Below are 144,179 nucleotides of genomic sequence, written 5' to 3'. Positions count from 1 at the left end.
GGCGAGCCCGCGGTGGTGGCGAGGCCTCCCCGCTTCCTTCTCTCCCATCCCTACTCTCGCGCCTCCCAGTGGCTCCCCCCAAGTGAGATCTCGACAGAAGCAACGACGCTCCAAGCTCCTTCTTCATGGCCGACGGCCGGTCTGGTCGGGTCCTGGTGGCGCCGTTCCGCCCGTCGCGGTGGTCGCCCGGCGCTGTGGCCATGGGTGACTGCCCAGCCCGGGCACCTGAGGGCGTCGTTCTTCTTTGGATCTGGCAGGGGGTCAATCCATGGACTCAGCTGACCGCCATCGGGCTGCCTCATGCCCAGCCCTTCAAGGGCTCGCGCGGATCTGGGTTGTGTGTTGCTTTGACGGGATTTGCTTTGGTTGGTGCTAATGGGAGGTTGGGGCGCTAGGTGTGGTGGTGCGCCGGTGCGGCAGCGGGGCTGGCCGGCTGAGCATCGACGGCCCATCTCTGTGGGAGGTGGGCAAGGTTTGGCATTTCGGGCTCCGAAGCGGCGGCTTCGGGTGGTTGGCATGGTGCCGCCCCTGTGACGGGGCCGTCATGCAGGTGCTGGTGGGTCGTCTTGGCCGTGAGGGCGGCGAGATGGTTCACACGGAGGTATCCATGGTGTGGGTTTGGTCATCGGGTTCTGCTTGTGACCAACCCTCCGATCTGGGAGTCATCTTCGTCGTTTTTGACTTCCCCTACTCGTCGGCTTTTGGCTATGCTTGTGGTGTCTGGATAGTGGATCTTGGTCGTGGAGAGGCATTCTCCTGGGCGAAAGCTCTGCCCGACGGTGTCGGTGCCAGTGTCGGCGACGCTCTTGAGGCCGTTTTACTCCCTGGAGGCGTCACCGTGGGTTGTCCTTCCCTTCCATGTGCTCGGGGTGAAAACCCTTGGTTCGGCCTACCGGACCGGGCAGCGGCGACACGACAGCCACGTCGCTACCTTCTTGGAGGCTTCGTATTTGAGCAAGATCCCTGTCTATTGGTGGTCGATTGCGTCGGTGGACAACAACTCCTTCTCTTCGTGTTCTTGGCTCTCAGGCCTTGACGATGGTGCTCTCTAGGTGTGCTAGTTTCGCCAAGGGGTTGTGTTCGGATGCCTCCCTCGCTCGGCGGCAGTTTCCATTCGAGTTCTGGGTGTGGGCACCTTCATCATCCGACGGTGCGGCGTCCTTCGAGCCAAGGCGAGGGGGCAGGGGGCTCCTTTCGGCGATGGAGATGATTGGAGCTTGTTCGCTCGATCGGCGGCCAAGTGATGGCGATGGCATGGCCTCCTTCGGTGGCTAGTCTCCTTCTTGAGTGGATTCGTTCTTTGCTCCGGCTGCTCGATCATGTTTGAGGGCTCCTGTGATTCCAGGCGGTGCTTCAAGTCTTCCCACGCTGTTTGCTTGTGGTCTCAGGTGCTTTGTTGTTGATGTCCCAGCACCTCTGTATCTTCTCGCTATTTTCTTCTCTTTTCTTTTTGTTTTTGTGCTGACGGTGTGTTGTTTCGTCGGTTATAAGGGCTTCATTAATTTAACTTAAAGCCGGGTGACAGCCTCTTTTCTAAAAAAATTTAGTCTATAACATATAAATATATGCCTATATACTCTAACACTCCCATGTTTTTTAATAACTAAGTTAAATGAAAAAAAAGAACCATGGATTGAATTTCCAAAAAGCGAGGTTTTATTATAGAAGTGTGGATCAAGAATACTTATTCCTTTTATTATTTGATATAGACGATTGACCCACTACGACGACTTTACTAGACTTGCTCTTAGCCAGCAACATAACAAAGCCTCAAACCCGTCCTCAGGCACTTGCGCCGCAGCTATGGAGACGCCTCCAACGCGTCATCAGGCACTTGATTGATAGCTATGGTGACGCACGCTACAAGAAGACCAATAATAAGAAACAGCACGCCTACGTTGTTAGAGGCGGTACCAATTGCGAAAGACAACGCTACAGATACGGCGAGGACTGTCATCATCCCCGTTAAGGCCTTGACAGCAGGTGCCGGCGGTGATTTCTTCATCAGAAGCAACATCACCAGTACACCCAGACCCATCCCGAAGGTAATCATGTTGGCGAGCATGTAAAACCTTCCCAGCACGGCTGCCCGACCACTAGGACCAGCCTTTGTAATAATCACCCGATCGCCGAATTTAGCTTTTTTTTTTTCCACATTGAATCGAAACAGGTCGGTCGGCATCCACGCCGGCGGCTGCATCGCCGCCTGGAACGACATGCTGACAAAGAGCGTCGCAACCGTCATAAGCCACCCGCGCATCTGATGCATGTACGCCCCATCCTCCTCCGCTTGCTGAGCTTGACGTCGAGCGATGTTGTCTGTCTGCAGACCGAGATTGCCTTTGAGCGGGATCTCAATGGTCCTACCGCCAATGTCAACCAGGAGCCTGATATTCTGCGACGCAACCAATCGACTAATTAGCATGGCATATCTTTCCTATGGATAGTAATAATATGCATTTCATCCGTTATAAAATGGACCGTATTTAAGATTTTGCATGCATGGTCTCATGCCAAAATTCAACCATTAATCATTGTGTCAAGATGTAAGTAGAACTTCGTATGAATATGATGGCATACTAATTTTTATGACAAATGCAGTGGCATATATTGTCAACTACAAAATTTAGTCATCTTGTGGTCAAGGATACATGACAAAGTTTGCCTCATGCTTTACATGAGGTCATGCATTTCCGAACGGAAACCATAACACTCTCTCAAACACCAGTCTAGTGTTTTTATCACCATCCGGTGCTGTGTCGGTGAAGTAAGAGCAAGTATGATAGGTACCTGCGCATCTTGTGAACCCACACTATTGCGGACGTCGATCTGCTCGTGGTCTGCCATGTACGTGTTTTGTGCGCTGAGATGTTTTACAGCTCCTAGCTAAAGACCTCTACTGCACACCCTGGATGGATCGATGCCGGATGTATATTTATATGTAGTCAGGCAATGACATCGCAGCGTCACTGCGCTTGCATGGACGGAAATTACCCGGTGAACTCCGCTCTTCGGTGCTACCGGAGCCGGACGCAGCGAACACACGAACCGGTCAAATAAAAGAGACGGCAAAGCGCGTGTGTCGTCGGAGATACCGAGGTCCCCTTGTCGTGCCGATCACTGACGACCTGGGGCGAAGCTAGGAAAAAATGTTGCCGGGATCAACACGAATAAGTAGCACTACTGTCACTAGTAGAAAAAGGATTGAATGTGAAGTACAATAGTGCCGGTTTGAATTTAAGCCGGCACTAATGTGTACATTAGTGCCGGTTCGTGGCGGCGATCAATAGTACCGGTTATGAACCGGTACTAAAGAGGCTGTGTCAGCCTGCGGTCAGGCTATGGCCCCACCATCATCATTTAGTACCGGTTCGTATCACGAACCGGTATTAATGAGATTATGGCAAGCTGTTTTTAGTCCCACTTTGCTCCCCTAACAAGCCTTTTACCACCTTAAATATATTATTTCTCAAACTATCACAAGCACTTGGTCTTCATTGAACTCTATGTGTAGAATTTGTGGCCGCAATATGAGTCTTCATCGGTTTATAAATCGTTGAGGACTTATATTGACAATTCAGATTGTACACACAAAGATCATTGATGATTAAAATATTTTTAATGTATAAGATCATATTGACAATTCAGACTGTAAAGAAAATAAATATAACAGAAAAGAAAAAACTATACAAAAAACTACGCAGAAATAAATAGAAGAAAATAAAGCAGAAAAGAAAAAAACTATAAAAAATTGGGGCGCTGCCATGTGGGCCTGCTAGGCCACGGGCGTGCAATTACAGGCCCTAAAGGCCCAGCAAACTCACAGGACAGCGCGCAGAAATTAGGCCCACAAGCCTGCTATATAGAGGAGTTCAAAGAGGCAGCCGCGGCTGGGTTTATAAATCAGTGCGGCTGCCCTTCGCCCGGCGAGGTGGGACTAAACTTTGTGCACCGCGGGAAGGCAGCGCAAGGCCTTTAGTACCGGTTGGTGGCTCCAATCGGTACTAAAGACCACCCTTTAGTACCGGTTGGAGCCACCAACCGGTACTAAAGGCCTATCCTATATATATAGCACTTACGAAAATTTCAGTTACATCTCCTCACTTCTCCAACCTCTCTCGCGAGACATCGCCGCGCGCCGCTTGATCCCGTCGTCGCCCCCCGTCGCCCGTCGTCTGTCGTCGTCGTTGTCCCCGCCACCGCCCGTCGTCGTCGTCGTCTCGCGCCGCCGCCCCGAACGCCGCCGCCGTCCGTCGTCGTCGCCGCGGTCCCGTACGTCTCTCTGTCGCACCCGTGCCGCGCGCACCCGTACGTACGCCACCGCCCCCGCCTTGTACGTCGGCGCCCCCGCTCATACGTACGGGGCGGCGGCGTACGGGGCGGCACACAGACACATACACACATACACACACATATATACCCACACATACACACACACACACATACACACACATCTTTTTACTTATTTTCTGTTTTCTGTTTTTTAGAAAAGTTAATTAGATGATCGAATGTTAGATTAATGTCGAATGTTAGATGAATTAGCTAGATAGAAAAGTTAAATATATATTAATGTCAATTGTTAGAGATGAATATAGCTAGATATTAATTAGCTAGGTATATGAGATTTGAACTAGTTGAATAATTAATATAACTAGTTTATTTTTAGTAAGAAAATTGTCGAACTAGTTTATTTAGGTATATGAGATTTGAACTAGTTGAATAATTAATATAACTAGTTTATTTTTAGTAAGAAAATTGTCGAACTAGTTTATTTAGGTATATTAGATTTGAACTAGTTGAATAATTAATATAACTAGTTTATTTTTAGTAAGAAAATTTAGGTATCTGAGATTTGATGATCTAATTAAAATATTATTTGTTAATGAGTTTTTCTGTTTATTTAATTTTTTATATATTTTAGTTTATATAAATGTTAGATTAATGTCTGTTAGATGAATTAGATAGAAAAGTTAAATATATAGTAATGTCAATTGTTAGAGATGAATATAGTTAGATATATTAATGTCAAATGTTAGATGAATATATATATTTGAATTGGCTAGATATTAATTAATGTTAGATAGTAATAAGTGTTTAATGTTTCACCTATATGAACATAGGAAATGTCATCTGACGACGAAAAAGATTTCATTATGTGCGAACACTGTGAAGACCAGCGCGGCCTATGCGACAGAAATTTCCTTGTTAATGGTAGGCGCTTCAGCATCAAGCTGGATGAGACATTTGAAGTGGATACAGTAAGTCACAACGACAATTATTATTTGAATGCAAAACTTATGCTTCATTTGCTTCAACTTATAATTTTAAAGCATTACTTATGCTTCATTTGCTTCAACTTATAATTTTAAATTTTCACTATTCTACTAGCGCATCCCCTGCCATGCAAGAATTTTTGTCTTGGATAAGATAGGTTTTAGTGCTATAAATGATATGGAGGTAAAGAGAGTTTACTTGAAGACCGAGCATGGGTATACTTTCAACGTCAAATTATATAATGAAGACACATACACCCATTTTGAATACAAAACTTGGCAAGCACTATGCAAGGCTTATGCATTTGAGCCTGATATGGTTATCACCTTTGATATTCGTCCGGAAGATGATATTGAAGGTAATATAGACATCTGGGTCGATGTGCAAACGCCTCCAGTTCTATCATTATGTAAGTTTTTCTCAACCATGCATGCATATGTTTATGTCTTTGATACAATTTATTCAAAAATAGTTGACAACTAATTTGTATTGTCAGCTTATTTCGGCTCAAGCAAACATGTCCGGCGCTTGGTAGACATGACCTACTATTGCCCCGGGGCTCAACTCAACTGCGAGGAGATAAGTCATTATGTTTCATGGCTTGAGGATCTTCATACTGTCAAGACAAATTTTCTTCCTGAACTTAGAAATGTTAGTACTCAAAACATGCGACCAATAGTGATCGTATTGAACTACGGTCACATCTATAATCGAAAGATGGTAAGACTTTTACTATTTGTCCTTAGTGCATCTTTTGCATACATTATTTTTGAAGCTAAACTTTCATTACTAAGTATATTAATTACTATACAATGTTCTTCAACAGGGACTTCCGATGACAGTTGTGCCTCAGTGGATCGAGACAAAAGGTCGCATGTCAATGGTTAGCTTACGACCAAGATTTCCTACATTGCACATGAGTGCATTCAGGATTTCTGAAAGCGAAAAATGCTTAATAGTGAAAGATTGGAGCAAAATTGTTAACGATCGCAGAGAAGTACTAGGGGACAGCAAGGAGAAGCGCAACCCAAGATTAGGAGACAGATTCATCTGCATGCTCCAGTATGATGAATCAGGAGAGCTATACATGTTCTATGCTATTCTACCTGAGAGGGAGCAGCAGGAATGATTTAGCTAGTTCATGCTCTTAGTACTTGTCCTCTCTCATGTCCGTATTGTCCTGAACTTAATTAATCTCAAATAGTGATTTGCTTGTGAACGCTTATAATATCATGACCATGTTGAACTCGATGATATTTTTGTTTCTGTTACAAGTGAATGTTTCTTCTTTAAGCTAGCTAGTGTTGGTGATGATTAGATAGCGGTAATGACTATGATGAATAAATAGTGGTAATTAATGACGACTACGATGATTTTTAGCTAGCTAGTATATATATACTGTTGTTGGTGATGATATGATGCAAGAGTTTATTTATTTATTAATATGTGATGATGATGATGATGAGTTATTAATATTATATATATCATTTAGAAAAGAAACCGCAAATTAGTTTGAACTAGATGGATCCTAGCTAAGTGATCAAGTATATATATATATATATCAAGTATAACAACTCATTATAACGTAAAACAATCCTAAATTAAATTGATAACACAAATTTAAATGAAAAATAAAAAATAAAACAAAAACCCATAAACATTTAGTACGGGTTGGTGTTACCAACCGGTACTAAAGGGCTCCCGGCCCCCGGAGCTGGCTCGTGCCACGTGGTTGCCCTTTAGCACCGGTTCGTGCTGAACCGATACTAAAGGGGGGGGGGCTTTAGTGCCCACACTTCAGTGCCGGTTACCGAACCGGCACTAAAGGGCCTTACGAGCCGGTGCTATTGCCCGGTTCTGCACTAGTGTGTGTCCGCTCATAAACAAAAGTAGCAATAATATATGGCTACAAAATGTGTAGTTTGTATTACGAGTCATTAATTTTTGTCTCGTTTAGTGTTGATGATCTTGTATAGATGTAATATGTATTTTTGATAGTGACCTTGTATAAAAAAATTGAGGGAGTAACCAAGGGCATCATTCCCGCAAAAAAAGGTAACTAAGGGCATCTCCAACGCTTACCATCAAATTTGCTCTGACATCCGTCTGCGGACAGGGGGGGCATTCAACGGACATTGATGCTGAAGCCGGCTATTCAACGTTGTTCGCATACATTCCAACCACTGTTTGAATTAAACGGACAAAATTAATGCAAACACGACAAATTTCATAAAAATCAGACGAAATTCATTACCTCCATCAAAAGAACTTGTTGGAGGTGTCATACCTCTCAACTTGGGCATGAGCTTGAAATACCAATTTCAGCTCCTGAAACATCTCATATGCTCTGTGGTGCTCAAAACGTCTTTAGAGCCCCGACTCTAAGAACAACTCTAGCAGACCCCGCAAAACGCGTTTGCAGTTCGCGCAAAACCGCTTTTGCGGGCCGGCGAGGGCTAGCACAGATGCAGACCCCCCAAACGGACCCGTAAAAAAGTATATTCATGAAATATGCTTTTTTACGGGTCGGCTATGCGGGTTTTGCTCGGGCAACAGCGCAACGACCCGCAAACAGAAAAAACTGCAAATCTGAAATTTGTCATAGGGTTTCACAAACAAATTCAAATTCAAATACATAAACAGTTTGCGTGCGAATAAAAGCGAAGTTCATTCCGCAAAAGAGGGCATGCAAAGGTATGCGCCCATGTCCGGCATCATCTTGGGGGTCGATCTTCACTCGGAGCCATGGAGTCCATCTTGAAGTTCATCGGCGCCACCGTAGCCACCTCCGTCGCTTGTTCCAACTCCCGCACTGAAATCATCCACATTGCCACCGTATGGAGCAGAGAAAACATCACCGGAACTGTCAGATGGACCGGCCGAGGCGACCATTCTCCTCTTCAAGATCTCTCTCCTTGCCATATCATGCCATGTTTTGGTGACGTCGTCCATGTCATTGTGGTTCATTAACATGATCTTGTTCTCTTCGGCGAGCAACAATGACAGCGATTTATTTTCAGAGGCGCGTACTTTTCTCTCCTCAATGGCAGCTCTGCGCAGCCCCTCTTCCTTGAGCATTTGCCATTTTCTTGCTTCTCTTTTGCCTTCTTTTCGACCAATTCTTTCTTGATCTCCAACGACTTCAACAACATTAACTCGTTTGATTGCACCATGGCATCAATCTTCTCCCTCAAGCTCGATGCTTCTTGCTCTCTCTTTATCTTCTCTCTAGTCTTCTTGTCGCCATCGGGCTTGTTCAAATTTCTTGGGCCATCATCATCCTCATCTTCATCCATGTTTGTAAGTGAGCCTCTCTTTTGTGGGGACTCTTTGTCGATCAACTTCCACTTGTCGCACTTTTGGAGCAACTCCCAACAATGCTCTAATTTGAAGAATCTGCCTTCCGAAGCTTCCATGTCCTTGTATCTATGTTGAGCAATCTTGTCCTACACAATGCGAACAAGGTGATGCAATCATTTTTCATGATACATTATGATGATGCACAACTTGAACAAAGGCAAAGCAAACTCACATAGTCGGACTCCACGGTGCCACTTGGAGGTGCATTGCGTACTTGCTCCAAGCAAGCTGCCCAACGGCTGCACATAGGCTTGATGTTCTCCCAACGACCTTGATGCGACCGAAATGTGCGTGGAGTCTTGTTGGGGTAGTTTTTCATAATGTGTAAGTATTGATCTTCGATCCTTTGCCAATATCTCTTGGCGGTTTGATTAGTACCCGTGCATGCATCAAGAGACACCGCACTCCATGCTTTGATCAAAGCTTGATCTTCCAAGATGGTGTAGTTCTTCGATCTTTGGCTTTTCCCAGCTTTTGCTTGTGAATTCTCAAACGCTTCCGCTTCGATCTCTGCCAAGTCGTCCGCACAACCATGATTGTCCACGCCGCCCTCCGTTTCATTGTAGTCGAAAGGTTCGAAAGGGGCTTGATCAATGTCAACCGCGTTCGTGTCCAACAAGTTCACGAACTCGGTTGTTGCATTGTTCGAACCACCGCTATATCGAACGATAACAAGTCACGAGCTATCGAAAAACAATGGCGAAAATGAAAGAGAATCACCAAAGTCCGAAGAGATATACCTTCCGACCATTTCGTCGAACACCTCGCTCATGGGGGGAGCGGCATTGTTGAACGGCATCGCTGGAGCACCTCCTTGCGGGGGGATGGAGTGAGAGGTTGAAGAAGATTTGTTCCTTGAAGTCGGAACCTTCCTTCGCTTTGCGCCCGCGGCCTTGCCGGCCTTCTCCGCCGCCGGCCGGGATCGCACAGCGGCATTGGCGCCCGGAGCGCGGGCCATCACGACGAGAGCAGCTGGATTCCCGCCCTGCACAAGCACGTTGCCCTGCCGCTTGCGGGTAGGCGTGGCGTGTGCTTGGGTGACGCCGGCAGGGCCTACATGGCCGGCGACGAGATCCGCCCGAGGGGAAGGGGCGTGCGCGACCTCGACGGTGATGGGGGACAGCATGGGGTCGTCCATGGCGGTGAGGGACGACCGAGGAGGAGCGACCGGAGCTTTCAGAGGGGGGGGCAATGGTGACGGAGGGTGCGGGGAGCGGGAAAGGGGGCGCGGAAATGTCCCTCCCGCCAAATCTCGTGCCGGATGGGGGTTGAGCTCGGGTCGGCCTCCCAACCCGTGAAGATAGAGGTTGGGGGAGAAGATTTGTTGCGCCCCGCAAAATTTTCTGCAGGCCGGGGCATTTTGCGGGGTCTGCTCGTGCAGATTTTTTAGCCCCGACCCGCAATTTGGCGGTTATTTTGTGGGACGGGGCGTTTTGCGGGGTCTGCTAGAGTTGCTCTAAGCCGTAAAGTATGGTGCACTGAACTATCGTGTAGTCATCACTTCTAGTCTACCGGACGCTTATAGCGTCCAGCTTTTCGGAAGTGGGTGGCACACCTAGCGGTGCATCAAGGACATAAGCCTTCTGTGCAGCAGTGAGGAAAATCCTCAAATTACGGACCCAGTCCACGTAGTTGCTTCCATCATCTTTCAACTTAGCTTTCTATAGGAACACATTAAAATTCAGGGGAGCTATAACACGAGCCATTGATCTACAACATAATTTGCGAAGACATTTAGACTATATTCATGATAATTGGTTCAGTTAATCAAATTATTACTGAACTCCCACTTAAATCAACATCCCTCAAGTTGTCTAAGTGTTACATAATCCAAATCAACTACTCATGTCCTATCATCACGTGAGATGGGGTCGTCATGAATGATGAACATCTCCATGTTGATCATATCTGCTATATGACTCATGTTCGACCTTTCGGTCCTCCGTGTTCCGAGGCCATGTATGTACATGCTAGGCTCGTCAAGTTTAACCCAAGTATTTTGCATGTGTAAAACTGGCTTATATCAGTTGTATGCGAATGTAGAGTCTATCACACCCGATCATCATGTGGTGCTTCGAAACAATGAACTTTCGCAACGGTGCATACTGAGGGAGAACACTTTTATCTTGAAATTAAGTAAAGGGATCATCTTATAGTGCCACCATCGTCCTAAGCAAAATAAGATGCATAAAAGATAAACAACACATGCAATCAAAATATATGACATTATATGGCCATTATCATCTTGTGCTTTTGATTTCCATCTCCAAAGCACCGACATGATCTCCGCTGTCACCGGCGTGACACCATGATCTCCATCATCATGATCTCCTTCATCATGTCGTCTTGTGGTTGTCTCGCCAACTATTGCTTCTACGGCTATTGCTAACTGATAGCGATAAAGCAAAGCAATTACATGGCGTTTAATAATAGACACGCATGTCATATAATAAATTAAAGACAAGCCTATGGCTCCTGCCGGTTGCCGTACTCATCGACATGCAAATCGTGAACCTATTACAAAATATAATCATCTCGTACATCAACATATATCACATCATGTTTTGGCAAAACCACATCACAATATGCCCTGCAAAAACAAGTTAGACGTCATCTACTTTGTTGTTGCCATTTTTACATGGCTGCTAGGGAAAACTATAAGAACCGTTCTTATCTACCAAAACCACAACAGTGATATACAAGTTGCCTTTTAACCTTCTACAAGGACCGTTGTTGTCAAATCAGATTCAACTAAGGTGGGAGAGACAAACACCTGCAAAACCACTTTTATGCAATACAAGTAGCATGTTTGTCAATGAAACCGGTCTCTAGTGCGTGGACAAGTAAGGTTGGTCCGAGCCGCTTCATCCCACAATACCGTCGAATCCAAATAAGACAAAGGAAATAAGCAATTTGACCATCAACGCCCACAGCTTCTTTGTGTTCTACTCGTACATATACATCTACGCATAGACCTAGATCATGATGCCACTGATGGGGAATGTGTTGGGTTTCGTAGTAATTTCAAAAAATTTCCTACGCACACGCAAGATCATGTGATGCATTGCAACGAGAGGGGAGAGTGTTATCTACGTACCCAACGCAGACCGACTGCGGAAGCGCTGACACGACGTAGAGGAAGTAGTCGTACGTCTTCACGATCCAACCGATCAAGCACCGAAACTCCGGCACCTCCGAGTTCGAGCACACGTTCAGCTCGATGACGATCCCCGGACTCCGATCCAGCAAAGTGTCGGGGAAGAGTTCCGTCAGCACGACGGCGTGGTGACGATCTTGATGAACTACAGCAGCAGGGCTTCGCCTAAACTCCGCTACAGTATTATCGAGGAATATGGTGGCAGGGGGCACCGCACACGGCTAAGGAATAGATCACGTGGATCAACTTGTGTGTTTCTGGGGTGCCTTTGCCTCAGTATATAAAGGAGCCAAGGGGGAGGGGGGCGCCGGCCAAGGAGGAGGGCGCAGGAGGAGTCCTACTCCTTCCGGGAGTAGGACTCCCCCCCCAATCCTATTCCAACTAGGATTCCCAAGGGGGGAAAGAGAGAGAGGGGGGCCGGCCACCTTCTCCTAGTCCTAATAGGACTAGGGGAGGGGGAAGGTGCGCAGCCACCTTGGGCTGCCCCTTTCTCCTTTCCACTAAGGCCCATGAAGGCCCATATGGCTCCCGGGGGGTTCCGGTAACCTCCCGGTAACCCGGTAAAATCCCGATTTCACCCGGAACACTTCCGATGTCCAAACATAGGCTTCCAATATATCAATCTTTACGTCTCGACCATTTCGAGACTCCTCGTCATGTCCGTGATCACATCCGGGACTCCGAACAACCTTCGGTACATCAAAATGCATAAACTCATAATATAACTGTCATCGTAACCTTAAGCGTGCGGACCCTACGGGTTCGAGAACGATGTAGACATGACCGAGACACGTCTCCGGTCAATAACCAATAGCGGGACCTGGATGCCCATATTGGCTCCTACATATTCTACGAAGACCTTTATCGGTCAGACCGCATAACAACATACGTTGTTCCCTTTGTCATCGGTATGTTACTTGCCCGAGATTCGATCGTCGGTATCCAATACCTAGTTCAATCTCGTTACCGGCAAGTCTCTTTGCTCGTTCCGTAATACATCATCTCACAACTAACATATTAGTTGTAATGCTTGCAAGGCTTATGTGATGTGTATTACCGAGAGGGCCCAGAGATACCTCTCCGACAATCGGAGTGACAAATCCTAATCTCGAAATACGCCAACCCAACATCTACCTTTGGAGACACCTGTAATGCTCCTTTATAATCACCCAGTTACGTTGTGACGTTTGGTAGCACCCAAAGTGTTCCTCCGGCAAACGGGAGTTGCATAATCTCATAGTCATAGGAACATGTATATGTCATGAAGAAAGCAATAGCAACATACTAAACGATCGGGTGCTAAGCTAATGGAATGGGTCATGTCAATCAGATCATTCAACTAATGATGTGACCTCGTTAATCAAACAACTCATTGTTCATGGTCAGGAAACATAACCATCTTTGTTTAACGAGCTAGTCAAGTAGAGGCATACTAGTGACACTTTGTTTGTCTATGTATTCACACATGTATTATGTTTCCGGTTAATACAATTCTAGCATGAATAATAAACATTTATCATGATTATAAGGAAATAAATAATAACTTTATTATTGCCTCTAGGGCATATTTCCTTCAGTCTCCCACTTGCACTAGAGTCAATAATCTAGATTACACTGTAATGATTCTAACACCCATGGAGCCTTGGTGCTGATCATGTTTTGCTCGTGGAAGAGGCTTAGTCAACGGGTCTGCAACATTCAGATCCGTATGTATCTTGCAAATCTCTATGTCTCCCACCTGGACTAGATCCCGGATGGACTTGAAGCGTCTCTTGATGTGTTTGGTCCTTTTGTGAAATCTGGATTCCTTTGCCAAGGCAATTGCACCAGTATTGTCACAAAAGATTTTCATTGGACCCGATGCATTAGGTATGACACCAAGATCGGATATGAACTCCTTCATCCAGACTCCTTCGTTTGCTGCTTCTGAAGCAGCTATGTACTCCGCTTGACATGTAGATCCCGCTACGACGCTTTGTTTAGAACTGCACCAACTGACAGCTCCACCGTTTAATGTAAACACGTATCCGGTTTGCGATTTAGAATCGTCCGGATCAGTGTCAAAGCTTGCATCAACGTAACCTTTTATGGTGAGCTCTTTGTCACCTCCATATACGAGAAACATATCCTTAGTCCTTTTCAGGTATTTCAGGATGTTCTTGACCGCTGTCCAGTGATCCACTCCTGGATTACTTTGGTACCTCCCTGCTAAACTTATAGCAAGGCACACATCAGGTCTGGTACACAGCATTGCATACATGATAGATACTACGGCTGATGCATAGGGAACATCTTTCATATTCTCTCTATCTTCTGCAGTGGTCGGGCATTGAGTCTTACTCAACTTCACACCTTGTAACACAGGCAAGAACCCTTTCTTTGCTTGATCCATTTTGAACTTCTTCAAAATTTTGTCAAGGTATGTGCTTTGTGAAAGTCCAATTAAGCGTCTTGATCTATCTCTATAGATCTTAATGCCTAATATGTAAGCAGCTTCACCGAGGTCTTTCATTGAAAAACTTTTATTCAAGTATCCCTTTATGCTATCTAGAAATTCTATATCATTTCCAATCGGCAATATGTCATCCACATATAATATCAGAAATGCTACAGAGCTCCCACTCACTTTCTTGTAAATACAGGCTTCTCCGAAAGTCTGTATAAAACCAAATGCTTTGATCACACTATCAAAACGTTTATTCCAACTCCGAGAGGCTTGCACCAGTCCATAAATGGATCGCTGGAGCTTGCACACTTTGTTAGCTCCCTTTGGATCGACAAAACCTTCCGGTTGCATCATATACAACTCTTCTTCCAGAAATCCATTCAGGAATGCAGTTTTGACATCCATCTGCCAAATTTCATAATCATAAAATGCGGCAATCGCTAACATGATTCGGACGGACTTAAGCATCGCTACGGGTGAGAAGGTCTCATCGTAGTCAATCCCTTGAACTTGCCGAAAACCTTTTGTGACAAGTCGAGCTTTGTAGACAGTAACATTACCATCAGCGTCAGTCTTCTTCTTAAAGATCCATTTATTCTCAATTGCTTGCCGATCATCGGGCAAGTCAACCAAAGTCCATACTTTGTTCTCATACATGGATCCCATCTCAGATTTCATGGCTTCAAGCCACTTTGCGGAATCTGGGCTCACCATCGCTTCTTCATAGTTCGTAGGTTCATCATGATCTAGTAGCATGACTTCCAGAACAGGATTACCGTACCACTCTGGTGCGGATCTTACTCTGGTTGATCTACGAGGTTCAGTAGTATCTTGATCTGAAGTTTCATGATTATTATCATTGGCTTCCTCACTAACTGGTGTAGGTGTCACTGAAACAGTTTTCTGTGATGAACTACTTTCCAGTAAGGGAGCAGGTACAGTTACCTCGTCAAGTTCTACTTTCCTCCCACTCACTTCTTTCGAGAGAAACTCCTTCTCTAGAAAGGATCCATTCTTAGCAACGAATGTCTTGCCTTCGGATCTGTGATAGAAGGTGTACCCAACAGTTTCCTTTGGGTATCCTATGAAGACACATTTCTCCGATTTGGGTTCGAGCTTATCAGGTTGAAGCTTTTTCACATAAGCATCGCAGCCCCAAACTTTAAGAAATGACAACTTTGGTTTCTTGCCAAACCACAGTTCATAAGGCATCGTCTCAACGGATTTTGATGGTACCCTATTTAACGTGAATGCAGCCGTCTCTAGAGCATAACCCCAAAACGATAGCGGTAAATCAGTAAGAGACATCATAGATCGCACCATATCTAGTAAAGTACGATTACGACGTTCGGACACACCATTACGCTGTGGTGTTCCGGGTGGCGTGAGTTGCGAAACTATTCCACAGTTTTTCAAATGTACACCAAACTCGTAACTCAAATATTCTCCTCCACGATCAGATCGTAGAAACTTTATTTTCTTGTTACGATGATTTTCAACTTCACTCTGAAATTCTTTGAACTTTTCAAATGTTTCAGACTTATGTTTCATTAAGTAGATATATCCATATCTGCTTAAATCATCTGTGAAGGTGAGAAAATAACGATATCCGCCACGAGCCTCAATATTCATCGGACCACATACATCGGTATGTATGATTTCCAACAAATCTGTTGCTCTCTCCATAGTACCGGAGAACGGTGTTTTAGTCATCTTGCCCATGAGGCACGGTTCGCAAGTACCAAGTGATTCATAATCAAGTGGTTCCAAAAGTCCATTAGTATGGAGTTTCTTCATGCGCTTTACACCGATATGACCTAAACGACAGTGCCACAAATAAGTTGCACTTTCATTATCAACTCTGCATCTTTTGGCTTCAACATTATGAATATGTGTATTACTACTATCGAGATTCAATAAAAATAGACCACTCTTCAAGGGTGCATGACCATAAAAGATATTACTCATATAAATAGAACAACCATTATTCTCTGATTTAAATGAATAACCATCTCGCATTAAACAAGATCCAGATATAATGTTCATGCTCAACGCTGGCACCAAATAACAATTATTTAGGTCTAATATTAATCCCGAAGGTAGATGTAGAGGTAGCGTGCCGACCGCGATCACATCGACTTTGGAACCGTTTCCCACGCGCATCGTCACCTCGTCCTTTGCCAGTGCCCGCTTATTCCGTAGTCCCTGTTTCGAGTTGCAAATATTAGCAACAGAACCAGTATCAAATACCCAGGTGCTACTGCGAGCTCTAGTAAGGTACACATCAATAACATGTATATCACATATACCTTTGTTCACCTTGCCATCCTTCTTATCCGCCAAATACTTGGGGCAGTTCCGCTTCCAGTGACCAGTCTGCTTGCAGTAGAAGCACTCAGTTTCAGGCTTAGGTCCAGACTTGGGTTCCTTCTCCTGAGCAGCAACTTGCTTGCCGTTCTTCTTGAAGTTCCCCTTCTTCTTCCCTTTGCCCTTTTTCTTGAAACTAGTGGTTTTGTTAACCATCAACACCTGATGCTCCTTCTTGATTTCTACCTCCGCAGCTTCCAGCATTGCGAAGAGCTCGGGAATAGTCTTGTTCATCCCTTGCATATTATAGTTCATCACGAAGCTCTTGTAGCTTGGTGGCAGTGATTGGAGAATTCTGTCAATGACGCAATCATCCAGAAGATTAACTCCCAATTGAATCAAGTGATTATTATACCCAGACATTTTGAGTATATGCTCACTGACAGAACTGTTCTCCTCCATCTTGCAGCTATAGAACTTATTGGAGACTTCATATCTCTCAATTCGGGCATTTGCTTGAAATATTAACTTCAACTCCTGGAACATCTCATATGCTCCATGACGTTCAAATCGTCGTTGAAGTCCCGATTCTAAGCCGTAAAGCATGGCACACTGAACTATCGAGTAGTCATCAGCTTTGCTCTGCCAGACGTTCATAACATCTGGTGTTGCTCCAGCAACAGGCCTGGCACCCAGCGGTGCTTCCAGGACGTAATTCTTCTAAGCAGCAATGAGGATAATCCTCAAGTTACGGACCCAGTCCGTGTAATTGCTACCATCATCTTTCAACTTTGCTTTCTCAAGGAACGCATTAAAATTCAACGGAACAACAGCACGAGCCATCTATCTACAATCAACATAAACAAGCAAGATACTATCAGGGACTAAGTTCATGATAATTTAAGTTCAATTAATCATATTACTAAAGAACTCCCACTTAGATAGATATCCCTCTAATCTTCTAAGTGATTACGTGATCCAAATCAACTAAACCATAACCGATCATCACGTGAGATGGAGTAGTTTTCAATGGTGAACATTGTTTATGTTGATCATATCTACTATATGATTCACGCTCGACCTTTCGGTCTCCGTGTTCCGAGGCCATATCTGCATATGCTAGGCTCGTCAAGTTTAACCTGAGTATTCTGCTTGTGCAAAAACTGGCTTGCACCCGTTGTAGATGGACGTAGAGCTTATCACACCCGATCATCACGTGGTGTCTGGGCACGACGAACTTTGGCAACGGTGCATACTCAGGGAGAACACTTCTTGATAATTTAGTGAGAGATCATCTTATAATGCTACCGTCAATCAAAGCAAGATAAGATGCATAAAAAGATAAACATCACATGCAATCAATATAAGTGATATGATATGGCCATCATCATCTTGTGCTTGTGATCTCCATCTCCGAAGCACCTTCATGATCACCATCGTCACCGGCGCGACACCTTGATCTCCATCGTAGCATCGTTGTCGTCTGGCCAATCTTATGCTTCCACGACTATCACTACCATTTAGTAATAAAGTAAAGCATTACATCGCGATTGCATTGCATACAATAAAGCGACAACCATATGGCTCCTGCCAGTTGCCGATAACTCGGTTACAAAACATGATCATCTCATACAATAAAATTCAGTATCATGCCTTGACCATATCACATCACAACATGCCCTGCAAAAAGAAGTTAGACGTCCTCTACTTTGTTGTTGCAAGTTTTACGTGGCTGCTACGGGCTTAAGTAAGAACCAATCTCACGTACGCATCAAAACCACAACGATAGTTTGTCAAATAGACTCCGTTTTAACCTTCGCAAGGACCGGGCGTAGCCACACTTGGTTCAACTAAAGTTGGAGAGACAGTCGCCCGCAAGCCATCTATGTGCAAAGCACGTCGAGGGAACCGGTCTCGCGTAAGCGTACGCGTAAGGTTGGTCCGGGTCGTCTCGTCCAACAATGCCGCCAAACCAAAGTATGACATGCTGGTAGGCAGTGTGACTTATATCGCCCACAACTCACTTGTGTTCTACTCGTGCATATAACATCAACATAAATAACCAGGCTCGGATGCCACTGTTGGGTTTCGTAGTAATTTCAAAAAATTTCCTACGCACACGCAAGATCATGTGATGCATTGCAACGAGAGGGGAGAGTGTTATCTACGTACCCAACGCAGACCGACTGCGGAAGCGCTGACACGACGTAGAGGAAGTAGTCGTACGTCTTCACGATCCAACCGATCAAGCACCGAAACTCCGGCACCTCCGAGTTCGAGCACACGTTCAGCTCGATGACGATCCCCGGACTCCGATCCAGCAAAGTGTCGGGGAAGAGTTCCGTCAGCACGACGGCGTGGTGAAAATCTTGATGAACTACAGCAGCAGGGCTTCGCCTAAACTCCGCTACAGTATTATCGAGGAATATGGTGGCAGGGGGCACCGCACACGGCTAAGGAATAGATCACGTGGATCAACTTGTGTGTTTCTGGGGTGCCTCTGCCTCAGTATATAAAGGAGCCAAGGGGAGGGGGGCGCCGGCCAAGGAGGAGGGCGCAGGAGGAGTCCTACTCCTTCCGGGAGTAGGACTCCCCCCCCCCCCCAATCCTATTCCAACTAGGATTCCCAAGGGGGGAAAGAGAGAGAGGGGGGCCGGCCACCTTCTCCTAGTCCTAATAGGACTAGGGGAGGGGGAAGGTGCGCAGCCACCTTGGGCTGCCCCTTTCTCCTTTCCACTAAGGCCCATGAAGGCCCATATGGCTCCCGGGGGGTTCCGGTAACCTCCCGGTAACCCGGTAAAATCCCGATTTCACCCGGAACACTTCCGATGTCCAAACATAGGCTTCCAATATATCAATCTTTACGTCTCGACCATTTCGAGACTCCTCGTCATGTCCGTGATCACATCCGGGACTCCGAACAACCTTCGGTACATCAAAATGCATAAACTCATAATATAACTGTCATCGTAACCTTAAGCGTGCGGACCCTACGGGTTCGAGAACAATGTAGACATGACCGAGACACGTCTCCGGTCAATAACCAATAGCGGGACCTGGATGCCCATATTGGCTCCTACATATTCTACGAAGATCTTTATCGGTCAGACCGCATAACAACATACGTTGTTCCCTTTGTCATCGGTATGTTACTTGCCCGAGATTCGATCGTCGGTATCCAATACCTAGTTCAATCTCGTTACCGGCAAGTCTCTTTACTCGTTCCGTAATACATCATCTCACAACTAACATATTAGTTGTAATGCTTGCAAGGCTTATGTGATGTGTATTACCGAGAGGGCCCAGAGATACCTCTCCGACAATCGGAGTGACAAATCCTAATCTCGAAATACGCCAACCCAACATCTACCTTTGGAGACACCTGTAATGCTCCTTTATAATCACCCAGTTACGTTGTGACGTTTGGTAGCACCCAAAGTGTTCCTCCGGCAAACGGGAGTTGCATAATCTCATAGTCATAGGAACATGTATATGTCATGAAGAAAGCAATAGCAACATACTAAACGATCGGGTGCTAAGCTAATGGAATGGGTCATGTCAATCAGATCATTCAACTAATGATGTGACCTCGTTAATCAAACAACTCATTGTTCATGGTCAGGAAACATAACCATCTTTGTTTAACGAGCTAGTCAAGTAGAGGCATACTAGTGACACTTTGTTTGTCTATGTATTCACACATGTATTATGTTTCCGGTTAATACAATTCTAGCATGAATAATAAACATTTATCATGATTATAAGGAAATAAATAATAACTTTATTATTGCCTCTAGGGCATATTTCCTTCAGAATGAAGCATGAAAATAAAATAAAATTCCTACGAACACCCAAGATCCAATCTAGGAGATGCATAGCTACAAGAGGGAGTGTGTCTACATACCCTTGTAGACCAAAAGCGTTAGCATCGTAACGTGGTTGATGTAGTTGTACTCTTCATGATCCAATCGCGATCCAATCCGATCTAGTGCCGAACGGACGGCACCTTTGAGATTAGCACACGTACGGATCGGCGGCATCCTCTCCTTCTTGATCAAGCAAGTAAGGGAGAGGAGGTAGATGAGATCTAAACCAACACGATGGTATATTGGTGATGGTGGCAGGGGAATTCCGGCAGGGCTTCGCCAAGCGCTTACGGAACATGGAGGAGGAGTAACGGGAGGGAGACGGGGCAAGCGCGGAAGCCTTCGCTGCCACCTGCCAAGGAAGGGGGCGTGGCATCCCTAGCCCCTCTCCCAAGGAAGGGGGTGGCGGCCAAGGGGGGAGGAGTGCCCTCCAAGTCAAGTGGAGTCCCTCCCCCTTAGGGTTTCCCCTCCCCATGCGCATGGGCCTTGTAGGGGTTGGTGCCCCTGGCCCATTAAGGACAGGGCGCCCCCTAGAGCCCATGCTACTGTATGTGATGTGGTGGAACCCTCGAAGGACTTCCGGACCCCTCGGGAACCCTCTGGAACCTTCCGGTGGCTTCCTGGTACAATACCGGAAAAACCGGACTTCTTTTTGGAAACCCTATAACAACTTTCCATATATATAAATCTTTACCTCCAGACCGTACTGGAGCTCCTCGTGATGTCCCGGATCCCATCCGGGACTCCGAACAACCTTCGGACTTTCCACCAATCCGGGACTACGAACAACATTCAAATTGTCCACTACTAATATCTCAATAGTACCCTAGTGCTACCGAACGTTAAGCGTGCGACACTACAAGTTCGAGAATCATGTAGACATGACCGAGATTCCTCTCCAATCAATAATCAATAGCGGGACCTAGATGCCCATATTGATTCCCACATATTAAACAAAGATCTTTATCGGTTGAACCACGATGTCAAGGATTCAGTTAATCCTGTATGCAATTCCCTTTGTCCGGCGATATGTTACTTGCCCGAGAATCGATCGTCGGTATCTCCATACCTAGTTCAATCACGGTACCAGAAAGTCTCTTTACTCGTTCCGTAATACAAGATCCCATGACTAAACTCATTAGTCACATGCTTGCAAGCTTCTTATGATGTTATATTACCGAGAGGGCCCAGAGATATCTCCGTCACATAGAGTGATAAATCCCAGTCTCGATCCATGCAACCCAACAAACACCTTCGGAATTACCTGTAGAGCACTTGTATGATCACCCAGTTACGAAGTAACATTTGATAGCACACAATGTATTCCTTCGGTATCCCGGAGTGGCATGATCGCCTGGTCTAAGGAAGTGATACTTTACATGAAGAAAGTTGTAGCAAATAGCTAAACGATCTGATGCTAAGCTTACAGTTGGGTCTTGTCCATCACATCATTCTCCTAATGATTTGATCTCGTTATCAAATGGCAACTCATGTCCATGGTTAGGAAACCTTAATCATCTTTGATCAACGAGCTAGTCTAGTAGAGGTTTACTAGGGACACGGTGTAGTTTATGTATTCACACATGTATTTAAGTTTCCGATCAATACAATTCTAGCATGAATAATAAACATTTATCATGAATGGGAAATATGATAATAACCATTTTATTATTGCGTATAGGGCATATTTCCAACACATGGCCTTAAGGAGCTCCCATTTATTGGTAGAGCATATACTTGGCAACAATCAGGAGGGTCCCACTTTTGAAAAACTAGATAGAATTCTAGTGTCTTCAGATTGGGATGCTTCCTTTCCACTTGCCACTGTAACTGGACTGGACTGGACAGAGAGTTATCTGATCATGTGCCTTTGCTATTGGCTAATGGCACCCCACCCACATGCAAATGTTTTTAGTTATGAAAATTGTTGGGTGAAGATGGAGGGCTTTAATGAGGTAGTAGCCAAAAGTTGGTCCTCTATAACACCTTTCGTAAGTTTGATGTTGACAAATGGCATGAAAAAGTCAAGAGATTAAGGAGAGCACTTCAAGGATGGCACATTAATGTGGAGGGTGTCTACATGAACAAGAAGAAAGATTTGCTATCCAAGTTGGATGAACTAGATAAGAAAAGTGAAGGTTATCCCTTAAACATTAGGAGAAAGACAATTGAAACTTGCTTTTGAGCTAGAAAAGCAAAAACATGTAAGAGTTGAGGAAATCAAATGGAGGCAGAGATCTATGGAGAGAGATTTTAAAGAAGGTGATGGTAATACAATATATTTTCATCTGAAAGCCAGTGGAAGAAAGAAAAATAACCTTTCGCAAAAAAAGAAGAAGAAGAAGAACTACATTTCCTCTCCTTTCGCTGATGGGGTTGAGTTAAAGGAAGAGACTGATCTTATTGAACACGTAACTTTACAAAAATTGTTTGGCCGTGCTGAGATTACCTCCATTAGACTTGATAGTATTGAGTGTTCTCAGTTCAATGAGAGTGACAGGAAGATGATGACCGGGATTTGTCTTTGGATGACATTCTTGTGGCTATCTTTGGAATTAAGCATAATAAAGTAGTTGCCCCTGATCTTCTTCTAATTTAATTTTTTCAAAAATTTTGGAAGATCATCAAGTTCGACCTGCTGGATCGTATCAATGCTTTCCATTCTGGCAACTTGGACCTTGAGAGATCGAATCATGGCATAATTGCCCTGATTCCTAAGGTTCCAGATGCAAATGTCATTCAGAAATTCAGATTATTTTTCTACTAAATGTGTGCTATAATATTATTACAAGTCTTAGGAAAAAATATTCAGTCTGGTGATTGGTTAAGTTGTCTGTGATTCCCAAACTGCTTTCATCAAGAACAGATACTTGGTCTGGTGATTGGTTAGGAAAATGCCAGATGACCCTGTAGCAATTATCTTCAGTTTCCGTCATTGTCTGACCAACTGAGCAATACCATAGAGAAGCGAATGATGCTGGATGAGGTAGCAGAAGCATGGATGAGGGAGTCGTGAAGATCGAAAGGATGATGCTGGAGATCATGAACAGAGCACATGGGCGGAATCCGCGGATACCTACTGTCCCTAGGAGACATGGCGTAATTCGTTGCTGGCTCTCTGCTCAACTATCTTCACGTTGTGTCTTGTTATTGTTAGTGGTTTGCAGTGTGTTGTGTCTTGCCGTTGTTGAGTTGGATTTAAGGATGTTGGTTTCAGTTTCCGTTTACTGGGAGTCCAGGGCCCTGCGTGGTTACCTTGGTGGCTTCCCTAGCCGTGGTCTCGCTGCTCTTTTCCTGGAAAAGAGTGGTGTTTTTTGTTTTAGCGAGTTACTTTTTTTTGGGGGGGGGGGGGGGGGGGGGGGGGGGGGGGGGGGGTTCTTTGTAAAACATTGGTGGCTTCTTTAATGAAAATCGAGGAGATGTGCTCGTTGCTTCAAGAAAAAGCTTTGTTCATTTTTCTTTTGGGGACGAGAAAAAATGGTGGAAGTCCAAGAAAAATACGCAACGTTTGCTGCCAGTACTTAACATCAGTTCAGTTCAATTATAGACTGAATTTTTTTGGTTCACGGTTTTGCATATATAGAACCAATCCGTCAACGTTTTTGTAGGAACCAAACTTCTAAGAACCTGAGGAATCAATCCGTTCGGTTAGAAAACGCCATGGGTAGCTGCTGCTTTTCTACAAGTTCACGGGATATATAGACGGTTAGGATTCTTGCATGCACCCGGTTTCCATAAAACTGGTCTCAAATCAAGGTGAAAGCATTCACAGTTTCGGACACACATGCATGCGAACGTAATATACAAAACAAAAGGATCGTAACATTGATCAAAACACTTGCATCTGAATCCAAATCCACTTATGAATATAGAATAAAAAAACATGTGGATTAACAACCCCGGTCCTGACATTTATGATCGCTCAAGAACACAACATGGCAATTTGCAGAATGCAGTCTAGCCTCCCGGATGATTACGGATGTAATCTGCAACCTCTCGATCTTTGCTCCTTCCCTTTCTTTGAATCCATCGATCGATTCTGCATAATCAATCATTCACGATCCAAGAATAGGACGACGACGTTTACCTTCCGAAAATCGAGCCGCACCGCACGACGACGGGGACGTCAGAAATGGAAGATGCCGGAGCACTTGCGCTTGAACCACCGGAGCCCCCGGCGGAGGGAGGCCTTCACCTTCCCCTTCACCGCGTACGCCTTGTACCCCGCCACCCGCCGCCGCCGCTTCATCTCTGGGTCGTTGAAGCAGCACGTGCTGACCCTTGGCACAGTGCCGCGTCGTTTCGTGGTGGCCGGCGGCGGACTGGGGAACGGGATCGGTAGTGCCATGGCAAATCCCAACAGATTAGATCGGCGGGAGGGATTCTTGGAGGCGGGGTCCGGCGGCAAGGACGGCCGGACCGGAAGGAGTCTTCCCTGGATTGGCGATGGAGGCCGGCTAGGGAGAAAACGGAAATGGCAGACTGGGGGGAAGGAGTATTGGGAGTAACGTGGGGCTGTGAGACCCTACACGGGCGTGATTTGGAGTATCTGGTCATCTTGGTCTATTTTCCACATGCACCGTGAGGATACTCGGGCGTTGCTAATTCAAGGGAATACATGTTCCAAACGATCAACAAAAATTCATAAAGCATGAAGGAAAACGAGAAATCAGATCTTTTGCCCCACTTTACTTCCGACAGTTTCATCGATGGTTAAGTTAAATTTGAAATAAAATAAAATTCTGAAAACATAATGGCATTGGCCATGTTTGAAAAAATTGTCAAGGTAAAAATGATTGGACAAACTTCCGATGCACCAGCCATGCCTGGTTGAGCTCAGATACCGCCATCCACCTGCCCGCGCCCATCTGATGCCTAGTCGTACCTTCGTGGACCACGCGTACCGCTGGTTCCACGACATAACACTGCCCCATCTGCCCACTTAAGCTTGTCGCCGCGCGGGATTGCCCCGGGCTAACGGCTGGGCCGAATAGAGAGAAGGAAGAAATGACCCAATGACAAGTGGCCCCTACATGTCAATAGATCTATTTGGAGTTAGTGTGTTAGAGCAACTCCAATGGTTCCCTTAAAAAGCATTCCCTAAAACAAGTTTTTCGACTTCCCATAAGTTTTAGGGGAAGTTTTCTTGGAGCAACTTTTGTTAGTTCAGGTAAACTTCTTGCCCTAATTGTTTTTTTTCATTAAACCAATTTTTTATTATTCCTCTAGGGCCCGTTGATAAGTGCTGGCCGCCGCCGGCGGCCGGCAGCGCGGGCGCGTGGTGGCGCCGGCAAGGGCCATGTTTGGCGGTGTAGCGGGCGGGGAGGGGGCATGAGCGGCGGCGGCGGCGGCACCTCCTCCCGGCGTGGTGGTGGCGGTGCGTCATGGCAGCGCAGCGGCATGGCGTCCTTCCAGTGTGGTGGCGCGGCGGTGGTGGTGCGATGTCGTGGCGCGATGGCGTTGTGGCATGGGTAGCAGCGGCACGGTGGCGCTCCGGCGAGTTTCCGGTGGGACGGCAGCGTTCGCTAGGCCGCGCGTGGAAGTTTCGTGACGGTTATCTTCCCTCAAAAAAGATATGGGATGGCCATTTCCTGTAAATCAGCGGGGAGAAAGGACTTCTTTTACGGGGTCAGAAACTATTGAAGAGGTTTTTCTGCCCCAACTTTTTGTAAATGGCGGTTATTTTATAGATATGGATCTGTTGGAGTTATTCTTAAGGATTTGCTACAACACGTCCTCTAAAAGCATCTCGAGAAGTTTCCCAATAAATTATCCCTAATAAGAGGTTATTGAAGTTGTCCTAATATTTTTTTTATGGTTGTTGTTCATCCCCAATATGCACCTGAGACACGGGGTTGTATGGCGCAGCCAGGATTAAATTAAGTCCGTAAACCTCAAACGGACCAACCTACTCGAGGCTTCAAAGAGTACTTTAGATTCTTGATGAATCGCTGCTTGAGCGGTCCAAATGCTAAAGCACTCTGTTTTGCCATGTACTCATCTTTCGGAGTATCATACAAATGATGTCGAAGGAACCGCAAAGCCTGGGCATTCTCTAGTGTGAACTCTGGGTCTGTGGGGGGGCGATTGGGTCTGCTAACCGATCGCCCTCAGAATGCATATGTCTTCACAAATAATCTTGTAACCAGAGAATTCACTACCTCTCTCCTGTATCTCGCATCAGTACGTGGTTCCCAACAATTTCCCTAGGAGCACCTTGAATCGATCTCCCCGAAATCATCCAAAAAACTGAGTGAGTTCTCGTTGTTCGCCTCCCCCGATCCCCCTTGCAGCACCTAGCCCAAGCCTGGTACCTCCCTCCCTCTCCACACCCTTCCTCATGCCCTGTGTGAATCGTCACTCCCGCGCTGTGAGTCGATGAACTCATCTTCAACTGTGATTAGAAGGGAGGGTACAGAACGAAACTAACCTTGGGATGGCGATGTATTGCGTGAATCGCAGGTCTCCCCCGGGAGCCGGCTGCCATCCAATTTCTTCATGCACGCTTGCGGGCTCGTCCCTCTGCTCCCTGCCGCGTCTGGTGGACGATGCGGCCATGTCGCACCGCTACGCGGGATAGTGCCAGGGACTAGGTGCCGGCAAGCCCTAGGATTTCAGCAGGGAAAAGAAAGGGGTAATCGTCGGCGAGTGCGTGAAGTAGAAGGATGAAATGCTCTCTGTGTATTGATTCCACCCACAACGGTACAAGATATACAAATGGAGCCATAGCAAGAGGCCCAATAGAAGTGGCACGCAGGCCCGGACGTGGCTCGGATCCTAAATACAAGGATACATGTACATAACAGATACATACATACATCACAAGTTAACACGTGACTGGGGAGAAAATAGTGAGCGGCGCATCTCTCAAAAAAATAGAAACGCAAACGACGAAAGATGCCACCACTTCGCTCACACCCCTCCCCTCATGGCGCAATCTCACGAAACGATGGACGGCGGTCGCTCGGCCGATCACGGGCGCTGCATCGCGCGCACTCACTTTCTAGCATTTGGGAGTTTAAAATGGAGGGACTCAATGCTTCTTCATGGGGCGATGCCAAATTACCCAAAGCATTAAAATAAGGAGAAAGGTGGCCACTTTTTTTTTCCATGCTCCATGCTTTAAACTTGAGAGCCACTAGCACTAGCGTTCCGAATAAAGAGAGAGGTCACCAGTTTTTTACCCCTTTCTATTCGGTGGTGGGACCCCTACACACAAATTTGGAATCACACACATTGTGGAGATGCTGTTAAATTGGATGCTGATGCCAAATTCCTTTGTAAACTGTAATGCGGAAATTCGACAGCAACACACGTACGTGTGCACCCTGACTACTCCGTTTGGCGGTTTGCATCTCTTTACTTAAACTAACCTTTCCGTAATGAAGATACTAATAGAAAGTTTGAATTCTTCTTTCCGTAAAGATACTAATAGAAAGTTTGAGTTCTTTTACTGCCGCAATGTTTGCGGCAGTAAACACACACGCACACAGATTGGACAGCGAACATAGTCCATGAGGTGACATTCATGTAGCTAAACTAGGTTTGTCACATCGGTATATTCATCAGAGATGCCCCTAATTAAGTGCCAATGACGCTGCGTTGGGACTTAGCAGGGTTGTCTGTACTTATACTATATACGGCATCCACCCGCTGGAATAGTGGAGCTAGCTAGGGCCTAGGGCCACACCCACATCACTTGTGTAAGCATCGACATACGTAACCATATACTATGCTGAATGCCTATTAATTAGCTAACCAGCCATGCAACTCGTGAGCTATTTCTCTAGCTAGCTACCTTGATTTTGTACCCATCTGCCTCCGCACACCAACGGATCGGCCACTCGGTATCCACACTCGTTTATATATACATCACCTTCGACTGCTCGTATATTCATCCCAATTCCTGGAGAAGATAGTCGAGTAGAAGTGTAGAACTACGTAGCAGGTAAGCTAGGAGAGATGGTGGCAATGGAAGGAGCTGTGGGTGCGTGGGCATGGTGGCTGGGCCTCCTGTTCGGCGCCATCCCGCTGCTCTGCCTCACCGTGTGGCATTCCACCGACGCATGGTACTGCGCCGCCTTCGCTCTCAAACACGGCGGCCGTGGTAGCAATGGCATCCGCCGGCGCCTCCCGCCCGGCCACATGGGCGTCCCCTTTCTGGGAGAGACGCTCTCGCTGCTCTGGTACTTCAAGCTGGCACGCCGCCCGGACGACTTCATCGGCGCCAAGAAGGCCGCGTACGGCAACGGGGCCGGGATGTACAGGACGCACCTGTTCGGCTCCCCCAGCATCATCGCCTGCTCGCCGGCGGCCAACAAGTTCGTGCTCCAGTCAGCCGAAAGCTTCGGCATCCGCTGGCCGGTGCCGGAGCTCGTCGGCATCACGTCGGTGGTGAACGTGGAAGGCAGCAGCCACGCCAGACTCCGCGGGTTCATCCTCGCCGCCATCAACCGGCCCAGCTCGCTCCAGACCATCGCCACCGTTGTGCAACCGCGTGTCGTAGCGGCGCTGCGAACGTGGGCGGATAAGGGTACCATCGTCGCCGCCACAGAGATTAAAAAGGTAATTTTTCGACAGAATTAAGCCAAGCATGTATACCTTTTTAGAATTGCCAAAACACTAGTCACTTTTTTGTTTGGTGGTGTTCATAGTAATAACGTCTAGGAATTTCGGTGAAGTTTCAGTCACATTTTTTTGTTCGTGTTATGTATTTGTTTCAGTTGGTCTGTTTTTATGCAGTTGCGCTTTTATTTTGTGCAATTGCACTTTGTTCTTTCTGCCGCAGTTGCACTTTCACCTTTAAGTTTTTTGTTTGTTGAAATTGCACTTTTTTGTGCAACTTTAATACATTTTTTTGGTGTAACTAGAACAATGCCCATGCGTTGCAACGGGATATAAATATTCTAGTACGTTAGCATGTGATTTATCTGTCAATAATAATGCGATTGTGTAAATAAGTGTTCATCAAATTCTGCCCGTGAATTATCTTATATTTTGATTAGAAGTTTGGTAAGTAAATTAAAGTGGAATTGGTTCAGAAGGTATGTAAATTAAGGTGATTGATTATCATATATATGGAAGGTTGGACGAAGGGGTGGTGGGAAGAAAGGTGAAATGGGAACCTTACGTTCTTTTTAAGTAGTACAGATTGCACTTTTGCCTGCGCAACAATATTTTTATTAGTGTAATAACTGTACTTTTGAGGGGTGCAAAAACTGACTAAAAAATTGAAAATTGTTATTCACCTGGGCTCTAGACACTTGCATAGTTAATTTAGGCACAATTTACCTTTTCTGAACTATGTTTGTTTTGTTTATTTTATAATTAGTTGTAAAAGGAAAAACCTATTAGCGTATTTTCAAAAACAAACAAACTAGTTGAGCATATAATACTATCATAATTAATCCAGTGCAACACTAAACCCAAGTTTGATAAATCAATGGGGGTGCAGGTGACGTTTGCCAACATCTGCAAGATGTTCATAAGCATGGAGCCATCGCCTTTGACAGCCAAGATCGATCTGTGGTTCGGCGACTTGCTTCATGGTCTGAGGGACAGCATCTCACCGTGCTCGAAAGGTATTTTGCTCGCTCCTTTTTGCATGTTTCTCGAAGTGTATATCTCTTATTCCACCAAAACAAATGCGTACTTAATTACTTATTTGTAAGTTAACGATTCTGGCTGTCATTCTTTCACCAGTACAGGCTGGGTAGGTCATGCATTCAAAAATATGTGTAACTTTGATATGAGAAATGTGCAACTACATCAACTCTTGGAGTTCCATACAATCTTTTGTGCAATTCTGGACCCCTTAATGCGGAATTTGGTCTCATTCCTCTGAGGAATTTAATGGTATGCAGAGTCGCCGGAAGCTAGACGCGATCTTCCGAGAGGAGCTGGAGGCAAGGAAGAAGGTGAACAAGCAATGCGATGATCTAATGGGCGGTCTGATGCAGATGAAGGACGAGCAGGGAAAGAAGTTGAGTAATGAGGAGGTGGTGGATAACATTGTTTCCCTTGTCATCGCTGGCTACGAGTCCACTACCATCGCCATCATGTGGGCTGTCTACCACCTCGCAAAATCCCCTGTCATCCTTGCCAAGCTTCGAGAGGAGAATATAGCGATGAGCAAAAGCAAAGGTGGGTCGACGTCGACGAGTTTGATGATCACCCACACCGACATCCCAAAGATGAAGTACACGGCCAAGGTGGTGGAGGAGACAATTCGGATGGCCAACATCGCCCCCATGGTCCACCGCGTGGCAAACAGGGACGTGGACTACCGCGGCTATACCATACCGAAGGGCTGGGCTGTGCTGGTATGGTTGAGATCCTTGCACACTGATCCCAATTACTACGAGGATCCCCTCTCCTTCAATCCTAACAGATGGGATGTAAGTAGACTATCTAAAATAGTGGCTTGCTTCAATTTTTTGTCTTATTTAGTTATCTGAGCTCAGTTAACCACCTAAGCAACTACATTTGGAGCAGTTTTTCCTTTGGGCAGTCTCTGGAAAGACAAAATCATGCCTCCGAGATTCTAAAAATATATCCCACAAAAAGATATTTAAGAAATATAAAATTTTCATAAAAGTAAGTTACAGTTTGCAGTATGTGCTTGTGAATTGTGCTTACAAAATACGACCATTGACTATTTAAGTAAAACTAAAGAAATTAACTACATTACCTTTTTTACACCATTTCCATAAATGGGCTTTTGTCCAAACAAAAGGGTTGTGTGTATACCTGGCCATGGGAAGCCCGACCTGGCCCGAAAAAGCCCGACCCGGCCCGGCCTGACGCTGCTCCCGGGCCGGGCTTGGGCCTAGATTTTGAGCCCGATGGCCGGGACGGGCCCGGGCCTGTCGTTTTTGCACTTTCCTGGAGGTTGGGCCGGGCCGGCCTGGAGCCCGACGGGCTTTTACGTGTTTGGGCCGAGCTCGGGCCCAGAAAACAGGCCCGATGGTCGGGCCGGGCCGGGCCCGGGTTTTTTGCGTCGGGCTTGGCTAGGCCCGGCCCAAGGTATGGCCAGGTATAGTTGTGTGCATAAAACTCACACCACATATCCTACATACATTTTTTTACTTTGTAGAAAAAAATTAGAAGCAGTTTTTTTTTTTGAATTACAGAAACTACCTAGGGATGAAGTAATGAACTATGTGATAGTCTAAGAGGAATATGTAAGCCCAACAAATATTTGAGTAAAAGAAAATCAAACTAATAGTTTATGAGGTAATGGCTAGGAAGAAATCAAAGGATGAACGTATGAATGCAGGAACCGGCTAAGGCAGGAACATACCAGGTGTTTGGAGGTGGCCCTAGGATCTGCGCAGGCAACATGCTTGCCAGGCTACAGGTCACCATCATCCTGCATCATCTCTGCGTCGGCTACGAGTGAGTAGAATACTAGCTCTGTTTAGCTTAAGTAATTACCTAGCTAAGTCAGGATGCAAAGAAGATATTGATTTGTACTAATTGTTTTAGATGGGAGTTACTCAATCCTGATGCGGAGATCAATTACCTTCCACACCCAAGGCCAGTGGATGGTGCAGCCATGGCCTTTCGTAAGCTTAGCACATGATCACACGATCAATTGAAATCTGGTCAAATAAACCAGTCTATTTTAGTGCATGTGTGTGTGTGTGTGTGTGTGTGTGTGTTTGTGTTTTAATATTGACAATAATGTATCATCATATCGGATCTGCAGTTAGCTCGTCTTTTGTTTGAACATGAGGTTGTTATTCGACTTCATGTTATGCATTATCTTTGTTTCTTTTCTAAGGAAATTTGTGCTTATACCAGAATACACCCCTGGAATGGGGGGGCATCCTCAACCATCTTTGATTGCAAAATAGCAATCTATATAGCAATGTTAAGCTACAATAGCAAGATCACGGACAGAAATGTCATAAGGGATCTAGAGTAATCTCATAATGGAAAAACGTTCTGTCCTTCAGAGTTGGAGGCACATCCTTTGTGCATAGAGCTCCCATTGCAAGGCATCTCTAAGCTCTCTCTTGAAACCACAACTTCCATTTGGTGTCACTTATTACAGAAGACAAGCATTGACAAGATATAGAGCGGCTAAAAACATAGCAAAGCAGAGCTACATGCCGTTCAGCAGCAGCAGGCTTCCCATCAGCTTCAGTATGATCCTCTTCATAAATGCCCCCATTAATACTGTACATGATAGACACGGCCTTCTGCATGACTTTGGACTTTGGACGCGCTGTCTATCAGCAGCTTCTTGTCCCCTTCCTTCAACATACCTTCCCCAGAGAAGTTAAAGTAAGATATAATGCAAATGATTTGCCAGGGGGTGTGTTTCAATCATGAAATTAAATCTCCCATAAAATTACTGCTAAAGCTACTAGGAAGCCTCCTTGCGATGCTATGGCCACAACCACAAAATGCTCTGGAAATACCACCTAACAGCCCAAAATTCAGCAATAACCTAAAAAAACCTCCCTCACGAGTCACGACTGCAGAAGTTCTCGCTATAGCGCCGCTATAGCTGCAAACTATAGAATTCTAGGTCAATCCAAATGCAAACTACTCCAATCCTCTCTCAGACCATATGCATATCCGGAAATGTTAACTGGATTTTTGATGGGGCCACTTTCATGTACTTTGATTGCCATGCCTTTCAGAACACGTGAAACCATAATTGTTTGCTTTAGGTACGAATAACCACAATTTTATAACTAATTTAACAAGTCAACAATTTTTATCGATGAACTACATTCTGAATGCAGAATCATGCAACCAATGTGCATGACATTATTTTTTAGGAAACCATGAGAAAAGGTGGAGGGCACACGAGAGAAAAGAACTGAAGCTATGCCTTTTTTTTCCTAGTAGAAACCAATTCTATCATTATGCACAATAGCTTGTGATTTTCAGTGCTACTTGGTGAACACCAGCCTGCACTGTGATATATTCCCAAAACTAAGTTCGATATTGAACTGCTGGCATGATCTTTTGCGCCAAGAGAATAATAAGGGAAAGTTTCTGCATTTAATTTACAATGTGAACCACATGAAAAGCATTAAGCAAATCCTAAATCCTTACCCACGCCTTCATCACTAAAATGGCAGGATTTTCCATTTGATCTCAAACGTTACCACATGAAAATATATTGGTTGGTATTAAATTGGCCGGACGTATAACCTTTATAGACCTAAAGCATTTAACTGGACCGAAAAAGCACATTCCTATTGGACATGAAGAACAACACGCGTAAGTACCCAGTGATACTCTAAAGATACGACCAAAATGCCAAATTCACTCCAAACAAACTCTTTTCTGGTTGTAAAATAGGTACATTTCTGATTTGTGGTTATGTCAACTAAATCAAAAAATAGGTAGAGGAACAAGTGTCCGGTTTTCAATAGTTTGAGGAGTTCCGTGGTTGAACACCCTTGATGGCACTTCTGCATCTTAACGGCACAAACTGAACAAATATTTGGGCTTCGGCATGAAATTAGAATGTTATAACAGCTCTGACACTACATAATTCAGAGCATTACAACAATGTTCTCGACTCATAATAAGCACCGCATCATGATAGCGTAAGTGGTACTGCGACCATGCGACCATCCAAAATAACTTGTAGTAGCAGTATCGATAAGAAGAGCCAAGACAAAAAAGCATGACACACATAGTTCTTACCTTCTTGCATCTTGCTTGACGGTATTGGTAAAATGCTTTGTTTGAAGCGATGCGGAGTAAACTCAATATAATATTGTTCCTCAATGTTTGCCATTCCCAACCACTCGCCATCAATGTTGCAACTCAAGAGGTGTTTATTAAACCTGGTCAGCAGGTCACACTCATTTACCATAACCAGCCCATTGAGAAATCTCATGGTTGGAGCAACATGGGTTCGCATCTTCTTTTCCATTTTTTTCCTTCTTTAGGGAAGCTAAATTAAATGGTCATGATGCCTGTATTGATGACACGTCAATCCGATAATTGAAGTCCCATATTTCCGAGCATAGTCCTCCATCACCCATACATCCATATATGTCAAGTGTATATAATAACTACTGAAAAGTGAGCTTCCCCTCTAAGTCAAACAACTTATTCATATTGGTGAATTTGTCGCATTGCGCATCAACCGGAATGACTCGGTAGTTGTGCCAAAAGCAACAATATCGGCATGACACATGGGCATCCAGGGCACCCAATGCAAGTTGTCATGGTGGTGGGCTGGTGGATTATATGCAGTATAGGGACCTCGTAGCAGCGCGTCATGTACCGCCTGTTGTAGTGAAGGTGACAACACTGTCGACAGACCAATGTTCTGGAATCGTTTTCTCCCACTGTGAGGATATATAAAGTGGTTTCATTCATGTGGCACCCTGAGGACCAGATCACCCTGTATTTCCCGGTTGCATCGTGCCGGTAGAGGTAAGTATAATGTTGTTTGGCCAGTATTCAGGCTGCGGCAGGGGAGCAATCTGGGGTGTGTTTGATTGCTCACATCGATTTACCTGCATTGCATGCTTGTCCCAATTGTGCCTCGTTGAAGAAAAACTGGCTAAAAAGAACATATGCACAATGTTTGGTTGCCCGCATTGCATCAGTGCCCATATTAGGGCTAGTTCTTTGGTTGCCTGCATCTGTTCTTCGGGGGTGAGCAGATGCAAACCACTGTTGTTTGGTTGTGTGCACGTATCTGTTCTTCTCACCCCTTTCAAACATGGTGGCCTTACCAACCAAGTGCAGCACTTCACAGCAGGTATCACATAAGAACAACACTACCTAATTAATATCACACGACAGATATAAGCAGCCACCACCCGCGCTCCTTTACTGGCAGTGTCCCACTCCTTCACCACCTTCTCAGGTATGAGGACGTGTGTTAGTACTGATAGGGCATGGTCAAATCATTCCACTAATCATTAGAAACCGCCACTGATTAGTGGAAGTTGCACTTGGGCAGTGCTATGATTGTAACATTGCACTGGTCTTTGGCAACTACCATTGATCAGTGCCATTTGCACTTGGGTGGTGCTATGTTTGAATCATAGCACTGGTCGTTTGAAAGTTCCACTGATCAATGGCATTTGCACATGGGCAGCGTTATGTTTAACTACCCTTGAACATAGCACTGCCCATCTGCAAATGCCACTGATCAGTAATGCCCAAAATTGCCTACTCCTATTTGGCAGCATGCACATTTGTCCTACTATTATTTTGAGCATGCACATGCATTATCTTCTTCTTATGATCATGCAACAAGCACATACATTGATCATGCACAAACCCTAACTACTAACAACATCAATCTAACACTGTCAATAAACCAAGAACAACACATAATAGCACCAATATAGCATCAAGAACACCCAATCTAGAACCAATATACCATTAAGAACCCCCAATCTAGCAAAAAGACCCCCATAATAGCATCAATCTACTGTCATTGTAACAAAAACAACACTAACCTCAATCGATTTAGTTCGAATTGATTGGAATGAAATTGAATCGAGTCGGATCCAATCCAATCCTACCTAGTATGCAGTAAGCAAAAAACCTTAACTACAACTATGAGGACGGAAAACAAAATGCACATACCAGAGCGGGTGTCGTTGGAGCATGCGTCGGCCGATGAACAAACCCTGGCGGGAACAGGGCGGCAGAAGAAGATGAGTCGGCCAATCCGAGGGCTGCCGCCCTATCCCAGTGCTCCTCATCACATGCGGGGTAGATGAAGACAGTGCCGCTATCCTTGCGTCTGCCGCGCTCCCGACGCCTTGCACCGGAGAAAACCTTCAAGTGGGGGTAAAAAAACCTTCCGGCCAAGGTTGTCGCCGTCACAACAGACGACGGGGATGTCATCACCCTCGTAGTCGAACCTACAATGACTAGGTCTGGATATGGAGGCGAAGTCGGACGAGTGATGGCGCATTAGACAGAGCACATAACCTGGAGCAGAAGGGGGGCGACGCTAGAATGGCCGCCAGAGGTCAATGCCACTGTGGTAGAGGCTGGCCACCCACTGGTCTTGGATTGGGTTGCTCCGACGATGATAGGGGTGGGGGCGACGCGACTGTGTGCGTGCCATGGAGGAGAGCAAGAAGGGGCAGGGGGAGAGAGAGAGAGAGAGAGGGGTATGAATGGCCGTGGGAGGTGACTCGAGAGAGGGAAGGAAGTTATGGGCAGTCCGCTCGACTCCCACGCTTCCCGATGTGTGCAGGCGATGGCACACCGCACACGTGGCCAAAGCGAGCCTGACTAGCCAAAAAATGGCCGATTCAGCCGTTCCCTCACATACAGGCCTAGGGGTGATTTAAGTTTTGTGCGGCTCAAAAAGCAGATGCACCCAAAGAGACAAAGACATCCCACATATATGCGGGCAACCAAACACATGGCGGATGGCCGCGTTGCATATGTAGTGCCCGAACCCTAGCCGACATCCTTGCACGGCAGCAACACGAGTATCTAGCTGACGAGGGTCTCCTCGGGCAGGTCGCCTAGCTCGGTCCTGCCCTCCCCATGCATCATCGTCGGTGCTCTGGCCGGCGGGTCAGCTGAAACAAACGATGACTTCAGTGCCCAAGAATGGAAAAAAGAAGTAACACAACAGAGGTACAAGAGACCGACCAGCTTGGAAGATGGACACGAGAGGACGGCGGTGCTCCGGTCCGGCAAGATTGAGATCCAGGCAAGATATGCAGCAGCCTGCTTTGGAAAGCTATCTGGGCTCCATTCAATTCAACGGTATACTGACGCGGCCGACGATGGATAGGGAGTGACCACAACATCTGCGTGGTGCGCGACCCTTCGTTCCCTTCGTCGTATCCTAGCCCCTCGCTTCAGATCGTGCAGCCATAGCGCACCGCACGGCTCATCTGCGTACGCCGGCGTCCTCCGCAGAGGAGGAGGGGAGTTGGGGCGGCCTCGTGGGGGCGGAGATTCGCGACTCGGCCGATGAGGTCGAGTGCCTCGGTCGACCAAGTGCCGGCGCGGGTTCCAGCGGGGCGGACAGCCATGGCTGATGCGGAGCGGCGGGGGAGCACACGGGCTTCCGGCGAGGGCGTTGGGAGTGCGGACGGCTGCGCTGCTTCCTGGTGCTCCTCCTCCACTTCCAGCGTCGGGAGGTTGAGGTCGCGGTGCGCTGGGAGAGCAGGCGTCGACGCAATCGCCTCGATCTCCTTTGTCTTCACCTTCGGCGGGAGGTTGATGACGAGCCTGGGCTTGAGTGCGCCCAGAGGGACTGCAGCAGGCAGCGAGGAGAACTCCGGCAGTGGATCGAAGCCCGGCGGGTTGAAGTGCTCTGGGTCCTCGTCAGATGGCGTCGGGGACGGGAGACCCGACCCGTACCCAAAACCTAGGCAAGAGTACATCAGCGGAGGCGGCGCCACGAGTGCCTCGTCGGAGAAGTAGCGATCTGGGTCATCGAAGAGCCATCCGGTGCTTGGTCCGGCAAGCATCCACTCCATGGGTGCGTACACCGGCGGAGGAGGCGGCAGTTCGGCGGCATCCGTGGTGATGTTGGAGGCAGAGGCCTCATCCTCGTACTCGATCCCGACCCCTGCAGCAACCTGTTCGTCGACAGCGTTTGGTTCTTGGGGCATGACCAGGACGTCTTCCATGGGTGCATCCGCCCTCGTACTCGGTCCTGGCGCTCCAGGGGAGTTGCTGCGGTGCACCCGACGGTGACCACATTGAAGGCGCTGGCGATGGGCGTGGCGGCGAAGGAGGCCATCACCAGGGCCGTAGTGACGAAGAGGAGCATGGTATGGTGCATTGCGGCGGCGGGGGACGCCATTCCTGTTCAGGCGACGCTGATGGCGGTGACCGAAGTTCTGGCGACGAGCAAGACCAGAAGTCTAGTGAGGAAAACAGAAGCCTCGGTGTTCCCTGGCCACAATCCAGCGAAAGCGGAAGCAAGGTCCGGTAGAGAATCCATCTCTTCTCACCTTTCTTTCTCTCCTGTAGCCTATTCTCTGGTTTGAGCAGTGCTGATAACATGAAGAAAAACAAAAAAGATTGAAGTGAATGGAGTGATCTTTATTGATTGATTCATCCAGGCTTTTATATGTCCTGAACGGATGTTTACAGTGTCGATTACAAAAGGTGTCGCATCATTTAGAAAAGATGCAGTCACGGTTTGGAAAGACACGACAACGGTTCGCTATATACTGCGTCTGGACAACGTCAAGATTCTAACCACCGGTTAGAATATTCTAAGGAATCTGTTAATCATCTAATTAGCCTAATACTAATACTATTAGATTCCTAAGGGCATGTATAATGGTGCTATCTTAACAGTGTCACATAGGATAAATAATGATGTGGAGGAGAGAGAACTTATAAGAAAAGATTTGTCTTCTTTTATTTAAGATAAGACAAGAGATGATCTCTTAGCACAATTTGTCTCACCATGTTTTAAGAAATTTCTAGTTATTGAAGATAAGGCCAAGATATAACTCATTATAGACATATTTTTGTCATTTTTAAATTACATGCAATACTTAAAATAAGACTGTCTTATCAACTATTGTGCATGCCCTAACAGCCCCGAACCGGAAGCAGCCGTGCGACAACTGGCCACGTGGAGGCCTCGGAGAGCGCCAGCAGAGCATATTCCCAAGCCCACGTGCCGCGTCTAGATGCTGCTACCGGTCGATATAGTGCCGTGTGCGCACACGCTTCTTCTCTCGTCCTCTGCCTTTTCTCTCCTCTCTGTTCTCTTGCTTCGATTCTTCTCTCTTTTCTAGCGTAGGCACAGCAGCGCAGGTACTCGAGCCACGGGCGGGGTGATGGAGGCCGACGGGAGGAAGGAGGGCGAGACGCCGGCGGCGGCAGCGCAGAGGGGCGCGGCGTGGTTGGGCGTGTCCGTGCAGGAGGGGCTGCAGTACGCCAAGGCCGGCGTGGTCGGCGCGGTGCAGCAGGCGATGGCGGGGAGCGAGGAGGAGGCGGCGCAGGCGGACCTGCGCGCGGCCAAGGCGCAGGTGGAGGCCACCGACGAGGCCGAGGCCAAGAAGAAGCACCTCGCCGGCTGATCCAGGTCACCACTCACCACGGCGTGACTGTGCGAGATTGATGGGTTGTATGGATTTCATTTGGGTTAGGTTCTTGACTTCTAGCCTTACGACGTGGTTTGTAATAAAATGCATCTGAACTTTGTAACAAAATACATCTGAACTTTGTTACACGATGTCAGGAAGTGTGGTTTGTGACTAGTTTTGCACGCGTATCTGAAGCTTCATGTACGTATTGATGATCCAGACCAATGTCAACAGGCAAATAATGGATGTTATGCACGTTCAGTCAAAATTAACTGAAATTGCTACCAGAAGCGTTAAAAACAGACGGCAGCCGGTCTGAAATTCTCGAGTCAGCAGCCTAGCCTGAGCAACCATGTTAGAGTATTACTAGTAGTACCCCTAAACCCTCAAAAATAATCGCTTTTTTGCAGGTTGCAACAAAAAAAAGCAAAGACTAGAACCCCTAAACCCTCAAAAAAAAGTAAAGATCCAATTCTTAAACCCAATTTCAAACCGTAGAAGTGAGGGTTGAAGGGGGGCGCTCGACACAAGCCCGCACTTCCTTCCTCCGTCGCGCGGGAGGGAAGTTTCCTGTCCCCAACCTCCCGCTTCCTCCCTCCCAAGCCGCCGGCCGTCACCCGCTGCCAATCCGGCCGGCCCCCCGCCTCCCCTCGACGCCGCCGCTGTCCCGCCCCTGCGCCACACTCCCCGCCACCGGATCCGCCGTTCCCGCCGCCTCCCGCCCCGCCCCGCGCCCCGCCCCCCGGCCTCCCGCCCCGCCGCCTCCCGCCCCGCCGCGCCCCGCCCCCCGCCCGCCCGCCTCAGCCGTCGGGCCCCGCCCCCCGCCCCCAGCCGCCTCCCGCCTCCCAGCTACCTCCCGGCCCCCAGCGGCCAGAGGCAGGCCGGCCTCAGGCCTCCTCGAGCCGCCGCGCCAGAGGCCAGGCGGGCCAGAGGCAGCCGCGCCGCCGCCCCGAGCTCCCCGCAGGTATGCTTCCTTTTCTTTCTTTTTGTTTTACTTTTTTCCTTTTTGATTCATTGTTGGCACTCACAATTTATTGTTTGTTGTATTGTGTAGATGGAGGTGAACAACAACGACATGGACTCGTTGTCCGATTCGTCGGGTTGGTCGTCATCCGACGATTCGGACATCGACGAGTTGTTGCAAGACGACGACGTCGAGATGATGAGCCTCCTCATCGACGTGAAATCCTTTGAAAACCGCGTGAAGCTGATGGATCAGAGGAGAGGGTCGAAGATGGGGCGAGTCACCATCTACCGGAACCGCGCTCTCGGACACGAGCATTTGATGGAAGACTACTTCGCGGAGGTACCTACATACCCTCCTCGTCTCTTCTGCAGAAGGTACCGAATGCGGCATAGTTTGTTTGTGAAGATTGTCACCGATTGTGAGGCCGCCTCCTATTACTTTAAACGTCGTAGATCCGCCGCCGGTATCATGGGGTTTAGTGCATATCAAAAGATATCGGCGGCAATGCGGGTACTCGCTTATGGCATACCCGTGGATTATATCGACGAGTATCTTCGCATTGGGCAAGATACAACCACGGAGTTAGTCCGTAGGTTTGCCAAGTTGGTCATTCGGTTGTACGGTGAGCAGTATCTTCGGGCACCAAACGAGGAAGATACAAAGAGATTAATGGAATTGAATGAAAAAAGGGGATGGCCGGGGATGCTAGGTAGTCTTGACTGCATGCATTGGAGGTGGAAAAATTGCCCAAAGGCATGGCACGGAATGTATTGCGGTAAAATTCGTTATGCTACCATTGTGCTTGAGGCCGTAGCATCTCAGGACACATGGATTTGGCATGCATTCTTTGGGTTGCCGGGAACACTCAATGATATCAATATCCTCAATAGATCTCCTTTGTTCAAAAGATTAATTTCTGGGGATGCTCCAGCTTGCAACTACAAAATCATGGACAATGAGTACTCAATGGGATACTATCTCACCGATGGCATCTATCCCGAATGGGCAACTCTTGTGAAGTCCATCAAGGAGAAAAATGGGGTGCCCTTAACAAGAAAAGAGGCTCATTTCACCTAGGCACAAGAGGCAGCCTGCAAGGATATTGAGAGAGCTTTCGGTGTTTTGCAAGCAAGGTTTGCCATAGTTCGTGGTCCAGCTCGATTTTGGGACAAAAAAACCTTGATGAACATCATGAAATGTTGTGTGATTCTACACAACATGATCCTAGAGGATGAAAGAGGGTTAAACCTCCCTTGTTTCTATGACAATGTTGGTACCCGTGTGCAACCGGAAAGAAACCCTTCTCGCATACACGCTTTTTTTCAAGCACATCGTGAGATTGAGGATGCAACCACTCATGGTCGGCTCCGGGATGATCTAATAGAGCACCACTGGCAGTTGGATGGGCGGCGCATTGGCCCATGATGTATCTTTGTATTACTTTTCTATGTCCTATTTGATTCGAACAATTAGTGTAATTTGCTCAAACATTGTTGTAATAATTTGAATGATTATTGTTTTATTCGGTGTTGTAATAATAACTAGAATGATTATTGTTTTATGTCAAATGTGATGGAATTTGTGATATGTCATATGATGAAATGTGTGATATGTGAAATGATAGATTTAAAGGTTAGGGTTGAGGCAAAGACTAGAACTCTCAAATCCAACCCTTAAAGCAGTTTAAAGGTTGGGTTTGAGGGTTTTAGTCTTTGCCCCTGTTTTTCAACCCTTAAAAGTGTCAAAAGGTGGCACTTCTCAACCCTTAAAACTGCTATAAGGGTTTGAGGGTTTAGGGGTTCTATTAATAATGCTCTTAGTTTACAGCTGTGATGTATGATACTCACAAGTTCACAATGCCGTGGCTACTTGTTTTGTATGTAATGCTGCCTAGAGGTTGGTGGGTGTACACATCATAACAATCAGGAATTCAACGTGGACCAGGTAGAACAGCTGAGCAATGCAGACACTGGAACTCTGGCCTAACAGAACTCTCATGATTTATTGTGTATTTGTGTTTCCCAGCAATAACTGAGATAAGTTACATTAGACGAACCCGTCGAGGGCAATCCACCGAAGATGGTCTCAAGTCAAAAATTCCGTGAATATTCAATGCACAAGTTTCAGAGATCACCTCTAAAATCATTTACAATACCAGGGAAGGCCATATTCTACATCAATGCAAGATTTCAGTACCAAATATCTCAAAAGTAACATTGTACTACCTCTGTCCCAAAATCTAAGACGTTTTTGCAGTTCAAATTGGACCGCAAAAACGTCTTATATTTAGGGACAGAGGGAGTATTTAATTCTAAAATTTGGCTACACTTCATTTTCATGGAATTTACAACTATAGGAGCATCTTCACCTCTATATTTCATATCTTTCATTTTCTCTCGTCATCAGGATGATTGTATACTCTATCTACCTATATAGATTACTGGTGATGAGTACATAAACTCTTTGTAGCAGCTATTGGTGAGTACATGCTGCAACTACTCGAAAGAATAACATCTGCAGAAGTAATCCTGACAACGATCATACATGGCTTGCTTTCGTTCCTTATGGAATGAACCAAACAGGATTCAGTTTTAGAGACTGGACTGAACATATCAGCAGGAACTCTGTTTTGCGAGTCCGTGCAGAAATAAATCTCTGAAATTTGTATTTACCTTTATATATATTATATATAGTGTTATGTTTCGAAAGTACTAAACCTTGGGGATGTAGCTCAGATGGTAGAGCGCTCGCTTAGCATGCGAGAGGTATGGGGATCGATACCCCACTTCTCCAATTAGTTTTATCAATCGGGGTAAAAGAGAGCTCACTTCATCATGCCATCGCAAAAATCAAAAACCTGGATCAGATGCTTCCTGTTGGTTTTAAACGACATGAGATGGAACAAGGCACTTACTATCTGTCTAGCTAGGTACTCCCACCGTTTCTAAATATTTGTTTTGTAGACATTTCAACAAAATGACTACATACGAAGCAAAATGAGTGGATCTACACTCTAAAATATGTTTATATACATCCGTATGTGATAGTCTATTTGAATGAGTGGATCTACACTCTAAAATATGTTTATATACATCCGTATGTGATAGTCTATTTGAAATATCTAAAAAGACAAATATTTAGAAACGGAGGGAGTACATTCTGAGTAAGCACAAGCTAGCTAGTAAGGCTTAACACTAGATTTATTTGAGGTACAGATATTGACATCCGGAATTCAAACTGGATCAGGTAGAAGAACAGCTGAGCAATGAGATGAGACTGGAAGTCTCGCCTAACCTGACGGTGTATCACAAGCGTTGCTTGCTAGAAAACCGTCAGCAAAAGAAATGAAGAGAATTCCAAACCAAATCAAATAGGCATTGGTGTAGTGGTGCTCGATGTGAAAGTAAGACAGTGATGCTGAAACTGAAAATAATTACTGTGATAGCCTGAATTTTATTTATGCTTTGCATTCGGTATTCCAGGCCAAATCATGATTTCAAATGCCACTATACAATTCTATGTCATTCAAACTACTCCAATCCTCAATCAGACCATATGCATGTCAGCGAATTTCCACTAGATTTTTCACAGGATCGCGTTCATCTACTTTGAGGGCCATGTCTGTCAGAACATGTGGAACCATATATAATTGTTTCCTCCAGCTACAAATAACCACATATTTGTGATTAATCGAACAAGTCAACCATTTTTGTCAATGAACTGCATTCGAATGCAGAATCGTGCAACCAGTATGTATGACATTATTTTTTGGAAAACCATGAGAAAAGGTGGAAGGGCACACAAGAGAAAGGGACTGAAACAATGCCCTCTTTCCTGGCAGATACCAATTCTATCAATATGCACAATAGCTTGTGAATACTCAGTGCTACTTGAATACCAGCCTGCACTGTGATATATTCCCAAAACTAAGTTCAATTTTGAACTGCAGGCATGATCTTTTGCGTCAAGCCAAACCACGATTAAATGCCCTGAGAATAATAAGGGAAAGTTTCTCCATTTACTGTGTGAACCACATGAAAAAGATTAGGCAAATCGTAAATCCTTATCCATGCTATCATCACTAAAATGGTAGGATTTTCCATGTTATCTCAGACGTTACCACTTAAAAATATATCGGTTGGTCTTAAATTGGCCACACTTCATAGAGCTAAAGCATCTAACTGGACCGAAGAAAGCAGATTCATGTTGGACACGAAGAACAACAAGCATAAAGACCCGGTGATACTCTAATGTTGTTGTAGCATGATTCGCATAGTTCTTATCTTCTTGCATCTCAAACTCGTCGGTATTGGTAAAATGCTCTGTTTGAAGCGATGCGGAGTAAGCTCCATATGATATTGCCCCTCGGTGTTTGCCATTCCTAACCACTTGCGATCAATGTTGCACCGCAAGAGATGTTTATCACTAAACCTGGCCATTAGCTCACGCTCGTTGACCATAACCAGCCCACTGAGAAATCTCATGGTTGGAGCAACATAGGTTCCCATCTTCTTTTTCCTTTTATTTTCCTTGCTGAGGGAAGCTAAATTAAGTGGCCGTGATGCCTTATTGATGACACATCAATCCGGTACTTCAGGTCCCATATTTCCGCCACATAATCCTCCACACCCAGACATCCATATATGTCAAGCGGTTATCATGACTACTGAGAGCAGGCTTCCCCTCCAAGTCAACCAGCTTGTCCAAATTGTGCGAATTTATCGCCTTGCGCATCAACCGGGATGACTTGGTAGCGGTGTTTAAAGCAACAACCTCGACACGACACGTGGGAAACCAGGGCTTCCAGTGGAGGTTGCCACGGTGGTGGACTGATGAATATATCGATTGAGCGCGTCGAGTACCGCCTTTTGTAGCGAAGGCGATCATGTTATCATTCCTGTTGTAGCCGGCTGAGGACCAGAGCACCCTGTATTCCCTGGTTGCATCGTGCCGGTAGAGGCCAAGTATGACGTTGTTGGGCCGGTATTCAGGTTGTGGCATGGGAGCAATCCGGCGGGTGGCCGAGTTGCATATGTAGTACCTCGACCCTGGCTGGCACTGGGAGACCACGAGGAAGCCATGGCCGCCAGCGTGGAGATTTCCAATAGGAGCTTTGGCCAAAGCCGTTGACATGTCATGCTATCCACGGGACCACGGAAGAATCCGAGGCGGCGTCCTCTCCCCCAATGATGGGCAACGATGGCTAGCAGCGGTGGTGATCGAGCATGAACTCGAGCATAGAGGTGGATCTGCGCCACGACTGCTGACGGCGCGGCAGCGGCCGATGTCCTTGGGAGGCATCAACCCGAGTATCTTCTTGACGAGGATCTCCTCGGGCAGGTTGTCCAGCTCGGTCGCGCTCTTCTTCTGCATCCTTGCCGGTGCTCCAGGCGGGTCACTGACGCCTTCGTTTGTTTTAGCCGACCCGCTGGCTGGAGCACGAGCGAAGACGCAGAAGAAGAGCTAGACCGAGCTGGACAACCTCCCCGAGGAGATCCTCGTGGACAAGATAAGATACGTGTGCTGCTGCCGCTCAAGGACACCGGCCGCTGCCGCGCCATCCGCTCATCGTGGCGCAGTGCCACCTCCACGTCCGAGTTCATGCTCGATCACCACCGCCTCCAACCATCACTGGCTATCATCGAGGGAGAAGGAGGGCACCTCGGCGTCCTCTCTGGCTCTGTCCACATCATGGCCTATCAACAGCTCTGGCGCATGCTCCCTTTGGTCGATGTCCACGTTGCCGGCCATGGCTTCCTCGTGGTCTCCCACTACCAGTTGGGCTCAAGGTACTACATATGCAACCTGGCCATCCACCAGATTGCTCGCCAACCGCAACTTGAATTCCGGCTATACAGCGCCATACTTGGCCTTTACCGACCGATGCAACCGGGGAATACATGGTGCTCTGGTCCTCAGGATACTTCAGGAATGAAATCACGCTACATGTCCTCACAGTGGGAGACAATGAGTCCGGGGACATTGAACTGTCCATGGTGACGACACCTTTACTACAACATGCGACACTCGCTGCGCTGCCATGAGATCCATATACCGCATATAATCAACTGGTCCACCACCGTGGCAACCTGCATTGGTTGCCCTGGATGCCCACGTGTCATGCCAAGATTGTTGCTTTCGACACCACTACTGAGTCGTTCTAGTTGATGCGCAATGCGACAAACTCACACGGTTTGGAGAAGTTTTTTGACTTGGAGGGGAAGCTTGCTTTAAGTAGTCATGATAGGCGCTTGACATATATGAATGTCTCGGTGATGGAAGACTATGCGGCAGAAATATGGGACCTGAAGCTCCGGATTGATGTGTCATCGATACAGGCATCAATGACACTTAATTTAGCTTCCCCCAAGATGGAAAATAAAAGGCAAAAGAAGATGGGAACCCATGTTGCTCCGAGATTTCTCAGTGAGCTGGTTATGGTCAACGAGCATGGGATCCTGGACTAGTTTAGTGATAAACATGTCTTGTGTTGCGAAATTGGTGACAAGTTGTTAGGAATGGCAAACATTAAGGGGCAATATTATATGGATCTTACTCTGTTTTGCTTCAAACATAGCATTTTACCAATACCGTTGAGCAAGATGCAAGAAGATAAGAACTATGTGAGTCATGTTTTTTTAATTTATTTTTCAGCTCTTGCTATCGGTACTGCTACTGCAACATGTTATTTTGGATGGTCGCAATAGCATTTATGCCATCATGATGTGGTGCTTATTATGACTCTTGTGTTGGAATTAATCTTTAGTTGTAACAAACTGAGAGATAAGGGGGAGCTAAATCTCCCACGTACATGCCCTGATCGGGGGGCATCAAACCAACGACTTGGTCTCGTTCCCGCCTCCTGGCACCTAATACAAAAGGAAAAGGACTCCTCCTATTGGAAACTAACGATCTCACATGAGTAGGCCACGTCCTCTCTCTAACAACCGATCCTAAAGATGTGCTAAAGGAGACGGAGACCGTCTACTACCGCCATCCACCACTAGGGTAGTGCTGGCGGCACGTCTACTCCGACCAGCTGTTGCATCTTCAACGGATGCGACGAGGGTCAAGCGAGTGGCGCTACTGGATTGTTGTTGTACTTATTCCCCGGCCATCTCATCGGTTCTGGAGGATCCAAGGTGCAGCCATGGGCTACATGCCATCGAGAAGGCATAGGATTTCACCCAGTTCCTGTAAGTTCTCACGCTTCTACTCATGTAGGTGTTCTAATCATGAGATTAATATCAAGTAACGTTAATCCTAAAGGGTTTTTTATAACATTGATATCTAGAGCAAGGTTAATCTCGGTTGGAACCCCAATTAGAACATGTTTTACTATTAATAACTCATTTCAGGGTCTAATTGCTCATGTTCTGGTCCTAATTATTTGTCTTTAAGATCTAAAGTGTTTATGTTAATGTGTTAATGATTATGTTCTTATGTGATAATGGTCATGGTCAAGTAATTAACTGAATATGGGTCCGAAGTTAAGATCTTATGTTGTTATGTGCACCCCATGATCTTGTCTTCTCACCTCCTAATGCCTTTCGGTAGTATGCCAACTAGGCCTCAAAGTTCAAGTGATAATCAAGTCATGTTTAGCATGTAGGAGGGGAATTACAAATTTCCTAAAATCCCCTGATCCTAGATCAAAAATCCCCAAATGTAAAATTCCATAAATCGAATCGCCAAAATTTTGTAGCCCAAAAGTTGACATGAAAGGAGAAAAGGTGAAGGGGCTCACCTAATGATGTCGCATCGTTTGTTTCCTTCGGGATCCTCACGCCAGTGACGCCGCCGTCTCTCGGGACGTCATGCGGGAAGAACTGACTCCCAGTTGATGTACTGGATGCTTGCCCTATCAGGGTCGAACCTTGCTCATCAACGCCGCCTTAACGCTTTGCGTCGGCAGCCGCTGGTGAAATGATCGGCAAAAGGAACCTCCCGTCCGATGCATGGGATGCCATGTGCGCGGTGTCAGAGCCATGCTTGCCGGAGGAGCGCGCGGGACTCGGTCCGCTACACGCTGCTTCGGTGAGGGCAGCTACCACGCCGCCATGGCCGGCGAGCTTGGGCCGCCGCCGAGGTCGGCTCTCCCCTGCAAGACCAGATGAATCGGGGAGAGGAAGGGGGAAATGACACTAGGGTTCTTCACGGGTGCTGGTTTTATTCAGCCTCGTCCTGATCCAGGCCGTTGATTCAATTGGACGGTCGAGATCGGTGCAGAGCTCATCTCGGGCTACAAGTGCTTAACGGGCTAAGTAGTAGGCTATGGCCTAAGTTGTCTTAGCCCGCAGAAAAACGTGTTTTCATTTGATGATTTTCTCTACTGGGCTGAGTTATTAACGGATTGTCGTGCGTAGTATTGTCCCAAGGTCATGTTCTAGTCTTTTTTTCCTTTTGGTCAGTGCATTTTCAGTATTATAATTATTCTAAAAAGGGTTTTGCACTGTTATAAAAGTGAAAATTGCTAGAATATAATGTTGTAAATTATGGTTTATTTTTTTGAGTAGAATGGAACAAACGATTAGTTTTACTTAGAAAACTAATAAGCAATGAATGGTAATGGCATTTTTATGATCCCTTTTTAGTACCATTCTAATGTTGAAATGTAACAATGAGAAATGAAATTAATGTTGAGCACATTTGTTAGTCCCTCATTTAATTTTGTTAATATCTTATTTGAGTGTAAAGTTTATGTAGTTGTCATTTGAAAGAACATGTGGTGCCCCCATGTTTGATTTTGGTAATTAATGACAACCTCTATGGACTAATGGTTGCCTTGAGTTATATTTGAAGGATTTGTCCATAGGCATTTCTTGAAGTCCATGTGTTGGTTTCAAGGAGTTTATGAGTTGACCTAGGTGCTATTAAGGAATTATTCTAAGTTTGGTCATGTGAGTGTTGAGCTTATTGCAAGCATGTCTTGAAGAAGAAGATTGTGTGATCATTCATGTTTACCTTCAAGACATCATCCAAATGAAGAGAGTTGGAAAGATTCAAGGTTGATCAAGACTAAGTCAAGAGTGAATCAAGTTGATCAACTCACAAAGCGTAGAAGATGTACCGAGAGGGATCAAGTGATCCCATGGTATGGTAAGCATTGTCCATTGTGCTTTGTGTACTAACCCATGGTCTATGTGAGAGTTCTTTGTGGGGTTAGGTACGTGTTCATGGGCTTGCGTCAAGAGGAAAATATCCGTCAACCCATGGAGAGGATGACATCAAGTGGTGATCGTCATCAAGATTGTCGTGTGCAAGTTCAAGTGGAGCATCACGAAGAGATCAAGTGCTTGAAGCTTGCCATCCATTGTGGTGTCAATGGACTTGTGAAGATGTGCTGAACAGTGGCTCACCCATAGTGGAGTATGAGGGAGCAATCATCTAGTCTTCATCGAGCCAACACAATCAAGAAAGGTGGTCCAACTTGAGGGAGTCAAGATCGTCATCATCTAGCTCAAGTGGACCATGTGCAAGGCAAAGGTTTGCCCTTGATAGGTTTTCTATTTTACCGGTCTCATGGTGGTAGTTAGGAGACCGGGTTATAGGATCGCTTGCCGTACTATCAAGGGGGGCTCTCAAGTTGGTAGCTTGATCGTATCGTTAGTAGAGAGCTCAAACCATTGCATCCTCGCATCATGTTTCTTGGTTCTTGTTTGATTCTCTTTGTGAGTCTTAGAGCTTATGGTCATCTTGATGACAAGTTTGAGTTCATCGAAAACGGAGTTCGCATGCGTCTTCTATGATGTTTTCGGTGTTGGAGGTTTTACCGGTCTTATCCGAGGAAGGGTTCTCACCATTTTCTTTTGTGCCTTTTCTAATTTGATTATTATTGGTATTTCTATCAAGATTGTGTTAGCCCTTGTCGCTAGCTTTCCAACAAACTTGGTTTCGTCGAATTCGGAGTCCGTTTGCAGAAGTTGTGGTAGTTTTGGTGTTCTGAAAAGGCTGCAGCGGTACTACCGCGGGTAGGAGCGGAAGTAATTGTTTACTACCGCCCTTGGGAGCGGTACTACCGCGGTACTACCGCTTGGAGCAGTACTACCACGGCTACTTCCATGGCTACTTCCGCTCGGGACCAAAAACTCGTCACAAGTCCAGCGGTGGTAGGCACGAATGTAAATTTTTAGTACCGCTCACAAGCAGTAGTACTGCTACCCCTAGCGGTAGTACCGTGATGTCAAGCGGTACTACCGCTCCGATGGTTCTTCTGGCTTTTTTGCCTCCTCGCTGTTGCGTTTCAAAGGGCTACTACCGCCCTAGCGTTAGTACCGCTCCTTGGAGCGGTAGTACCGCTCGATGCGGGCTGTGAGCATAACGGTTGGATTTTTCCCCACCTATAAAAGGGGGTCTTCTTCCCCATTGAACCTTATCTCTTTAGCTCGTGTTCTTCCCCCATTGTTGACCTTCTTCGAGCTTACTAACTCTCAATCCCTCCAATGATTCTTGCTAGTTCTTGAGGGAAAAGAGAGAGGAGATCTAGATCCACGTATCCACCAATCACTTTCTCCTCTAAGTGAGGGGAACCCCTTGGATCTAGATCTTGGAGTTCTTCGTGTTCTTCTTTTGTTCTTCCTCTCACTTTCCTCCCTAGCATTAGTTGATTCGGTGGGATTTGGGAGAGAAGGACTTGGGCACTCTGTGTGCCCTTGCCATTGCATTTGGTGCATCGGTTTGAGTTCTCCACGGTGATACGTGGAAGTGAAGTTTGAGAAGCTTATTACTCTTGGGTGTTTGGGCACCCTAGAGCTTGTTCCTCTTGGGTGCCTTGGCGCCTAGACGGTTGGTGGTGTTCGGAGCTCAATCATTGTGGTGCAAAGCTCCGGGCAAGCGTCGGGGTCTCCAATTAGGCTGTGGAGATTTCCTCGAGAAATTTGACGGGTTCCGGTGACCGCCCCCAAGGGTTGCCAACGTGTACGGGTTCGGTGACCGCCCCCAAGGGTTGCCATTTGTACGGGTTCGGTGACCGCCCTCAAGGGTCCCTTAGTGGAATCACGGCATCTTGCATTGTGCGAGGGCGTGAGAAGATTATGGTGGCCCTAGTGGCTTCTTGGGGAGCATTGTGCCTCCACACCGCTCCAAACGGAGATTAGCATCCGCAAGGGTGTGAACTTCGGGATACATCGTCGTCTCCGTGTGCCTCGGTTATCTCTTACCCGAGCTCTTTACTTATGCGCCTTACCTTGTGATAGCCATATTGTTTCTTGTCATATATCTTGCTATCACATAGTTGCTTATCTTGCTTAGTATAAGTTGTTTGTGCACATAGGTGAGCCTAGTTGTTGTAGGTTTTGTGTTTGACAAATTAATCGCTAGGTTTATTCCGCATTTGTTCAAGCCTAAACCGTAATTATTTTAAAGCGCCTATTCACCCCCCCCCTCTAGGCGACATCCACGATCTTTCATCATTCTTATGGCACTTTTCTTAATGATGTGATCGTTACAATGGGCTAAGGCCACCTCAAGTAAAATGTTGATGGTTGCATGGCTCGGTTTTCTGCACCGCACCATGGAGCACAATTTATTTTAGGGCTGATATGCCTATTGAGCAAAAGTAAAGTTATTAGTGGGTGCATTTTGTGTCATTTTATTATGATATGCACTGCTGAAATGTGCATAAAGACTCAAAGTAACGGAACTATTGTCAATTCCCTCAACAACAAATTTTGTTTAGGGATTTGTTTATTTTTTTTAAAGATCATGTTTTCATTTATTTGACAAATATGAATATCCAAATTTATAATTTGGAAAATTTTATGATGATTAATATAATGACATTTTTACTTTGAAAGTCAAGTTTAATATTAAGTTGATGATAATTTTATCAATTTTATTGATTTTAATTCTAATGGCATTTTCACTATATGTCATTGAGAATTTTGCAGACAAATTTGACACATATGTTTAATGTTATTTTTAGTGTTAATGTGTCAAATTGAAGGGTAAATACATACAACAGGTTATGAATCCTTGTGTCTCGTGACACATTGTATTGCACTATATTGTTGCTTTATGTTAATGATGGCTATTAATTTAGCTAATGTTCTTGCTGATAATTATGTGATTTTATGTTTCTCTAATAAAAATGGAACCAACAAAAAGTTTTGATTAGAGATTTAATTAGCAAATGTTATAGTGGCACACGGTGATATTCTGACCAACATTGATTATTTTTCATGTGTCATCTATGAATAAATAAGGTTCTATTTTATTTCTTGCCCAACGGCGATGTAGATTAGAATAATAATTAAGCATGTCTTTAATTAATCTTATTGTGTTTTCATTATGGTGTTTTCATTATGGTGTTTGATGTTTGATGTTTTCATTATGGTGTTTTCATTATGGTGTTTTAAAAATTTGTTAGTGTTTTTTTTCAGCTATGAACATTAATGATGATGTCAACTTTTTTTGACATAGTCCATAACTTAAAGTAAATGACTTTCCCACGTGGAGAGTAGATATTCAAGTCTCATATATGAAGCTCACAATTTCTACAATGATGTTGAAAATTTTAATCATGATGTTAAGGTAGAAATTGGGAGTGTTATGTGCCTTTCACCCAAAAAAAAGGAGACTAAAGGCAGAGCTATTGGATGTATATCACTAGCATTTGGAGATTGCTTCATTCTGCATCTTATATGATGTTGTTTGTTTACACTCCAAGTTATTGGAGAACCTTAATTTTTGTCTCACTAAAAGGTGACATTGATTATATATGTTTTAAATGTATTATGAAGTTAACTCCAATTATAATATTGAAAATGCACATAGAATATTAAGGGAAAGTTTCTGCATTTATTGTGTGAACCACATGAAAAAGATTAGGCAAATCCTAAATCCTTACCCACGCCATCATCACTAAAATTGTAGGATTTTCCATGTGATCTCAGGCGTTACCACATGAAAATATATCGGTTGGTCTTAAATTGGCCACACTTCATAGAGCTAAAGCATTTAACTGGACCGAAGAAAGCAGATTCATGTTGGACACGAAGAACAACAAGCATAAAGACCCGATGATACTCTAATGTTGTTGTAGCATGACTCACATAGTTCTTATCGTCTTGCATCTCAAACTCGTCGGTATTGGTAAAATGCTATGTTTGAAGCGGTGCGGAGTAAGCTCCATATGATATTGCCCCTCGGTGTTTGCGATTCCTAACCACTTGCGATCAATGTTGCACCGCAAGACATGTTTATCACTAAACCTGGCCATTAGCTCACGCTCGTTGACCATAACCAGCCCACTGAGGAATCTCATGGTTGGAGCAACATAGGTTCCCATCTTCTTTTTCCTTTTATTTTCCTTGTTGAGGGAAGCTAAATTAAGTGGTGGTGACGCCTGTATTGATGACACATCAATCCGGTACTTTAGGCCCCATATTTCCGCCACATAATCCTCCACACCCAGACATCCATATATGTCAAGCGGTTATCATGACTACTGAGAGCAGGCTTCCCCTCCAAGTCAACCAGCTTGTCCAAATTGTGCGAATTTATCGCCTTGCGCATCAACCGGGATGACTTGGTAGCGGTGTCGAAAGCAACAACCTCGACACGTGGGCAGCCAGGGCTTCCAGTGGAGGTTGCCACGGTGGTGGACTGGTGAATTATATCCATCGAGCTCGTCGAGCACCGCCTGTTGTAGCGAAGGCGATGATGCCGTCGACAGTCTGATGTTCCTGCAATCGTTGTCTCCCACTGTGAGGACATGTAGCGTGGTATCATTCCTACCGCAGCCGGCTGGGGACCAGAGCACCCTGTATTCCCTGGTTGCGTCGTGCCGGTAGAGGCCGAGTATGGCGTTGTTGGCCTTGTATTCTGGTTGTGGCATGGGAGCAATCTGGCGGGTGGCCCAGTTGCATATGTGGTACCTCGAACCTAGCTGGCACTGGGAGACCACGAGGAAGCCATGGTCGGCGGCGTGGAGATTGACCAACGGGAGCTTGGGCCAGAGCCGTTGGCAAGCCATGCTGTCCACGGGGCCAGGGAAGACGCCGAGGCGGCGTCCTTCTCCCTCGACGATGGGCAGCGACGGCTGGAGGCGGTGGTGATCGAGCATGAACTCGGGCATGGAGGCAGGGGCGGAGCCAGGGGGGACGAGCAGGGGGGACGAGAATGAAACAAAAAAATTTAATCATGATGTTAAGGTAGAAATTGGGAGTGTTATGTGCCTTTCACCAAAAAAAGGAGACTAAAGGCAGAGCTATTGGATGTATATCACTAGCATTTGGAGATTGCTTCATTCTGCATCTTATATGATGTTGTTTGTTTACACTCCAAGTTATTGGAGAACCTTAATTTTTGTCTCACTAAAAGGTGACATTGATTATATATGTTTTAAATGTATTATGAAGTTAACTCCAATTATAATATTGAAAATGCACATAGAATATTAAGGGAAAGTTTCTGCATTTATTGTGTGAACCACATGAAAAAGATTAGGCAAATCCTAAATCCTTACCGACGCCATCATCACTAAAATGGTAGGATTTTCCATGTGATCTCAGGCGTTACCACATGAAAATATATCGGTTGGTCTTAAATTGGCCACACTTCATAGAGCTAAAGCATTTAACTGGACCGAAGAAAGCAGATTCATGTTAGACACGAAGAACAACAAGCATAAAGACCCAGTGATACTCTAATGTTGTTGTAGCCTGACTCACATAGTTCTTATCTTCTTGCATCTCAACTCGTCGGTATTGGTAAAATGCTCTGTTTGAAACGATGCGGAGTAAGCTCCATATGATATTGCCCCTCAATGTTTGCCATTCCTAACCACTTGCGATCAATGTTGCAACGTAAGAGATGTTTATCACTAAACCTGGCCATTAGCTCAAGCTCGTTGACCATAACCAGCCCACTGAGAAATCTCATGGTAGGAGCAACATAGGTTCCCATCTTCTTTTTCCTTTTATTTTCCTTGTTGAGGGAAGCTAAATTAAGTGGTGGTGACGCCTGTATTGATGACACATCAATCCGGTACTTTAGGCCCCATATTTCCGCCGCATAGTCCTCCATCACCCAGACATCCATATATGTCAAGTGGCAATCATGACTACTGAGAGCAAGCTTCCCCTCCAAGTCAAACAACTTGTCCAAATTGTGTGAATTTGTCACATTGCGCATCAACCAGGATGACTCGGTAGCTGTGTCGAAAGCAACAACCTCGACACGTGGGCAGCCAGGGCTTCCAGTGGAGGTTGCCACGGTGGTGGACTGGTGAATTATATCCATCGAGCTCGTCGAGCACCGCCTGTTGTAGCGAAGGCGATGATGCCGTCAACAGTCTGATGTTCCTGCAATCGTTGTCTCCCACTGTGAGGACATGTAGCATGGTATCATTCCTACCGCAGCCGGCTGGGGAGCAGAGCACCCTGTATTCCCTGGTTGCGTCGTGCCGGTAGAGGCCGAGTATGGCGTTGTTGGCCTTGTATTCTGGTTGTGGCATGGGAGCAATCTGGCGGGTGGCCCAGTTGCATATGTGGTACCTCGAACCTAGCTGGCACTGGGAGACCACGAGGAAGCCATGGTCGGCGGCGTGGAGATTGACCAACGGGAGCTTGGGCCAGAGCCGTTGGCAAGCCATGCTGTCCACGGGGCCAGGGAAGACACCGAGGCGGCGTCCTTCTCCCTCGACGATGGGCAGCGACGGCTGGAGGCGGTGGTGATCGAGCATGAACTCGGGCGTGGAGGCAGGGGCGGAGCCAGGGGGACGAGCAGGGGGGACGAGAATGAAACAAAAAAATTTAATCATGATGTTAAGGTAGAAATTGGGAGTGTTATGTGCCTTTCACCAAAAAAAGGAGACTAAAGGCAGAGCTATTGGATGTATATCACTAGCATTTGGAGATTGCTTCATTCTGCATCTTATATGATGTTGTTTGTTTACACTCCAAGTTATTGGAGAACCTTAATTTTTGTCTCACTAAAAGGTGACATTGATTATATATGTTTTAAATGTATTATGAAGTTAACTCCAATTATAATATTGAAAATGCACATAGAATATTAAGGGAAAGTTTCTGCATTTATTGTGTGAACCACATGAAAAAGATTAGGCAAATCCTAAATCCTTACCCACGCCATCATCACTAAAATGGTAGGATTTTCCATGTGATCTCAGGCGTTACCACATGAAAATATATCGGTTGGTCTTAAATTGGCCACACTTCATAGAGCTAAATCATTTAACTGGACCGAAGAAAGCAGATTCATGTTGGACACGAAGAACAACAAGCATAAAGACCCGGTGATACTCTAATGTTGTTGTAGCCTGACTCACATAGTTCTTATATTCTTGCATCTCAACTCGTCGGTATTGATAAAATGCTCTGTTTGAAACGATGCGGAGTAAGCTCCATATGATATTGCCCCTCAATGTTTTCCATTCCTAACCACTTGCGATCAATGTTGCAACGTAAGAGATGTTTATCACTAAACCTGGCCATTAGCTCAAGCTCGTTGACCATAACCAGCCCACTGAGAAATCTCATGGTAGGAGCAACATAGGTTCCCATCTTCTTTTTCCTTTTATTTTCCTTGTTGAGGGAAGCTAAATTAAGTGGTGGTGACGCCTGTATTGATGACACATCAATCCGGTACTTTAGGCCCCATATTTCCGCCGCATAGTCCTCCATCACCCAGACATCCATATATGTCAAGTGGCAATCATGACTACTGAGAGCAAGCTTCCCCTCCAAGTCAAACAACTTGTCCAAATTGTGCGAATTTGTCACATTGTGCATCAACCAGGATGACTCGGTAGCTGTGTCAAAAGCAACAACCTCGACACGTGGGCAGCCAGGGCTTCCAATGGAGGTTGCCATGGTGGTGGACTGGTGAATTATATCCATCGAGCTCGTCGAGCACCGCCTGTTGTAGCGAAGGCGATGATGCCGTCGACAGTCCGATGTTCCTGCAATCGTTGTCTCCCACTGTGAGGACATGTAGCGTGGTATCATTCCTGCCGCAGCCGGCTGGGGACCAGAGCACCCTGTATTCCCTGGTTGCGTCGTGCCGGTAGAGGCCGAGTATGGCGTTGTTGGCCTTGTATTCTGTTTGTGGCATGGGAGCAATCTGGCGGGTGGCCCGGTTGCATATGTGGTACCTCGACCCTAGCTGGCACTGGGAGACCACGAGGAAGCCATGGCCGGCGGCTTGGGCCAGAGCCGTTGGCAAGCCATGCTGTCCACGGGGCCAGGGAAGACGCCGAGGCGGCGTCCTTCTCCCTCGACGATGGGCAGCGACAGCTGGAGGCGGTGGTGATCGAGCATGAACTCGGGCGTGGAGGCAGGGGCGACGAGCAGGGGCCTGCCCCCCCTCTCCCCCCCCCCCCCCCCCCCCTCTCCCCCCCCCCCAATGATCAATAATTTTAGTAGAAGCAACTAGTAATTATCAACAAGATTCGATCAATATATGTACTCGGCCCTCCTTATACTCGAATTCTGGCTCCGCCACTGCGTGGAGGTGGTGCTGCGCCACGACGAGCGGCCGACGTCCTTGGGCGGCAGCAGCACGAGTATCTTGTCGACGAGGATCTCCCCGGGCGGGTCGTCCAGCTCGATCCCGCTCTTCTCCTGCATCCTCGCCGGTGCTCCGGCCGGCGGGTCAGCTGAAACAAACGAACGCGTCAGTGCTGGACCAGATCGACCGGCTCGGAAGATCGACACGAGAGAGCAGGAACGTGTGCTCACCCGCGTAGCGCCGGGATGATACACGCGGTGCTCCGGCCGGCCAGGCGAGAAATTGACGCAGCCGGCGATCGATGATGGGCGCCGACACGCCTGCGCCTGCGTGGTGCACGCCGCCTCGTTCCCAACATCGAATCCTCGCCGCTGGTTCCAGATCGCGCGGCCGTGGCGCAGCGCAAGGGTGCTGCGTGCGCCGCCGCTGTCCTTCGCTTCGCCCCTAAGCACGCCTGGGTCGGCATGTCCACGTGGAGGCCTCAGAGAGCGCCAGCAGAGCATATTCCCGAGCCCACGTGGCGCGTCTAGATCCTGCAACCGGGACAGCACATCGGCGACTATGTAGTGTAGAGTACACGCACGCTTCTTCTCTTGTCCTCTGCCTCTCCTCTCTTCTTCCTCTCATTGTAACAGCGCAGGCACAAGAAGCTAGCTAGCGAACCTCGAGCGGTGCACGGGCGGTGAGATGGAGGGGGACGGGAGGAAGGAGGGCGAGACACCGCCGGCGGTGGCGAGAGGGGCGGCGTGGTTCGGCGCTTCCGTGCAGGAGTGGGTGCAGCACATGAAGGCCAGCGTGGTGGGCGTGTGGCGGAAGGCGACGGCGAGGAGCGAGCAGGAGGCGGCGGAGGCGGACCTGCGCGCGGCCAAGGAGCAGGTGGAGGCCACCGACGAGGCCGAGGCCAAGAAGAAGCACCTCGCCGGCTGATGGAGGTCGCCACGGCGCAGACTGCAGAGTAACCCATCGCTTTCGCCTGCTCCGCTCCGTCATATGGGCTTTTTCTTTTTTCCAATCTGCTGTTTGTAGTGCTGCTTCCACTTCGTAGTAAAGTGCAAGTGTTTGTAGAGCTGTTTACCTGTGATGTACTAGTTTTTTGTTTTTAAAACGGAGTGATGTACTAGTTTTAACATGTGTATCTGAAACTGCATCCTGTATGTATTGACTATTTCAGAAAATACCTAGGCTGATAGGCTGATAACACTGGATCTATTTCAGAAATAAACAACAGAACAGATCATGGTTTGCATCTTGGCCGGAAGCTTTCCATGGCCTTCACTGGGTTTTCTGATCTGATCTCCCATGATGTATTTGTGTTTTTCCAGCAATACCTGAGATAAGCTGCACTGGATGAACCTGTCGATCGAGCGAAAATGATCTGAAGTCAAATTCCATGAATGCTCGATGCAGAAGTTTCAGAGATCACCTCTAAAATCATTTAGGATACCCAGGAAGGCGGTATTCTACAACAATGCAAGATATCAGTACCAGATATCTCACAAGTAATCCAACAATTTATTCGATACTGAATTTTGGCATGGATACAGAACACAACACAACCATCCCGCGCGGGATAAATCAGTTGAGAATCGTCTAAACCTACACTTCACTTTCATGGAATGTTACAACACTCTACATGCCTTTATAGATTACTGGTGAGCAAAGTCTTCTTGGAATAGCTATTGGCGAGTGCATGCTGCAACTACTAAAAAAGAACAGATTCTGCACAACATATGCACAAGTAAACCTGAGCCCTGACATCTAAAACAACTAAATAAATTCCAAAGCAGAGTCAGTTTAGAACCTGTGCTGTGTAACATTTTACAGGGTCATGTTGCATGTAATGCACAAACAAAAGGTGGAACAAGCTTACTTACTACTCCCTCCAAAGGTGTACTAAAGTTGAGACACTTATTTTGGAACGAATGGAGTATCTGTCTAGCTAGGTACATTCTGAGCAAGCACAAGCTAGTAGGGCAGATACCAGTCTAGATTATTTCAGAAGATACCCAGGCTGTAACACTACAGATCTATTTTGGAGTACAGATTATGACAATCCAGAATTCAAACTGGACCAGGTAGAACAGCTGAGAAGTGACACTGGGACTCTCGCCTAACAGAATTAGACGGCAGAACCAGAGATCATGGACTGATTCATGGATGCAAAATTGCCATGGCGTTCACTGGGTTTCTGACCTACCATGATTTATAGGCAACACCTGAGCTATGCTCCTGTGGACAAATCTGTCGACAGCGTATCCAACAAAAATGATTTGAAGTCGCAAAATCCCATTAATAATCAAAAGGGGGCAGCCCCAGTGCATGTAGCTCCTGCTTGCGCAGGGTCTGGGGAAGGGTCCGACCATTTTGGGTCTATTGTACGCAGCCTTTCCCTACATTTCTGTAAGAGGCTGTTTCCAGGACTTGAACCCATGACCTGATGGTCACAAGGCAGCAGCTTTACCACTGCGCCAAGGCTCCCCTTCAAAATCCCATTAATAATCACTTCTAAAATAATTTATAGTAGTACCTCGGGAGGCCATATTCTACAATCTACTTCAATGCAAAATTTCACTACCAGTACCTCACAAGTAAACATTTTATTTGATAAGGCTTTTGGCATGAATATGGATCACAACCTTCCCGAACGCTAAATCAGCCAAGGATCATCGAAACCTACATCTCATTTTCATGAATTTTACACCTACCTCATTTTCATGAATTTTACAACTTTCAGGAGTGTCTTCACTGGTATTTCATATCTGCCATTCTCTCTGCATCATAATGCTTGAATACCCTACATGCATCTGGTGTCTCAGCTGTTCTAGTTCTACACTTCTACCTGGTCTATTTGGGGTACACATCCGGAATTCAAGCTGGACCAGGTAGAACAGCTGAGCAATGCTGAGACACTAGAACTCTTGCCTAACAGAAATAACAGCAGGACCATAGCATGGGTGGCCGTATCAAACCCAGGAAGTGGGCCTTGATTTACTGCGTTCCTCCAGCAACACCTACGCTAAGTTGCTGTCGACGAACCTGTCGAGAGAGCATATCCAGCAAAAATGGTCTAAAGTCGCAAATTCCATGATTACTCGGTGCAGATGTTTCAAATATCACCTCCAAAATAATTTATGGTGCTCGGGAAGGCCATATTCCACATCAATGCAAACTTTCAGTACCAAATATCACGCAAGTAAAATTTTATTTGATACTGAATTTTGGCATGGATATGGATCACAACCTTCACGGACTCAATAAATCAAGCTAAGAATCATCAAAACCCACACCTCATGTAAATGGATTTTACAACTTTAGGAACATGTTTGCCTGGTATTTCATATCTGCCATTTTCTCTCTTCATTAAGATGCTTGGATAGTCTATGTGCCTCTAATCTCTATATATTGCTGGTTGTACACTCTTTTCAAAACTGCTATTAGTGAGTGCATGCTACAACTACTCGAACGAACAAATTTTCACACAACCTATGCAAAAATAAACCTGCAGACACCTAAAAGACCTAAGTAAAATACAAACTAGAGTCAGGTTAGCACCCAGAGAAACCCTACTCGTCACCAGCTCAACCCATCTCACCTCAGCACATTACATATAAACAAACAGAGGGCGACAATAAAAACTGGATACAAGTACCACAGAGGCAGCTAAGGTATAGTTCAAAGTGGGGCATTCTACATAAAAAACATAATCTCCATGTCAAAGACGTGTCCAAAGAGTAACAATAACACATACTTCTAGGGAGCAGTGCTTCTCATGGAAAGTTGCTTAGACACTAGTAATCAAGTTAGATACCTTAGAAGCCATGTATTGCACTGGATTCATAGACTTGTAAGATTCCTACCTTGATTACCAGTATCTAAGAAACTTAACAAGAAAACATTGCCCATATGCATTATTGTTACCCTATAAACTACTCCCTCCGTAAAGAAATATAAGAGCGTTTAGATCACTAAAGTAGTAATCTAAATGCTCTTATATTTCTTTACAGAGGGAGTACATGTGGATGGTAAGAGAGAACCCCACATCTGATGATGAAACTGAGCTAAGCATACGTTCCACGATAAGATCATGTCCAACGAAAGGGTAGAAGCAAGAAGCTTGGGCAAAGAGCAGGTATACTGTTACTCCTCCTTTGGCACGACTTGTCACACATCATTTGTCATGTCTGTGCTTTCCTTCTTTGTTTCAACTGGAGTTTCCCCAGGGTTATTTTCATGTACTTCGGTAGCCATGGTTATACTTTCTACTTCACTGGCGATGCTTCTGATTTCTTTCCCAGCTGGAGTTTCTACAAGGCTACTTTCATCTACACCACTGGTCATATTTATGTCGCCTTCAATTACCGCTGGAATTTCTACTTCGGCGGCAATGCTTTTGATTTCTTTCCTGGCTGAATTTTCTACAGGGCTACTTTCATCTACTTCACTGGTCATATTTATGTCGCCTTCGATTACCGCTGGAATTTCAGTAGAGTCGTTTGTATTTACCCGACTTCCACAAGAAGGAAAACCTTCCTTAGTATCGGTATTTGTCCTCACAGCCTTTATCGATGTCCAAACCTTGTTTAATTTACTGTGCTTCTTGCTCCGCAGATGGCCAGCCATGATGACATTGCTATCACACCTGACTCTGCAGCGATCACACCACAGATAGTTGTTCTTCTGAACAACTTCATGCATTTCACCGTCTACTAGCATGTGTACTTTCTTAGGTGCATCACAAGGATCTGTGCTGTTCTTATTCCCAGTGGTCGTCTGCGAGCAGTTTTTGTCATCTTTGATTGCCTTGCTAGCGCCACACAGGGCCAACTTGGCCTTATGTTTTCTTCCTCCGAGATGCTCATTTAGACCAGCTTCACATGTTGCACTAACCTGGCATAGAGCACAGCTCCAGTCCTTGGCTAGTTTCAGTACTTTCTTTGGTACAGTAGCTGCAGCATTGGCATCTGTTTTCCTCTTCAGCCTTGGAACCTTCAATTTTGGCGAAAGATTCTGAGATGAACATTCAATGCAATAGTTAATCGGGTGTGCATATCTAACAACATCCTGCAGCTCTAGAATAATAGCATGTTATGAGTATTCAGATGTTTGCAAGTTGAAACTATGTCTCATGACTGAATGTATCTCTGATCTGAGCCTTGATGTGCCCAGTAAGCAATATCACCAGCAAAAATAACTTCATAACTTCCACCAAACAGTTCTGACAAGAATCAGTATGTTCACCTGTCACCCTTTTTTCTACAAAAGGAATACTATTTTTGCCACACAAGTTCACACCGTCTGCCTAAATCAAATATTTTAGTTGATCATTACGGTTATCTGGAAGGGGAATATTCTGTCTAGATCATAGAATTGTCCCGGTATAGTCCAACAAGATTTGATATTCCATTGAACTAAGCAAAGAAATATTTCCTCTAGATATCAAGAATTGCCGACTTACGCATGACTTGAAATATCTTCTACTTCCTCTGTATCTAAATATAAGACGTTTTTGCAGTTCAATTTAAACTGAAAAAACGACTTATACTTTAGATACAAAGGGAACAAGAATTTGCTGCTGAAGTTAAATCTAATAGGACAAGTGAAATAAACATAAAATGTACAGACAGTGTGCAGAACTCTGAAATGACATCACAGAAATACAGAAGTAATTTCTGAGGCAGGTGACAGTTTTTCTATGCCGAATCTGGAAAGCATCTTCAGAAGAGATAGTGTTCGTGAATCGTGACTCTACAGAAGGTGCTACGATGCCGAATCTGGAAAAGAACTTCAGGTGTAGTACTACGATGATAATGACTTTGCCTGAAGAATCTGAGAAAGATTTGTGCCCACATACCTCAGGTGTCCCGGAGGGCTCGATCTCAACCAGCTTGAGCTTATGCTTCGGCTTCTGCGGCGGCAGAGACCACCTCCCCTCCTCACAGGGGAACGGCATCCTTTCCCCAAATCCGGCGTGCCGGCGAGGCCTAAACCCCTGCCAGGCACCAAACTCGTCGAAAGGCACCGGCGGCGGCGGCGCGTACGGGGGCGGGCGCATCGGCATCGGCATCGGCGCGTGCGGCGGCGGCATGAAGCAGCCGGGGGCGAGGAACGGGTCGGGCCCCCAGCCCCCGTGGAGGCCGCGGGCGAAGGCGAGGTCGCCCTTGGCCTCGAACTCGCGGCGCACCTCATCCTCGACGAGCCGCCGCCTCACCTCCTCGCGAATGAGGTGCTCCCGCCGCGCCGCCTCCCAGTCGAGCGGCGGCCGCGGCGAAGGCGAAGGCGAAGGCCCTGCTGCGCGGAGGGGCGGAGAGCGTCAGGGATTCGGGCGCTCCGGGGAGTGAAGTCGGACGCTCTGTTCCGGCGGTGCTTACCTTGCGTGCCCGAAGCAACGGCACCGGCATAGCCGTCGCGGGGGTGGGAGAACCGCGCCGGCGGGGAGCTGGAGGGCGCGGGTGGGGAGGAGCCGGGTGGCCCGCGGTCCCCGGCGCGGAAGCGGAACTCCATGGACCTCCGCGGCGGGAGTGCCGAGGTGGGGTAGATCCAGCGGCGAGCGATCGGAGCGGCGGCGGCGGTGCAGTGCAGTGCAGAATGCAGAGCAACAGTCGGCTTCGTCCGGCGTGCTGCGGGGGTTTCCAGACTATCCCGTTGGGTTCCTCTGAAATCGGGCCCAACCGACCGGCCCAAGTATCCTTGAGGCGTCTTTGGAGGCGTCGTTGAGGTGTGTTTCCCCTCCCCTGACATTTAGAATTTGGTTGTTATTTTCGGGCGAAAGCCTAGATTCGGTTCTGAATTGACGATGGCGACGTCGTTTCTCAATTCGGAGCATTATGTACGCGGAGAGATTTGAAGGTCTTGGGTTACATTCCTTTGATGCTCATTGTTGTAGAGGTCGTGTGTTGCATTCCTTTAATGCTCGTTGTTGTCCTAGGTCGATCTTTTGAGATGTTGTTTATGTTGTCACTTATGTGTCCAATACGATGCCTTTGTCAAGTCCTCCACCTACTCATCAATCTCTTTTAGGCATTCATGGATGGATGAGTTTCAATTGTCTTCAGAGGGGACCGGTGTTGGTCGTGACATACTTTGTCTTTCTAACTTAGGCTACACCTTTTATGTTGTGGTTGTAAATTCTAATGTATGTAGTGGCTAGTTGAGTTTATACTACGTCAGTCTTCTTGGAATTTCCCGCCTTCTATAAAAAAATATGATACGCCTAGGCGTACTCTCAAAAAAACGTAGTCACACAATTCCATGAATACTATGCAGAAGTTACGAATACCACTTTAATTTGCAGTACTTGGGCATACCATATTCCACATTATCAACATATAAAATTTACAAGCAAAATATCTCACAAATAACATTGCATTTGAATCTCAAACTTGGCATGGATTTCATTGTATAGACTATATACGGAGCAAAATAAGTGAACCTATACTCTAAAAGGCATATCTATATACATCCGAATATAGTCTATAGTGAAATCTCTAAAAAGACTTATATTTAGGAACAGAGATAGTAGAACACAACCGTCCCGAGCAGTATAAATGAATTGAGAATCATCGAGACCTACACATTTTTCATGGAATGCTACAGCCATATGAGCATTTTCACCTGATATTTCATATCTGTCATTTCTCTCTTCATCAGGATGCTTGTATGCTCTATATGCCTCTATAGATTACTGGTGCGCGCACTACTTTTGGAACAGCTATTGCTGAGTACATGCTGCAACTACCACTAGGAAATTACAACTTCAGCACAACATATGCTGAAGCAAACTTTAGCACTGACACCTAAAACAAGTAAATAAATTCCAAACTTGAGTCAGTTTATCACCTATTTTGTGTAACATTAAAAGGTCACAATGTGGTCGGTGTTCATGTCACATGTAATGCAGACAAGAGGTGTAACGAGCTACTCCCTCTGTCCGGAAATACTTGTCGGAGAAATGGAGTCCGTCCGGAAATACTTGTCGAAGAAATAGAGTCCGTCCGGAAATACTTGTCGGAGAAATGGATGTATCTAGACGTATTTTAGTTCTAGATACATTCATTTCCATCCATTTCTACGACAAGTAATTCCGGACGGAGGGAGTACTTACTTACTATCTGTCTAGCTAGGTATGTTCTTAGTAAACACAAGCTAGTAGGGCAGACGTCAGTATAGATTATTTCAGAAGATATAACACCAGATCTATATGAGATACAAATTATAACAATCCAGAATTCAAACTCGAGAAGGTACAACAGCTGAGCAATGCGAGAGACATTGGAACTCTGGCCTAACAGAAATAAACAGCAGGACCACAGGACATGGATTGCTTCTTGGCTGCAAGCTTGCCATGATGTTCACTGAGTTTTCTGATCTCCCATGATTTGTTGGGTTTCTCCCAGCAACACCTGAGATAAGCTGCTGTGGACGAAACTTTCAAGGGTATATATATCCAGCAAAAAAACTGTCTAAACTCACAAATTCCATGAATACTCGGGGCAGAAGTTTCAAAGATCATCTCTAAAATAATTTAAAATACCAAGGAAGGCCATATTCTACATTAATGCCAAATTTCAGTACCAAACATTAATTCAAAATTTCAGTACCAAAATTTGACGTTGAAATTTGGCATGCATACATATCACAACCTTCCCGAGCACTATAAATCAGTCAAGAATTGTCGGAACCTACACCTCATTATCATGGAATTTGCAGCTTTAGAAGCATTTTTGCCTGATATTTCATATATGCCAGTTTCTGTCTTCATCAGGATGCTTGGATAATATATATGCATCTTACAACTATATATTAATGCTGACCAGTCTTTCTGAAACAGCTATTGATGAGTATGTGCTGCAACTAATCAACGAACAACTTTACACACAACATATGCAAAAGCAAACCTGAGCCACACCTAAAAGACCTAAATAAATTACAAACGAGTCAGGTTAGCACTCAGGGAAACCCTACTCATCACCAGCTCAACCCATCCCACCTACTCACTTTAACATAAACAGAGGGCGACAATCAAAACTGGCTAGAAGTACCACAGAAGCAGCTTAGGCAAAGTTCAAACTGGGCATTCTACATATACAAGTCATCTCCATGTGAAAGAAATGTCCAGGGAGTAACAAAACACATACTTCTAGGGAGCAATGTTTCTCTTGCAAAGTTGCTTAGACATTAGCAATCAAGTTATATACCTTATAAGCTATCTGTTCAACTGGATTCGTAGGATTGCAAGATTCCTACCTTGATTACCAGTAGAAACTTAGCAAGAAAACATTGCCCATATGGTGGCCATTCTTTGTATTTCTTTCTGGACTGGATTTTCTACAGGCCCACTTTCATCTACTGCGGTGGTCATATTTATGTCGCCTTCAATTGCCGCTGGAATTTCAGTAGAGCCGTTTGTATTTACCTGATTTCCACAAGAAGAAGGCAAATTTGCCTTAGTACCAGTATTTGTCCTCACAGCCTTTATGGTGGCCATTCTTGTGATTTCTTTCCGGACTGGATTTTCTACAGGGCCGCTTTCATGTACTGCGGTGGTCATATTTATGTCGCCTTCAATTACCACTGGAATTTCAATAGAGCCGTTTGTATTTACCCGACTTCCACAAGAAGGCAAACTTTCCTTAGTATCAGCATTTGTCCTCACAGCCTTTATGGTGGCCGTTTTTGTCATTTCTTTCCGGACTGGATTTTCTACAGGGCCGCTTTCATCTACCGTGGTGGTCATATTTATGCCGCCTTCAATTACCGCTGGAATTTCAGTAGAGCCATTTGTATTTACCTGACTTCCACAAGAAGAAGGCAAACCTTCCGTAGTATTGGTATTTGTCCTCACAGCCTTTATCGATGAACAAACCTTGGTTAATTTACTCTGCTTCTTGCACCGCAGATGGCAAGCCATGGTGGCATAGTTATCACAACTGACTCTGCAGTGATCACACCACAGGTATTTGTCCTTCCGAACAACTTCATGCATTGCACCGTCTACTGGCATGCATATTTTCATTTTCTTAGGTGCATCACAAGGATCTGTGTTGTTCTCATTCCCAGTGGTCGTCTGCAAGCAGTTTTTGCCATCTTTGATTGTTTTGCTGACGCCACACTGTGCCAACTTTGCCTTATGCTTTGTTCCTCCAAGCATGCATATTTTCTTAGGTGCATCACAAGGATCTGTGCTGTTCTCATTCCCAGTGGTCGTCTGCGAGCAGTTTTTGCCATCTTTGATCGTCTTGCTGACGCCACGCTGTGCCAACTTTGCCTTATGCTTTCTTCCTCCAAGATGCTCATTTAGAGCAGCTTCACATGGTGCACTAACCTGGCATAGTGCACAGCTCCAGTCCTTGGTTAATTTCTGTACTTTCTTTGGCACAGTAGTTGCAGCATTTGCATCTGCTTTCCTCTTCACTGTTGGAACCTTTGGATTTGATGAAAGAGCCTGAGATGAACATTCAATGCAATAGTTAATCAGGTGTGCATATGTAACATCCCGTAGCTCTAGAATAATAGCATGTTATATGGTTATTAGGATGATTGCAAGTTGAAACTATGTCTCGTGATCGAATGTATCTCTCTACAGCTACCGATACCAATCAAATAAATGCATGGAGACAAGTAGAATCAATGGGAAATCATCAGCATCCTTTCAAACTCTAACTCTGATCTGAGCCTTGATGTACCCAGTAAGCAATATTACCAACAAAAATAACCTCATAACTTTCACCAAACAGTGGTGACAAGAATCAGTCCGTTCACCTGTCACCCTTTTGCTACAAAAGGAATACACTCTTTAGATTACTGGTGCGCGCACTGTTTTTAAACAGCTATTGGTGAGTACATGCTGCAACTACTAAGAAAGAACAACTTTTCAGCACAACATATGCAGAAGCAAACCTGAGCGCGGACACTTAAAACAACTAAATAAATTCCAAACTTGAGTCAGTTTATCACCTGTTTTGTGTAACATTCACAAGGTCACAGTGTGGCCGTTGTTCATGTCGCATGTAATGCACAGACAAGAGGTGTAACGGGCTACTTACTATCTGTCTAGCTAGGTACATTCTGAACAAACGCAAGCTAGAAGGGCAGCCATCAGTATAAATTATTTCAGAAGATACGGGAACCCAGGCTATATATAACACCCGATTTATCTGGGGTACAAATTATAACAATCCGGAATTGAAACTAGACAAGGTAGAACAGCTGAGCAATGCAGAGACATTGCAACTCTGGCCTAACAGAAATAAACAGTGGGGCCACAGAACATGGATTGCTTCTTGGCTGCAAGCTTGCCATGGTGTTCACTGCGTTTTCTGATCTCCCATGATTTGTTGTGTTTCTCCCAGCGACACCTGAGATAAGCTGCTGTGGACGATACTATCGAGGGCATATCCAGCAAAAAACTTTCTAAAGTCACAAACTCCATGAATATACTCGGGGCAGAAGTTTCAAGACCATCATTTATGTTACCCAGGAAGGCCATATTCTACACTAATCCAAAATGTCAGTACCAAATATCTTGCCAGTAACATTGTATTTGACGCTGAGATTTGGCATGCATACAGATCACAACCTTCCCGAGCACTATAAGTCAGTCAAGAAACGTCAGAACCTACACCTCATTTTTCATGGGATTTACAGCTCTAGAAGCATTTTTGCCTGATATTCTCATCAGGATGCTTGGATAATATATATCCTCTAATCACTATATCACCAGTGACTGCACTCTTTCTGAAACAGCTACTGATGAGTACATGCTGCAACTACTCAAACGAGCAGCTTTCCACACAACATATGCAAATGTAAATCCTGAGCCACACCTAAAAGACCTAAATAAATTACGAACTGGAGTCGGGTTAGCACTCAGGGAAACCCTACTCATCACCAGCTCAACTCATCCCACCTACTTCACATTAATGTAAACAGAGGGTGACAATCAAAACTCGCTAGAAGGACCACACAAGCAGCTTAGGCAAAGTTGAAACTGGGTATTCTACATAATTAACTCATCTCCACGTGAAAGACATGTCCAGGGAGTAACAAGAATACATACTTCTAGGGAGCAATGTTTCTCTTGCAAAGTTGCTTAGACACTAGTAATCAAGAGATATAAGAGCGTTTAGATCACTACTTTAGTTATCTAAACGCTCTTATATTTCTTTACAGAGGGAGTACCTTATAAGAGATCTATTGAACTGGATTCGAAGACTTATAAGATTCCTACCTTGATTACCAATATCAAAGAAACTTAACAAGAAAACATTTCGTCTACTTCGATGGTCATATTTATGTCGCCTTCAATTACCGCTGGAATTTCAGTAGGGACGTTTGTATTTACCTGACTTCCACAAGAAGGCAAACCTTCCTTAGTATCGGTATTTGTCCTCTCAGCCTTTATCGATGTCCAAACATTGTTTAATTTACCTTGCTTCTTGCTCGTCGGATGGATTTGTTTCTTAGTATCGGTATTTGCCCTCACAGCCTTTATTGATGTCCAACCATCGTTTAATTTACTGTGCTTCTTGCTCCGCGGATGGATTTCTTTCTGGACTGGATTTTCTACAGGGCCGCTTTCATCTACTCCGGTGGTCATATTTAGGTCGCCTTCAATTACCGCTGGAATTTCAGTAGGGCTGTTTGTATTTACCTGACTTCCACAAGAAGGCAAACCTTCCTTAGTATTGGTATTTGTCCTCACAGCCTTTATCGATGTCCTAACCTTGTTTAACTTACTGTGCTTCTTGCTCCGCAGATGGCCAGCCATGATGACTTTACTATGACACCTGACTCTGCAGCGATCACACCACAGATTGTCGTTCTTCCGGACAACTTCATGCATTTCACCATCTACTAGCATGCATATTTTCTTAGGTGCATCACAAGGATCTGTGTTGTTCTCATTCCCAGTGGTCGTCTGCAAGCAGTTTTTGTCATCTTTGATCGCCTTGCTGACGCCACATTGTGCCAACTTCGCCTTATGTTTTCTTCCTCCAAGATCCTCATTTACACCAGCTTCACATGTTGCACTGTCTACTAGCATGCATATTTTCTTAGGTGCATCACAAGGATCTGTGTTGCTCTCATTCCCAGTGGTCGTCTGCAAGCAGTTTTTGTCATCTTTGATCGCCTTGCTGACGCCACATTGTGCCAACTTCGCCTTATGTTTTGTTCCTCCAAGATGCTCATTTAGACCAGCTTCAGATGGTGCACTAACCTGGCATAGTGCACAGCTCCAGTCCTCGGCTTGTTTCTGTACTTTGTTTGGGACAGTAGTTGCAGCACTCTCATCTGCTTTCCTCTTCATCATTGGAACCTTCGGTGAAAGAGCCTGAGATTAAGATTCAACGCAATAGTTAATGAGGTGTGCATATGTAACATCTTGTAGCTCTAAAATAATAGCATGTTATGATTATTCAGATGGTTGCAAGTCGAAACTATGTCTCATGATTGAAAGTATCCCTCTACAGCTAAAGATACCAAGCAAATAAATGCATGGAGACAAGTAGAATCAATGGGAAATCAACAGCATCCTTTCAAACTCTGACTCTGATCTGAGCCTTGATGTACCCAGTAAGCAATATTAGCACCAGAAATAACCTCATAACTTTCACCAAACAGTGGTGACAAGAATCAGTCTGTTCACCTGTCACCCTTTTTCTACAAAAAGGAATACTCTCTTTTCCACTCAAGTTCAGACCATATGACTGAATCATACTCCCGCCGTTCCAAAATAGATGACCCAACTTTGTACTAAAGTTAGTATAAAGCTGAGTCATCTATTTTGGAACGGAGGGAGTATATCTTAGCTGATTATTTCGGTTATCTGGAAGGGCAATATTCAGTATGATAGCAATTGTCCCGATCTATTCCTACCAAATTTGGTGTTCCATTGAACTAAGCAAAGAAATATTTCCTCTTGATATCAAGGATTGCCCACTTATGCTTATGCATGACTTGATGAGAGATCCAGATCTTCTAGAAAACTAAAAGTTGCTGCTAAAGTTAAATCTAATAGGACAAGCGAAATAAGCATAAAATGTACAGCAACATTGAGCTAAAGAGGAACATGCAGTGTGCAGAACTCTGAAATGACAGGACAGGAATACAGAAGAGCCAAGTAACAGTTTTTAAGGCCGAATCTGGAGATCATCTTCAGAACAGATAGTGCGCGTGACTCTGAAATGACACAACAGAGGTACAGAAGGTGCTTCTGAGGAAAGTAAAGGGTTTTCATGCCGAATCTGGAAAAGAACTTCAGGCGTAGTAGCACGGCGATGATAATGGCTTGGCCTGAACAATGCCAAGAAGATTCGTTTGTGCCCAGATACCTCGGGTCTCCCGGAGGGCTCGGTCACAAGCAGCTTGAGCATGCGCTTCGGATCTGGCCGCGGCGTAGACCCCCACTTCGCCCCGAAGAGAAACCGCGTCCTTTCCCCAAACCCCGCGTGCACGTGCAGGCGAGGAGGCCCGAACCCCTCGAAAGGCGCCGGCGGCGGCGCGTGCGGGAGCGGGTGCATCGGCATCGGCGCGTGCGGTGGAGGCGGCATGAAGCAATCGGGGGCCAAGAACCCCTCGTTGAGGCCGCGGGCGAAGGCGGGATCGTCCTTGGCCCACTCCTCGGTGAGCCGCCGCGTCACCTGCTCGCGAATGACGAGCTCTCGCGGTGCCGCCTGCCACTCCAACGGCGGCGGCAAAGGCCCTGGGACGGACGAAGTATAGCCGGGCGGCCCGCGGTCGCCGGCGCCGAAGCGGAAATCCATGGACCGCTGCCGCGGCGCGAACGGCGGGCTGGGGCTGATGCAGAGGCGAGCGATCGGGGCGGCGGCGCCGCCGGAGGGAACTCACGGATCGACGGCTAGGGTTTGAGGGGGAATTGGGGAGGAGAAGAGAGAAGCAGAGGAGGAGGGAGAGGGACACGGGGAGGATGAGAGTTTCAGATTAGGATTCAGACCCTTCATCACTCATACAAAGTACTATACTAGTCAACAACACACGCCCACGGCGAGGCGGACCCACAGTCAGTCACACGTTCACCTCTAGGCTCTGCATGGACGTGACAATTCACCTTGAGACGCTGGATCATCTAAGAAAAAAATGCTAAGAGCAACTCTAGCAGTCCCCACATTTTGCCGAACTGTAAATTATGTTTGCAATTCGCACGGGAACGCTTGTGCAGGCTGAAAAACACGGCGGCGGAATAGAAACCGTAAACAAACCCATAAAATTTTTAAAAATCATTTCACGCGAGAAATTTAAGCAACAGCTCGCCAGAGCTCGCTCACATAGATGGTTATTCTTCACATAAGTTCGTACACAGCACATACATACATATTAAAGGTCGCCGTAGCTAGACAGGGCCTACGCTACCTTACCACTACAACAAAATTGAGCTCATCGGAGCTCCTGCGGTAGCTGCCCACCGGCGGCGCTCAGTCGGACTCGGAGGAGTCGGACGAGTCGAGGTCGATGTAGAGCTTCGCCTGCTCCGCGTTCATCACGCGCAGGTCAGCCTCCTTCGATGCGTGCGCCTGCGATGCCGTGACACCCGTCTCGAGGAAGAGCCGCTCATACTCGAGCTCGCGCCGGATGCGCTCTTCGATCTCCTCATGCACCCTCGCCGACTGCTCGAGGACGACGCGCTCGAGGAGCTCCTCCTGCCCCGGAGGCTATCCCGATGACGCCTCGGTGCGGCGGCGCATCGGGCACGGCGCGAGGCAGGAGCTCCTCTTCTGCCTCCTTCGGCTCTCTCTTCACTGGAACGAGCCGCGAGCTCGATGTGCCCGCGGATGAGCTTCCCGTGGACCAGTTGCTGGAGGAGGCGTGGCGGCAACGGGCGAGCTCGCGATCGAAGTCCTCGAGCTCGTGGCGGTCGAAGGTCGGCGGCGGCCGGCTACCGCGGTTGAGTCACCGATGCGCCCCCCGCTTGCTCGCAACGTCAAATTTGGCGCGGCGGCGGCGCTCCTCCTCATCCCCAGAGCCGTCCATGGCTTTCGCAGGCTCGCCGGCGGCGAGAAATCGAGCGGCATGGTGGGAAAGTGGGGGCAAACGCGGCTGCGGGGGGATAGGGTTTCACCCCGCATCTGCCCCGCAAAACTGCAGTTATACTGATTCGGGGGAAGCGTTTGCGGGGTGCGGCAAAAACTTTTACGGGCAGGATAACGATGCGGGCTCTGGTCTGGCCAGAATATTGGGCCGAGCCCGTATAATCGTCGGAATTATGCGGGTTCGCGCCGGATGCGGGGTCTGCTACAGTTGCTCTAAACACGGACCCATTACGTGCTGATTACGGGCCTTCCCTGTAATACTTCTCATCCCCTAATTTTCAGGTGAGTGGGGCCCGCGCGTCTCCCTTAAACCAAAAATTTGCCATGTCAGCACCAGCCCGTTAAAACGCCCGTGAAACTCCGTGTGTGTAAGGATAATGTTTAGCTTCTCACAGTCACAGATCAGTCGGCACGTAGAAAGGAATGCGTAGCTCCAAGAAAGCTTGCCAAACCTCTGTACTGTTGCTATCCAAAACTGCAGATCACCACATGTGAGGCCGCAAGAGTCGTTTCATACACAAAAAGAAGATGAAGATATTGGACCGTGTTGGCAAATCATCATCACAGCATTCAGTTCAGCGATTCTGGCAAGACGGACTGCAGATTAGAAACATTTTCCACCAAATAACTATTTACATTCCCATTGGCTTGTAATCTAAAGTCACATTTCTACTTCTTATCGGATGTCCCCGAGGGGACGTCACATTTCTACTTCTGAATGCTAGGCCTCTTGTACCCCAAAGGCCTTGCGAATTTCAGCGATGACGCGGCCGGACACGTCGGGGCCAAACATCCTCGGCAAATTCGCGGTCAGGTCGACCTCGATCGACTTTGATCTTACAGTTCGATCCCTCCTGACCATGATCTCCCTCTCACCCTCTTCCATTTCCGAGGTGCCACCGGCGCAAGTATCAAGCCAGACCTGAAGAACACCCTTAACAACAGACGCCAGCTGACCATGCACTATCTCCTCCAAGACACTCTCCCCTCCTCGCCCACAGTCAATGGTGAAGAACACCGCCGTCGGAGAGAACGCGCTGCGCACGAAGAGAGACGGCGAAAGGTACGTGCGGGCTTGCGGCAATTCTTCGATGATCTTGCGCTGCTTGTCCGCCTCGGTATTTTCATAGTACTTCTCGATGTAGTCTGGGTGGAGCGCGAGGTCTTTCCGTGGCAGTAGATCCAGAAGCACGACCATTGAAGTTGGGCTGCCCTGTATGAACTCCATGACGAAATGTGGTGCGTCCGTCGAGGCGTTTAGGTTGATGAAGAGAGACGTGATGTCGATCGCACCGTTCGGGACTTTGCAGTGAAGCGACGACTGCAGCATGAAATCGATCTGTAGACAAGAAAGAACACTTGAACTGTAATTGGTGTTCCTTGCTGCTGTTATATGATCACAAGGAGCAAGCAAAGTAAAGCAAGTTTTTATAAGTGAGTCAGTTTTCATGATTCCACTGCTACAATCACCGACTTGCAATAACTACACTACTTAGAGCATCTCCAACAGCCGCGCTACGCGCCGCACGCGAAAAAACTACTTTGCCGCGCGCCCTTCGCCTGGTTTTGCACGGCCGGTAGCGCTGGCTCCAACACCCGCGCTAAAATGCAGCGCGCGCGCCGCTCTAGCAGCGCGCAAAAAATGCAGCGTGCGCGACTCGCCGAGGCATTACATATGTTGCATTTTGGACATAAAATGAATTTGAAACATTCAAAATGCAATGAATATGACATATAAATTTAACACAAACAAGTTGATGAATAAAAGTTCATGCCCACAAGTTCATCCAACCAATTTCAAAATGCAAACCAAGTTCATGACACAAACGAAAGACACATCAAGCCTCGTCCTCATCTTCGGGAGACGATTCTTCCTCCTCCGAAGATGATTTTAGCGCGCGAGGCCGATGCTCGGAGGAGCTCTGGCGGTGGCGAGGCCAACGCTCCCCGTGCTAGGGTTTCCGGCAGCAGCGGCGGCGGGGGAGGGGTCGCGGCTGTAGGATGGGGTGAGCGGGGTGACGGCGCGTGCGTCTATCGGGTCAAGTTCGCCGGCGTCGGCACGCGCGGGGTGAAGGTGGCGGGGAGGAGAGAGTGCGACGCGAGCGCTCGTGTGTGCCGCGCGCGAAAGCCGGTGCCCCAATACACAGCACGAGTTGGCGTTTTGGACCGCGCGCCCAACTACATATGCCGCGCGCACGGTTATTGCACGCCCCCTGAAGTTTGTCTACAGGTTGCGCGCGCTAAAATGGCAAAATTTGCAACGCGGCGCTTGTTTAGCGCGGCTGTTGGAGATGCTCTTAATCTAAAAAACTTCTTGCATTTTGATACGGAGGCGGTACAAGATATAATATACTAATTAATTGCATGGTTTGACAGCAAATTGCTAGAACGATGCACTTCAACTTGGGTTCTTTGCTGCTCCCTTCGTCCGGAATTAGTTGACGCGCAAACGGATATCCGTTTCCAGCTAACCATCCTCTCGTCCGATCCTTCAATTCTACTCTCTGTTCGATTGGTGTCTTGTCATCACAGAGCAAATTTCTACCGATTCTAGTTGAGCCGTGGTGAATTCTATTCTGTGAGTGATATCTCTAGCTAAGAACAGCCGCTACTAGTTGCTCGCGAGAGAAAACGGATGTATTCTATTCTGTGACGAGAGGAAGTACCGAGGAGTCAGGCGCGCCGCGGCGCACGTCGAGCGATCCAAGGGCGGTCCCGTCGCCGTTGCTGAACTCGGCGACGTCGGCGGGCACGGCCGAGGGCAGCAGCCGGTCGCCCAGCCGCGCCACCGCCTCCTCCGCCACGGCCCGCGCCACCTCCCGGTGCGCCACGGACGGCATGCCCGCCGGCTCCGCCGGGCCAGCCGACGCGCGCAGGGCGCTCGACGTTTTGCCCCTGAGCGGAGAAGCCGCGCGGGGGAGCCCGAGCGCGCCGCGAGGGAGACGGGAGACGGCAGGGATCGCCGCCGCGGAGACGGAGGCACGGGCGGGCGCTGGCGGCGCGCGGAGGCCGTGATCTGGCCGGAGCAGCATGGCAAGCGACAGCGACGAGGTGTGAAATAAGTTGGCAGAGTTGTGCGGTCTCCAGCCACTGGATGGGCAGAGAAACAAGGTGGGGCAGAGTTAATGCCAGCGAGTCACTGCGTCTCCGTGGAGTAACCGGGCCGTGCTATCAGGATAACGTCTCCTCGAGTCCTCGTAGCCGAGGCGCTCCGTCCTCTGCTCTTCCTCGACGGGAGTGAGGCCGGCCACCGGCGACCGGGCGGCCATGGCGGCGGCGCTCCTCTCCCCGGCTTCCCCCCTCCCTCGCTCCTCCTCCTCTGCGGTCCACCCCAGGTACGTACGCGTCATTCCATCCACACACATGTGTACTGATCCCCTTGTTCCGCGCCCGACATAGTTCTTGTTCTGCGTGCTGATTCTTGGGAGCTCTGTAGGAGCAAGGGCGCGGCTGGCGCAGCAGGGTGCGCTCCGCCGTCCAGGAGGAGGGCGGTCTCGTGCTCGTGCGCGCCCGATTCGTGGAGCCGCGGGCTGGAGAGGAGGCAGCTCGTGCTGTCCGGCCTCGTCTCCTCCTTTGCGATTGTTCTCCCGATTACAGGTGGGCATACTCAGTTACTCACTCACGACGATCTCTCCTGAGTTGTAGATTCCCTTGTCCTCCGATTTACTCGTGGGCTGTGGATGGCATTGTGAGCGTCTCCACATTCTGATGATGGTTTGTGATACTGTTCTTCCTTTCTGATGTGAAAATGCTTTGGTCATGTATGCTGATCCAGTGGAAGAATCGTGCGCTGCTGCTACCGAGGTGGACGACGACGGCGTGAAGATGGCCATGCTGGTAGATGAGACCAACGCCTACTCTTTCCTTTACCCGGTTCAGCTGCCAGGGAAGAAAACCTCCTTCAGATGGTATTTTTTTCAGTCCCCTGTCTGAAGCTTCCTATGAAACATGCCCTGCTTACATACATGGTCTGCTGCCTTCTTCACGAGCATAGGGCAAAACTTACTGATGCTCTGTTTTCCAGGGTAGAGTCCAGGAAATCGGAGCGATATTCCTCTGCGGCGCCACTATCTCGTGAGTAGCCCCCGGTATAGCAATGGCACATTTTTCAGAGTCTTCCTGTGTGTGTTCGAGAGGGAGGCGAACCTGACAAACTCTTTGCAGCTGATGCACGGCAACGCATCGTATCGGAGCGCCTCGACATGATCAACAATGCCGTCATCTCTGTCTCGGTAATTCCTAAAATACTATCTGGTACTAATAGATGCCCAAATTTGCTATGTGCAACAGATACTGTCACCAATTTGGTCGATGGTTTAGTGCAAGTTGATGATGTTCAAACAGATTGTGTACATGGCCTCGTGTCAGTTGAGCTCCCAAAAGTAGAATAAAATGAGCATTAATGCAACATACTGATGCTCATCCATTTTCCGGTTCAGATTGGGCCACCAAGCTCACGCTTTCTACCTTCGAAAGACAAGACCACTTGGGCTGCAAAAAATGTCGCTGATTGCGTTTTGTCTGACAAATCTTCATTGGTAATTATTTCTTGTTTTTATGTAAATGAAAATGGTCTCTTTCTTTTTGTCAAGAGCAATCACGTACCATATTAATTTCAGAGGAACTTTTTTCTAGTTAACTTATCGTGCTTTTCACATATTTGGTATATCTAAATAGCAAAGTTCAACCAAAAGGATTGCCAGTTTATATACTTAGACATGCACCTTTCGTCAAATGTATATTCTATGACACCCTACATCCGTTTGCAGAAGGTAACAACAAGCCAGCGAATGGCGGAGAGTTCTGTCCTTGATGCACACACAGAAGATGTAAGCTCTGGCTACTTTTGTCGGTGACCTCATGATGATTGTAGTCATCTTTTATCTTCTGGAGTTGACATGCATCTGGCACATACTAACATTTTTTTTTAGGTTGATGGAGAGCCATACTGGTACTATGAATACATTGTTCGGAAATCACCAACAAAATCGGTAAGCTTTCTCTTACCTTATTTTATAGGAATCTGCCACCTATATATTTGATAACAAAACATACATCTACAAAAATAAGGGACAATTTTTTGCATCATAATAGAAAAATAAGGGACACAATTTTGCATCATAATGCTTTCTGAAGCACTGCATTAACTAGTTGATGGTGAGTTGGTGGTGAGGTTGTGCAAGAATATAAGGTAACCTGTAATCTTTGTTGTCTCAGGCACCAGAACCTAATCTGTTTCGGCACAATGTAGCATGTACTGCTGAGCGAGATGGTATTGTTTCATCTTTGCATTCTTTTTCAAGACATTTTTGTCCCTTGTATTTATAGGTTGGCTTTGTTCACTCCCCTTTCTTTTCACTAGGTTTTCTCTACTCGTTAAATGCCTCCACTCTCAGCAAGCAGTGGGAATCTGTAAGTTCTATACTGTTTTTGATAGTTTCTTCTTATGTTATTACAAAAAAAAAGTATTTGTGGGTTCGTTTTATTATTTTCATTTAACAGAAACATGTCTTTTTCTTTGAACCTATCTTACGTAATTTCATCATCTTACTAACGATTAAACCTCTCATGGAACGCAGATGGGACCTTTGCTACAAAAGGCTGTGGCATCCTTTCACCTCCTCCCCCCGACAGAGAAATATGTTCCTCCTTACCAGGATCCATGGAGGTTTTGGTGATGTGACCGTTCTTCGTGCAGTTTTGGCGATCCGACGACTTCAAGTTTTGGTCCATGTTTGTTGTAATAGATGCTCCGGTAGCACTTTCAGCTCTATGGAACGAATTCTAGATACTTTAGTTTTTGGCCAATCTACTACGAATTGGATGTTTTAGTAAATTATGAATGTCAAACGTACCCAACGGCAATAAACAATGCAACCACCATTATTATTTTTGTATTTTGAGAATGCAACAACCATCATTTTTGTCGAAGCCCCTTTCTACTTTACTCAAATAGAGAAAAAAGGCATCACGTAACAGCCAATAGTTAGTGCAGTTTGACGTAGACGTGGCAAAAATAGTTAGCGCAAATTAGTCGCACAATTAATTAATTACTCCCTCCATTCCACAATATAAGTTCATTTTTCAAGCAACATGTCATCCTATGACCGCACATGTATTTTCCATTAGGTGCTTACTATTCAGCATTAAGTTTCTTGTCAGTGTAACAATTTATATTTTCACGGGTTCAATTCTGTCAGCTGCTTTTGCATGTCCCGTCTCGTTTATAGAAGTGTATTTGACTGATTTCATGATTAAAGATCAGGTCTTTTTTTTTGAGAATCGATCGGCTCTCTATCCTATCTGCCCAAATGGGCGATCTGGGCCTGTCGGGTTTTATTTCCTACTCGGGTTTAAATACATTTTGTCCCAAAAGCGTCCATGTGCTTTTTAGAGAAAAGGCATAAGGCTCCTCTTTAAATTAATAAAGCCATCAATCGGCTATGATACAATGATGCTGATTGCAAAGGCAAAAGCTTAAAGAAAAATTGAAAGATAACAGCCAGCTCGCTCACGATCAAGAACTATATAGTAGAGCCATGGCGAGCAGGGTACCACCACATCGAAACTAGGATCAAGCCGCCGAGAGCTCAACACAAACTAGAACAAATGTGATGTCCGAGAGGAACCGAGCTGCATGGAGAAAAACATCCGCTCAGATGCCTGCCGCCTCGAGCCAATTCCGGACGACCGAGCCGCACCACAACACGAGGACGCCGTTAAAGACGCAAAATGCGAAATACGGATTTCATTAAGGACATTGTTTCTTTATTAATTAAAGATGCAAAATGCGAGAAATAAAAGGGGCATCTTGCAAAGAGTGCTGGAGTGGGCCCTGTTAGAAAGTGGCGAATACGGATTTTTTGCTCACGGTCAGCCGTCAGAATCAAATGGCGAACAGTAGAGGAATTAATGTACTTCTACCTTGCAACATATAGAACAATCATACACTCTTGAGTCTTTGAGCCGTCACAGTCCCCTGTTGGGGGCCGCCTGTTCCGTGTCCGGGCCGTAAAAGCGACACAAGCACGCACGGCGCTATCGTTTCCCGCAACACGAAACAGCCACTGAAACCCGGAAAAGCATCTACCAAAGCTGCACGTCAGTCATTCTCCCCTTTCTGTTTTTAACACGAGGGAACGTGATTCCGTGAGCACTTTCTTCACAATTCCCCTCTCTTTTTCTAAGGAGAGAAGAAGACGACCCAGCCCGATCATTCTCCCACCCTCTCCAAGAAACAGTCTTTAGAAAGGAGGAGAAGAAGAAGGTGCCAGCCAGGCTGACCAATAATTGCCAAGGCGGGTGCTCTGCTCTCCTTCGTCTCCTCCAAATGGTACGCGATTGATGTATCCTGTCCTGTGTGCAGACATGCTGATGGAAAGTTCACTTTTGATCGCCGGATTTGTTCTTGTTGTTCTAGCTAATTAGTTGCTGCTTTCTTCTCTGTTGCGTTGATTGATTACCTGTCCAACTGTAGGAGTAGACTATGTGCAAGTAGAGATTTCCTTTCCCACTCAGTTATGAAGTGTGATTTTCTTCTACTTCACGGGAGGAAGAGCTCAGTTTCTCCATTGGAGAGTAACCACACCCTGATGCTTTGCTGAGCTCTGTTTTTCGTTCGGCATGTAGTCGAGCTATTTCAGAGGGCAGCGGCAGGATCCTTCCGCCGATGCCGCCACCCGGCCCGGTTACAGGAGGGACAGAGGCGGCCGCAAGCGGCTGACGGCGCAGAAAAGGAAGGAGATCAAGGAGGCCTTCGATCTCTTCGACACCGATGGCTCCGGCACCATCGATGCAAGGGAGCTCAACGTCGCAATGAGGTACTGACTTGATTCCGGCGTCGTCAGAAACATGTACCTTCGAATTTTGATTGCGATTCAGCGAGTGAGTCCGTCATCTGATATGATTCGTGTGTCTTGATGTGTGGATATAAATGTTTCTTGATTTGCAGAGCGCTGGGGTTTGAGATGACGCCGGAGCAGATCCAGCAGATGATCGCGGAGGTGGACAAGGACGGCAGCGGGACGATCGACCTGGACGAGTTCATACACATGATGACGGACAAGATGGGGGAGAGGGACGCCAGGGACGAGCTCCACAAGGCCTTCCGGATCATCGACCAAGACGGCAACGTACGTACACTACTCACCAAGAGATTGGATTTGCGATATGTTGTGGCGATCTCTATCTCTCTGTTAATGCACTCATCCATGATCCTCCGCAGGGGAAGATATCGGACATGGACATCCAGCGGCTGGCCATCGAGGCCGGCGAGCACTTCACGCTCGACGAGGTCAGGGAGATGATCCAGGCCGCCGACGAAAATGGTCCGTGCACTGCAGACTGCACTGCACATCTCTCTGAACTTCAGTTTTCCACGTTTCCTACCGTCTAAGTTGCTTACGCTGGCTCGATTGGATCATGCTTATGCAGGTGACGGCGAGGTCGACATGGAGGAGTTCATGAAGATGATGAAGCGGACGGGCTTTGGCACCGGGTTCTAGAACTGATGAGCAGAGGACAAGTGCGGGGTGGAAGAACGAGTGCCAAGTACTGGGCTTACAGAGTTAGTCGATTGTACTGTACATGTGCCTACTAGATCCTGCTGCATACGTAGCACGTGTAGTTTCGCATGTTTGCACCTGTGGTAACTGCGCATGTCTCAAGAAAAAAACATGTTGTAGCTGCGCCTGGGTCCAACAATTTGTCCTGTGGAAACATTTTAGTCCATCAATTTGAGAAATGTACTGGACTAGTCCTCAAACTGGCAATCGGGTTTCCAAAATCATCCTGGCCCAGACAAGTGGTGCTGTTCATTTGCCAATAATAATAATAATAATAATAATAATACATGGTGTATGTTTTTTCTCACATAGATACTTACTTGTAAATGATATCACTATTATGGTCTGCTGAATAAAGTATTCTCCCTGTCAAAAAATAAATAAGGGATCCTTTCATCGCTCATCTAAATAAGAAATAGTTATTACACATCTAAGCCGATGTCATATTTTTTTATTGTCCCGTTTCCACCTCTCCACCATCCCCATTTTTAATGATTGATTTTTAGGCAAACTCACAAGCTTTATTAAGACGGCACAATGTTTACAGGGACGAATAAAAGATCACCGGGCTGGCCTAACCAAACAAGCCGGCCAACCCCTAAAAATGGTGCGTGCTTTGCAGGGAGGCCTATCTTTTAATAAAAAAGACAACAAACGATAAGGTTTCCACTTGGGTTTTCCCTCGAGGGCACAACGGGCCACATACGTGGTTTATAAATCATAGATGGCCCGAGTTGACTTTGTAGGGTTTCTTCCGATGGTTGACTTCGGCAAGGAAATGCAAACTATGGACGACGGCTTGACACGAAGAGATGGTTGTGTGCTATGGTAGTCACACATCGCATATACCTATTGGGTCGCAGAAAAGTGGCAGCTACAAGACATAAGTGATGTCGATGGAGCAATCAGACGTCTCGAGCTCTGGGGTGAAAGCCTAGGTCTGACCGAGTAGGTTATACCTGACAATGATGATCTATTTATGTTGTTACCTTATTGAAGGCATTGCTTGGATATGCTCGGGCTGGTTTTTCTGGGTGAAAACTTAGGTTCTAGCCTTGGATGATTGGATCCGATGACGGCGGCGCTTAAGCGTTGCTCCCTTCCTGAAGACATTGTTGTTGAAGAAAGCCTTGTCGTCTATGTGGTGCCATCAGATGGTTGGTGTAGATATGATCAAGATGTAGTTTGTCAATCGTGGATCTATTCGCTTTGTGGTTTGTTTTCCTCGCCTATACATAGCTTTGGTCTTGTATGACTTTAATTTTTTTTGGTGTGTATTTTGTGGCGTGTGGTGGTGTTGGTTGTATGCATCTTCACTATGCAGAGCTCAAGGATGAACCCACTGTGTTTTTATCCTCTTTATACTTCACTTGGAGCCAATAAAATTATAGCACCAGGATCCAGGTGTCATTCTTTGATGCACATGTTTACCTGCTGATGTACGATTCCCATGACTGACAAAAATTCGCAAGAAAAATGGACTACCGTGGGTAATTTGTTGTGGGCATGCCAAAATAACTGGCATTAATCCAAACAAGTGCCAAATTTTGGGGCATGTTCAGTTTTGGTCATCAAACAAAAACCAGTTCAAAACTCCCATTATGTCACGAGGCGATTTTGATCGGGGCAGCATGCTAGCCATCACCTTATCAATTGGTTGTTTAACCTGGCATGTGCATATTTGATCATTGACAGAACCAAGAAAAAATGACCAAAATATTTTGAGAACAAACTAGTTGTAGATGTCGCACACACTTCGTAATTCTGATCTAGTCAGTATAAACATATCTTAAAGATATTTGTTAGATTATTGCCCTAAAGATATCTTAAAGTAGAAGAGTTTGGTATAAATATGCGAGTTTCGTATATTTAGATTATTGAGAAAATTTAAGTATTTCTCAGTTACTGAATAAATAAATAAATATTTCTGAATTTTGTTTTCTCTCGTGCCATCGGCGACAAAAGGAGAGTCTTCGCAGGGTTAAATGAGTCAAAATTCCCTAATGTGGAGTTTATTTAATTCCGTGAAACTTCTAATGTGACCATAGGTGGATATCTTTTTTAAGGATGTTTTTAGATCAACTTTTGTATTTTAAAGTTAAAATTATTTATAGTGCCGCAATTCAGTATATGTATAATTCTAAAGTATTTTTTGTGTCGCGATAGCTAATGGTTATTTCGTGAACTCTAATTGAGCGAACTTGTTCAGATTTTGGTGCCATATGAGAGCATGCGTCATACAAGTTTTGTCGAAGTCAAAATAATTTTATACTCTCTTCGTTTAAAAAATTAATGGACTTCATATCTTTGCATTTTTATCATTATTTTTGAATAATTTATACTCCCTTCGTCCCAAAATATAAAACATGAGACGGTCTTTAATGCACGACTTTGATCACTAATATATGGATTGAACATGTATAAATGGTATCGTCATACTTGTCTTGCAAAACAATTTTATTTCATATGTATGTATACTAATTTATAGACATACAATACATGAAAATCATAGTCAAAGTTGTGCAGCGAAGACCAGAAGAGTCAGCCGACGCCTTATATTTTAGGAAGGAGTGAGTAATTGATAGAAATTAGTATTGTGAAATATTTTTATCACAAATATAATCATACTTTTTGCATATAGGTAACCTAAACTCCTGAAAACAACAAACTATTTCCGCGAATAAAAGGAACACAGTATAATTTTTTGCATTTTTTTGTTTCTGTGGTGGTTTGCCACGTGCAATATCGCTGGAAAGATTCAGTGCGAACGGCAGAGAGCACGTTCCGGGCACAGCAGTCAGGATGCTGGGCTGGATGTAGCCGATGGTGTAGGATGGGTCGGCTAAGTCTTCTTTCACATCAAGATTACACAGGTCAAGTTTTTCCATTTGATCATCGATCAGACTCTCCTTCCGACCCTTGTGTCTTAGATTGGACGTCTGAAACCACAATCTATGTTTTGTTAACAGTCAGTGAGGCCAGCTGAAGGAGATCATAGCACGGACAGATGCCCAGAACCGGTACAGAAGCTGCCCCTTAATCTGTCCATGTAAAACCCTGGCTGCACCGAAAAAAAACTTAGTTTTGGCAGGAAGAAACCCTAGCGGGAGGTACTTCAATTCAATAACTAAAAGTAAGACATGTTGGCAATAAATACTTCCACTCAAAGGTACAGTTGGGCTACGTCGGCCCTCAAACCTCCCTGCAAAACACGGCTCCACAACATATTTGGTAGCGGCTTCATATCATCACAACCGAAAGAAGAGGCAAGACAGATCGATGGTTATAGAGAGAAACAGCACAAAAAAACCAGCATGCCCCCCTCACTGATGTGGGGTATCCACTGGTTGTATCAACAATTCAACACACAGTTGATATTTACACATGAATTTCTTCGCCATGCATGTTCAACCCACTACAACATCAGTACATCACACCAGGATTCATAAGTCATTGTTTAGTACACAGGTTTACGAGGCTATGACATGACATCACAAGTTCTTCTCCTCATACGCGCTGATCACAAAAGTACACGTTAGTGTAGGAAGACTGACAACGAAGAAAATGGATGACAACAACAGCAGAGTTGAGTGGAATAGAAAAAAAAAGATGACAGAAAAATAATGGCAACAAAAGCAGACTCACGATTGTTCTATGTCACCATGCGATTGTCCACCAGCACTAGCATTCTAGTCCTTGGCGGCTGATTGTTCACTAGAACTGGCACTCTTATCCTCGGTAGTTGATTGTTCACCAGCACTGACATTCTTATCCCCAACAGCTGGTTGTTCACTAACACTGGCATTCTTGCCATGGTCAATTGGCTTCTTGAACTACACTAAGATCATCATCATGTTGTCATTTAGCTATGAGACTTCAACATGACAGTTGTTTTCAACAGCACTGCGTTGGATGCCAAAAAAAAAATCCAGACACCATGGTTCAAACATTTGCGGATGGTTTGAGGCACGCCATTGGAGATGCCCCAAGTAACATAGAAGATGCAAGATACGGTTGATATCTACAATGTCATTTCTTCTCCTTGCCAACCCGTTCAACCAACTATGACATCAGTATTGATATCTATATCTATATCTATATCTATACTTCTATACCTACTAATAAAGAAAGTGTGTTTCGCCAATTTTTTCATCCGTTCACCGCTGAAAACATTTTTTTTATCTGAGTTGGTAATAAATTCTTATGCGTTCGTCAGCTAAAAAAAGGCTTTTCAAGAATTTCATACATGGGCCGTGCGATGTGGCCCAGCGAAGCCAGCCCGCTTATTTTTTCCACCCACGCAGCTGGGAAAATTCTATTTTCCGCACGGCCGACAAATAACCAGAGCTTCGCACAGGACAAGCAATAATGGGATGGCCCATTTTTCTTTTTTTATGTGCTTTACTTCTATTTTTATTCTCCTTCCTCTATCTCTTTTTTCCCTTTTATTTTTCTTATAGAATTCATTTCATAAATACAAAATTCTCAAAAAACGCTCAAAATTTCAAAACAAAAAATTGGAAAATGTTCAGAATTCGAAATGTTTGTTGCTATTTTGAAAACATATTCAGAACTTGAAAAAAGCAAGGTGTGTTTCGCCATTTTTTTCATCTGTTCACCGACGAAAAGAATTTTTTTCTATCCGAGGTGGTACTAAATTCTTTTGCGTTTGTCTGCTAGAAAAAAAAGGTTTTTTAAGAATTTTGTACGTGGGCCGTGCGTTGTGGGCTGCTAGAAAAAAGGTTCAAATAATGCCCATGTTTTTATAAAAAAAATGATTTTTTCAAAAAATGTTTGTGAATTGTAAAAGATGTTCCTGTTTCAAATTTTGCTCGCATTTTTCTGAAAGTGTACATAATTTTCAAAAACATGTTCAGGATTTTATAAATGGTTCATGTTTCCTACAATGTTCAGAAACTTCATACCTTAATTCTCCTCGATTGAAAAGAAAAGTAGATTAAATAATTCATGGGCCTTCTCTGGCGTACGATGACATAACAAAACTCTTAAATGACCTTGATCAATGATTGGATAAATAGCAGATTAATTACATCACACCCAACGAAATCAAGAAGCTAAATGTTCCATTTTCACGTGCACACAGGATTTTGTTTGCACATATAGTTCTCACTAACTTTAAATGCATATTATTTTTTCTCCCATTGCAATGCACGGGCATATGTGCTAGTAACCAACAAAAGGAAGAAAACGAACCACCAAGGTGAGAAGTAAGCATTTTTTATGCGGGCAGTGTTGAACTTGTTTCTTCTGGGTCTGTGGTTGCTTGTTCGTAAGGCACCAAGCAGCTTCCTTCAAATACAATAATAGCATCCACTACAATAATAGCATCCACTTTTTGGACTGTTCATTTCAGCTTTAAGATTCGTGTAAAAAAATTGTGTTGGTATGTGTGTTGTTTTGAACTGTTTTTCTTTCTTACTGAGTCAATCAATTCTTTAACGAGCCGAAGCCCATTTCAGTGCAACACAGCCTTCTTCTTTTCTCCTTTTTTTTTGTTTTTCTGTTTTAATGTGTTTTTGCTTCTCTTTTTTCCTGTTGTTTATTAGTTTATTTTTGTCCCTTTGTCAGTATTATGGGTATTTTCGGTGAGTGTAAATATATACATACAAATAATATATAAATATGGGCCAAAATTTCACTATTATAAAATTAGTCTTTGCATATTACAAAAAGTGAAACTTCGATACAAAGTTGTGTGCAAGTTTTTTATTTTTTATTTTCTTTCTTCTTAAAGGAAAGTACCAACACCACTAATTCATTATTTCTTAGAAAACTTCATTATTTTGATATTGCTTAAGTTTTTTATTTAATTTTCATCCTACCAATGCCACTGATTCATTCGTTTTAAGATTTTTTTTGCAAAAGTTACACATTTACATACTTATTCTTCCATATTTTTAGAAAGTGAATTTTTTATGTGTATTTTATGCAAAAAATCCCATCCTTTGTTATACATATATATTTTCTATTTCCTTTCTTCTTAAATGGCACTACCAATGTCGTTAATTCATTCTTGGCTAGAAATTATAATTATTTTGAGTATATTTTTTTCATTGTTTTCACTTCTTTCTTCTTAAAGGACAATACCAATGCCACTAATTCATTCCGTCTTAAGAAACATTTTTTCTATTTGTTTGTGTGTAAGCATAAATGCAAGTACTAAATAATATGTGTGCAAATTATAGTAGAATGCGAAAATTGCACTGTGATATGTTTATTCTCTATGTATTTCGAAAAGTACAATTTTATGCAATGTAGCATGCAATTTTTAAAGTTATTTTTTTTCATTTACTTTCTTATTAAAGGGTTTCATTTTTTCTTAGAAAGCTTAAGATTTTGTTTGATTTTTTATTTTCTTTCTTCTGAATGGGTAACACAATGTCACGAATTCATTCTTCCTTACAAAAGTTCATTTTTTATTTGTTTTAGCTTTTATTCCATTTTTTTATTTTAGTTTTCATTTTCTTTTCTTTTGTAAGGGTAATACCAATATCACTCATCCATTACTTTCTAGAGAACATATTTTTGCGGAAATTTCACTATTATATGCTTATTTTTTCATATTGTAATAATCCATTACCATGAATTGCATATTTTAGTTATGTTAAGCGCGTATCGCAAAAATAGGAGAAAATCTTTGTAAGCTAAGAAAATATAATGACATTGAAAGATGGGTCAAAGGAAGAAAGTTGCATGGTAGGCATGTAGAGAATGTCGCATGTAATTAAAAAATAACACTCAAAGATTATGTTTTTTATTTGTGGGTTGAAAGATAAGGGTCTGACAAGTCAAATTTCATGTGGTCGTATGCATGCAGTGTAGCTAGATAAATTCTCCAAGAGCTTAAGAATTTTAATGAGAGTGGTTTTTCTACACCCACCCTTGGTGCACCCACGAAAGAAAACATACCAAAACATTTTGAAAAAAATCTGAAACTTTGCGGGAACGATCATCAACAAATGTGAGAGAGGCTTGCAAATTTTGGTGGTCAAATGATATCCGAGGAGCTCTACACTAAAAAGAGAAAATTACACAAAATGTACTTGCACTGTTTGACCAAAAATTGTAATCTTTCTTTTTGTGCAGTTCTCCTCGGATGTCATTTGACCACCAAACTTGGCAAACCTCTCTAGCATCTGTTGATGATCATTTCCACAAAGTTTTAGATTTTTTTTTTTGAAATGTTTTGATATGTCTTCTTGCATGAGTGCAACATGGATCCATCGAGGTGGGGTTCAGCCACTGCTTTCCCAATCTTAATAGACTTGCACTGGCTGGCTATCATGACGACAACGCCTGGTCTCCTTTGCTTGTGTGCAAATTCTTCTAGTACTAATAAAGTAAGGTGCATTTCTTTGATTTATTGATTCTTTCACCGTTGACAATATATATTTCTATCCGAGATGGTACTAAATTTTCTTGCGTTTTTCTGCTAGAAAACAAAAAAAAATATCCAAAATTTCATATGTGGGCCGCACGGACTCTGGCCGTGTGAAGCCAGGCCACTTATTATCTTGCCCATACAACTGGGAAAATCTTATTTGCGACACTGGGCGGAAAATAGTAGAATCTTCGCATGGCTGCCTTAGACTGGAGTAGCCCGTTTTTCGTTTTTCAGTGTTCTGTTCTACTTTTCTTTTTCTTTTTCTCTCCTTTTCCTTTTCCCCTTCCAAGTTTTTTATTATTTTTTACGTGAACTAAAAATTTACAAAAAATATTTACAATTAAATTTTTTTGTTCGAATATTTAAAAACATTCAGCATTCTAAAATTTTCGTCCTGTTTCACAAAATGGTTGAAACTTTAAATTTCCGTGCTTGTGCCGAAATTTGCTATATTTTAAAAAATATTTGTGTTTTCCAAAATTATTGTAATTTTTTTAAAAAACATTACATTTAATAAAATGTTCTATGTTCCAAAAATGTCCTTGTTTTAGTGGAATGTTGACAAATCCTAAATATTTTTTGAGTCTAATTTTTTTCTAAAAATGTTCTTAATGTTCAAAAAATGTTTCTGTTTTCAAAATTTGTTCACAAATTTAAAAAATCAAAATAATGTTTCTGAATTTCAAAAGATGATCCAGTTTCTCATTTTGCTCGTGCTTTTTCCAAAATATATGGAATCTTAAAATAATTGTTCACATTTTTGAAAACTATTCGAAATTTAAAAAAATCATGTCTCCAAGAATATTTAACAGTTGATATTTTTTAAGAAGTTCAAAATAATATGAAACAGAAAATATTTTGAATCCGACACATTGGCCATTGGTTAACGACGCACGTTTGTTCTATGCTGGTTGGCTATAAATGAAAAAAATTATGGGCACATGCCAATAAAAGAGAATATGCCATTTTGCTCTAATTAGAAAAAAAAAACTATGGGCATGTTAGCGCTAAATTAATCAGAGAATAAACCATGATAGAGAAGGGACATTCAAGCCTGATTATGCCAATGAAACGGGATTTATGTGTCGCAATTAGCAATATCGTAGAAGAGGCAACCGTGTCCCGAAGGTCGCCGCGCAGCCACCCAATGAGGAAGCGGCCACAACCAAAAGATGAAGGCGAGCGCGAAGGAAAAAAAGGCACGAGTTGGGTGCTCGCCCCCATGCCGATCAACCCCACCACTATCAAGATTTCACAAGCCAAACATGACGCATGAGAAGACTGCAACTCCATGCTTTGTCGCTCACCGTTGCAGAGACCATTTTTGGTGGACACATCAATTATCTTTTCTGTTGCTTCTCGCAGAAAAAATATCTTTCTTGTGGCAACGCATAGACATATGTGCTGGTTTTCTAAAAAAAAGCTTGACATTAGTAGATCACATCGATTTTTTTTAGAAAATGTGGTTCTAGAAAAGGATATCAACCGAACCGAGCGAGCCCTTCACGTCATTCGTCCGGGCAACACGACAGGTGCTTCCGCTGCCAGCACCTAGCCCTCCTCCCTGCCCCTTCTACCTCTGGTCGCCATTGGTCGACGTAGCTGCGGTGAAGCCCCATGCGGGGGACGGCGGCGGTGGGCTACCTGGTGCCTCCTCGTCCCTCGGCGCAGCTCTTTCGCGTGGATCTCATTCCCACCCGGCGCCGCTCATGCACCTCCCAATCCCATCAGGATCCACACTCCTCCAGTTGCAGGTTGAGTGGCTTGGGCTCTCTCTCCTACTGGGTTGCGATGATTGTCGTCGGTCTGGCTGTTACACCTAGATCAAAACGTGTCACTGCCTACTGGGACCCACCATGGCTGGGTCATCTCATCCCTGGGCCTCGGGCATCATAGGCAGTGTGGTTGTGTCGCCCCTACACTTGGTCGTCGTTTGAAGTGCCCTTGTCGCCGAGTTGCGGCCGCTGGGGTGGCTGCTCCCCGATCTGTGGTGACCACTCCGGCATGCGGTAGCGGACTCATTGCGGATTGCAGTGGCCCTGGAGTTGAGTTATCATTGACTTATTGTATGATTAAAATTCTAGCCCCCAATACTACAGTTATCCAACATAAAAGCCAAATGAGTGGTCAAAGTTTACTCTTCGTATGATTAAACTTTGAAATTATTATGCACTACAATAGTATATATTCATAAACCTATTTATCATTGACTTATTGTATGTCACAGGTTGATTATTTCATGTCACATAGCCATTGACTAATTTACTTAAGCAGTATGTCACTATTATTCGTATCCGTTCCTCTAGTAAACGTCCGATACATATATGTATTCAAATAACATCTGAGCCGCCCATATCCGATAACATCCGTATTCACATTTTTATGGAAACAGAAGTGATAAGAGCACTATCCGATTCGTATCTGATATGTTTCCACCCCGAGCGACAAGACATCACTAGTAGAAAAAGGGCATTCAGTCCCGGTTTATAAGGGCCTTTAGTCCCGGTTCTGGAACCGGGACTAAAGGGTCGGTACTAATGCCTCTCCCTTTAGTCCCGGTTCAATCCAGAACCGGGACTAAAGGGCGCGGCCACGTGGAGCTCCACCTTTAGTCCCGGTTGGTGTTACCAACCGGGACTAAAGGAAATTTTATGAATTTTTTTTGAAATTTTTTTTTGAATTTTTTTTTATTTTCAAATTTCTGAATTTTTTTAACCTCTAGTCTGTAATCACCACCCCTACTTAAGCAGTATGTCACTATTATTCGTATCCGTTCCTCTAGTAAACGTCTGATACATATATGTATTCGAATAACATCTAAGCCGCCCATATCCGATAACATCCGTATTCACATTTTTATGGAAACAGAAGTGGTAAGAGCACTATCCGATTCGCATCTGATATGTTTCCACCCCGAGCGACAAGACATCACTAGTAGAAAAAGGGCATTCAGTCCCGGTTTATAAGGGCCTTTAGTCCCGGTTCTGGAACCGGGACTAAAGGGTCGGTACTAATGCCTCTCCCTTTAGTCCCGGTTCAATCCAGAACCGGGACTAAAGGGCGCGGCCACGTGGAGCTCCACCTTTAGTCCCGGTTGGTAACCGGTTGGTGTTACCAACCGGGACTAAAGGAAATTTTATGATTTTTTTTTGAAATTTTTTTTGAAATTTTTTTTATTTTCAAATTTCTGAATTTTTTTAACCTCTAGTCTGTAATCACCACCCCTCATCACTTCTCAATTTATCCTCTAATCACCCCTCATCATTCCAAATCATCTAACTTCCCGAACGGTCACCCATCCTCCCACTCCCCCAGCCTGAGCACGCTTAACTTCCGGGTTCTATTCTCCCTCGCTCCAAGTCTGCACTTGTTGTTTTCCTGACAATACTAAGATGTCAATCCTATTAACCTTCAGGAATTTTGCTTGAGCATGAAGTGACACATTTCATAGTTTTATTTTGAAACTATTGTTTTAAAAAAACAATAATTATTTAGTAACACTAATATTTCTTGAATAATTAGTTTGACCACAGTTTTACCAGATTTGACCAAAATTGAAATAACTGAAATAATTATTTAGTAACACTAATATTCTTGAATAATTAGTTTGACCATTGTTTGACCACAGTTTGCCCAATGTTTGAATTTTTTTCGATTTTTTTCACTCTAGATCTTAAAAGCCCCGTAACTTTTTTCTATTAGGTTTTTGAGGATTTTGAAAATGTTTAACGAGGTTCCCCCGTTAAATTCGGATGTAACTTTTCGAGTAGATGATTTTTCATATAAAAAACTTTTTCATCCGAGTTAGTATGCAAAAGTTATGCCCATTTTTACAAATCCAGAGAGATTTTGCAAATAAAGTCAAAATTCACATTTGCAAATTTCCCAACAACTAGACCACATATCACATGGGAAACTTATTTTTTTTGACATTTCCATCATTTTCTTTTTTTTTAAAAAAACTGAAAAGGCGATCCACCGGGGGGGGGGGTAGAGTTTGAAAATGGGACCTTTAGTACCGGTTCGTGGCACGAACCGGGAATAAAGGTCTCAACCCCATTGGTCCCGGTCCGTGCCTCAAACCGGGACTAAAGGTCTAATCTTTAATCCCGGTTTGAGGCACGAACCGGGACCAATGGTTGTGGGCCAGGAGCGAGGCCCATTGGTCCCGGTTCATCCCACCAACCGGGACCAATGGCCCACGTGGCCCGGCCGGCCCCCTGGGCTCACGAACCGGGACCAATGCCCCCATTGGTCCCGGTTCTGGACTGAACCAGGACTAATGGGCTGACCCGGCCTGGACCAAAGCCCTGTTTTCTACTAGTGCATAAGTGAAGTCAATGGAGCACCTGGTCTCGAGCTCTGGGGTGAAAGCCTAGGTCTGACTCGAGTTGGTTATACCTGGCAATGGCGATATTTCTGCGTCATTATCTTATTGAAGGTATTGCTTGTACATGCTCAGACTGGTTCTTCTGGGTGAAAATCTAGATTCTGACCTTGGATGGTTAGATCCGGTGATGGCGGCGCTTGAGCATCGCTCCCTTCCTGAAGACATTGTTGATGTTGAAGAAACCTCACCGTCCGCATGGTGACATCAGATGATTGGTGCAAATATGAACATTGTCGATCGCGAATCTGTTCGCTTTGGGATTTATTTTTCCTCACCATCATGTAGCTTTGGTCTTATATGACTTTGATATTTGTTGGCATGTATTTTGTGGCGTGCGTTGGTGTTGCTTGTGTGCATCGTTGCTATGCGGAGGTCGAGTGTGAACTCATTGTGTTCCTGTCCTCTTGATACTTCATTTTGTGCCAATAAAAACAACCATTTGTGAAAGAAAAAAAATCACATCACGATCAAGGAGTTATTCTTTGATGCAGAAGTTTACCGGCTTGGGTACAATGCCCATGGCCAAAATTCGCAAGAAAAATGGACTACTATGGGCAATTTGGTGTGGGCATGCCAAAATAATAGGCATTAATCCAAACAAGAGCCAAAAATTTAGGCATAGTTCATTTTGTTCATCAAACAAAAACCAGATCAAAACTCCCATTATCTTATGAGGCATTTTTGATCGGGGTAGCATGCATAGTCACCGCCTTATCGATTGGTTGTTTTACCTGGCATGAGCATATTTGATCATTGATAGAACCATGAAAAAACGGCAAAATATTTTGAGAACAAACTAGTTGCAGATATCGCTAACACTTCGCAATTCTCTATATAGTCATGGTATAAGCACATCTCAAGATATTTGTTAGATTATTAAGAAGCCTCTAAAATGATATTTAAAAACAAAACAAAGTGAATTTGAACGCATACAAACACACTATACTAAAGAAGTAAGATAAGGAGAAATGTTATTTTTTTCACCTTCTGTATCTCTCAAATTTGCTTTAGCAAAATATTTGTAAATGCAGAACTAACTTAGAAAATTCAACATAAATTGTGACAAAATGTGGTTTTGGTGTTTTGGAAAGATTGTGTTTGCCAATGTTTGAGTTTAAACAAAATGTATTTGTACTAAAACATAGTTAGTCATCAAAAAGTATAAAAATTTAATATAAATATGCTAGTTTCATTGAATTATTTAAAATACATATATAGTACTCAATCGTCGAACAAATAGAATTTTTTTCAGTTCAGATTTCCAATGCCGTCGACGCCAAGAGGAGAGCTGATACAACGTCCGATGAGTTGAAGTTAAAATATGATATCATGCGGTAGTCCAATTTTAGATGAAATTAAAATAATTTATTATCCCTTCATTTAAAAAATTAATGGAGATTCCATTTTCCATTTTATTTTATTATGTTTTGGGGTTAATTTGTAAGTAAGAAATGATAGATAACAATATTGTGAATTATTTTTATCACAAATCTAATGGTACTATTTGCACATATGTAACCTAAATTCATGAAAAACACAAACTATAATTCTTTCATTTTTTGTTTTGTTCTGTGGTGGTTTGCTCGGTCCAGTATTGTGGAAAAGATTGCAAAGAGCACATTCCCGACATGGCTGTCAGGATGTTGGGCTAGATGTAGCCAACGGTGTAGGATGGCTCGTGCATTCGACACATCGCATGGATTAGAGCATCCACGGACAGGCGTCTGAAGCCTGCCTCAAACACCCTGACAGGTGGATCGGTCATAAAAAACTGATCCAATTGGACTTCTCAAACTGCCCTCAAATGCCTGGGTTGACGTCACCCATCATATTCAGCCTAAATCTAGGGCAGATATGAGGCGGCCGGGCACGTCCGCCACGTCCACCCGGCCCACGTCCGGTCCACCCCGACCTCATGAAATCCCCATCCTAAGCAAATCCCAACCTCACTTCACTTAGCTTTGATACGTCTCTAACGTATCTAAAGTTTTTGATTGTTCCATGCTATTATATTATGAATCTTGGATATTTTATATGCATCATTATGCTATTTTATATCATTTTTGGGACTAACTTATTAACCTAGTGCCCAGTGTCAGTTGCTGTTTTTTCCTTGTTTTTTGCCTTTACAGAAAATCAATACCAAACGGAGTCCAAATGGAACGGAACTTTTTGACGATTTTTCTTGGACCACAAGACACCCTGGAAGCTTCGGGAGGAGGCCAGAAGAACCACAAGGTGGCCACAAGCTCAGGGGGCGCCCCTCCTATTTTTCTCTATAAATACCCAAATATTCCTCATAGACCAAAGGGCACGCCAAAAATACTTTTTCGCCGCCGCAACCTTCTATCCTCGTGAGATCCTATCTTGGGACCTTTTCCGATACTCCGTCGGAGGGGGATTCGATCACGAAGGGTTTCTACATCAACCTTGCTGCCCTTCCGATGATGTATGAGTAGTTAACCATAGACCTATGGGTCCATAGAGTTACTAGCTATAAGGCTTCTTCTCTCTCTTTGATCTTCAATACAATATTCTCCTCGATGTTCTTGGAGATCTATTCAATTTAATCTTCTTTTGCGGTGTGTTTGTTAAGATCTGATGAATTGTGGGTTTATGATCGGATTATATATGAATATTATTTGAGTCTTCACTGAACTCTTTTATGCATGATTTATATAGCTTTGTATTTCTCTCCGATCTATTGATTTGGTTTAGCCAACTAGATTGATTTTTCTTGCAATAGGAGAGGTGCTTTGTAATGGGTTCAACCTTGCGGTGCTCAATCCCAGGGACAGAAAGGGACATGACACGTATTTGTATTGTTGTCATTAAGGATAAAAAAGATGGGGTTTGTTCATATTGATTGGATTTATCCCTCTACATCATATCATCTTGTTTAAGGCATTACTCTGTTTTTCTTAACTTAATACAGTAGATGCATGCTGGATAGCGGTTGATATGTGGAGTAATAGTAGTAGATGCATGCAGAAGTCAGTCTAATTGTCTCGGACCTGATGCATATATACATGATCATTGCCTTAGATATCGTCATAACTATATGCTTTTCTATCAATTGCTCAACAGTAATTTGTTTCACCCACCGTATGCTTTCTTTCAAGAGAGAAGCCTCTAGTGAAAACTATGGCTCCCGTGTCTATCTTTTATCATATTATTTTCAGATCTACAAAATCAAAAACCCAAAAATACCTTGCTACAATTTATTTACTTTTATTTTATTTCTCAATTTACTTATCTTTTACATCTACCACTATCAGATCCCATCCTTGCAAGTAACCGTGAAGGGATTGACAACCCTTTTATCGCGTTGGGTGCAAGTATTTGTTTGTTTGTGTAGGTGCAATTATTGGAGAATTGTATGTTCCTCCTAGTGGATTGATACCTTGGTTCTCAACTGAGGGAAATACTTATCTCTACTTTGCTACATCACCCTTTCCTCTTCAAGGAAAAAAACCAACGCAAGCTCAAGAAGTAGCAAGCTCCGCTTCGCTCCAATCCGTTAACTCCCGAGCGTCGGCGACCATGTCCAGCACCGACAGCCACTCAGATGGCCCCGACGACGACGACTGGGATGCCTTCCTCCGTGATGGTGCCGGAGACGAGGACGAGTTGGCCCTCTGCATCGCATTGGAGCGCCCACGGGTGGATATGAGCGGCAGCTCCGCTTCAGGTGCGACGCGGCATGTCGCCCGCGGCCACAACGCCAATGCCGATGCCAACCCTTCACGTCGCACACGTGGATCTACTATGGCAGCTCAATCAGCGCCGCCCGTTCCGTTTGCCTCCTCCACCACTGGCCGCTGCTCCGCGCGGGCAGCGGTGGGTTCTAGTGCCCGCTTTGCTTTCGTCGCGGATGCGCACTCTGGAACATGAGGCGCGCACCGCCCATCGTGAGAGGCAGAGAGCAAGGAACATGGGGGGGGGGCATGTCGAACATGGCCGCGCGGACCTCCGGCCGCCACCTCGTGATGCCGACGGTGCCTGGCGAGGATGAGCGTCTTCTCCAGTGGGTGTACCGCTAATCAGTTACGATAGCGGACACAGACGCCCGGCAGCTCCGAAGGATCAACGCCAAGGCACTCCGGCTCGGCATTGAGCAATCCGAGCGGGAGGCGATGAGGGTGGCCAAGCTCAAGCGCAAGCAGGACCGCATTGTCCGACAGTTGAAGGGCTACATCACCATCTCCTATTCCTCCGACTCCGATAGGTCCGAATCCAACGGCTCCGATCTCGACCCACCTCCTGCCACGGCGACTACAGCAGCGCCAGCGACTATTTGGACATCCAGATCTAGAGGAGCAGCTGAACGTCCAGGATAAAGGGACTATTTGGACCCCAGAGCCCAAACACCATGCCCGGGTGAACACTTGCTTCTTCAACTCAAAGTACAAGCCAGTAACCAAAAAGAGAAGAATTAGCACTCCGAACATGCCAAAATTCTGAAAATACAGCACAGATAAACACTTGTAGGCAAAGATGTACTAAAGTGCACAATCTGACAAAAGGTTAAATTACTGGATATGTCAAAAAAAAGAAAAGAAAAAACACCATATTTATATCAGAGAAAACATTAACTACATAGAGCCATTACACAAAATAAAAACTGTTTCATGTTGCATCGATTGAATTACAGCTAAACTGAACTGATGGGAGTTAAGGGAGATGTTTTCAGTTAACAGAACTGAACTGGACAACTGTATTGGTAAGCTAAAAATCTTGATTATCATTTGACATGCTACAAGTTGGAAAAGGGGTTTCCTTGTTGAATACATGTGCAATCATTTGAAGAAGAGGTGATTAAAGTTTAAAGAAAACTCCAGAACAGAGAGTCATTTTACCCCAGCACAGGCTCTCTTTTCTTCTTAACCTATGTGTTGACTTGCATTCAAATTATTCAATGTAAATAACAGAGTAGTTTTTTTTTTTGATAAAAAAACAGAGTAGTCAGTAGTGCTAAACTACATTCAGGTAAGCAATCTAAACAAGCATGCAAACAACGTTTAGATTAACTAAAACCTAGTCTAACCTCCTTGGAGAGCAGAAAAACCATTATATGTCCGCAAGTCCAGATCTCAAGGAGATAACCGGATAACTACCTTGGCAGGTTCTTCTTGGACAGCAACAATCTTCTTCTTGCAGCCAGGCCTTGAGAGTTCATGTACAGGTCGATTCTTGCAAGCCTCGCCGGTGATGGCCATGGTGGAGGTTGACAGCGGCGTTGGGGCGGGCATGGAGGATATGGACGGCTGCACTGGTCCGGCCATGGGGGAGTTGTACGGCTGCGTTGGACGGCATCCATGGTGCAGCTGTGGGGAAAGTATACGGCGGCGTTGGTGTGCCGATGATAGAGGTGGAAGGCGACGCTACGGCGTCCGTTGAGATGATGGATGGCGGCGCTATGGCGTCCATGGAGTAGGTGGACGGCTGTCCTATGCCAGCCAAGGGAAGGCAGACGGCGGTGCTATGCGTCGGCGTACCCTAGCATCATCCCTGGCAAAGCGAAGAGGAACGAAGAGGGGAACTAGGATAAGTGGGTTATGTGGAGAGCGTCCGTGGGCTAGCTCACTTATCCCACTTCTCATATCGCAGATTACGTGGGCGTCCTTGAATGCAAATTATGTGGGCTTTTAAGTGGGCGCCGTGGACGGCCCGTGTCCACCTGCAGCCTGAATCACAACCGAAAGAAGAGACAAGCCTGAATCACAACCAAAAGAAGAGACAAGACATAATCGATTGGTTACAGAGAGAAACAGCACAAAAAACCAGCGTGCCCACCTCAATGATGGGGGTATCCACTGGTTGTATCAACAATTCAACACATTGTTGATATTTACACATGAATTTCTTCGCCATGCATGCTCAACCCGCTACAACATCACACCAGGATTCAGAAGTCATTGTTTAGTACACAGGGTTTACCAAGCTACGACATGACATCACGAGTTCTTCTCCTCGGTCGCGCTGATCACAGAAGTACACGTTAGTGTGTCGAACACAAAGACCGACAATGAAGAGAAAAAATGACAACAGCATCAGAGTTGAGTGGAACTGAATGATCGATGTCAAAGAGAAATAATGGAAACAAAGTGGAGTTGTTCAGTTTGACTCACGGCTGTTCTATGTCACCAGGCGATTGTCCTCCAGCACTAGCATTCTTGTCCCCGACAGCTGATTGTCCACCATCACTAGCATTCTTGTCCTCGACAGCTGATTGATCACTAGCACTAGCACTCTTATCCGCAACCGCTGATTGTTCACCAGCACTTACATTCTTATCCCCAACAGCTGATTGTTCACCACCACCGGCATTCTTGCCATGGTCAATTGGCTTCTTGAACTGCACTAGGATCATCGTCATGTTGTCGCATCCTTCTCCACCTAATGTTGATGGAGCCAGGCATCTATCGAGCACCTTTTCACACACTGCAGAAAGGCTGCTCTCCTGCATTTGTTTCATCCCTTAAGTGCTGCTGAAACCATGTTATACATACAAGTATAACTTCACAGAAGTAACTCGGCACTCACTGTCTTTAGGTGCTCATGGATGAAATCGACCAGCTGTTGGCTCGACATGCAGTCCCTGTTTATCATCAGAGCATATGGTCATTATTTTACTTACGAAAACAACTTTCATGTTGAAGGTTCATAGCTAATAACTTAAACAAAGTAGGAATTTGGGATATGAGAAAACTTGAAGCTTCCATTGAATGTTTAAGGAGATAGAACAAATAAAGCAAATACAATTACGGAACCCTACTAAGAGAGGGATTTACCAAATGCCATCACATGCTAAAACAAGAAAGTCATCATCATCACAAAGCTCGACCTACAAAAATATTTAAATCATATGAACTACCAGCAACAAGAAAATGGTAGCCATAGATTAGCTGCAGGAGTTAAACTAATGGCAGAAGCTGAACTGCTTACAGTGTTTACGTCAGGGTTTGCTGTCAACATTTGCTTATCAGGAGACAAGAATTTATTCTGTTTAAATTCCATATCTCCTGCAAAAGTATTAGCATATATTAGCAATCATCTAAGGTGCATGATATGAACAAAAGAAAAGGTAAAATGTAGTACCAATTGCCCTTGACAAGTTTATAGTTCCATTTACTCGCCCCATTTGGATGTAACCCCCTGCTTTCAATATCCGTTCTCTCTCTGCTTCAAGCTCTGGTTTGTGATCTCTTGATAAATTGTATGCCTATAGTATATTCAACCAGATAATGAGATGCTCCTGTGTATAATTTCACATGTTAAACATACTGCAAGGATAAGCATTACAGACCTGGCCATTCCTTGAGATAACACAGCGGGAATCTCCGGCGTTTGCCACAACAAGTTGACTATTCCTTAACATTGCAACACAGGCTGTACTCCCACAGGTTGGCCCGCTAAAATCAGAGTGAGGTCCCTGTTAAAACAATCCTGTAAAGCGTAAGGCTGCCTGGGTAGCCCAAATCTTAAAATGCAACAGTACTACAGAGGAATGCCGAAATACAGGCAGTACAACTACAAGAATACAACATTTGAAATTGAATTAAAGGCCAGTTCTTTTGGGGCTGATGTCTGTCTGTGGAAATAAGCTGCCCCCTCCCCAGCTTATTCTAGAAGCCCAACCTAACATTTTATTTTAGAAGCCTACTAATTAAGGGTTAACTAGCAGACAACCTAAAACGAAATTTTAGGTTGAACTTCTAGCATAAGATGGGGATGAGGCAGCTTATTTCCACAGCCAGACATAAGTCCCAAAAGAACTGGCAATAAACCTCTCAGTTTAAATTTTTCTTCATATACTACCTCATATTTGCAACTTGAACAATTACTGACATCAGTACATAAACTGTCTAGTCAAGAACCGTACATATATTAGACATGATTAAGGAGAGTGTATGTTCTACTCTCGGGTGTTTGCAAAAAACTGAAAAAACGTGATCAAACCAAATCCAAAAAATTCAAAAGATTGAGACATCAAACTTTATCAAATGTTCGAGCATCTTGCAAAATTTCTGCCAAAAATAACATCCAAGGAGCTCTCACTGAAAAAAACAAAATCAATGTTCAAAGTTGTGTGCACTTTTTGAGCATTGATTTTGTTTTTTTTAGTGAGAGCTCCACGGATGTTATTACTGGCTGAAAATTTCCAAGAAGCCTGAACATTTGAAAGGTTTGATGTTTCAAACTTTCAGATTTTTTGGATTTGGTTTGATCACGTTTTTTCAGTCTATTGCAAATTCAGGTGTAGTACACCTGAGAGTAGTGGCTTCTTTCCGGTGATTAAGGCATGAATGGTTTAGCAAGAAAAGGCTTTAAATGGAAAATTAGTCACCTGGACTTCACAAAACAATTTTAAGAGCTACACCAAATTACTTTGCAATGCAGATTACTTATCCTACAAAGAGTAGTTGATCATGTGGTTCATGTAAGTTGCAGCGTTACCTCCTCAAAAGCCCAATCATCATGTCGATCATTTGAATCACTGCCTCTCGGAGACCAGATCAGCCCCTCTATCATGCCAGTAAACTGGTTTATTTTATCTCCAAGTGCCTGTAGTTCTCGCCAGCCTCTTTGACCCCGCATCATCTCATCCATTCTGAATCAACAAATCATAATTACTGTGAAGTCATCCTAGGAAGAAACTCTCAGTAGAGAATAAATGAAAAAGTACTCAAGCTGGCTACCTAACAGTTTGCTATACCTGAAGAAAGCTCCATGGACAGCAGCTCCCAGGTCACCAGCTAAATAAACTTCACTTTTGAGAACTTCCCTGTGTAGATATTTTGCACAGAATTTGGCAACCACTTTTCCTGAGGCAAGAATGTGACATGATGATGTAAACGGACATTTTGACGTGATGTGGATAAGATCATGGGCAATGAAAAGGCACTAGTCTTCGCAAGTAACTTTACCTCCATGTCCATCAAAAACACCGAAGAACGATGTGTCCTCATCGATATCTAGCAAGGCTGAATGCTGGAATGTTGCTCAAAGGGTTAGAGACTTCAGAATGAAGTGAAAGTATACAACTATAGGAAAATAAAAATTGATAAAATACCAGTGCCTCGATTTTATTAGCACTATGCTACAGCTTCAAGTAACTAAGGATCATAGCGTCTATTTGTTGATATTTGTCATTGTGTTTAGTGTTGGTTCTAGCGTATGCTTGTTTTTTGTATAATATTCTTCAAAGATTTTTTTACAAACAGGGGCTCAACCCAGGCTCTGTTGCAATAACAAAACCAAAAGTATTCTTCAAAAGAATTCGGTACATAATGCCAAAGTTGATCATTTTTGGCACAGTCATGTCAACACCAGATCAAGTTTGCAAGAAGAGAAACCAAACAATCAAATATCACCATTCAACTCATGGTTTTGCTACATTCAAAATTCAAAGACATAAGTGATAAGACACTATTTCTCTGTTCTCTCATGTGCACAGATTTGCTAAACATACCAATTATCAACAAATAAGCACTTGGATATGTATACCTACTATCCCTGTCCACAGTTCCCCAACCTACCTTAGTGTCAGCTATACTTCTGATTTCTGAATATAACAAACTAGACTCACCGTGTGCATGTTAGGAATTCTACATCTGTACATTTCCAAAACTTTCTAAAAGCTTTCATCAAGCAACATCAAACAGTGATGAATAGAAACTCACAGCATCTTCCATACTTGCACGCCACCCTTGCATAGATGAAAGTCCAAATTTAAGCTTATCATTTTCCCCATCTTCAGATAGCTTCTCAGTTTTGGGGGTACTAAGGTAAACTCCCATCTTTGCGAATGCACCTGATAAAAGAATATGCTAACAGTAAAGTAAATCCACAGCATACAACCAAACTTGCGGGGTTTTAACGGAGCGACAACATACCAGGTTCAGAATTAATAAGGTTGGAAACAGATTACAGATGTAACTTCAGTAACTACTGCACAAATCGGGAAAGAGGTCGTTAGTAAAGATTGTTATAATGAACTAGTATAACATTATGCTATATGATAGAAACTTAGAAAGTAGTGCTCCTACCTCACAATGTTGCAGATAAAAGCGTAGCGCACGTCCGATAATGGCTACAACAAGTAGGTCCAGTGCTTCTTCTTAACATGCCAATGTGTGTACCAGTATATCCTATCTCTCCAGGCCCCTTGGTCGTCAATATGCTCTGCACACGACATGAAAAGGAAGAAAAATGAGAGCACAGCAGCAAAGACGGCGATGCTTTCCAAACGCGTTCATTCAATACAACAAATGTGCAGCTTTCCAATCTATGTGTATATAACTAAAGCATCACAATTCACAAGCCTAACATACGCATAGCCATATGCTGATTACAAAAGGAAAGCACAAACAACCCGCCATGTTTTTGTAACAAAACCAGCCCAATCTAGGAGTAAAAAACACAATATGTCGGTACAGTAAACACTGAAGCAGCACAGAAGTCCACCCCCACTGAGGTCAACGACAGGCTTCTCTTGCCGCGTGCGCCATTGGAGAGACACGCTACACAACATCCACTGCTTAATCGGCTCGAGCTGCAGCAGGCAGCAGCAGGTTCCTGAAGACCTGCATAAGCTACAGTAGCACAGACTACAGAGAGCAGAGCAGGTGGGGAAAGCTCCGCCCGGGGCTGCCACTAGTCCAAAAAAAAAAAAACTAAACTCCGCACACGCTAAATTGAGCTCCGCAGCCACAGGCCACGTGGAGAAGTCCTGCCCCCAAATACGGGTAGGCGGCCAGCCGGGCTGGCGGCGGGATCTCGTCTGTGTCGGCACGAAATCAGGAAGTCCGGAGCGACGGGGCGGGGGAGGGGCCGGCGGCGAGTACCTTGGCGCTGGAGCGGAGGCGGGCGGGCTCCGAGGGGTGCGACGGGGGCGGATCGCGGCGGCGGCGGCGAATTCCTGCGATCGCCGGGGGGAGCGGGGGAGTGAGGAAGGAAGGAAGGATTGATTGGAGTGTGGGCTGGGCTGCTGACAGTGTGAATGGGATGGGGATCGGGAGTGGGGAAGGGGTGGGTCACGGTGGGGAAATTCCTGGAAAAAGGGGACGGTCGGGGAGGAAGGCCGTCCGTCCGCTGGCTCCAACGAACGGATGCGATCGGTAGGCAGCTAGTGACTGGTGAGTAGGAGTATACCGCGTCGTGGTGCAGTGCGGCGTCATGGACTTGGTCGGGGGTCGTCCGCGAAACGTTCGCGGGTTCAACGGGGCGGCACGGAAAAACTCTAACCTTTGATGGAACCGTGAGTGACCAAAGTGATGACCAGTCACGCTCTTCTCTGTCGCAGCTCGATGGCCCGCTCCTGCCCTCAAGCCAATTTTCACGTGTGATTTTCGTTTTGATCATGAACTTGTAAGCCGAGCTCGGGTGCCAAGCCCAAAAATCGTCTATATTGCTTATGCATACAGGAATACGCAGAATAGCCTCTGCATCCGTTGGCAAAAAACATGTTCGAACTAGGTTTTCGTTCCATGACCCCACTGCCGGAAGAAGTAACTCTGAAACAAGCTGTGGCGGGTCTTGTATCAAAGAAACAATTGGCCTCAATGATCCCTCCTTGGGTATCCAATTGTGATCCCAAATCCTCGTTGTCTGGCCATTGCCAATCCTTCGGACTATACCTTGCTTTAGAATATCTCGGCCATCTAAGATTGCACGCCAGATTTGTGATGGGCGGGAGCCCAATTCTGCCATAAGGAACTCCGAGTTCGGGAAATATGAAGCATTAAGTGAAGGAAATATGCCCTAGAGGCAATAATAAAGTTATTATTTATTTCCTTATATCATGATAAATGTTTATTATTCATGCCAGAATTGTATTAACCGGAAACATAATACATGTGTGAATACATAGACAAACAAAGTGTCACTAGTATGCCTCTACTTGACTAGCTCGTTAATCAAAGATGGTTATGTTTCCTAACCATGGACAAAGAGTTGTCATTTGATTAACGGGATCACATCATTAGTTGAATGATCTGATTGACATGACCCATTTCATTAGCTTAGCACCCGATCGTTTAGTATGTTGCTATTGCTTTCTTCATTACTTATACATGTTCCCGTGACTATGAGATTATGCAACTCCCGTTTGCCGGAGGAACACTTTGTGTGCTACCAAACGTCACAACGTAACTGGGTGATTATAAAGGAGCTCTACAGGTGTCTCCAAAGGTACATGTTGGGTTGGCGTATTTCGAGATTAGGATTTGTCACTCCGATTGTCGGAGAGGTATCTCTGGGCCCTCTCGGTAATGCACATCACATAAGCCTTGCAAGCATTACAACTAATGAGTTAGTTGTGAGATGATGTATTACGGAACGAGTAAAGAGACTTGCTAGTAACGAGATTGAACTAGGTATTAAGATACCGACGATCGAATCTCGGGCAAGTAACATACCGATAACAAAGGGAACAACGTATGTTGTTATGCGGTCTGACCGATAAAGATCTTCGTAGAATATGTAGGAGCCAATATGAACATCCAGGTTCCGCTATTGGTTATTGACCGGAGACGTGTCTCGGTCATGTCTACATTGTTCTCGAACCCGTAGGGTCCGCACGCTTAACGTTACGATGACAGTTTTATTATGAGTTTATATATTTTGATGTACCGAAGTTTGTTCGGAGTCCCGGATGTGATCACGGACATAACGAGGAGTCTCGAAATGGTCGAGACGTGAATATTGATATATTGGAAGCCTATGTTTGGACATCGGAAGTGTTCCGGGTGAAATCGGCATTTTACCGGAGTACCGGGAGGTTACGGGAACCCCTCGGTAACCTAATGGGCCTTAATGGGCCTAGTGGAGAAAGAGGAGAGGAGGCATAGGGGCTGCCGCGCGCCCCTCCCCTCCCAAGTCCGAATTGGACAAGGAAGGGGGGTGGCGCCCCCCTTTCCTTTTCCCCTCTCCTCCTCCCCCCCCAAGTCCTAATCCAACTAGGGAAGGGGGGAGTCCTACTCCCGGTAGGAGTAGGACTCCTCCTGCGCGCCTCCTCCTAGGGCCGGCCGCACCCCCCTTGCTCCTTTATATACGGGGGCAGGGGGCACCTCTAGACACACAAGTTAATCCTCGTGATCGTTTTCTTAGCCGTGTGCGGTGCCCCCCTCCATCATACTCCTCGACAATATTGTAGCGGTGCTTAGGCGAAGCCCTGCGACGGTAGAACATCAAGATCGTCACCACGCCGTCGTGCTGATGGAACTCTTCCCCGACACTTTGCTGGATCGGAGTCCGGGGATCGTCATCGAGCTGAACGTGTGCTAGAACTCGGAGGTGCCGTAGTTTCGGTGCTTGATCGGTCGGGCTGTGAAGACGTACGACTACATCAACCGCGTTGTCATAACGCTTCCGCTTCCGGTCTACGAGGGTACGTAGACAAAACTCTCCCCTCTTGTTGCTGTGCATCACCATGATCTTGCGTGTGCGTAGGAAAATTTTGAAATTACTACGTTCCCCAACAGTGGCATCCGAGCCTAGGTTTTATGTGTTGATATTATATGCACGAGTAGAACACAAGTGAGTTGTGGGCGATATAAGTCATACTGCTTACCAGCATGTCATACTTTGGTTCGGCGGTAATGTTGGATGAAGGGCCCGGACCGACATTACGCGTACGCTTACGCGAGACTGGTTCTACCGACGTGTTTTGCACACAGGTGGCTGGCGGGTGTCAGTTTCTCCAACTTTAGTTGAACCGAGTGTGGCTACGCCCGGTCCTTGCGAAGGTTAAAACAGCACTAACTTGACAAACTATCATTGTGGTTTTGATGCGTAAGTAAGATTGGTTCTTGCTTAAGCCCGTAGCAGCCACGTAAAACTTGCAACAACAAAGTAGAGGACGTCTAACTTGTTTTTTCAAGGCATGTCGTGATGTGATATGGTCAAGACATGATGCTAAATTTTATTGTATGGGATGATCATGTTTTGTAATCGAGTTACCGGCAACTGGCAGGAGCCATATGGTTGTCGCTTTATTGTATGCAATGCAATTGCGCTGTAATGCTTTACTTTATCACTAAGCGGTAGCGATAGTCGTGGAAGCATAAGATTGGCGAGACGACAACGATGCTATAATGGTGATCAAGGTGTCGCGCCGGTGACGATGGTGATCATGATGGTGCTTCGAAGATGGAGATCACAAGCACAAGATAATGATGGCCATATCATATCACTTATATTGATTGCATGTGATGTTTATCTTTTATGCATCTTATCTTGCTTTGATTGACGGTAGCATTTTAAGATGATCTCTCACTAATTATCAAGAAGTGTTCTCCCTGAGTATGCACCATTGCGAAAGTTCTTCGTGCTGAGACACCACGTGATGATCGGGTGTGATAGGCTCTATGTTCAAATACAACGGGTGCAAAATAGTTACACACGCGGAATACTCAGGTTATACTTGACGAGCCAAGCATATACAGATATGGCCTTGGAACACGGAGACCGAAAGGTCGAGCGTGAATCATATAGTAGATATGATCAACATAGTGATGTTCACCAATGAAACTACTCCATCTCACGTGATGATCGGACATGGTTTAGTTGATTTGGATCACGTGATCACTTAGAGGATTAGAGGGATGTCTATCTAAGTGGGAGTTCTTTAGTAATATGATTAATTGAACTTAAATTTATCATGAACTTAGTACCTGATAGTATCTTGCTTGTTTATGTTTGATTGTAGATAGATGGCTCGTGCTGTTGTTCCGTTGAATTTTAATGCATTCCTTGAGAAAGCAAAGTTGAAAGATGATGGTAGCAATTACACGGACTGGGTCCGTAACTTGAGGATTATCCTCATTGCTGCACAGAAGAATTACGTCCTGGAAGCACCGCTGGGTGCCAGGCCTGCTGCTGGAGCAACACCAGATGTTATGAACGTCTGGCAGAGCAAAGCTGATAACTACTTGATAGTTCAGTATGCCATGCTTTACGGCTTAGAATCGGGACTTCAACGACGTTTTGAACATCATGGAGCATATGAGATGTTCCAGGAGTTGAAGCTAATATTTCAAGCAAATGCCCGAATTGAGAGATATGAAGTCTCCAATAAGTTCTATAGCTGCAAGATGGAGGAGAATAGTTATGTCAGTGAGCATATACTCAAAATGTCTGGGTATAATAATCACTTGATTCAATTGGGAGTTAATCTTCCAGATGATTGCGTCATTGACAGAATTCTCCAATAACTTCCACCTAGCTACAAGAGCTTCGTGATGAACTATAATATGCAAGGGATGAATAAGACAATTCCCGAGCTCTTCGCAATGCTGAAAGCTGCGGAGGTAGAAATCAAGAAGGAGCATCAAGTGTTGATGGTCAACAAGACCACTAGTTTCAAGAAAAAGGGCAAAGGGAAGAAGAAGGGGAACTTCAAAAAGAACAGCAAGCAAGTTGCTGTTCAGGAGAAGAAACCCAAATCTGGACCTAAGCCTGAAACTGAGTGCTTCTACTGCAAGCAGACTGGTCACTGGAAGTGGAACTGCCCCAAGTATTTGGCGGATAAGAAGGATGGCAAGGTGAACAAAGGTATATATGATATACATGTTATTGATGTGTACCTTACTAATGCTCGCAGTAGCACCTGGGTATTTGATACTGATTTTGTTGCTAATATTTGCAACTCGAAACAGGGACTACAGATTAAGCGAGGATTGGCTAAGGACGAGGTGACGATGCACGTGGGAAATGGTTCCAAAGTCGATGTGATCGCAGTCGGCACGCTACCTCTACATCTACCTTCGGGATTAGTATTAAACCTAAATAATTGTTATTTGGTGCCAGCGTTAAGCATGAACATTATATCTGGATCTTGTTTGATGCGAGACGGTTATTCATTTAAATCAGAGAATAATGGTTGTTCTATTTATATGAGTAATATCTTTTATGGTCATGCACCCTTGAAGAGTGGTCTATTCTTATTAAATCTCGATAGTAATGACACACATATTCATAATGTTGAAGCCAAAAGATGCAGAGTTGATAATGATAGTGCAACTTATTTGTGACACTACCATTTAGGTCATATCGGTATAAAGCGCATGAAGAAACTCCATACTGATGGACTTTTGGAACCACTTGATTATGAATCACTTGGTACTTGTGAACCGTGCCTTATGGGCAAGATGACCAAAACACCGTTCTCCGGTACTATGGAGAGAGCAACAGATTTGTTGGAAATCATACATACAGATGTATGTGGTCCGATGAATGTTGAGGCTTGTGGCGGATATCGTTATTTTCTCACCTTCACAGATGACTTAAGCAGATATGGGTATATCTACTTAATGAAACATAAGTCTGAAATATTTGAAAAGTTCAAAGAATTTCAGAGTGAAGTTGAAAATCATCATAACAAGAAAATAAAATTCCTACGATCTGATCGTGGAGGAGAATATTTGAGTTACGAGTTTGGTTTACATTTGAAACAATGCGGAATAGTTTCGCAACTCACGCCACCCGGAACACCACAGCGTAATGGTGTGTCCGAACGTCGTAATCGTACTTTACTAGATATGGTGCGATCTATGATGTCTCTTACTGATTTACCGCTATCGTTTTGGGGTTATGCTTTAGAGACGGCCGCATTCACGTTAAATAGGGCACCATCAAAATCTGTTGAGACGACACCTTATGAACTGTGGTTTGGCAAGAAACCAAAGTTGTCGTTTCTGAAAGTTTGGGGCTGCGATGCTTATGTGAAAAGGCTTCAACCTGATAAGCTCGAATCCAAATCGGAGAAATGTGTCTTCATAGGATATCCAAAGGAAACTATTGGATACACCTTCTATCACAGATCCTGTAACACCCGTGTGTTACTTAAGGATAATTAAAATGCATCGATTGTCATTTAGAATTAAATTTTGCTTAACTATCATTTTTCTAATAACTCAGGCATGCTAGTATTTATAAATAATTTTGGAGATAAATATCTTAAGACCAATAGGTGCATCCCAATCATCAGTAGATTTTCTTTGTATTAGAAGATGGTGGAGTATTGCATTTGCTTGAGCAATCCACGTACACTTACATGCATGCATCAATGCATGCACCGCATCCATGGTCTGTACTCAACGCACTGCATGCATCCATCTGTTGGGTAACGTTGCAGAAAACAAAAATTTTCCTACTCGTTTCACCAAGATCCATCTAGGAGTTCATCTAGCAACGAGTGATTAGATGCATCTACGTACCTTGTAGATCGCGAGCGGAAGCGTTCAAAGAACGGGGATGATGTAGTCGAACACGACGTGATTCAAATCACCGATGATCAAGCACCGAACGGACGGTGCCTCCGCGTTCAACACACGTACGGAACGGATGAAGTCTCCTCCTTTCTTGATCCAGCAAGGGGGGAAGAGAGGTTGATGAAGATCCAGCAGCACGACGGCGTGGTGGTGGATGCAGGGCGTCACAGTAGCAGGGCTTCGCCTATACTACGAGAGAGAGACGTAACGGGGAGAGAGGAAGCACCAAAGGCTGAGGTATGAAGTCCTCCCTCTCCTCAACTATATATAGGAGGGCCAAGGGGGGGTGGTGCGCAGCCTAGGAGATCTGATCTCCTAGGTGCGGCGGCCAGGGGAGGGTTTCCCTCCCCCCCAAGGCACCTCGGGGTGCCTTCCACCACTTGGACTCCTCCGTGGTGGAAACCCCAGGCGCATGGGCCTAGTAGGGCTGGTGCCCTTGGCCCATGTAGGCCAAGGCGCACCCCCTACAGCCCATGTGGCCCCCCGGGACAGGTGGCCCCACCCGGTGGGCCCACGGGACCCCTCCGGTGGTCCCGGTACAATACCGATAACCCCGAAACTTGTCCCGATGGTCGAAACAGCACTTCCTATATATAATTCTTTACCTCCGGACCATTCCGGAACTCCTCGTGACGTCCGGGATCTCATCCGGGACTCCGAACAACATTCGGGTTACTGCATATACATATCTTCACAACCCTAGCGTCACCGAACCTTAAGTGTGTAGACCCTACGGGTTCGGGAGACAAGCAGACATGACCGAGACGACTCTCCGGTCAATAACCAACAGCGGGATCTGGATACCCATGATGGCTCCCACATGCTCCACGATGATCTCATCGGATGAACCACGATGTCGAGGATTAATCAACCCCGTATACAATTCCCTTTGTCAATCGGTATGTTACTTGCCCGAGACTCGATCGTCGGTATCCCAATACCTTGTTCAATCTCGTTACCGGCAAGTCACTTTACTCGTACCGTAATGCATGATCCCGTGATCAACCACTTGGTCACCTTGAGCTCATAATGATGATGCATTACCGAGTGGGCCCAGTGATACCTCTCCGTTATCCAGAGTGACAAATCCCAGTCTCGATCCGTGTCAACCCAACAGACACTTTCGGAGATACCTGTAATGCACCTTTATAGTCACCCAGTTACGTTGTGACGTTTGATACACCCAAAGCACTCCTACGGTATCCGGGAGTTACACGATCTCATGGTCAAAGGAAAAGATACTTGACATTGGAAAAGCTCTAGCAAACGAACTACACGATCTTTGTACTATGCTTAGGATTGGGTCTTGTCCATCACATCATTCTCCTAATGATGTGATCCCGTTATCAATGACATCCAATGTCCATAGCCAGGAAATCATGACTATCTATTGATCAACGAGCTAGTCAACTAGAGGCTTACTAGGGACATATTATGGTCTATGTTTTCACACGTGTATTACGATTTCCGGATAATACAGTTATAGCATGAATAAAGACAATTATCATGAACAAAGAAATATAATAATAATGCTTTTATTATTGCCTCTAGGGCATATTTCCAACAGTCTCCCACTTGCACTAGAGTCAATAATCTAGTTACATTGTGATGAATCGAACACCCATGGAATTCTGGTGTTGATCATGTTTTGCCCTAGGGAGAGGTTTAGTCAACGGATCTGCTATATTCAGGTCCGTATGTACTTTACAAATCTCTATGTCTCCATCTTGAACATTTTCACGAATGGAGTTGAAGCGACGCTTGATGTGCCTTGTCTTCTTGTGAAACCTGGGCTCCTTGGCAAGTGCAATAGCTCCAGTGTTGTCACAAAAGAGTTTGATTGGCCCCGACGCATTGGGTATGACTCCTAGGTCGGTGATGAACTCCTTCACCCATATAGCTTCATGTGCTGCCTCCGAGGCTGCCATGTACTCCGCTTCACATGTAGATCCCGCCACGATGCTTTGTTTGCAGCTGCACCAGCTCACTGCTCCACCATTCAACATATACACGTATCCGGTTTGTGACTTAGAGTCATCCAGATCTGTGTCGAAGCTAGCGTCGACGTAACCCTTTACGACGAGCTCTTCGTCACCTCCATAAACGAGAAACATTTCCTTAGTCCTTTTCAGGTACTTCAGGATATTCTTGACCGCTGTCCAGTGTTCCTTGCCGGGATTACTTTGGTACCTTCCTACCAAACTTACGGCAAGGTTTACATCAGGTTTGGTACACAGCATGGCATACATAATAGAACCTATGGCTGAGGCATAGGGGATGACACTCATCTCTTCTATCTCTTCTGCCGTGGTCGGACATTGAGCTGAGCTCAATTTCATACCTTGCAAAACAGGCAAGAACCCTTTCTTGGACTGATCCATTTTGAACTTCTTCAAAATCTTATCAAGGTATGTGCTTTGTGAAAGACCTATGAGGCGTCTTGATCTATTTCTGTAGATCTTGATGCCTAATATATAAGCAGCTTCTCCAAGGTCCTTCATTGAAAAACTTTTATTCAAGTAGGCCTTGATGCTGTCCAAGAGTTCTATATCATTTCCCATCAAAAGTATGTCATCTACATATAGTATGAGAAATGCTACAGAGCTCCCACTCACTTTCTTGTAAACGCAGGCTTCTCCATAAGTCTGCGTAAACCCAAACGCTTTGATCATCTCATCAAAGCGAATGTTCCAACTCCGAGATGCTTGCACCAGCCCATAAATCGAGCGTTGGAGCTTGCACACCTTGTTAGCATTCTTAGGATCGACAAAACCTTCCGGCTGCATCATATACAACTCTTCCTTAAGGAAACCATTAAGGAATGCCGTTTTGACGTCCATTTGCCATATCTCATAATCATAGAACGCGGCAATCGCTAACATGATTCGGACGGACTTCAGCTTCGCTACCGGTGAGAAAGTCTCATCGTAGTCAACCCCTTGAACTTGTCGATAACCCTTAGCGACAAGCCTAGCTTTATAGATGGTCACATTACCATCCGTGTCTGTCTTTTTCTTAAAGATCCATTTATTTTCTATGGCTCGCCGTTCAACGGGCAAGTCAGTCAAAGTCCATACTTTGTTTTCATACATGGATCCTATCTCGGATTTCATGGCTTCTAGCCATTTGTAGGAATCCGGTCCCGCCATCGCTTCTTCATAGTTCGAAGGTTCACCGTTGTCTAACAACATGATTTCCAAGACAGGGTTGCCGTACCACTCTGGTGCGGAACATGTCCTTGTGGACCTTCGAATTTCAGTAGGAGCTTGATCAGAAGTATCTTGATCATCATCAATAACTTCCTCTCTAGTCGGTGCAGGCGCCTCAGGAACATTTTCTTGAGTTGCGCCATTTTCCGGTTCAAGAGGTAATACTTCATCAAGTTCTACTTTCCTCCCACTTACTTCTTTCGAGAGAAACTCTTTCTCTAGAAAGAATCCATTCCTGGCAACAAAGATCTTGCCTTCGGATCTGAGGTAGAAGGTATACCCATAAGTTTCTTTAGGGTATCCTATGAAGACGCATTTTTCCGACTTGGGTTCGAGCTTTTCAGGTTGAAGTTTCTTGACATAAGCATCGCATCCCCAAAATTTTAGAAACGACAGCTTAGGTTTCTTCCCAAACCATAATTCATATGGTGTCGTCTCAACGGATTTCGACGGTGCCCTATTTAAAGTGAATGCGGCAGTCTCTAAAGCATAGCCCCAAAAAGATAACGGTAAATCGGCAAGAGACATCATAGATCGCACCATATCTAATAAAGTGCGATTACGACGTTCGGACACACCATTACGCTGAGGTGTTCCAGGCGGCGTTAGTTGTGAAACTATTCCACATTTTCTTAAGTGTGTGCCAAATTCGTGACTCAAGTATTCTCCTCCACGATCTGATCGTAGAAACTTGATTTTCCTGTCACGTTGATTCTCAACTTCACTCTGAAATTCCTTGAACTTTTCAAAGTTTTCAGACTTGTGTTTCATTAAGTAGACATACCCATATCTACTTAAGTCATCAGTGAGGGTGAGAACATAACGATAGCCACCGCGAGCCTCAACACTCATTGGACCGCACACATCAGTATGTATGATTTCCAATAAGTTGGTTGCTCGCTCCATTGTTCCTGAGAACGGAGTCTTGGTCATTTTACCCATGAGGCATGGTTCGCACGTGTCAAATGATTCATAATCAAGAGACTCTAAAAGTCCATCTGCATGGAGCTTCTTCATGCGTTTGACACCTATGTGACCAAGGCGGCAGTGCCACAAGTATGTGGGACTATCATTATCAACTTTACATCTTTTGGTATTCACACTATGAATATGTGTAGTAATACGCTCGAGATTCATTAAGAATAAACCATTGACTATCGGAGCATGACCATAAAACATATCTCTCATATAAATAGAACAACCATTATTCTCGGATTTAAATGAGTAGCCATCTCGTATTAAACAAGATCCTGATACAATGTTCATGCTCAGACATGGCACTAAATAACAATTATTGAGGTTTACAACTAATCCCGTAGGTAAATGTAGAGGTAGCGTGCCGACGGCGATCACATCGACCTTGGAACCATTCCCGACGCGCATCGTCACCTCGTCCTTCTCCAGTTTCCGTTTATTCCGCAGCTCCTGTGGTGAGTTACAAATATGAGTAACGGCACCGGTATCAAATACCCAGGAGTTACTACGAGTACTGGTAAGGTACACATCAATCACATGTATATCAAATATACCTTTGGTGTTGCCGGCCTTCTTATCCGCTAAGTATTTAGGGCAGTTCCGCTTCCAGTGACCCATCCCTTTGCAATAAAAGCACTCTGTCTCAGGCTTGGGTCCATTCTTTGACTTCTTCCCGACAGCTTGCTTGCCGGGCGCAGCAACTTCCTTGCCATCCTTCTTGAAGTTCTTTTTACCCTTGCCCTTCTTGAACTTAGTGGTTTTATTCATCATCAATACTTGATGTTCCTTCTTGACTTCTACCTCTGCTGATTTCAGCATAGCAAATACTTCAGGAATGGTCTTTACCATCCCCTGCATATTGAAGTTCATCACAAAGCTCTTGTAGCTTGGTGGAAGCGACTGGAGGATTCTGTCAATGACCGCGTCATCCGGGAGATTAACTCCCAGCTGAGTCAAGCGGTTATGCAACCCAAACATAGTGAGTATGTGCTCACTGACAGAACTATTTTCCTCCATCTTACAGCTGAAGAATTTATTGGAGACTTCGTATCTCTCGATCCGGGCATGAGCTTGAAAAACCATTTTTAGCTCTTCGAACATCTCATATGCTCCATGTCTCTCAAAACGCTTTTGGAGCCCCGGCTCTAGGCTGTAAAGCATGCCGCACTGAACGAGGGAGTAGTCATCAGTACGTGTCTGCCAAGCGTTCATAGCGTCTTGGTTCTGTGGGACGGGTGGATCACCTAGCGGTGCTTGTAGGACATAATCTTTCTTGGCAGCTATGAGGATGATCCTCAGGTTCCGGACCCAGTCCGTATAGTTGCTGCCATCGTCTTTCAGCTTGGTTTTCTCTAGGAACGCGTTGAAATTGAATACAACGTTGGCCATTTGATCTACAGGACATATTGTAAAGATTTTAGACTAAGTTCATGATAATCAAGTTCATCTAATCAAATTATTAATGAACTCCCACTCAGATTAGACATCCCTCTAGTCATCTAAGTGTTACACGATCCAAGTCAACTAATCCGTGTCCGATTAACACGTGAGACGGACTAGTCATCGTCGGTGAACATCTCCATGTTGATCGTATCTTCCATACGACTCGTGTTCGACCTTTCGGTCTCTGTGTTCCGAGGCCATGTCTTCACATGCTTAGGCTCGTCAAGTTAACCCTAAGTGTTTTCGCATGTGTAAAACTTCTTACACCCGTTGTATGTGAACGAAAGGATCTATCACACCCGATTAACACGTGGTGCTTCGAAGCGACGAACTGTAGCAACGGTGCACAGTTAGGGGAGAACACTTCTTGAAACTGTTGTAAGGGATCATCTTATTTACTACCGTCGTTTTAAGTAAACAAGATGCAAAACATGATAAACATCACATGTAATCAAATAATAATAGTGACATGATATGGCCAATATCACATAGCTCCTTTGATCTCCATCTTGGGGCTCCATGATCATCCTTGTAGATCGTCATACTCATCGACATATAAGTCGTGATTCCTTGTACAAGAACATGATCAATCTCATACATCACATATATCATTCATCACATCCTTTTGGCGATATCACATCACATAGCATACCCTGCAAAAACAAGTTAGACGTCCTCTAATTGTTGTTTGCATGTTTTACGTGGCTGCTATGGGTTTCTAGCAAGAACGTTTCTTACCTACGCAATGACCACAACGTGATATGCCAATTGCTATTTACCCTTCATAAGGACCCTTTTCATCGAATCCGATCCGACTAAAGTAGGAGAGACAGACACCCGCTAGCCACCTTATGCGACTAGTGCATGTCAGTCGGTGGAACCTGTCTCACGTAAGAGTACGTGTAAGGTCGGTTCGGGCCGCTTCATCCCACGATGCCGCCGAATCAAGATAAGACTAGTAACGGCAAGCATATTGAACAAAATCAACGCCCACAACTACTTTGTGTTCTACTCGTGCAAGAGAACTACGCATAGACCTAGCTCATGATGCCACTGTTGGGTAACGTTGCAGAAAACAAAAATTTTCCTACTCGTTTCACCAAGATCCATCTAGGAGTTCATCTAGCAACGAGTGATTAGATGCATCTACGTACCTTGTAGATCGCGAGCGGAAGCGTTCAAAGAACGGGGATGATGTAGTCGAACACGACGTGATTCAAATCACCGATGATCAAGCACCGAACGGACGGTGCCTCCGCGTTCAACACACGTACGGAACGGATGACGTCTCCTCCTTTCTTGATCCAGCAAGGGGGGAAGAGAGGTTGATGAAGATCCAGCAGCACGACGGCGTGGTGGTGGATGCAGGGCGTCACAGTAGCAGGGCTTCGCCTATACTACGAGAGAGAGACGTAACGGGGAGAGAGGAAGCACTAAAGGCTGAGGTATGAAGTCCTCCCTCTCCTCAACTATATATAGGAGGGCCAAGGGGGGGTGGTGCGCAGCCTAGGAGATCTGATCTCCTAGGTGCGGCGGCCAGGGGAGGGTTTCCCTCCCCCCCAAGGCACCTCGGGGTGCCTTCCACCACTTGGACTCCTCCGTGGTGGAAACCCCAGGCGCATGGGCCTAGTAGGGCTGGTGCCCTTGGCCCATGTAGGCCAAGGCGCACCCCCTACAGCCCATGTGGCCCCCCGGGACAGGTGGCCCCACCCGGTGGGCCCACGGGACCCCTCCGGTGGTCCCGGTACAATACCGATAACCCCGAAACTTGTCCCGATGGCCGAAACGGCACTTCCTATATATAATTCTTTACCTCCGGACCATTCCGGAACTCCTCGTGACGTCCGGGATCTCATCCGGGACTCCGAACAACATTCGGGTTACTGCATATACATATCTTCACAACCCTAGCGTCACCGAACCTTAAGTGTGTAGACCCTACGGGTTCGGGAGACAAGCAGACATGACCGAGACGACTCTCCGGTCAATAACCAACAGCGGGATCTGGATACCCATGATGGCTCCCACATGCTCCACGATGATCTCATCGGATGAACCACGATGTCGAGGATTAATCAACCCCGTATACAATTCCCTTTGTCAATCGGTATGTTACTTGCCCGAGACTCGATCGTCGGTATCCCAATACCTTGTTCAATCTCGTCACCGGCAAGTCACTTTACTTGTACCTTAATGCATGATCCCGTGATCAACCACTTGGTCACCTTGAGCTCATAATGATGATGCATTACCGAGTGGGCCCAGTGATACCTCTCCGTTATCCAGAGTGACAAATCCCAGTCTCGATCCGTGTCAACCCAACAGACACTTTCGGAGATACCTGTAATGCACCTTTATAGTCACCCAGTTACGTTGTGACGTTTGATACACCCAAAGCACTCCTACGGTATCCGGGAGTTACACGATCTCATGGTCAAAGGAAAAGATACTTGACATTGGAAAAGCTCTAGCAAACGAACTACACGATCTTTGTACTATGCTTAGGATTGGGTCTTGTCCATCACATCATTCTCCTAATGATGTGATCCCGTTATCAATGACATCCAATGTCCATAGCCAGGAAATCATGACTATCTGTTGATCAACGAGCTAGTCAACTAGAGGCTTACTAGGGACATATTATGGTCTATGTATTCACACGTGTATTACGATTTCCGGATAATACAGTTATAGCATGAATAAAGACAATTATCATGAACAAAGAAATATAATAATAATGCTTTTATTATTGCCTCTAGGGCATATTTCCAACACCATCTAGTCACCGTTGCCGTAATGCATGTACGTAGCCTGCCGACTAGCTCAGTAAGGTTAGCTGTATTTTCTTGTCACAGGCCAGCTAGCTCTTGGATTACACTGTACCACCGTCTAGGGCAGTAGATATTTTTGCATGCAGCGATGAGAAGGCTTGTTGCATGGCTACGTGTCTTTTCCTTGAGAGATAGAATGTACGTGTCATTGCTCTGGTTAGAAACATATGCATGCATGAGCTAGTAGGTGCATCGAACCAGCCATTAGGTGAAGAAAAGGGGCACTAGCTTATCCTTTGGAGCAAGCAGGAGTTACGGCGGGAGCTGGACGACGATTAATGTGTTCACAAGGAGCTACTCACTTGTTACCAGTATATAAGGCGACCAGGTGCTGTAGCGTAGGACCATTGACACACTAGTCAGAGTCGTCTGCTGGAAGAAGAAGTTGGAGCTCTCGCTGGTGTTGTTCCTAGCGACCGCTTGGTAGACGGGTACTGCTGTCAGGCAAGTAGCAGTTCCTCTGTTCATATTTCGTTGCTGTGCTTGGTCCTGCGACTTGCACACTGTTACACTGATCTAGAGATATACTGCTGCTAGTATTTCTTTTGCTAGCCATTGTACCGTGATATATGAGTTCTTCTGCAACTGTCCTCTGTTCGTTGGCCACGGTACTGTTGAAGAGAAATATGTTCCGGTGAGCAAGTAATCGTCATGATTATTTGGGCTTACGTGGAGACGTGAGGATTACTACATAAGTTTCATCATACCACTGACCTCCTTATTTCCATATTCACATATTGTCTATATTGGTGTCACGACCGCAAACATATTGTACCGGTCACGGTTCAGGTATGGGACTGTCTGAGTTCTCCGCTGGGGGCGACACTTGTTCCGAACAGGGTATCGGTGATGGATCCTTGGGAACGACCCATACTAGTAAGTCATGTTGTCGTGCCTCAGGGGGTCGAAGGGCTCTGCTCTTCTAGAACCCACGTGGTTCTGGTCGAGACTGTCGATGTCGGAGTACCCCTCTTAAGAGTGTAAAAGTGTGAATATTCACCCCTGTGAGTCTCGGGTAGGGAACCTTGCTGGTCATGTGTGATACCAATATTTTTCCCTATACACCGCTATAAATATTTCCAGTATTCCGTTGAACTCTGTTTAATATCATCTTTTAATTCAGCCTTTTGCACTACTTTATTTTCCGCCGCTAAATCTGTCCATTGCTATCGTATCATTTCCTTGAAACTGAATTACACCGTTGTGATATCCATAACACTTTCTCCTTTTGTACCCTTGAATAAATGCTACTTGCTGGGTATGAATCATCATACTCACCCTTGCTTAATTTCTATTTTTGCAGCCCAAAGTGGTAATGATCCCGAGCTTGGCTTTGAGCAGTAGGCGTAGCACGCGCCGGGAGGGAATATTGAAGTACTTTAGAAGTTTATTTTCAGCAAGAACTATGTATCCCCAGAATAAAGAATACATGCTTATTATGTGTATTATTGTGAAAAGTTTTAGTTTAGGCCTCACATGTTTATAATCTTTTGTTTATAAACGCGTGGCGGCTGTTACGTCCGAACCATGTTTTGGGGCGTGACAGCTTAAGTGGTAATCAGAGCTTAGGTTAAATAAAATTAAAAACTGTTGCAACTAATGGGGAATAACCAGGGTATTATTTTGTGCGTGTAAGTTAGAAACGCTCTTTTTTGTGCTTATTTTATGTGAAGCTAACATTTACGTGGCTCATTTGATTATATGTCCTGTCATGAAATTTAGTATTTCACTTCTTATGCATGCATTTTGTTAGTGCTAATATGTGTGGTTGGAATCAGGGATGGATGGCCCAACCATCTTCCATCTTAACTTTGTGCAAATCCTCGAGGAGGTAGCCGATCATTTTCACCTAGAGCCACCAGTGATCTCTACTAGTGCTCTTTCGGATGGAGGAATCCAGGGAGCTGTGCACGTGCAGGTCACTCCACATGACCCTGGTGCATACACTACCTTCTATGGCTATGGCGAGGATGATCATGAAGCTGGGTGCTCGGCGGCTCGTGAAGCGCTTAAATCACTCTACTTTAATCTGAACTTTGGCCTAGTGGACTTGCACAACTATGAGTACTGGGAGACTTTGCTGGACTTGGCACGTTCTGAGCAGCAACACCAGGAGGAGATTGCACAACTCCAACAGTACCATGAGGTTCGTAGGAAGCAAGAACTAGACGAGTTAGAGCAGGAGCATCAGGCCCAACTTTATGAAATAAAGCATGACCATGAAATAGAGGTGGAGGACCGCGATCGCTGGATCGAGGAGGAGGGACACAAGACCAAGAAGCTGAAGCAAGAAAGAGATGAGCTGGAAGACGTCAACAACAAACACGAGAGTGAGATGATGGATTTGAAGGCAGAGAACTGGTGCCTCCATTAGCAGCTTGTATCAATGAAGGATGGGAAAGGAAAGAACTAAGGGCGTGCAACGTACTAGCTAGCAGGCGATAGTACAACTTGAGTGGTCGTACGTACTAGCTTAAATAAATGAAGTGGCAGAGCTACTAGTATCTAGTGTGTAATGGTGTGACCTATCCAGTTCGCATGTGATGTCTGCCTCCTGTAGCAACCCTAGTAGTAGTAGGTTGCTTCCACTTTTACTAGCCTTTGCATGTAGCTTGATGTTGACACTAGCACTCCTGTCAGGTGAGGCTGTGCAAATTTTGGTTGTACGTGTCAACCCCTCTTATATAGTAAAATCAACTTTTATGTACTGATGCATGCTATGAAGAGTGGCAGTTTATTTATTTATTTTGCTCTCCATCCTTCATGATTGTATAGATGGCTAACCACGATCATGGAGATTTTTCTACTACCCACGCTAGAGGTAGCGGTGGATCTCAAAGGACCACAGAAGATCAACTTCCTCCAAGTAATTTGCTCTTGGAGATTTTGAACCGCCAGGAACAAACTCAAATGCGACAGACTGTAATCTTGGAGCAGTTAGTACAACAGTCACCCCGAGGAGAGAACTCTCATGAGGGTGGGACACAGGACAGCTTGCGCCAATTCATGCGACTGAAGCCGCCGGCCTTTCTTGGTAGTGCTAATCCTATGGACGCAGATGACTGGTTAACTGAGATAGAAAAAAATATTTGAAGCAAGGCACTGTCCAGAGTAAGAGAAGGTGACACTAGCTATGTTTATGTTACAAGGTGGAGCTTTTGATTGGTGGAATGTGCACAAAAAGAAATATCCAGAAAATTATTTGGTTACTTGGGCGATATTTAGGCAAGAATTTCAAAGAAAATATTTTCCTGAAAGTGTTCAGAGGAAAATGGAGCTTGAATTTCTACAGCTAAAGCAAGGTGATAAAAGCGTGGCAGAATATGAAATTAATTTTTCTAGACTTGCCCGTTATGCGATGGCGTACGTTGAAAATGATGAAGTAAAGGCGCGAAGGTTCTCTCAAGGCTTACGTCAACCCATCAAGGCGCGCGTGGAGGTATTTGAATTAAAATCATTTCGTGACATAGCTAACAAGGCTCTTATAGTGGAACAAGCATACCTTGAAGAACGTGCTGAAGTTGAGAAACCAAACAAAAAGATGAGGTTCGACGACCGTGGTTAAGGAAACATGCAAAGGAAGGCACATCAAAATTGGCGCCCAAATAATCGAGCAACATATCAGCCCATAGTTAATAAATGTGTTATTTGTCATGGAGATCATATGGCTTCCCAGTGTGAGCAGCGACAGGGAAAATGCTTCGGATGCGGCAAGGAGGGACATGTTATCAGTCAGTGCCGGAACAAGAATTTTACTCATAATCAGTCATTTGCTTTGCCTGCACCAAAAACACCATTGTACCTACCTGCACCGCCTCCTAAGGCGAATATTGCTCCTCGGTACACGAACAATCCTGGAAGGAAGCAACAGCCTGTTCATGCTAAAGTAAATCATTTGACCCAAAATGAGGTGGACAATGATAGCAATGTGGTTACAGGTACGTTCCGAGTATGTTCTCATAATGCGGTTGTTTTGTTTGACTCTGGTGCTACCCACTCTTTTATATCTTCTAAATTTATTGGTACCCATGGAATAGAAAGTACACATATAAAGAAAAAAATCGTGGTAGAGTCTCCAATGGCTGAGATGATAACTCGAAGGGTATGCACTAATTGTCCGGTTATTATAAGGGGACATGAACTTCGAGCAGATTTGATAGTACTAGATATGCATGATTTTGATATAATACTAGGCATGGATTGGTTGATTGAAAATCATGCAACTATTGATTGCCATGGGAAGAAAGTGATACTTCAAGTACCTGGTCAACAGAAAATAGTGTACCAAGGGAGCCACAAGAAAACAAGGTACGCACAAGTTGGGAACTTGGAAATAAAGGAGAAACGTATAGAGGATATTCCTGTGGTTAGAGAATTTCCTGATGTATTTCCTAAAGAGTTACCTGGAATTCCACCGGACCGAGAGATTGAGTTCAGCATAAACCTGGTCCCTGGTACTAATCCTATTTCAAAGACCCCATATAGAATGGCTCCAGCAGAACTAAAAGAACTCAAGCAACAGATCAAAGAGTTAGAAGAAAAGGGATTTATTCGTCCAAGCATGTCATCATGGGGCGCTCCAGTATTATTTGTAAAGAAGAAAGATGGCAGTTGGCGATTATGTATTGATTATCGGGAGCTGAATAAGGTAACTATTAAGAATAAATATCCCTTGCCTAGGATCGATGATTTATTTGATCAGCTACAAGGCTCGCGGGTATTTTCAAAGATAGATTTGCAATCGGGGTATCACCAGCTAAAAATTAAAGAAGGAGATATTCCAAAGACAGCTTTTCGCACCAGATACGGACACTACGAATATATAGTCATGCCGTTTGGATTAACAAATGCACCCGCAGCTTTTATGGATTTAATGAATCGTGTATTCAGACCATTCATGGACCAGTTTGTTGTGGTATTTATTGATGATATTTTAATATATTCAAAGACAGAAGAGGAACACGCCGAACATTTGAGAGCAGTACTTCAAACATTGAGGAAACACCGGTTATACGCTAAACTCAAGAAGTGCGACTTTTGGTTAGACAAAGTATCATTCCTAGGCCACATTATTTCTGGAGAGGGTATATCTGCAGAAACCAACAAAAGTTCAGGCAGTGTTGGACTGGAACAGACCAACCACGATTACTGAGATAAGAAGTTTTCTTGGGTTAGCCGGGTATTACCGGAGATTTATTGAAGGTTTTGCTCAGCTTGCAGCGCCACTGACACAACTCACTCGCAAAGGAGTAAAGTTCGACTGGACCGAGAAGTGCGAAGAAAGTTTTCAAGAATTAAAACGTCGACTAGTGTCTGCCCCAGTTCTCGCAGTACCAATAAATGGGATTGGATTTACTATTTTCTGTGATGCTTCAAAAATTGGTTTCGATTGTGTACTCATGCAGAACAACAAGGTAATCGCATATGCCTCTCGACAACTTAGACCATATGAGAAAAATTATCCAACACACGATCTGGAATTAGGTGCTACAATCTTTGCTCTAAAAATATGGAGACATTATTTGTATGGAGAACACTGTGAGATTTTTACTGACCACAAGAGTTTAAAATATATCTTCACACAAAAGGAATTAAATATGCGGCAGAGAAGATGGATCGAGCTATTTAAAGACTACGATGTCAATATCAATTACCATCCGGGTAAAGCAAACGCAGTAGCTGACGCGCTAAGCAGAAAAGCTGATTGCAATGTGGCATCTTTAATCACCTCACAAAGGAAGATTTTGGAAGACTTAGACAAGATGGGAATAGAGGTGCATGTACGTGACCCATCGATCACTATTATGGCACTACAGGTCAAACCTGATCTTCAAGAAAGAATTAGGATAAAGCAACTGGAAAATCCTTTTCTTGTCAGTCTCCGAGAAAGCATAGAGCAAGGAAAGCCATCAGAATTTCACATACGGATGGATGGATCTATATGGTTGAGAGAACGTATTTGTGTACCTAAAAATGCAGAGTTGAAATTGGAGATCATGCAAGAAGCTCACACCACTCCATACACTGTACATCCTGGTAGCACAAAGATGTATCGGGATATTAAAGGAAATTTTTGGTGGCCAAATATGAAGAGAGAAATAGCAAGATTCGTCCTGGAATGTCCAATATGTCAGCAGGTAAAGGTGGACCATCAAAAAGCACCAGGCCTCCTGCAACCGCTAAGAATTCCTAGTTGGAAATGGGAGGATATTAGTATGGATTTTGTTACCGGATTGCCGAAAACTTCCGCAGGATATGATTCTATATGGGTTATAGTAGACAGATTGACCAAGGTGGCACAATTCATACCAGTCAAGAAAACAATGACCCTTGAAAAATTAACAAGGTTATATATTAGGGAGATAGTTACGAACTATGGCGTCCCTGTAAATATTGCTTCAGATCGAGATCCAAGGTTCGTTTCAAGATTTTGGAGAAGTTTACATAAGACCTTGGGGACCAAACTGAATTTTAGTACAGCCTATCATCCCCAGTCTGATGGACAAACAGAGCGAGTCATACAAATACTGGAAGATATGCTTCGAGCAAGCATGTTGGACTTCAAAGAAAAGTGGGATGAGTCCCTTCCTCTAGTCAAATTTGCATACAACAACAGTTATCAATCCAGTATAAAGATGGCTCCGTATGAAGCTTTGTATGGTAAGAGATGTCGTTCTCCTATATGCTGGGAAGAAATTGGTGAGAGGAAGTATATAGGCCCAGAATTAGTTCAACAGGCAGAGGAAAAACTACAAGTAGTTCGGGAGCATTTAACGGCGGCACAGAACCGTCAAAAGAAACAAGCAGACACCAAACGGAGGGAAGTTGAATTTCAAGAGGGAGATCTAGTATACCTAAAGGTTTCACCTCGAAAAGGTACGAGACGTTTTGGTTTGAAAGGAAAGTTGAGTCCAAGGTATGTAGGAACTTTTCAAATTATTGGCAGAGTTGGACCAGTAGCCTACCGATTAGAGCTGCCTCCAAACTTGTCAGGGGTACATAATGTTTTTCATGTATCCACACTGAAGAAATGCGAGACACTGCCAGAAGCAACACAACTACCAATCATGGAACTGAGACCGGACCTATCATACGAGGAGTACCCCCTGAGAATACTAGATGTCAAAGATCGAGTAATGAGAAAAAGGACTATCCGATTTGTCAAAGTCCAGTGGAGTAACCACAATGAGGACGAGGCGACATGGGAAAAAGAAGACGAACTTCACAAAAACTTTTCGCATCTTCTATCGACCGGTAATTGAATTTCGAGGACGAAATTTTTATAAGGCGGGGAGGATGTAACACCCGTGTGTTACTTAAGGATAATTAAAATGCATCGATTGTCATTTAGAATTAAATTTTGATTAACTATCATTTTTCTAATAACTCAGGCATGCTAGTATTTATAAATAATTTTGGAGATAAATATCTTAAGACCAATAGGTGCATCCCAATCATTAGTAGATTTTCTTTGTATTAGAAGATGGTGGAGTATTGCATTTGCTTGAGCAATCGACGTACACTTACATGCATGCATCAATGCATGGCATGCACCACATCCATGGTCTGTACTCAACACACTGCATGCATCCATCTAGTCACTGTTGCCGTAATGCATGTACGTAGCCTGCCGACTAGCTCAGTAAGGTTAGCTGTATTTTCTTCTCACAGGCCAGCTAGCTCTTGGATTACACTGTACCACCGTCTAGGGCAGTAGATATTTTTGCATGCAGCGATGAGAAGGCTTGTTGCATGGCTACGTGTCTTTTCCTTGACAGATAGAATGTACGTGTCATTGCTCTGGTTAGAAACATATGCATGCATGAGCTAGTAGGTGCATCGAACCAGCCATTAGGTGAAAGCAAAGGGCACTAGCTTATCCTTTGGAGCAAGCAGGAGTTACGGCGGCAGCTGGACGACGATTAATGTGTTCACAAGGAGCTACTCACTTGTTACCAGTATATAAGGCGACCAAGTGCTGTAGCGTAGGACCATTGACACACTAGTCAGAGTCGTCTGCTGGAAGAAGAAGTTGGAGCTCTCGCTGGTGTTGTTCCTAGCGACCGCTTGGTAGACGGGTACTGCTGTCAGGCAAGTAGCAGTTCCTCTGTTCATATTTCGTTGCTGTGCTTGGTCCTGCGACTTGCACACTGTTACACTGATCTAGAGATATACTGCTGCTAGTATTTCTTTTGCTAGCCACTGTACCGTGATATATGAGTTCTTCTGCAACTGTCCTCTGTTCGTTGGCCACGATACTGTTGAAGAGAAATATGTTCCGTTGAGCAAGTAATCGTCATGATTATTTGGGCTTACATGGAGACGTGAGGATTACTACATAAGTTTCATCATACCACTGACCTCCTTATTTCCATATTCACATATTGTCTATATTGGTGTCACGACCGCAAACATATTGTACCGGTCACGGTTCAGGTATGGGACTGTCTGAGTTCTCCGCTGGGGGCGACACTTGTTCCGAACAGGGTATCGGTGATGGATCCTTGGGAACGACCCATACTAGTAAGTCAAGTTGTCGTGCCTCAGGGGGTCGAAGGGCTCTGCTCTTCTAGAACCCACGTGGTTCTGGTCGAGACTGTCGATGTCGGAGTACCCCTCTTAAGAGTGTAAAAGTGTGAATATTCACCCCTGTGAGTCCCGGGTAGGGAACCTTGCTGGTCATGTGTGATACCAATATTTTTCCCTATACACCGCTATAAATATTTCCAGTATTCCGTTGAACTCTGTTTAATATCATCTTTTAATTCAGCCTTTTGCACTACTTTATTTTCCGCCGCTAAATCTGTCCATTGCTATCGTATCATTTCCTTGAAACTGAATTACACCGTTGTGATATCCATAACACTTTCTCCTTTTGTACCCTTGAATAAATGCTACTTGCTGGGTATGAATCATCATACTCACCCTTGCTTAATTTCTATTTTTGCAGCCCAAAGTGGTAATGATCCTGAGCTTGGCTTTGAGCAGTAGGCGTAGCACGCGCCGGGAGGGAATATTGAAGTACTTTAGAAGTTTATTTTCAGCAAGAACTATGTATCCCTAGAATAAAGAATACATGCTTATTATGTGTATTATTGTGAAAAGTTTTAGTTTAGACCTCACACGTTTATAATCTTTTGTTTATAAACGCGTGGCGGCTGTTACGTCCGAACCATGTTTTGGGGCGTGACAGATCCGAAGGCAATACTTTTGTTGCTAAATTTGGAAACTTTCTAGAGAAGGAGTTTCTCTCGAAAGAAGTGAGTGGGAGGAAATTAGAACTTGATGAGGTAACTGTACCTGCTCCCTTATTGGAAAGTAGTACATCACAGAAACCGGTTTCTGTGACACCTACACCAATTAGTGAGGAAGCTAATGATGATGATCATGAAACTTCAGAACAAGATACTACTGAACCTCGTAGATCAACCAGAGTAAGATCCGCACCAGAGTGGTACGGTAATCCTGTTCTGGAAGTCATGCTACTAGATCATGATGAACCTACGAACTATGGAGAAGCGATGGTGAGCCTAGATTCCGCAAAATGGCTTGAAGCCATGAAATCTGAGATGGGATCCATGTATGAGAACAAAGTATGGACTTTGGTTGACTTGCCCAAAGATCGGCAAGCAATTGAGAATAAATGGATCTTCAAGAAGAAGACCGACACTGACGGTAATGTTACTGTCTACAAAGCTCGACTTGTCGCAAAAGGTTTTCGACAAGTTCAAGGGATTGACTACGATGAGACCTTCTCACCCGTAGCGATGCTTAAGTCTGTCCGAATCATGTTAGCAATTGCCGCATTTTATGATTATGAAATTTGGCAGATGGATGTCAAAACTGCATTCCTGAATGGATTTCTGGAAGAAGAGTTGTATATGATGCAGCCGGAAGGTTTTGTCGATCCTAAGGGAGCTAACAAAGTGTGCAAGCTCCAGCGATCCATTTATGGACTGGTGCAAGCCTCTCGGAGTTGGAATAAATGCTTTGATAGTATGATCAAAGCATTTGGTTTTGTACAGACTTTTGGAGAAGCATGTATTTACAAAAAGGTGAGTGGGAGCTCTGTAGCATTTCTGATATTATATGTAGATGACATATTACTAATCGGAAATAATATAGAATTTTTGGATAGCATAAAGGGATACTTGAATAAGAGTTTTTCAATGAAAGACCTCAGTGAAGCTGCTTACATATTGGGCATTAAGATCTATAGAGATAGATCAAGACGCTTAATTGGACTTTCACAAAGCACATACCTTGACAAAATTTTGAAGAAGTTCAAAATGGATCAAGCAAAGAAAGGATTCTTGCATGTGTTACAAGGTGTGAAATTGAGTAAGACTCAATGCCCGACCACTGCAGAAGATAGAGAGAAAATGAAAGATGTTCCCTACACTGGTAGAAAAAGGGCCTGTTGTCCCGGTTCGTAAGGGCCTTTTGTCCCGGTTCTGGAACCGGGACTAAAGGGTCGGTACTAATACCCTGTCCCTTTAGTCCCGGTTCAATCCAGAACCGGGACAGATGGGCCTCCACGTGGCCTGTGCGCGGAGCCCAGACAGGAGACCCTTTGGTCTCGGTTGGTGGCACCAACTGGGACCAATAGGCATCCACGCGTCAGCATTTCTGTGGTTGGGGTTTTTGTTTTTTTAAAGGGGGGGGGGTTTGGGGGTTTTGGGGGGTTAATCTAGGTGTTTCATATATTGTGTTAGCTAGCTATAATTAATAGAGAGAAGTGTCCTCTCTTATGTCCGTGCTTGGTCGACGCTACGTACTATACATACATATAGAGAGGACTAGACACGCTAGCTAGCTAGTAAGCAAACGAAGGAAACAGAAGATTGTCATGAACATATATGCATACACAGAGAAGTGATATCGACCACCTCTCCTTCTCCGAGAGATTGGTCGAACAACAAGTTCTCGTATATCTATCCGACACTACCGGCTACATATATATGATAATTATCTCTTAAAAATATAATCATACGGACTCAGGGTCCACATAGTATTCTCCGTCTTCAGGGATCACGTGGTCAAGAAAGAATGCCGCCAATTCCTCTTGAATTGCTCGCATGCGAGCTGGTTCTAGGAGTTCATCCCGCTTCCGAAACATCTAATTTAAAGAAGGGGGTCAATACATATATATATGAATGAATGAAACTCAACACAAATGATGGTAATAAAATAAAATTGTGAATGTTGTTATTTACGTACTTCATATTGTTCATCAGTGTAGCCCCGCTCATAGGTCGTGTGGCGGACGGACTCGCAAACGTAGTATCCACAGAAATCATTCCCTTGTTCCTGCCACAACCACTTTACAAGAAATAGAGGTCAATCAAACTGATAAGCAAGAATGTCAAATGGTATTGATGAAACTAGCGCTTGAATGACTAGTAGATGCGCGGAACATGCTACTATAGTACTTACTTTCGGGTGTCTAAATTGCAGCTCCTTCGGCAGTCCCGGAGCTTTTCTGGTGAATTTTCTCCAAACCCTGCCGGATAAAGAAAACAATTACTTGATATATCAGGAAATGAACAAAGTTGCTGATATGGTGGATAATGATCGATTTAACTTACTTCTTGAGTATTTGAGTCATGTCTGCATAGTCCTGGGGATCTTTTCGTCTTGAGTCTAAGACGGTTACTAGTCCCTGCTCAAGCTTAATCTCTAGGAGAATATAGTGGAAACTGCACACGCATGCATAACTCATCAATTACATTACTATAACCTTGACTAATATATAAGGGAAACCGAATACACACAAGACAGTAACACTCACTTGAAGTTGTAACGAAAGAGTATTATATCTTTGTTTTCATTTATTACCAACGATCGTAGCAAGTTGGCCTCGGTAGCTGCGGCATGAAATTTAACCTGAGTTGCATCTATGAGATATGTGTTAATGAACCCAATATCACCGACTTGTCTTTTCTTCAATTCGGCGATCTTCAATCTGCATAATATAGTGAGGATGATTATAAATACATGCAATGAAAGAGCTGAGCTATATAGAGAGACTTAATGACAGAAGTAGTACTACTTACAGACAGTAGCAGGCGACCGTTGTTTCATCGAGGGCCAATTGATTGAAAAACTGATAGAACTCCTCAAATGGAACAGGCAACAGTTCAATTCCAATGAGGTCATGCTCCTTTTTAACTTTCACATACAAAGTACTCCTCCCCCCAGAGTCTCTGTAGATTTTCAAGTACCAATCATGCAATCTTCGCATCATCGTTGATAGAGATCTTTCATCTTTGACGAGAGGCTTCCCGTACTCGTATCTTTGTATCTGCACCTCCATGGGTTCATAATGTACATCGTCGGGCAGGTAATCTGCAAGATTCCTATAACCGGGCACCATTCTTGGATCATTAGCAACGTTGTGGCTAGGCACCTTGAGCGGGGGGCACGATTGCTTCGCTTGTTCGCCGAGCTAGGCAATTTGTTTCCCAGCTCGTCGTTCTTTCAGCCTTTGATCACTGACAGTACTTCCCGACCGCTCCGCTTCGGCAAATTCCTTTCCAATAATGCGCTCATAGTTTCCTTTCGGCGGAGACTTGGGTGGTTTTGTCAGGGCAGCCAGAGTGCGCTTTGCTTTCACCGGATCTACCTTCTCCTCCGGAAGTGGATGTCTCTTTGCTTTCAACCCTTGAAACCAGTCATCCACTTTGGTTCGTGCGATCTCGGCATTCTCCTCCGGGGTCCTCTTGTATGGTAACTTCTCTGGAGTCTTTAGAGAAGGACCGAATCTGTATGTCCTCCTGCCTTTGGCTGTACTGCTAGACGCCGACCGAGCAGACGAAGCGGTTGTCTTCTTTACTTGCTTACGAGGCGGAGGAGAAGGACTACGATGCGCCGGAGTAGCCGGAGCGGCGGCAGGTCTCTTCCGCCCTTGCTGACGAGGCGGAGAAGGAGGAGGCTGGCTGCTCAGGCACGTCGGCGCAGGCGGAGAAGGAGGCGGAGTGCCGCCACGCGCTGGAGAAGGAGCCGATCGAGTGCCCTGATCGTCACTCGCCGGAGGAGGAGGCGGTGGAGGAGGCGGAGTGCCCTGACTCGCCGGAGGAGGAGGCGGTGGAGGAGGCGGAGTGCCCTGACTTGCCGGAGGAGGAGGAGGAGGCGGAGGCGTCCAGTTCGGAAGGTTGATGAGCTCCTTCCGCCATAGGCATGGAGGCTTCAGAGCAGACCCCAGCCTAGTCTCCCCTTCACCGGTAGGGTGGTCAAGCTGGAGGTCCTCAAATCCCTCCGTTATTTCATCCACCATCACCCTAGCATATCCTTCTGGAATCGGCCGGCAGTGAAAAGTTGTGCCTGGTTCAGTAGGATAAACAGAGCCAACAGCCGCCTTGACCTTCAAATTCATCCATTGCGTCATAAAGTGGAAATTTTGAGACTCCGTGATAGCATCCACGGGATAGCTAGCAGGAGCCGTCAAGGCATGCTCCGATTGAAGCAGCTCGATGGAAGCCACGCTGCTTCTCCGCTGAGATGGCGGGGTAGCTTCGGGGGAAGCTTCGGCAGTACGTTTGCTGCGATTTGCTTCTCGTTCCTCTATCGCTTGTACCCTTGCTTGCAGCGCCTGCATTTGGGTCTGCTGCACTTTTTTCCTCCTCTCATGGTATTTGTAACCGCCTGCGTCCGGAAACCCAACCTTCCACGGAATGGATCCTGGCGTGCCTCGTGTCCGTCCAGGGTGCTCAGGATTCCCGAGGGCCATTGTGAGCTCGTCGTTCTCTCTGTCTGGAAAGAACGTCCCTTGCTGCGCTGCTTCGGTATAGTGCTGAAGCTTCCTGACTGGTATGTCCATTTGATTATTTGTCCAAATGCACTTCCCTGTTACAGGGTCCAAGGTTCCGCCAGCCCCGAAGAACCAAGTCCGGCAACGGTCTGGCCAGTTAATTGTCTCTGGTTCGATCCCTTTATCAACCAGATCATTCTCAGTCTTGGACCACTTAGGTCGGGCTACGAGGTAGCCACCTAACCCCGTGCTATGGTGATGCTTCTTCTTCGTAGCATTTTGCTTGTTTGTCGCCGACATCTTCTTACTCTTTTCCGATGTCTTGTGGGCCACAAATGCGGGCCAGTGATCTCTGATCTTTATCTGCCCTTGAATTCTGGTGTCTCATTATTTTCGACAAACTTATTCAGCTCTTTCTTCCACCTCCTGAATAGTTCTGGCATCCTCTTAAGAGCAAAAGATTTGATTAATTGCTCTTTAACTGGCTTCTCTGGATTATCCTCTGGCGGTAGGGTGAAATTTGACTTCAGCTTAGTCCAAAGATCATTTTTATGCATATCATTGACATAAGACACCTCAGGGTCTTCTGTAGCCGGCTTAAACCCTTGCTGGATGCTGATCGGGATCTTGTCCCTAACCAAAACCCCGCACTGAGCAACAAATGCGCTCTTTGTCCGGAGGGGTTCAATCGGTTGGCCGTCGGGCGCGATTGCTATGATCTCAAACTTTTCATCTGAGCTCAACTTTTTCTTCGGGCCTCGTCTCTTTACCGAAGTTGTGCTCGATCCGGAGGGCTAGAAAAAAGAACAAAGACTTAATTAATATGTGTACATACCAAAACAATGAATGCATCAATTAGCTAGTCAGCAAAAGCTTAACTAATATATATACCTGGCCGGACTCGGTTCGGTCACCGGAGACGTCATCACGGTCTCCTTCTTGCACCGGCATTGGGTCACCGGAGCCGTCCACACGGTCTCCTTCTTGCACCGGCATTAGGTCACCGGAGCCATCATAATCAGCTGCTTCCAGACCATCGGTCTCGTTGAGAAACAACGAGCAGATGGCATCACTTCCTTGTGCGATTATGTTCCCCAACAACTCTTCTTGTACTTTGTCTTGGGCGGTGTCCATAGTTTCTACAAATATTGACAACATGGCAATTATTATTCAAACATGACAGATGGATATATTAGTGGCAAAAACGTAGAACTAATATTAATTAGTGGCCTCGACGCTGCTTCTCTAGGGTTTGGGGTGGCCTCGACGCTGCTTCTCTAGGGTTTGGGGTGGCCTCGACAATGCTTCAAGGATAAAAAAAGAAGAGGAAGAAGAAAAAAAAGAGAAGAAAGAATAGAGGAGTAAGAACTCCTCTATTCTTTCTTCTCCTCTTTTTTTCTTCTTCTTCCTCTTTTTTTTATCGGAAACCAGGGTCGTCGAGGGTCAGGGTCGCCGAACGGTAGAGGAAACCCTAAATAGCAAGTATCGTGTGTCCGACACCGACGGCCACATGTATCTCACACCGACGATACTTTCTATTTAGGGTTTCCTCTACCGTTCAGCGACCCTGACCCTCGATGACCCTCGTTTCTTTTATCGGAAACGAGGGTCGTCGAGGGTCAGGGTCACCGAACGGTAGAGGAAATGCTAAATAGCAAGTATCGTGGGTGTGAGATACATGTGGCCGTCGGTGTCGGACACTACATCCACGTCCCACAAGTGGCGGGACGTGGATGTAGTGTCCGACACCGACGGTACATGTATCTCACACTGACGATACTTTCTATTTAGGGTTTCTCCTCTACCGCTCGGCGACCCTCGACGACCCTCGTTCCCGATAAAATAAAGAGGAAGAAGAAGAAAAAAAGATAAGAAAGAATAGAGGAGAAGAACTCCTCTATTCTTTCTTCTCCTCTTTTTTTCTTCTTCCTCTTCTTTTTTTATCCTCTTCTTCCTCTCATGTTCGAGAGGATCGCCGAGGGGTCGGGAGGTTGCCTAGTGTCAAAGAATTCAACAAAACCATGTCTTCATCATTAGGCGAAAGTAACAGGTGCATGATGGTACGAAGCTCTCCAAAGTTATTTTGGAACGGAGTCCCAGATAAGATAATTCGCTTTTTGGTACAAAGTTCAGCAAGAACCTTCCAAATATCGTTATTCGGAAGGCCTTTGCTGAAATTCATACAAAAAGGCAAATTATCCTATCCGGGACACCATTCCAAAATAACTTTGGAGGACTTCGTCATGCCCTGGTTACTTCCGGCTAATGATGAAGCCATGGATTTCTTCAATACTTTGACACTAGGAAACCTCTCTCGACCCCTCGGTGATCCTCGACCCCTCGAACCCTCGACGACCCTGGACCCCTCGAACCCTCGATGACCCTAGACCCCATCTCGACCCCCTCATGTCAAAGTTATCGGGTAGGGGGTATATCGACAACGACATACCCAATACATGCATACATACATACATATCACATGCATCCATACATATATGAACAAAATTAATATCTACTAATTAACAACCTAAATAAAAAAACTAATACATATAGGAAGAAGAAGAAAAAATAAGAGAAGAAAGAATAGAGGAGAAGACTTCCTCTTCTTCCTCTCCTCTTCTTCTCCCTCTTCTTCTCCCTCTTCTTCCCCTTCTTCCCTCGACCCCCTAAACTAGTTCTCAACCCTCGACCCCCTAAACTAGTTCTCAACCCTCGACCCCCTAAACTAGTTCTCGACCCCCCTCATGTCGAAGTTATCACGGAGGGGGTATATCGACCCCCCCTCATGTCGAAGTTATCGGGGAGGGTTATATCGACCCCCCTCCTGTCGAAGTTAACAGGGAGGGGGTATATCGACAATGACATGCATACATGGAAAAAAATGCTATCCTTCTATACATACATAGCCACATACATATATACATGGAAATAATGCTATGAAAAAAATATGAACAAAAAATGCTATGAACAAAAAAAATAATACACATAAACAAAAACATACATATATGAACAAAAAATGCTCTGAACAAAAAAATAATACACATATATGAACATCTATACATACATATAGCCACATACATATATACATTATATATACGTACAAAAAATGAAAAATATGATAAACAGGTGGCGGCGGCTCACAGCAGCGAGGTTGACTGGCGAGGGCGACGGCGGGGGCGGCGAGGGCGTCGGCGAGGGCGGCGGCGAGGGCGTCGGCGAGGGCGGCGGCGAGGGCGTCGGCGAGGGCGGGGGATGGCTCGGGGAGGAGGGCGGCGAGGGCGGCACGGGCTCTGGGAGGAGGGCTCGGGGACGACGGCGAGATCGGGGGCGGCGCGGGCTTGGGGATGACGGCGAGCTCGAGGGGCGGCGTGAGCTCGGGGACGACGGCGAGCTCCGGGGCGGCACGGGCTCGAGGGCGGCAAGGGCTCGGGGACGGCGCGGGCTCGAGGAGCGGGCGGCGGCGGCGACGAGGAGAGGGCAGTGACGGCGACGGCGACCTCGGGGCAGCGACATCGAGCACGGGCAGCCTGGCGGCGTCGTCGGGGCGGGATCGAAGAAACTGAACCAAAATTTTCACAAGTGTGGCTTATATAGACGGAGCATTGGTCACGGTTCATGGCACAAACCATGACCAATGCCCCCCTTTAGTCCCGGTTGGTGGCACCAACCGAGACCAAAGGCCGTTGGTGGCACCAACCGGGACTAAAGGGGGGCATTCATCACGGTTTGTGCCATGAACCGTGACCAATGCCCCCCTTTAGTCCCGGTTGGTGCCACCAACCGGGACCAAAGGCCTTGTGCGGCTGCTGCGTCGAAAGTTTAGTCCCACCTCGCTAGTTGAGAGGGGGGCGCAGTGGTTTATAAGCCCCACTGCCACACCCCTCTCGAGCTCCTCTCCATTGCAGGCTTACAGGCCTAATTGTCACTGCTATGCCTGTGGGCCTACTGGACCTCCTGCGGGCCTGAATCCTAGCCCTTGAATGGGTTTCTAGTCGTATTCAGGCCGTGGGGGCCCAGTAGGTGGCATTTTTTTGTTTTTTTGTTGCTTTATTTATTTTCTTTTGTTTTTTGCTTTATTTTTTAATTCTTTATGCTTTTAGTTTTAGAAAAATTATAAACTTTTTGTTAATGCCATTAGTTTTCAAATTTGAAAACACTTTTTTGTTTTTTTGTTTTCCTTGTTGCTTTATTTATTTTATTTTGTTTCTACTTACAACAAAATACTTATTGTTGCTATTTTTTTCCAGTTTTTTTGTTTTGTTTTCTGCATTATTTATTTTCTTTTGTTTTTTGCTTTATTTTTTATTCTTTTTGCTTTTAGTTTTAGAAAAATTATAAACTTTCTGTTAGTGCCATTAGTTTTCAAATTTGAAAACACTTTTTTAGTTTTTTTGTTTTCTTTGTTGCTTTATTTATTTTATTTTGTGATTAACTTTACTATAAAAATAGTTTTTCCTATTTTTTTGATTTTTTTTGCATTATTTATTTTCTTTTGTTTTTTGCTTTAATTTTTAATTCTGTTTGCTTTTAGGTTAGCAAAATTATAAACTTTCTGTTAGTGCCATTAGTTTTAGAAAAATTATAAACTTTCTGTTAGTGCCATTAGTTTTCAAATTTGAATAGTTAAAATTTGAATTCTTTGAAAATTGTTTGAATCACAAGTTTGTGATTAACTTACTAAAAAAATGAGAATAGATGCGCTTATAGAGAAAATTCAACCTAAATTCCTAGTAAATTTCCATGAATTTCAGAGAAATTCACTATGAATTTAGGTTAAACTTTTCTCTATTAGGGCATCTATTTTCACTTTGAGAGGAGCTCAACAAGGCAAAGAGGAAAGGGCTTATAAACCGGTGTGAGCCCCCTTCGGTTGGCGAGGTGGGACTAAACTCTGCCCGCAACAAGGACCAACCCTTTAGTCCCGGTTTGTGGCACAAACCGGGACTAATGGTCATGGGCCAGGGGCGAGGAGCAAAATTATAAACTTTCTGTTAGTGCCATTAGTTTTAGAAAGTTGAAAGTTGAAAGTTGGCATGGGCCAGGGACTAATGGTCATGGTATTACGAGGGCCGAACCATAAGACATGAAAGCATTTCAAATGAACTCTGAAAAAGTTCAAAGTTGGCATGGTATCATAATTTCACCCACATAGCATGTGCATGTACAAAACGGACAATGGTAGCATGTTCGTGTGTTACAAAGTTGGCATGGTATCATCATAATAGTTGCGGGAGAAAGTCTTCACTTTTTCTTCACTTGTGTCATTTGCTTATTGCGCCGTAACCATGGATAATCTTCATTGTTTATCAGGATGCTTGGGTCAGCCTTGACATTGAAGGGAGGAATTTCATGAAACTTTTCTTAATCTTCAAACATGTCTGTCTTGCCGTCCACTCCCAGGATGTCCCTTTTTCCTGAAATAACTATGTGGCACTTTGGCTCATCGTATGATGTATTTGCTTCCTTATCTTTTCTTTTTCTCGGTTTGGTAGACATGTCCTTCACATAGATAACCTGTGCCACATCATTGGCTAGGACGAACGGTTCGTCAATGTACCCAAGATTTTTCAGATCCACTGTTGTCATTCCGTACTGTGGGTCTACCTGTACCCCGCCGCCTAACAGATTGACCCATTTGCATTTAAACAAAGGGACCTTAAAATCAGGTCCGTAGTCAAGTTCCCATATGTCCACTATGTAACCATAATATGTGTCCTTTCCTCTCTCGGTTGCTGCATCAAAGCGGACACCGCTGTTTTGGTTGGTGCTCTTTTGATCTTGGGCAATCGTGTAAAATGTATTCCCATTTATCTTGTATCCTTTGTAAGTCAATACAGTCAAAGATGGTCCCCTGGACAACAAGTACAACTCATCACAAACAGTGTTGTCACCTCTGAGACGTGTTTCCAACCAACTGCTGAAAGTCCTGATGTGTTCACATGTAATCCAGTCGTCGCACTGCTCCGGGTGTTTGGAGCGCAGACTGTTCTTGTGTTCATCGACATACGGGGTCACCAAGGTAGAGTTCTGTAGAACTGTGTAGTTTTCTTGAGACCAAGAATATCCGTCCCTGCATATTATCGAGTCTCTTCCAAGAGTGCCTTTTCCAGTCAGTCTCCCCTCATACCGCGATTTAGGGAGACCTATCTTCTTAAGGCCAGGAATGAAGTCAACACAAAACCCGATAACATCCTCTGTTTGATGGCCCATGGAGATGCTTCCTTCTGGCCTAGCGCGGTTACGGACATATTTCTTTAGGACTCCCATGAACCTCTCAAAGGGGAACATATTGTGTAGAAATACGGGCCCCAGGATGACAATCTCGTCGACTAGATAAACTAGGACGTGCGTCATGATATTGAAGAAGGATGGTGGGAACACCAGCTCGAAACTGACAAGACATTGCGCCACATCACTCCTTAGCCTTGGTATGATTTCTGGATCGATCACCTTCTAAGAGATTGCATTGAGGAATGCACATAGCTTCATAATGGCTAATCGGACATTTTCCGGTAGAAGCCCCCTCAATGCAACCGGAAGCAGTTGCGTCATAATCACGTGGCAGTCATGAGACTTTAGGTTCTGAAACTTTTTCTCTGGCATATTTATTATTCCCTTTATATTCGACGAGAAGCCAGTCGTGACCTTCATACTGAGCAGGCATTCAAAGAAGATTTCTTTCTCTTCTTTCGTAAGAGCGTAGCTGGCAGGACCTTTATACTGCTTCGGAGGCATGCTGTCTTTTTCGTGCAAACGTTGCAGGTCCTCCCGTGCCTCAGGTGTATCTTTTGTATTCCCATACACGCCCAAGAATCCTAGCAGGTTCACGCAAAGGTTCTTCGTCACGTGCATCACGTCGATTGAGGAGCGGGCCTCTAGGTCTTTCCAGTAGGGTAGGTCCCAAAATATAGATTTCTTCTTCCACATGGGTGCGTGTCCCTCAGCGTCATTCGGAACAGTTAGTCCACCGGGACCCTTTCCAAAGATTATGTAGTGTAAATCATTGACCATAGCAAGCACGTGATCACCGGTGCGCATGGCAGGCTTCTTCCGGTGATCTGCCTCGCCTTTGAAATGCTTGCCTTTCTTTCGACATTGATGGTTGGTCAGAAGAAATCGACGATGGCCCAGGTACACATTCTTCCTGCATTTGTCCAGGTATATACTTTCAGTGTCATCTAAACATTGCGTGCATGCGTGGTATCCTTTGTTTGTCTGTCCTGAAAGGTTACTGAGAGCGGGCCAATCGTTGATGGTCACGAGCAGCAACGCCTTAAGGTTAAATTCCTCCTGTCTGTGCTCATCCCACGTACGTTTACCGTTTCCATTCCACAGCTGTAAAAGTTCTTCAACTAATGGCCTTAGGTACACATCAATTTCGTTGTCGGGTTGCTTAGGGCCTTGGATGAGAACTGGCATCATAATGAACTTCCGCTTCATGCACATCCAAGGAGGAAGGTTATACATACATAGAGTCACGGGCCAGGTGCTATGATTGCTGCTCTTCTCCCCGAAAGGATTAGTGCCATCCGCGCTTAAAGCAAACCATACATTCCTTGGGTCCTTTGCAAACTCATCCTAGTACTTTCTCTCGATTTTTCTCCACTGCGACCCGTCAGTGGGTGCTCTCAACTTCCCATCTTTCTTTCGGTTCTCACTGTGCCATCGCATCAACTTGGCATGCTCTTCGTTTTTGAACAGACGTTTCAACCGTGGTATTATAGGACCATACCACATCACCTTCGCAGGAACCCTCTTCCTGTGGGGCTTGCCGTCAACATCACCAGGGTCATCTCGTCTGATCTTATACCGCAATGCACCGCATACCGGGCATGCGTTCAGATCCTTGTATGCACCACGGTAGAGGATGCAGTCATTAGGGCATGTGTCGGTGTCAAAACCGGCGGATCTGGGGTTGGGGGTCCCGAACTGTGCGTCTAGGTCGGATGGTAACAGGAGACAGGGGACACTTTGTTTTACCCAGGTTCGGGCCCTCTCGATGGAGGTAAAACCCTACTCCTGCTTGATTAATATTGAAGATATGGGTAGTACAAGAGTAGATCTACCACGAGATCAAGGAGGCTAAACCCTAGAAGCTAGCCTATGGTATGATTGTGTATGGAGTTGATTCTCTACGGGCTACAACCCTCCGGTTTATATAGACACGGATAGGGTTAGGGTTACACAGAGTCGGTTACAATGGTAGGAGATCTTGAATATGCATCGCCAAGCTTGCCTTCCACGCCAAGGAAAGTCCCATCCGGACACGGGACGAAGTCTTCAATCTTATATCTACATAGTCCAGGAGTTCGGCTGAAGGTATAGTCCGGCTATCCGAACACCCCCTAATCCAGGACTCCCTCAGTAGCCCCTGAACCAGGCTTCAATGACGACGAGTCCGGCGCGCAAATTGTCTTCGGCATTGCAAGGCGGGTTCCTCCTCCAAGTCCTTCATAGAAGATTGTAATCACCAAGAGTAGTGTCCGGCTCTGTAAAATAAGTTTCCACATATTGCTATAGAGAGAATAATATTAACACAAATCAAATCTGCTGACGTATTCTGCAGTGCGCCATCACACTACAGCCAAGTCCTCTACTCGAATCGTTTTTACTTCCCCACCTCAGCATGTTTTGCGAGGTGGTTTCCTTGGCACGTCTTGTCAAAGCAGAGATCGTGTGCCCCTTTTATGGGATTCTCATTAATACGGATGTGGGTAACCCAACCGCGCCATTTATCATGATGCTCGGGAGGCAAGCGAGTTTTATTAGGCAAGTGGGGACGCATAACCGCATCCGCCTATATAAGGGGATAAGGATCCACCCTATTTACCTACGCCTTCTTCCTCCCTTGCCTACCCATCTCTCGCGCACCCGAGCTCCAGCGCCCAAGCCCGCACTTCCCACCTCAACCTTCTCCAGCAATGTCCGGAGCGGGAGGCAAATGGATGGTCTCCACCGTTACGGAGGACAAAATCAAGAAGCTAAGGAAGGCCGGGTATCTATCCAAGGACATCGCGCACCGGCTTCCCGAGAAGGGACAGCTTATCCCCACCCCAAGGCCCCATGAGAGGTTGGTATTTCTCCTCCACTTCCTCCGCGGACTGGGTTTTCCACTCCACCCATTTGTCCGGGGGCTCATGTTCTACTACGGCCTAGATTTCCACGATCTGGCTCCGAACTTCATCCTCAACATCTCGGCGTTTATCGTCGTGTGTGAGGCCTTTCTCCGCGTCCTCCCCCATTTCGGCCTCTGGCTCAAGACTTTCAACGTCAAGCCCAAGGTGGTGAGCGGCAGCCAGGTGGAGTGCGGAGGCGCCATGGCGGGCAAGATGGCCAACACCCTATGGTTCGAGGGCTCTTTCGTGGAGACCCTAAAGGGATGGCAATCTGGGTGGTTTTATATCACCGAGCCACGCGATCCGGAATGGACCGCGGTCCCTGAGTTCCGATCCGTACCCCCCACGCGGCTTGTGTCCTGGAAAGAGATGGGCCTGTCATGGGGCGACGAGAAAGAGGTGACCGGATTGCAAACATGCATCCGATCCCTGGTGAACAAGCCAATCCGGCTTGTCAACATAATCCAGGTTATGCTCGTCTGCCGGATCCTCGCGTGCCAACACCGGGATTTCAATCTGTGGGAGTTCGACTCGGCGCAGCATCCAACCCTCAGCAGGCTCTTCGACACAACGTACGAAGATGCCTGGAAGATGCTATTCAAGGGCGCCGAGGCTCCCGCATCCGCTTCCGAGGACCGTGGATACAGCTCACAGCGTCACGCTAGCAAGGTATGCTATCTACACCTGTTACAGGATGTTCAAGCTTTTTTCATAGTTTGACTCTATGCGGGATCTAAACTCCCTTGCCTTTGACAGGCTTGGCGGGCGATGGCCGAACCGATTAACTGTCCGGCTCCGCTGCCCGAAGACCCAGCCCCAGCTCTACTGGTGAAGCTGCTGACTCCGGCGCCTTATGTGGTGCCGGAGAAGAAGGCTAAGAAGAAGAAGACCATGGGGACTCGAAAGAGTACCCGTAATGTGGCGTTGTCGGACTCGTCATCCGGCGAGTCCGAGACGCCCTCCTCCCATGAAAATGAGGAGGAGGAAGAAGAAAACTCTCCTCCTCCAGCGGGGGGAGGAAATAAGAGGGAGGCCGCCCCAACTGGGGAGGCCGAGGGGTCCAGGAAGAGGAAGATCCCTCCGCCGGACTATTCCCCCGACGCCGAAGAAGACGAAGAGGAGTGGCCGGACAGGGCCAAGCGTCCAGCGAAATCGTAAGTTCGGATATCAGAGTAACTCGTGATGTTCCTTTGTTGCACAACTTTACCTAATGTCGATGATACTTATACAGCCCGCCCCGGGCCGAACTCAACGAGTCGTCGAGCGGCTCCCTGGATTCATCGGACGTGAACTCCGTTTC

General features: G+C 45.2%; 7 protein-coding genes, 2 non-coding genes and 3 pseudogenes across 12 annotated transcripts; 7 read left to right on the top strand and 5 right to left on the bottom strand.

The window, feature by feature from the left end:
• The first annotated feature begins 28,226 nt into the window (after positions 1 to 28,226).
• On the top strand, positions 28,227 to 31,994 carry LOC125518214 (ent-kaurenoic acid oxidase 1-like; annotated as a pseudogene).
• Positions 31,995 to 34,363: 2,369 nt separating this feature from the next.
• On the bottom strand, positions 34,364 to 38,333 carry LOC147961749 (uncharacterized; annotated as a pseudogene). The gene is made up of 2 exons (XR_015611817.1): positions 37,025 to 38,333; positions 34,364 to 36,951 (listed from the first exon to the last, which is right to left on the bottom strand). The product of XR_015611817.1 is annotated as an uncharacterized LOC147961749 (transcript).
• A 744-nt stretch (positions 38,334 to 39,077) lies between these two features.
• Positions 39,078 to 39,609, top strand: LOC125521518 (uncharacterized). Its single transcript, XM_048686572.1, has one exon. It carries the CDS (start codon positions 39,187 to 39,189, stop codon positions 39,427 to 39,429), a length of 243 nt encoding a protein of 80 aa, XP_048542529.1. The 5' UTR covers positions 39,078 to 39,186; the 3' UTR covers positions 39,430 to 39,609.
• An 880-nt stretch (positions 39,610 to 40,489) lies between these two features.
• On the top strand, positions 40,490 to 41,948 carry LOC147961748 (uncharacterized). The gene has a single exon (XM_087537050.1). The coding sequence runs from the start codon at positions 40,490 to 40,492 to the stop codon at positions 41,477 to 41,479; it is 990 nt and encodes a 329-aa protein (XP_087393176.1). The 3' UTR covers positions 41,480 to 41,948.
• A 1,174-nt stretch (positions 41,949 to 43,122) lies between these two features.
• On the top strand, positions 43,123 to 43,195 carry TRNAA-AGC (transfer RNA alanine (anticodon AGC)). The gene has a single exon. It is a non-coding gene; the product is annotated as a tRNA-Ala (tRNA).
• Positions 43,196 to 56,662: 13,467 nt separating this feature from the next.
• LOC147961747 (uncharacterized) lies at positions 56,663 to 58,385 on the bottom strand (annotated as a pseudogene).
• Positions 58,386 to 58,463: 78 nt separating this feature from the next.
• On the top strand, positions 58,464 to 59,083 carry LOC125526014 (uncharacterized). Its single transcript, XM_048691037.2, has one exon. The coding sequence runs from the start codon at positions 58,562 to 58,564 to the stop codon at positions 58,799 to 58,801; it is 240 nt and encodes a 79-aa protein (XP_048546994.1). The 5' UTR covers positions 58,464 to 58,561; the 3' UTR covers positions 58,802 to 59,083.
• Positions 59,084 to 61,919: 2,836 nt separating this feature from the next.
• LOC125527753 (uncharacterized) lies at positions 61,920 to 72,838 on the bottom strand. The gene is made up of 4 exons (XR_015610893.1): positions 72,205 to 72,838; positions 70,215 to 71,204; positions 67,287 to 68,315; positions 61,920 to 62,881 (listed from the first exon to the last, which is right to left on the bottom strand). It is a non-coding gene; the product is annotated as an uncharacterized LOC125527753 (transcript).
• A 1,680-nt stretch (positions 72,839 to 74,518) lies between these two features.
• On the bottom strand, positions 74,519 to 76,952 carry LOC147961746 (red chlorophyll catabolite reductase). The gene is made up of 2 exons (XM_087538063.1): positions 76,587 to 76,952; positions 74,519 to 75,259 (listed from the first exon to the last, which is right to left on the bottom strand). The coding sequence occupies exons 1-2, from the start codon at positions 76,950 to 76,952 to the stop codon at positions 74,642 to 74,644; spliced, it is 984 nt and encodes a 327-aa protein (XP_087394189.1). The 3' UTR covers positions 74,519 to 74,641.
• Positions 76,953 to 77,013: 61 nt separating this feature from the next.
• Positions 77,014 to 79,817, top strand: PPD5 (PsbP domain protein (Mog1/PsbP/DUF1795-like photosystem II reaction center PsbP family protein)). The gene is made up of 11 exons (XM_087538064.1): positions 77,014 to 77,255; positions 77,357 to 77,517; positions 77,696 to 77,828; positions 77,945 to 77,994; positions 78,085 to 78,152; positions 78,360 to 78,458; positions 78,690 to 78,749; positions 78,852 to 78,911; positions 79,138 to 79,192; positions 79,283 to 79,332; positions 79,500 to 79,817. Exons 1-11 carry the CDS (start codon positions 77,188 to 77,190, stop codon positions 79,596 to 79,598), a joined length of 903 nt encoding a protein of 300 aa, XP_087394190.1. The 5' UTR covers positions 77,014 to 77,187; the 3' UTR covers positions 79,599 to 79,817.
• A 1,192-nt stretch (positions 79,818 to 81,009) lies between these two features.
• On the top strand, positions 81,010 to 82,708 carry LOC147961744 (putative calcium-binding protein CML8). The gene is made up of 5 exons (XM_087538065.1): positions 81,010 to 81,253; positions 81,550 to 81,740; positions 81,872 to 82,052; positions 82,145 to 82,247; positions 82,354 to 82,708. The coding sequence occupies exons 1-5, from the start codon at positions 81,251 to 81,253 to the stop codon at positions 82,422 to 82,424; spliced, it is 549 nt and encodes a 182-aa protein (XP_087394191.1). The 5' UTR covers positions 81,010 to 81,250; the 3' UTR covers positions 82,425 to 82,708.
• Positions 82,709 to 99,996: 17,288 nt separating this feature from the next.
• LOC147961743 (putative protein phosphatase 2C 58) lies at positions 99,997 to 105,402 on the bottom strand. 3 transcript variants are annotated; one of them, XM_087532748.1, is made up of 14 exons: positions 105,130 to 105,402; positions 104,332 to 104,467; positions 104,179 to 104,233; positions 103,966 to 104,096; positions 103,210 to 103,273; positions 102,999 to 103,107; positions 102,740 to 102,893; positions 101,589 to 101,714; positions 101,381 to 101,504; positions 101,228 to 101,304; positions 101,074 to 101,126; positions 100,826 to 100,880; positions 100,411 to 100,742; positions 99,997 to 100,261 (listed from the first exon to the last, which is right to left on the bottom strand). In XM_087532748.1, exons 4-14 carry the CDS (start codon positions 104,080 to 104,082, stop codon positions 100,237 to 100,239), a joined length of 1,236 nt encoding a protein of 411 aa, XP_087388874.1. In that variant the 5' UTR covers positions 104,083 to 104,096; positions 104,179 to 104,233; positions 104,332 to 104,467; positions 105,130 to 105,402; the 3' UTR covers positions 99,997 to 100,236. The 3 variants fall into 3 exon arrangements, with proteins under 3 accessions (XP_087388874.1, XP_087388875.1, XP_087388877.1); XM_087532749.1 differs by having other exon boundaries at positions 104,179 to 104,230; XM_087532751.1 differs by lacking the exons at positions 99,997 to 100,261; positions 100,411 to 100,742; positions 100,826 to 100,880 and having other exon boundaries at positions 101,070 to 101,126.
• Positions 105,403 to 144,179: the final 38,777 nt, after the last annotated feature.

The sequence above is a fragment of the Triticum urartu genome, chromosome 7A (genome assembly GCF_056163025.1).
Source record: "Triticum urartu cultivar PI428250 chromosome 7A, HENAU_Tu73, whole genome shotgun sequence".
NCBI lineage: Eukaryota > Viridiplantae > Streptophyta > Magnoliopsida > Poales > Poaceae > Triticum > Triticum urartu.
The sequence above is the reverse complement of the archived record's forward strand: the minus strand, read 5'-3'. Positions and strand labels throughout refer to the sequence as shown.

Coding starts and splice junctions, on each gene's coding strand:
- LOC125526014 (XM_048691037.2), top strand. CDS start 58,562: ATGGAGGGGGACGGGAGGAAGGAGGGCGAGACACCGCCGGCGGTGGCG.
- LOC147961748 (XM_087537050.1), top strand. CDS start 40,490: ATGGAGGTGAACAACAACGACATGGACTCGTTGTCCGATTCGTCGGGT.
- LOC147961743 (XM_087532748.1), bottom strand. CDS start 104,082: ATGGGAGTTTACCTTAGTACCCCCAAAACTGAGAAGCTATCTGAAGAT. Junction 102,894..102,998: donor GTCCATGGAGCTTTCTTCAG/GTATAGCAAACT, acceptor TTGTTGATTCAG/AATGGATGAGATGATGCGGG. Junction 101,715..102,739: donor ATGATTGGGCTTTTGAGGAG/GTAACGCTGCAA, acceptor TTGTTTTAACAG/GGACCTCACTCTGATTTTAG.
- LOC147961746 (XM_087538063.1), bottom strand. CDS start 76,952: ATGCTGCTCCGGCCAGATCACGGCCTCCGCGCGCCGCCAGCGCCCGCC. Junction 75,260..76,586: donor GCGGCGCGCCTGACTCCTCG/GTACTTCCTCTC, acceptor TCTTGTCTACAG/ATCGATTTCATGCTGCAGTC.
- LOC147961744 (XM_087538065.1), top strand. Junction 81,741..81,871: donor GAGCTCAACGTCGCAATGAG/GTACTGACTTGA, acceptor CTTGATTTGCAG/AGCGCTGGGGTTTGAGATGA. Junction 82,248..82,353: donor CCAGGCCGCCGACGAAAATG/GTCCGTGCACTG, acceptor ATGCTTATGCAG/GTGACGGCGAGGTCGACATG.
- LOC125521518 (XM_048686572.1), top strand. CDS start 39,187: ATGGAGGCCGACGGGAGGAAGGAGGGCGAGACGCCGGCGGCGGCAGCG.
- PPD5 (XM_087538064.1), top strand. CDS start 77,188: ATGGCGGCGGCGCTCCTCTCCCCGGCTTCCCCCCTCCCTCGCTCCTCC. Junction 77,829..77,944: donor AAGAAAACCTCCTTCAGATG/GTATTTTTTTCA, acceptor TCTGTTTTCCAG/GGTAGAGTCCAGGAAATCGG. Junction 79,333..79,499: donor TCAGCAAGCAGTGGGAATCT/GTAAGTTCTATA, acceptor CATGGAACGCAG/ATGGGACCTTTGCTACAAAA.